Source organism: Pararge aegeria, chromosome 6 (assembly GCF_905163445.1).
Source record: "Pararge aegeria chromosome 6, ilParAegt1.1, whole genome shotgun sequence".
Classification (NCBI taxonomy): domain Eukaryota; kingdom Metazoa; phylum Arthropoda; class Insecta; order Lepidoptera; family Nymphalidae; genus Pararge; species Pararge aegeria.
The window spans coordinates 575,352-704,132 of NC_053185.1; the positions used below are offsets into that span (position 1 = coordinate 575,352).

The 128,781-nt window shown below is 36.3% G+C and overlaps 3 protein-coding genes across 4 annotated transcripts; 2 read left to right on the plus strand and 1 right to left on the minus strand.

Annotated features, from left to right (window-relative positions):
• The first annotated feature begins 1,924 nt into the window (after positions 1–1,924).
• On the plus strand, positions 1,925–91,209 carry LOC120624589 (nuclear receptor-binding protein homolog). The gene is made up of 10 exons (XM_039891228.1): positions 1,925–2,368; positions 80,441–80,665; positions 81,561–81,691; positions 82,174–82,352; positions 82,707–82,881; positions 83,172–83,290; positions 87,294–87,438; positions 88,161–88,377; positions 88,832–88,951; positions 90,704–91,209. Exons 1-10 carry the CDS (start codon positions 2,243–2,245, stop codon positions 90,791–90,793), a joined length of 1,527 nt encoding a protein of 508 aa, XP_039747162.1. The 5' UTR covers positions 1,925–2,242; the 3' UTR covers positions 90,794–91,209.
• Positions 91,210–103,667: 12,458 nt separating this feature from the next.
• On the minus strand, positions 103,668–113,645 carry LOC120624782. Its single transcript, XM_039891514.1, has 3 exons — positions 113,570–113,645; positions 105,989–107,105; positions 103,668–105,825 (listed from the first exon to the last, which is right to left on the minus strand). The coding sequence occupies exons 1-3, from the start codon at positions 113,590–113,592 to the stop codon at positions 104,098–104,100; spliced, it is 2,868 nt and encodes a 955-aa protein (XP_039747448.1). The 5' UTR covers positions 113,593–113,645; the 3' UTR covers positions 103,668–104,097.
• A 7,642-nt stretch (positions 113,646–121,287) lies between these two features.
• LOC120624379 (lymphokine-activated killer T-cell-originated protein kinase homolog) lies at positions 121,288–127,407 on the plus strand. 2 transcript variants are annotated; one of them, XM_039890889.1, is made up of 5 exons: positions 121,288–121,533; positions 122,370–122,665; positions 122,988–123,183; positions 124,248–124,445; positions 125,001–127,407. In XM_039890889.1, the coding sequence occupies exons 1-5, from the start codon at positions 121,431–121,433 to the stop codon at positions 125,195–125,197; spliced, it is 990 nt and encodes a 329-aa protein (XP_039746823.1). In that variant the 5' UTR covers positions 121,288–121,430; the 3' UTR covers positions 125,198–127,407. The 2 variants fall into 2 exon arrangements, with proteins under 2 accessions (XP_039746823.1, XP_039746824.1); XM_039890890.1 differs by lacking the exon at positions 125,001–127,407 and adding an exon at positions 124,876–124,895.
• Positions 127,408–128,781: the final 1,374 nt, after the last annotated feature.

Below are 128,781 nucleotides of genomic sequence, written 5' to 3' on the forward strand. Positions count from 1 at the left end.
TTTTTGTTTTCCCATGTTTTTGCAATTATTGATGATTTCAAGTATGTACTAAATAGATTTCACCTACGCTTAGGGGACATCATTTTTCATTACAAATTTACACTGATTGTTAATTATGTATGGTAATGAAAAAAAATTAAATTACCAGTTATTCTTATTATTATATATCCATAATATTAACCAAATTAAAATAACAACAATAAACACCATCCACATTTCTCTTTATTAAGTACCTATAGTATTTTTTTTCTATAGAGTAAAATTAACTGAAACGTGTAAAGTGAGGGCATTTAGACATAATATCGGTCATACCTTGTCCCCTGTAAAAATCTACATAGCTAAGTTCTTTCAACCTTTTATTTTATCTGCAACTGGTTCCCCGCGGTTTCACCTGATTTAACTTTAAAATAATATAAATTTTAAAATAATCTCAAACCTTAATCTAGACTTGTATGTATTTTAAGTTTTTTGTATATTGCTGTACAAAACGAAAGATGTGAAGGAATCAGAGAAAAGGGAAGCCAGCACATACTTTACCTAATTTTTCTTGGGTATCCGGTCAAGCCGTCCGTTGGTTCAAATATCCCCCACATAGTTCTCTTTTCTCAGACACTTAAGTTATGCTTAAAAGGAACTTTTTGAACCTTCTTAGGTATTTTATGATATTTTACGGTTTTATTTCAGGCAGCCCGTAACCTCGTATTGCCGCCTGCCGGTTTTTTATTGTATTTTTTTCTTTATTCTTTCCCATAGGAAAAAGGCAATGGCATATTACCGTACAGCCATGTCTTCAGTGTTTAATAATCATGTTAGTATTTTTTGACTGTAAGGCATAAAGCCATGTCTTTAGTTATTGCCGGTTACTTTCGCAAGCAGAAGCAAAAGTGAAAAACAAGTAATAGTTTGCTTTTGTTAATTTAAGCAGGCACACGCATCGTGTGTTGAATCGTTTAGTGCTGTTTTTGGATTGGAAATGAGAGAATAGGAACACCAATGGAAAAAAATGGTGCCCTCGACTTCGCGTAGAAACAGATTATTTAATAGATGTATCGTAGTAGCAGCAGGAAATAAGTATCTACCTAATAGTCGTTGGCGCAATGGGTAAGCATTATTATCTGGAGCCAGTAAATGGATAGGACCCACTTTGGAGGTTTGAAGGAGAATTGGTGAGTTGGTTAGTTTCAGTTTTTATCACATACGTATGTATAACTAGAACTACGTAGTTATAGTTATAGTTTTTAAAAATAACTTTATAACCTCTTGTAACTCTAGTAGCTCTAAAACAGTTTTGTTTAGGTATAGTCCTCAAATTTTATTACTCGTTATAACTTCTAACTGCAATTTCCTTAAGGATCTCTAGTTTTTTTTTAAATAAATTATAGCCTATATAGCCTTCCCCGATAAGTGGGCTATTCAACACTGAAAGAAGTTTAAAAATCAGACCAGTAGTTCCTGAGATTAGCGTGTTCAAGCGAACAAACAAACAAAAACTCTTCAGATCCATAAATATTATACCTATGGACACTTGCAAAAATAGATTTCAATGTATTTTCAGTACAGTGCCATCTAGTAATCAGTTGCAGTATTTCTATAGGTTAGGTTCTTGTTTCTGCACGGTACTTGATGATTTTCATGTGTTTAAATAGAGGTCGCTTCTACCATCCTCAATGTATTTTCTATTTAGCACAATAGATGCCACTATTTGTAATAACAATTATTTTTAGTATAGAGAATTTAATCTATTTTAGTTTTATCACAATTAATATTATCTATTAATGCAGTTTTTAATAAAATAAATTTATTAAAGATAATATAAAATAAAACAGATAAATGGAATTTGTCTATGGTTGTTGGAAACTGGGAAGGACAGAAAAAAAAGTGAAAGTGTCTATGGTTTTATATTTGTGTCGGATAGAAATACGTCGAGAGATACGCCGGCGAACAATTTATTTCAATTATCATGAGTAAGCTCGCTGGACTCGTTGCGTTCTATCGCTTTGTGTAGATAAATCTTTGATCTTTAAATTTCAAGCAGTACAATCTTTCTATACAGTGTCGTGCAACGAATAATGGTTTGGGATGAAACGTTAGTGACACCTAGTCTTGCAACCTTGGTTATGGTTACAAGAAAAAGTGTATTTTGAAATTATTTCCTAGTGTTTTCTCTGGTGAAAACATCTGTGAAGTATAAGTTGACTGTGCGGTGTTGGTTTGTTTGTTTGGTGTAAGTTAATTCGGTGCGATGTCGGGTGGCAGAAGTATCGACAAAGAGCGCAAGTCTCCTAGAGAAAGTGGGGAGGATTCAGAGGACGAAAGCGAGATCCTGGAGGAGAGTCCCTGTGGCCGCTGGCTCAAACGTCGAGAAGAGGTATGTACTTGTGATATTTGTTAGATACCAAAAATTTTTCGTATGCAAGACTAAACAAAGGTGTCATCAGCTGATTCACAAGGTTAGCTGATCTTTTAACAAAAATAAGACGTAGTTTCATATTAGTAATCTGTTCAATATGTTTTGAAGGATTGTTTCTGTTTTAAACAATAGGACTTTTATTGTAAAACCTGAAATAGCACAATAATAATTAAGTTTTCAGAAAATAAAACAATATTGTTTATATGATTTGAAAAGAATAGCACAATTAATTTATATCTAATGAAATTTTGCATCTTGCGGGGTGAGGGCATAAGTTCTAATCCTGCGTAGCCATGCACTATTCGTTTATATTAAAACTTTGTATGGATCTGTAAAATATAAGTTTAAAGTATATTTTGTATTATTGAAATAAGTCTTTGTTAATTTATTAAAATACATTCTATGTTACCTGTTATAAGGTTTTTATAGTCATTGTCGCACTTGACATCTCTGTGGGTATCTCATTTTCCAATTTTAATTTAGTGTACATACAGTGTAGTATGATACAAACTAACAAGAATTGATTTTCTCAAGAATAAAAGTAATTTTCAGTATCATATAGGCGAGTCTGTCCATAGTCTCTTTACTGTCTGTTGTTTTTGGTTTTTTTTGTTGCTTAATTCAGTAAAGGTAACAAACTAGGCTGACCCACCATTCAGTAGGTAACAAGTTAGCTATTTATTCAATAACTACAAAATTGTTGCCAATTCTGTTTGACTCCTCTGTACTGTAAATACTAAACTAAAACAACAGTTTTAAAATTACTTTTGTTCTTTTTACAATGTTACCTGTGGAAAAAGACTATTTTTGTTTCCATTACAGATTTGTGAACAAAAGGATTGGCACCATAGTGCTAATGTTGTTATTTGGCTCTGTCTTTAACCTAAACTGATTAAAAATGCTGTAATCGTTAGACATTTAACTTATTCTCTAGAAAAATGTTAATAACGTTCTCAGAAGTCGCACCTTTTTAAGTTGTTTCTAAACAATATTGAACTGGTATATTACATAAAATACAGACATAAAAACTTAAATAGTATGGAGTATTATGAATACACAAACTGAATTGCAGATAAATAGCTCTAAACCAATATGCAATATTTACGTAGTAAGTAGGAACGTTAATAACTTTAAGCAAAAGACATCAAAAAAATTTGCTTCTCCTTTTTCTTGTTGGGAAAAAGCCATACTACTCATTTGTATGCAAAACTATGCAAATTAATTGAAATGAGAAATATTTTAGTAGACGACATCAATATAGCAACTATAATAATTTAACTGAAAATAACTTAAATTTGTATTATTATATATATATATATATATATATATATATACTATTTTTAATTCCAAACCAATTTTTGAGTATGATGTCCTTTTCTATACTTAATGTCACAGGATTTTCTCATGGAGAAAGATGAATTGTTTTATATTTTAAGATAAGAAATACCTTCTGCATGATTAAGAATGATCATTTGTAAAGCCTAGATATTTGTAATGCGATCGCTCATGTTTTATTCAGTGCAAAGCAGACTAAAGTGATTCAACATTCATAAACCCAACATCCACTTTAACCATTGCCTTTATTAATTAATCAACCTTATAAAATATACATGCAATGGTACATATACATGCAGTGGCTAGTACCACAAAAACTGCAGTTGTTTTATACATTTTAACTTTGTTAACAGCAAAACCAAATGCAATTTCTACAACACAGAATATAAAAAAGTCAACAAAACAGACTTGTACTCAATAAAAATTTGTAAAATAACATTTGTACATTATTTTTTATTTAATTTAAATTATTATCTAAATAATTTATCTTTTATTATAACTAAATTTAATTCAGTTGGAGCAAATTTTTCTATCATAGCATCTCCTAGTTAACCACTAGTCTATCACCAGAGACCAAGTCCTTCAATGTTGTGTACGTTTTTAATTTAAGGAATTAAAATATCACTTGCTTCAACAGGTAAGGAAAACTGCATGACTGAGAGTTACCCACAACGTTCTCAAAGGCGTGTCAAATCCTCTCCTCACTTGTCCAGCTTGGTGGACTACAGCCTACTCATTCGGAGATTGTAGTGGGCCAGGTGATGATTATGAGAATGATGATTTGCCTTTTAAGCTGCATAGTTCGGTGGTGATTGGGTTGGATCCCGAATCTACGGTGCCAACTTTCGTGACGACAGCTGCACTTAACTTTTACATATTCATAGTTGGCCCACTGACGCACATGTGCAGTGTGCACACAAGCTAATTGCGCGCGACTTTCCCCACGCCGCGGCCCGCGCCGGTCACTGACCGTCGATTCGGCGATTGCGCAACCGTAATCACTGTCGCTTTCTAGGCTCGGGGTCATTTTTCACGCGGCAGCCACTGTAGCCTGTAAGTGTCGTGTAATCGATCCCCGTCTCTTCTTAAGTTCACTTTTACGCCTGGCTTGAGCTTTGATATGATCGAAGTCGGTGGTTAATGCTGATCGCCTATTAATCGGCACGAACCATACTTTTTCTTATTTAAAGCTTGCGCTATTGGCAGACCTTCTAGTGTACGTTAATACGAGCTAATCAACGTTATAACCATACCAACTACAACTGTTATTTTAAAGTCACGAACAAAAGCTTTTGTCACAATTACCGGGACCGACGGCTTAGTCATCATCATCACGTCAGCCAATGGGCTTCCACTGCTGGACTAGTGGCGAGCAAAGGCTTTTTGACCAGGGAAGGCATAAAGCCGTAATATAACAGAAAATGGTAAAATCTTGCTCCTATACAAGTTCCATAATAATTTAGTGATGATAGTACTTTTGTACATGTTCGAAATCTATTTTTGCACGCCACTGTGCTGGCCATAGGTCTTATGGAACTCCAAATTCCACAGTATTTTGCCGCTTGCTGGAAACAGCTTCCTACGACTCGTTTATTGTCGTCTATCCATCTATCATCGTCGGGGGCGTATCATAGCCGGGGCCGCATTTAACTGCGAGAGGTCATCATCGCAACACCTTTAGGTGGCAACCTCAATCAGTCCAATTTTGAGAAGGACGGGAACCGTTGAATCCTCATAATAATACCTCAATGCCTGAAGACTGCTCAGTGGGATAACCTAAAGGCAAAAGTCGTACACCTATCTGATAACCGACTTGACGGCCGATTAGCGAAGTGGGCAGCGACCCTGCTTTCCGAGTCCAAGGCTGTGGGTTCGATTCCTACAACTGGAAAATGCTTGTGTAATGAACATTAATGTTTTTCAACGTCTGGGCGTCATTTGTATATTGTAAGTATTTATGTTTAGTGTATAATATAAAGTGAATAAATACAAATATTTATCATTCAACTTAGTAGGTACCCTTAAAACAAGCAACGCTTACTTTGCGGCTACATAGCGATGTTTGTATTGTCCTATAGTCATATTTTTATTATTAACGTCGCTAAGATCAACCTCGATTGATTGCTATTTGCGCTCTCGTAACTCGATCAAGACTAATGGACAATATGCAACTGACGTCACTAGCATGTTTCGAACGCTTTGGAAAAAGACGTCGCGTTGTATTTTTTTCTTACAAGATTTTCAAACCGGCTATACTAAGGTGGTAGTTATAAATTATAAGTATTTCTCTCCACTGAGAAATTCAAGTGTTTTTCATCGGAATGACGTTTTTACCCGCGTTCCGTGAACTGTAAGCGTGTCTTGACTCTCTTCTACCGCGAAAAATGAAACTTGTCAACTCCACCGTATTTGAACTTCCAGTGAGTTTGCTAATTATATGTACCAATGGTATCTTCTCGGAAAGTTATAAATATCTGATTAACTATTAACTTGCTATATATTTCAAAGGAAAGTAATTACGAAAAAATAAGAAATTCATTCATTTCTTAACCAATGGCAGTTGAATCGATGATTATCTGATTATCATGATATCAACGCATTACCGGCCCACTACATGGCACGTGTTTCCACCCACAATGAGAAGAGTTTAGGCCGTAGGGCCGGGCCGAGTAAGGCCCACCATGTAGTTGAATGTGCCAGAAATGGAAAGGTCTTCTTGCTTAACTAATGTTAATCATCGGTCATCGTATTATTTATGACTCCAATATGTACCTTCCGCCAGTACCAGAGATGTACCTACCTTCATACTTTTTGTTAACTATCTCTTTTTCTTGCTTGCTGTTTTTAATAATTATGTGCCTGTGCCACTTATAAATAAATATAATAAATAAATATACGACGACAATACACACATCGCCATCTAGCCCCAAAGTAAGCGTAGCTTGTGTTTGGGTACTGTGATAGCTGATGAATATTTTTTTATGAATATAAAAAAATATTCATCAGCTACACATATATACTTATAATATACAGATAAACACCCAGACACTGAAAAACATTCATGTTCATCACACAAACATTATCCAGTTGTGGGAATCGAACCCACGACCTTGGACTCAGAAAGCAGGGTCGCTGCCCACTGCGTCACTCGGCCGTCATGTCGTCACTTACAGCCTTACTGTTCTGCTCAATGCTATTATTATAAATTAATGTACTTTTTTGGCAATGTTTATTTTATAATAAGATTGTTATTATATGTATTAAGTTACTTCTATGTAATGACTGTTTTTGCCAAAGAAAAAAATATATATTAGCGTAGCTACATTAGTAAATATGATATTTTTTAGATCCGACGTCGACTCGACGGGTAATTTGCGGTTTCAATGCTCGAGGATAATTACCGACGTCGGTATATGATATCTCAGAGGACTCGGACATAACACCTTTAGCCCCCTAGCCGAGATGGCAGACCTTAAAAAGCGTAGCCATCTAATTCTGGGGTTAATATATTTCCGGCGCTAATCATCAGGGTAGGCCCGACCCCCGCTTCGCCTTGGTCATCCGAACAATGTGTGGTGGTGTGGTTTGTGGTAATTTTGTTTTTCACCCACATCTTGAGTCTAGCACTGTTAAACCACCGTAATACAAAAACCTATATTTTGATTGCTAACATGTACTAAACATTTTTAATCCATGACCTTAAAAGAAGATCAACACAAAAACTGAAACGTAGTTGTTAAGTTTACAGTAATTAATCGGATACGATTTTTTGACGAGATATTATGTCCATTAACATGTTTTCAGCAATCTTTAATGTGCACGTTAGTATTAAATCCTTTCGGAGTACGAGAGTCTTTAATCTGTAATTTAAACACAGCTGCACATTACTAATCGAAACTTTTTCCGTATCGTTGGCATTAAATTTCAGCCAAGAAGTTATTCTTTGGCCAGTCAGTCATCTTATTTCATCTGCATTTTAAGTTGAAGTAAGTTTTTGTATGGCCTATCTGTCATACGGGTCCAATATCCTGTCTCACAACCACATTTCTAACTTTTTACGTTGGTTTCCAGATTTCTACTCTATATCTTACAATGACAAACGCAGCGACTTTTAATTGAATTGATTCTACGGAACGCATACCTTCAGCAGGGTCATGCAATCAGGGTGCAAATCGAAAAAGACACTACTACTAATACTAATCCAACATATTGTGGTGTACGTATAAATTTATCTAACTACCTAGGAACTGAAGACGGTGAAAATCTATTAGCGGTAGTCGTAATTGTCTGTCAACAAGACGTCAGTTGCTCTACTGATTGAATTCTCTATTCCCACTGCGACCTCGTCGAGTCCCAGCGTTCAGCGCTCGTCAATTGTGACCTACACTCAATGTCGTATCTATTAGTTTGATTTTTTTTTTCTCTCATCGTTGGCGACACGTAAAGTGGGGGCCGCTGATGTGAATTGAGATATGAGTACCGGGTGACCTTTCGGCGGCCAATTAGCAATGTTAATTTTGAAGAAAGCTTGCAAACATAATATATTATTATTACTACGTCATAGTTTGTGCTGTTAAATAACTTACAACCTTCCTCAAGAATTGGTTTGAAAATGAAAGAAAGACTTTTTATGATACTGATATCTCTCGAGTTTAGCGCATTTTGTCTTAGCGTGTTTAATTCCTTTGCGGGTGATATTTTTATAAATCCTTAAACATGTCCTTTACTATTTTGTTGGTCAACCTAAACACGAATAAACTTTTACATAAAATTTCATCCACTAGTACGGGTAATTTAAAAGTATTCCGCAAGAAATGATCTCTTGAATTGAATAAATATTTTTCAATTTCGATAAGTACTTCAAGAGAAAGCATTCAAACAAACAAACAAATAGATATAGATTAATATCTTTTGTACTTGACACGGCTCGAACACTTCTTCGAAATGTAAATCAGAAGCTAGATATATATATATCTAGCTTCTTATATTATAACATAATAAATAAATTCATATATTATAACATGATCACGAGGTCCGGTTGTTGCAAGTACATACATAAATAAGTTGCACTTCAAAATATGGCAAGTGTGAGCGGGTCTGCTGCGGGCTGGACATATATATGTATATATAATATAGTCAAAGTCAAATATTTCTTTATTCAAATAGGCACATAGATGGCACTTTTGATGCGTTATTATATACAAAATGTGTACATAGCAGTGAGTAGTGATGGCGATAACTACAATCGTAAACTTAAAACTAAAGCTACGAGGGTTCCAATCGCGCCCTGGTCTAAGAAGAAGCCCACAACAAACTTAGCCGCTTCTTTTTGTTATCACCATCTCACATTGTCATTAGAAAATATTTAAGAAGCAACCTGGTTAGAGCAATTGTTTACACCCAAGCTTTTTTATCGTTTACGTGATCCTTTATAATATAAAAGGACTTTTCTATAAGCTTTCGCTTAATACAAACTTTGAACTTCTTTAGTGATATCCCCAAGATATCAACCGGTAATTTATTGTAAAATTGTATACAATTTCCTTTAAATGAATTGCTTATTTTGTGTAGTCTAGTGTACTGCACTGCAAGTTTATTTTTGCTTCTAACGTTCAAATTATTGCAGTCACACTTTCTTTTAAATTTTGATATATTTTTGTGAACATACATTAAATTTTCAAATATATATTGGCTATAGAGTGTCATTATTTTAACATCTTTAAATTTATCTTTCAATGACTCTCTCGGACCCATTTTATAGATCGCACGAACATATATAAATATAATATAAATATATATTTATCTCTTACATGTAAATGTTAAACTTCTCCGCAACAGCTTGACCGATTCTCATGAATTTTTGGGTGCAAATTCGGTATATCTGAGAATCGGACAATAACTATTTTTCATCCCCCTAAATATGGTCAGCTAGTAATATATAAATGCTGACTTCCTAAATATCATCTGAATTTTGGAAATATATTACTTTTTAGAATTTACTAGATATTGTAAAAATTCCAGCTATTACAATCTACCCAACTGTTGTTCCTATATTTTATTTTTATAAGGTAGGTACGTACGTACCGTCATTTTGTAAAGTTGGTAAAAAATTTGAATAAATGATATCATTTTCCAGATAGATATAAATTGACAAGCATTTTTTGCAAATATTCTAATAATTCTTATATTTTTTTTAATAGTTCTCAAGTAAATACTTAATCACTTTTATATTTCATTCACAATTAATTTTCATGACATTGTGGGTATTTTAATATACTTACATGTGTTATGAAGCGGTGAGAGGGCATTGGGACCGAGTTAGAATCCCAGCAAGCACCTCTAACTTTTCTAAGTTATGTGCGTTTTAAGTTAAAATATCACTTGCTTCAACGGTGAAGGAAAACATCGTGAGAAAACCTGCATGCCTGAGGGTTCTACATAATGTTCTCAAAGGTGTGTGGAGTCCACCAATCCGCACTAGGCCAGCGTGGTGGACAACCCGTGCTCTGTAGTAAAGGTTTATGTGATTATGATGATGACATGTCTTGTATTGAGACTCAGACGCCACATAGGTATCTTCATCATCATCATCATCATCTCAACCAATTGACGTCCACTGCTGGACATAGGTCTTTTGTAGGGAGTTCCACAATGCACGGTCCTGGGCCGCTTGCCTCCAACGGCTCCCAGCTACTCGCCTGATGTCATCTGTCCACCTCGTTTGGGGCCGACCTACGCTGCGTTTACCGGTGCGGGGTCGCCATTCCAGCACCTTAAGACCCCAACGTCCATCGGTTCTCCGAGCTATGTGCCCCGCCCATTGCCACTTCAGCTTCGCAACTCGCTGAGCTATGTCGGTAACTCTAGTTCTTCTACGGATCTCCTCATTTCTGATTTGATCACGTAGAGATACTCCTAACATAGCTCTCTCCATCGCCCGCTGAGTGACTCTGAGCCTTCTTATGAGGCCCATAGTTAGCGACCATGTCTCTGATCCGTAAGTCATCACTGGCAACACGCACTGTTCGAAGACTTTAGTCTTCAGGCACTGGGGGATTTTGGACGAGAAGATGTCACGAAGTTTCCCGAACGCTGCCCATCCGAGTTGGATTCGGCGGTTTACCTCTTTCTCGAAATTGGACCTACCTAACTGGATCGTGTGTCCTAGGTATATATACTCGTCTACAATTTCGAGTGCAGAGTTCCCAACAATTATTGGGTGGAGCGCAACATGAGCGTTAGACATAATTTTCGTCTTGCTCATGTTCATACGAAGGCCCACCTGTTGAGAAACTCTGCTGAGGTCATTGAGCATCGCATTAAGGTCTTCCAGAGTCTCTGCCATTATGACTACATCGTCGGCAAACCGAAGTTGAGTGATGTACTCGCCGTTAATGTTGATGCCAAGCCCGTTCCAATCCAGAAGCTTAAAAACGTCCTCCAACGCAGCGGTAAACAGCTTCGGGGAGATAACATCTCCCTGTCGCACTCCTCGCTGCAGTTGGATCGGTTTCGTAGTCTGGTCCTGTATACGGACTGACATAGTGGCGTTTTTGTACAAACACTTCAAAACTTCGATGTACCGGTAGTCAATTCGGCATCTCTGCAGTGACCTTAACACAGCCCAGGTTTCCACCGAATCAAAGGCTTTCTCATAGTCCACAAACGCTAAGCAAAGTGGCCGGTTATACTCTTGAGTCTTCTGTATAACCTGCCGCAGCGTATGTATGTGGTCTATGGTACTGAAGCCCTTTCGGAAACCGGCTTGTTCAGGAGGCTGGAAGTCGTCGAACCTATTCGCGAGACGATTCGTAATGACTCTTGAGAACAACTTGTAGACATGGCTCAACAGCGAGATAGGTCTGTAGTTCTTCAGCAAGGTATTATCACCTTTTTTGAAGAACAGAACAACCACGCTCCTGTGCCATGCCTCTGGCGTTGTGCCTTGATGAATGACGGAATTGAACAACCGCTGAAGGACTTTAAGTATCGGTTTTCCACCCGCTTTCAGGAGTTCTGCTGTGATTCCGTCATCACCCGGTGCCTTGTTGTTCTTAAGTTGTTTGAGAGCCATACTAATCTCGTAAAGGCTGACGTCCGGGATATCTTCAGTGAAGTGTCGGGTCAATTTGGCTCTAGGGTCTTTAGCCAAACTTTCAACAGGCTTTTGTGTTGAGGTGTATAACTGTCCATAGAATTTCTCAACCTCACTCAGGATCTCTGGTTTAGAAGATATGAGACTACCATTGTCAGTCTTCAGGCGAGTCAACAGGCTCTGTCCGATAGACAGATCTCTTGCGAACACTTTCGAGCCTTTGTTGCGCTCAATGGCGACTTTAATTTTCTCAGTGTTAAAGTGTCGCAAGTCTTTCGTCTGCAACTTCGAGATCTGTCTATTAATACGCCGATATTCAGACGCATCTTTTGAAGACTGTAGTCTCATTTCTTGTCTCTTCTCCATAAGCCCGAGTGTATGGGCTGAGAACTTTTTGGTTCTATGTTTACGGTGGGTCTTAAAGAACTTGGACCCAACCGTATGGACAGTTTCCACAAGCCTGTTGTTTAGATCGTCCACAGAATCGCAGTCCAGGCAATCAAACCGGTTTTGCAGCTCCAGTTGAAAGCTCTCGGGGTTTTGGATATGAGCACGAGTAGGCCGGAGCGTAGACTTTACCAGTCTGACCCTTTCCAGCTTTACATTTATATTCAATGTGCCTCTTACCATACGGTGATCGCTCCCGGTTTTCACCCTGTTGATCACAGAGACATCATTGAATATATGCCGTTTGGTCGACATGATAAAGTCGATCTCATTTCTCGTCGAACCATCGGGGCTCAGCCAGGTCCATTTCCTGTGCGGCCGCTTTTCGAAAAAGGAGTTCATCATAAAGAGGCCCTCCTTCTCCATAAAGTCGGCCAGCATTTGGCCCCGTTCGTTCCGTTGCCCATATCCAAATTGCCCCACTCTCAGCTCTGCACCGCTTCGCTTGCCCAGCCTCGCGTTGAAATCCCCCATCACAACACTGTAGTAGGTTTTCGAGGCATGCATGGCTTTCGAAATATCCTCATACAATGCCTCTACTTCCTCGTCGGAGTGCGCAGTTGTGGGTGCGTAGACCTGTATAACCTTCAGGGAATACCGTTTGGTTATTCTGAGTACAAGGTACGCTACCCTGCTCGACACGCTTTCGACTCGAACAATGTTGTTGACAAGGGATTTGTGGACGATGAATCCGACACCACCTTGGGACTGTTGTTCGCCCTCCCGGTAGTAGAACAAGTTGCCGGATTTTAGGATTATCGTATCCTCCCCCTCTCTACGGATTTCAGATAAACCCATGATACTCCAGCGCAACTTGCTCACTGCTTCTTCCAGCTCGACTAACTTCTCATCGGTCCTCAACGTGCGTGCGTTATACGTTGCCAGGTCCAGTCGTCGAGTTTGGCAGCGGAATCTCTTCCGGAGATTCTTGACACCCCTTGCCCCGCCGTTACCATAACCGCTGCCAGAGCCAGGAATAGCGGGGCTGCCGGGGACTAGGGGCTGTGGCTTTCTTTTCTCCATTCATACAAAGATTTGCCCGGTAATGACCACGCTGGGCAGGCGGGTTGGTCATCGCAGGGCTAGACTGATCGCACCGGCGTCGCTGCTGCCCGACACCGGTCTGTGCCATTTATTCAGTCTAGCCAATTTGAAGTAGTTATACCGCCACTTGTCGGTCGCCAGAGCCTCGTCGGTTAGACGGCAGGGTGCACCACGTGCAGGTGAGGTTGGCATTTTGGGAGGCTGACTGGTACTAGCCTCCCCCTTACACCCCCGTCATAGGTATCTTAATCTTTACCAATTATCTCCATTGACCAGTTGATTTTGTCACACTACATAAAACATGAGGGCCGATTGGCGCAGTGGGCAGCAAGCCTGCTTTCTGAGTCCCAGGACGTGGTTTCGATTCCCACAACTGGAAAATGTTTGTGTGATGAACATAAATGCTTTTATGTGTATTATATTTATAAAAATATTCATCAGCTATCTTAGTACCCATTAAACAAGCTACGCTTACTTTGGGACTAGATGACATTATGTGTATTGTCGTTGTATATTTATTTATTATTTATACAACAATTTAGCGAATAGTTACCCCGGCTGGCGCTTTCTCTGCAAAGGCTTCCGATAAATCATTAAAATCGAGACTTTAATTATCGTGTTTCTTTCAATCATAAAAGATTGTTTGTATTGTTCAATCTCAATGGCTATTGACTGTGCTAGTTCCAATGTTTATTGATGAGCGCTATCAACCTTTATTGGAATATTGATTGACATGGTTAAGAGCTGAAATACTAGAAACATAAACCTACTTCTTAACAGTTCAATCTCTTTGGCCTAAGTTAGTATTTAATTTATGTTTGAACTAGCTGTTGTCCGTGTTCTTCGTCCGCGGTTTGTACGGTTTTGTGTATTTTTTGTTTTCCTAGGTTAAATAAGCATATGTTACTGTACGTTTTTCGGACTAACCCTTTTAATTTATCTAATAGAGTCAAAACTCAAGTTGATTTGTTATTAGATTAGCGCTCTAGCTAAGCAACAAATTGTGTTTATTTGTAAACAAATAAACACACACAATTTGCTGTTTGTTAGCATAAACAGCCGGCTCAATCAAGCCTCCCGCTTGACGAAATTTAACACAGAGATATTTTCATCCTGGAGATCTTATCCTGAAAAAGCACCTGGGAACTGTTTACGTAGAATAAAAAAAAAAATATAATAAAAAATAATTATAGAATAAAAAATTTATTTTATCCTATGCGGCTAAGGGGGCGTCCATACATGAAGTCCAAACGTGAAGTGTTTTTTTTAATTTTTTTTCCTTCCGTGAGATGTCGTGAGATTTTATTCTACCCCCTCCCCCCTTAAACACATATACATATGTAAAGAACTCTTTTCTCGAGTTCATATACCGAAACTTTTCTAAAAGTCACCAATGTTTTTTACAGTGATAAGTGACATTTAAAAAAGATGTTTAAGAGTTTATTTTAAGTTTTAAGAGTTTTTTTTAGCTTTAATTGTTGTTTTATAATAATGTTTACAATACTCCCTTCAATGGGTAGTTGAAATAAAGTCGAAATTGCGTTTCTATGAAAATACAAGAAACAACATTTAAAGCCGGTGACATTGGTGAAAGAAATTAAATACAGCCCAACATGCATGCAAAAGTAAAACCAAATGACTCTTGTTACTTTATTAGGTACGCGTCGCGTAGCGTAGGTAGTATGCACGTGTCGGTCTTTTATCTTTAATAGGGTTGCCATAACTTAACATTTAGAATGTATTCAATTACTTTTTGTGGAAAACGAAATATGCTTCTTTTGATTTAATATTTTTGCAGGGTGATTACATACAAAGTATACCTACGCAACCTTCAACATCCCTACTTCCCTACTCCCTACTCCCTACCCTACTAATATTATAAATGTCAATATAAGTTTGTTTGTTACGCTTTCACGCAAAAACTACTTAACCGATCCTCATGAAACTTTGTACACATATTCTTGGAAGTGTTAGAAGTAATATATAGGATACTTTTTATCCCGACATTAAGCTCGGTTCCTTTAGGAGAGGGGATGAAAGTGTTCGATGATTTTACACCATAACTCCGACAAATTATAACAGATTTAAATATATTTTTTTTGTACTATATAGGTTATAATATGTGTTTAATTTTCTTCAAACTTTGTGTAGATCTGAATGTGGTTGGAGATAGAGGACAGAACTCCTCATTTAAGGCTTAGCGATACTGAATACTTTACATTTTTTTAGAACTACGACTAAATTGAATGCCACATCAAAAAACAAAATCAAACGCAGACGAAGTCGCGGGCAACAGCTAGTTATTTCATAATTTTGTTAGACGTTGTATAAATAATACTCTACCAGTATTTTCCAGTAAGCACTCAACTGCAAGTTTAAGTAAGTGCCTGGTGCTAAGTGATGATGCAGTCTAAGATGGATGACTCTCCTTTTGGGCCGCAGTAACATACATGATAATAAATAAATATTTATATCAAACACCCTCTAGCTCCAAAGTGAGCGTAGCTTCTGTTATGGGTACTAAGACTATTGATGAATAATTTACTCAACACCCAGCCATTGAAAAACATAAGTCGCTACAGTCGCTAGTATATTTTATATTTTACGATATCCAACCAAGCTCTTTCATAACTAACTAACATAACTATCGTAATATTTGGAGGGATGTGGTTTTTATCGGTTATGTAAAGGGCAACTAACCGCAAGTTTTGGACGATTGCCTATTTAATGTATTATTGCCCTGTTAAGACTTGTAGGTACTCTTATATTAACCTTGAAGTATCACATAAGGATCTTACTTTAAAAAATAAACTACTTAATTCTATGAACTGTTGTTTTTATTGGTGGCATTTTGATAGTATAGGTAGCGATTGCAGTCAAGGGCTAACATGTTGTGAAATTAAAAATAAAAATAAACTATTACATAACGTAGTGGCATTTCCGTACAATAATTTTCCATATTATATTTTCATAGTTGTTATGTGATTAATTGTGATTAATAATTATAAGTTTTATTTTTACAATTACGGTCGTACACGTATACGTAGTGACCATTCTATTTTGAGTTGATATTACAACAGGACAGCCTCTGGCATAATTAAAATTGGACTCATACTCGAGGGTCTCATACAAATTTATTTTATACCATTCATCAATTTACTACCAAATTATAAACACAGCTTAATCATTCAAACTTAAAAACGAACATGGCGAAACTTTGCATGCACAGTTTGCATTTTGCATTACGTCCTGCGAAAGGACAAAATTTTTATCTTCTCCCACAGTTTTATCCATTTCCCGAGCATGGGCGCAAGGGTGGTAATAATATACATGTGATAATATTAAAACATTTAAACATTTTTTGTCCCCTGCCTATAATAAACGCGAATTTATAATTTCAAACTAGATACCTTCTTATCGGATTGTAGGTATATGTACTCTAGAATAAACATATTTATTAAGCTTTTTAACTCATAAAACAACTTGTATTTAGTGCCTTTCTACTGTCACGACGTTGAGTACGACACACGTAAAAAGTTCTACACAAAAATTCAATTCATCATGAATCGTCCCGTTTTTTGACATAATTTCTTCGTAAAATCCAATTTATAATACATCACAGTCAACCTGTATTTCCTTGCCATAAGAATTAGTTTTGTACACAACTTGATCGGCTTTCCAAATCAATATCAAGCTATGGGTCACTGCTGCAGCTGTTATTAAATTTGACGTGTACTTTTTGTATGAAAGTGAAATTAACGTCTATTTATAACTCTAGTGCAGATGTGCGGAAGAAAGTATGGAGATTTGCATTATCTTTTTTATTGACGTCAATCAGTGTTAGCTTGGCTCAGTGAAAGCTGTTAGTTCTGTGTAGTGCTAGTTAGTTAATCACCACGCCAGTAGCCTCAGTACAAGATTTGCTCTCACGCAATCGAGGACTCGTTTTCGCATATCGAACTCTATACCTTCAGTGTAAATTGGGCTGGAATCGTCTTAATACTATACCTAGCGGTTTAGATGATTCCTAGAGAAAATAACGTTTCACGAACTATTATGTGTTATTTAAAGACGTTAGGCATCATCTAAAGTTACGACACCGATGTGCGGGTCGTAAAATATAGAGGACACTTGACATATGAAAATAATATTAATTCGTTTTTATTTTAATCCTTGCAAAAATATAAATAAAGTGACTAATAGACATACAAAATACTACACCTTGTGGCAAGAACCATAGCCAAGTTGTGTTATTTGAGTCTCAAATCGTTCGTGTACTGCTAACTTTGGTTTAACAAACGTACCTACCGCCAAAAGCCCTAGTTGAAGAATTGTAGCCAAATTTAAGCTTTAACCTTACATGAATAATACATTTTACTGTGATGTTCTAGTATTTCGATACTTGAAAACGACTCCTCGATTGCGAGCGAGCAAATCTAAGGGTACCGTACTTTAATAACTCGGAACGCTAGTTTAGTCTGGAACCTATTTCTAATGACTAGAAATTATGAACCTTTCTTATAGCTACTTTACTTAGATTTTTACTGTTATTTTTGACTGTTTATTGTGATAAGCAGACAGTGGCGTGCATAGAGGGTATGCACAGGGTATGCATATGATGTAAAATGAAGAAAATGTCCAGAACCAGATATAAAACCTATAAAACCTTTTTAAATCATCTGCATTGACTCTATGCACTTTTAGTAGATAGAATATTGACGACTGTCTCGAAAAATTATTTACAATACAAACAGACAAAATACTTTGATTAAAATCTGTGTTAGTTATGCAATAGTTAATCTGTTACATAATTAATGAAGCCGTGATAACAAAATGGTTTGGCCTTCGGTTTCGCTTTCTGGGGAACCGAATTCGATCCGGGCACCTCTAACTTTTCAGAAATATGTGGGTTTTTAAGATAATAAATACCGCTCTAGCTGACATCTCCGAATGCATTTGGAAACCTGTATGCGGTCAGAGTTCTCCATAATGTTCTCAATTATATAATTATTACAAACCTATATTTATTTATTTTTATATTGCGTGCCATTCAAGAAGTCCCAACTAGATTGACGCTCAAAAAATGTCGTCAATAGAAGTACGAAATTCTTCCGGAGACCCACCGACGACGTTTCTGAGAAGTCTGGAATGGTTACCATTAACCTAAATTTGTAGGTATTCAAGTTCTACTTATAGCTCATAATTTTAAATCTTTACTGCTGCAATCATACTTTACCGATACATTCTTGCAGCGAAATGGTTAACACTGGGTAGTGACTAATAAAAAATAACAAGATTTTATCGTTGATCAGAAAGTAACTTAAGCACTTCAATGGCGAAGTCTTATCTTGTTCAATTATAAAATATTTCATTCCATAAACAAAAAAGGTCTTACTCTTTCTTTCTTGTACTTGAAAGTTTATAATATACTAGCTGTTGCCCCGCGTCCTTCCTCCGCATTTAAAACGGGTTTTACAAATCCCGTGTGAACCGTTTGTTTTTACCGGAATATAATCTGCTGGAATTTGCGATAACATGTCAAACAAACTAAAGGTTTGCTTTAGCCAGTGGTGACTATGGTGTTAATATTGCGTGTCAATATACCATGCAAATTTGTAGGTTGACGCTTCGATGCGATTCGACTCTTCGCTTAAATGCTCCGACCTCAGGCCTCATTTTTATAAAATTAGATGAATGAAAAACAGAAAACATTACAGAGTCAACAATTAAAACAAAATTTAAAAAATTAGACACTTCAGATTTTACTTAATTGTTGCTTCATCCATTTCCAAAATACAAGTTAACTGTGTGTTCATTAACGTTTAATTTGACAATCAAAAGTAGGTAGCCGTCTGACCTACAAGTGTTCCACGAAGTACCTATCTATCTACTACTATCTTTAATTAAAGTGGTTATCGTTGTAACAAGTATGCTTTATACTTAAAGCTAAATTATTTAGCCTTAATGAACGGTATTGTATGCATTAGTCAGCTGGCTTATTGTATTTGTAGGTATGAATTTTACGTACTTCGGTCACTCGTGTGCAGCAAAGAACTCATCTTATATAATACAAATAAAAAAGAAATACAAAAAATAATTTGTAGATTTAAGAGATATATTATATAAATGTATTCTTAGTTACTGTATCTGCGCATGGGGTTGTGCCTCTAAAACTTTAATGCTGGAGGTTGAGCGGGCTCAACGCGCTTTACTTAAAGTTATTATGTGCTATCCATTTACCTTCCCCACGACTCGCTTATATGAAAAATGTGATGTGCTGTCAGTAAGGAAATTGTATATTTTTCAAACATTGCGAAGATATCATAGCAAAACGGTTCCCTTTCTACCCACCTGTTCAAAGAGAATTGATAGATGCCCAATTCCTATTATAAAAAGTAGTTTTGCACGTAAACACTATAACTTCCTTGCACCCTGCCTATACAACCTTTTAAAAAAGGTACCTTAAAAGACATGACCGATAGAGAAATTAAGACATACATTAAATCTTGGCTAAAAGATTACGATTATGAGGGTACAGAGAAAATATTTCATAAGAATATCTAATTTAAATAAAACAAATTACAAATTAAACACAAACACACACGCATATAAACACGCACACACACACGCATACAAACACGCACCCACAAATAAATCAAATGTACCTACCTAAGCACCCGCCTCAAAAATTTATATAATTCTCTTTTTTTTTTTCATTTATTTATTTCTTTTTTTTTCCTTTATATAATTTTCCCTGTAAAATTGTCAAACGTTTGTTAATGAGACCATAGATATAGGGAAGACACTGTCTCCTGTAACACAGTTTTAACTACCGCAGGAGACAGGGCTCCACACTCATGAAATGTATACGTTTATTTTGATAAAATAAAGATATTATTATTATTATTATTATTATAAACACTTAAAATTAGAGTTACGCCCGAAATTATTTAATATAATCCACATCCTTCCTTCCATCCTACCCTGCAGGTAAGAATAGCACTATTTAATTTAATCTGTCTTAAGTACAATAACTCCTGAAATTAAAAATATAACCAATGTAATTATACTTAAATCATCAGATGGCACATTGTATTTAGTAGTGCTATCCTTTTCCTATCCTGTAGGTAAAAATAGCACTACTGAATGCAATTTTTATGTATAATATTTAGGATAGCGCCCGAGTGCTTCTCGGAATTAAAAGTATCTTATGTCCATCTTGAGGATATCTATAGCAGAGTATATCTATACTTATAATAAAACTGTAACTGGAAGATTTCTGTACATTTAATTTATTCTGCCGTCAGGCAAATCAGACTACTGATTACTGACGTAGAAAATCAGATTACTGACGTAGAAAAAGCAAGACTTGTTTACTTTGCGTACTTTCATAGTGTGATGTCTTACGGGATCTTATTATGGGGCAAAGCTGCTGATATTGAAACTATATTCATATTGCAGAAAAGAGCTGTACGGTCAATATATAAACTTAAATCACGTGAATTCCACCGTGAAAAATTTAAAGAAATAGGTATACTTACGGTAGCCTCACAATATATTTATAACAATATAGTATTTGTAAGACAACATATTAGTCTTTATAAACAAAAAGTGGATATAAACAGTCGACTTACAAGAAATGGTCATAAATAAGTGACATCTGCATATCGTCTGCGAAAGGTGCAGAAGTCATTTGTGGGATTGAGTATACGCTTTTATAATATGATTCCTAAGGTAATTTTGGACCTACCAATGCATAAGTTTAAAGAGTGTGTTAAAACACATTTATTACAGCGAGGTTATTATACAATTGATGAGTCTCTTAATGACAAGGTTGCTAGGAAGCATCCGGCTCCGCTTTCATCTCTCACAAGATAGAAAAATTAATGTTAAAATGTAAATTGTAATTTTTTGATGTTGGAAAAGAGCAACTGCTGAGTTTCTTGCCGGCTTCTTCTCGGTAGACGGAGTCACTACACACGGACAGACTTGACGTTTCAAAAGTGCTTGTATTAGGCCTAACAAACAAACAATGCAACGCTCATTGGTTGAGCTAACGATAACCAAATAAACAAACAGACACTCATATTTTCATGTTTCATAGACTTCTCTCATGTGAAATAAAGGCAAGGGTCGTATTAAACTTTTAAAATATTTAGGTCCGTGCAAGGCTTTACGACAACGGTGGAAATTGTCGCGATTTGCACGGAAACAATGGCGGTTCTGCACGCGACGCTGAGCTCAGATACAACACTCGTTATGCTTCATTGTAAACCTAAATGCCACAACAAACTGTGCAACTTTGTCGGCAGACTTGTTTGTTATCTAGTGTCACGAATGCTTTTACGAGGAGGGGGGATAGGTGGTAATTTTGCATTAATACGTTTTCGTAGTGAATTCATGAGAGGAGACGAAAGCAATCGAGTCTAATCAAATAAGTGTCGCGCTTACCTTATGAAGAATGATATTATTGCCATGCGCCGGTATATGTAGCATATTCGTTAAATTATTAGTTTAGAGCTCCTTTAGGAAAGTGCAATAATGTATTTTTTTCGCGGCGACCAGCTAGTTGCTTAATATTTATTTTAATTCATACTCGGGGGTTTTTAGATATTATCTGTGTAGACAGACTACTACTATTAGTGGTAAGTACCTACTTGGACATCATAATAATGAGCATTCATTGGTTGCGAGCCGCTTATTTAATAAAGCGGCTTCATCTAGATTGTATCATGTATCGGTTTCAAAGAGAGGTATTTAATTTCGCCCTACTTACTCGTGCTTCATCATCCACGCGTTTAAACCGAGACCGCAGACGGGGCAACAATGTGAAGGCCCGTTCTTATGTTGTTGTACTATCTTGTATAATGATGACTTCCCTAGCGCAGTGGGGGGTGCTGTATGCCTTTAAGTGGGAGATTCTATTATTTGTTATAGGAAAAAGTACATAGCAACTAATGGTTTAAACCACCTCCCACAAAATATTGATTGCGATTTATTTGTTGCTCGTGGAATTCCGTTGTTATCTTTGTTTCTTTCTGGCAGTTGCTAACTGGCGGCGGCCGCTGTCTGTCTGTTTCTCAGTAATAAGTGTGGTATGAAAACGACCTGTTGGTAACTTGTTGGAAAAGATACTTTATCGCGCAGCTTTCACAGTTGTGAAGTAAGAGCATCAAAGCCCATTTTTTCTCATTAAATTCCAACGGCTTAGATGTTTTTACCCTACAATCTAAAAATGACAGGTTCGCTCTGGACCTACCTGCATATTTGCATCGATTTATACGTTTTTTTGTGCCGCATACCTACGTACCAGTTGCGTAGATTTTCCAACCATGTTAAATATCACGAGCACTTGAAGCTGAACGTACATTAAGACGCGCGCAATTTGCCGCACACGCCGCATTTATTTAACCCCGGTGGTAACAAAGGGGTGTACAAGTGTGACAACTACGCCTTGCTATGTGTCTTCAAGAATGTGGTTTTAAAATCATGCGTTACGCACGTTTGGATCTTTTTTACTCGCCCAGTTCCTTTTACCGACACTTTAACAAACTCGTATATGCAAACTAAGAGGGGTCGTCGGTTTAGAATTCCAGTCACAGTAACAATTTTCTATCGTCTTCATCATTTTCAAGCAGGTTTACGCTTACAGTACTCAAATGCAGTCTTCCTTTTGAATCTTAAAAAAATAATACTTAATTCTGTATTATTGATGTTTACCACTTGAGTATTTTCTATGAGAAACATCTCGAATCTTTAAGATCATCATCAAAGTATTACGTACACATTTCACAGTGTTTACAGCTATCGCTGATTATAAATGTAGGCGGGAACGATGAGCATTAAAACCTAACGTTTATTAACTCTGGCGTTACAGTATTAAAAATTCCAATATTCTGAAAGCATACGCTGCGTATATTTATGCGTGGTTATTTAGATCCCAGACCCTAGATAGGTCCCTAGGTTGTACGAAAATAGCAATTAAAACAGGTGTCTTGCGTGCTGCTTCTAAAGAGACCAAATGTGCGTTCAACTTTAAGACGTAACAGGCAATTGAAAGCTTTTAATGATTATGACTAATCTCGACCATGATCCGCGTCCGGCCATGAACGATGAGATTCGGATCAAACTTGTCTAGACAAGTCTGCGGACTGCAGTTAGGTCCAGTTCGTCTATGGTTTATTGTAGTGTTTTACATTTTCCATGGGTTAAATATTTTGTTGATCAATAGATGTTGTAAAATATAATGTCAAAATAATACTCTGTATGTACCTACTGCCTATATTAGGTACCTACCTACATATAAGAGATCACAAAAATTGAAGCCCTATTTTAATGAAATTATATCCAATGCACCTTACTTTTTTTCAATGCACTTTACTTCTTGGAAATTATTCCAAATAGTGAATATACTATCATTTCAACCATATTTTATTTTATTGTCAACAGTCCAAAACATTAGAAGGGTTTAAGCTGTAGCCGACCGCGCTGGCCCTGTGCAGATTCGTGGACGCCTTTAAGAACATTATAGAGAACTCAGGCATGCAAGTTTCCTCATGATGTTTTCCATCACCGTTGAAGCAAGTGTAAATTTATAACAGTTGGTAATTAATTATTATAGTCTTACAATTAGAACGTATAATATCCGTAATAGTCAACCATTATTCACCCATCAGCAAACCCAATTATATTGATTACTTAATATCATTGGGCATATTTGAATATTGCGCCGTATTTTGGTGCAGTGGGACAGATATTTTTTGAACATCGTAATTTAGTTTAATTTTTATCAATATGTATGTAAATGTTAAATTGTTTAAATACAGCTTTTCCTACTCTTTTAAAGAGGTTCAAATGTAGCGTGTATTAGTTGGTATCGCGGTAACCATTAACATTACGCGTGCGTTCACCTCTGGATGTGTTAATTAATTATAGCGATTTATTATATCGCCTGGTTGCCGGCTCGTTATATCGCGGCGACGCCTGAGTGCTTAGAGGCGAACGCCGCGCCGGTTGCTTTCTGTCAAAGAGAACTTCAGTCGGCACTTAGCGTTACTCATTTGCGCATAAACTAGATCCACCCGTGGTCCCGGTGGTACGTATATTATCCCTTCCTTCCCACTAATGTTATACAGTACATGAGAAACTATCAACAAACAGCCTATAACAGTGCATTGCTGGACTAAGGCCTCGCAACGGGCGGCTTCTTCACTTCAAAATCACCACGTTGGGCAGCTGGCAGTTGGGTTGGCTGGTTAGTGATCGCAATGAGTGTAGTGTTGCCCAAATGCAAGAACAAGACGAGACTTAGCCAGTCTTGGTCTTGGTCTTGCGCCAATACACCTGGTCTTGGTCTTGGTCTTGGTCTTGCGCTCCCAGTCTTGGTCTTGGTCTTGGTCTTGCAGCAAGAGTCTTGCAAGTCTTGCAATTACCTATTAGTCTATTACTATTTATTAAAGTTTACTTTAAATCTTAGAAAAACGTATTAGAATTGGAACATTGTGAGCTTGAATAAACATAGCCATAGTAAAGATCAAGCAGATTAATAAATAACTGAAGATTTGATAAGAAATTCGTAAAATCAACTGACCTATATGTCGTTTTCCATGGAAGTAACTGTTTCTTAATAAACATTTATGATTTATAAGCTTACATTTGCTAAAACATGTAAAAAAACAAATTAATTACAATAACTTGACTGTATTTTAAAGAACAATACTTATCTGTCTAGAAAGAGATTGAACCCTCAACTTATAAGAAATTTAATAAAAGAGTTTTACGATTTATCATTTATTTGAATAAAAAATAAAATACAACACAAATCAACAGCTTTATCATTAGGTTATGATACTTTATATCAATTCTTTTGACCAAGAATTAATACAAAGTAACCATCTGGCTGACTCATCACTTAACCTATTTCTATGTTTTCTAATTATGTATCATAACCATGTACTTCCGAAAAGCGGCAAATTTCTTTGAGAAGTAAGTACAAAACCTTTGATGCCGCATTATCAAAGTGCCGATGGTTAAAACATAACTATGCATGCACTCAGTTTGATTTTAATAGATATTTTTTTATTCGCTATGTTTATGGTATTAGTCGTAATGCGCATAGGTCCAGTTTTTCATATTCTTTGATATAGTTTTTTGCGTCTCATAGAATTCCTAAGCGTACCTACCTACCTATACACCGAACTGTTACACCTAACTACTCCGTGAAATAGCGCTAAGTCCTAGCTGCAAGACGCAAGAGTCTTGCAGGCTATGTCTTGTTCTTGCTCAAGTCTTGCACGGTCAGTCTTGGTCTTGGTCTTGCTAAAAATACGCGGTCTTGTTCTTGGTCTTGGTCTTGCAAAAACGCAAGAACAAGACCAAGACTGCAAGACCAAGACTGAATTTGGGCAACACTAAATGAGTGGTAGCAGCACAGAGGACTCTGCTGGCCGTTCTCCGTTGTATTCTCTTAGTCGCCACGAACCACACCCGCGGCAAGAGGAGGCGACTTCTGTATTCTCATCTGACACCACGCATTTATAATAATTGAATACATCAATTACTATACAATTGATGAATATCTTAATGACAAGGTTCCTTTAAAATGCGCCGCTCCGCTTTCATCTCGAAATATAGAAAAAATTGTTGTTAAATTGTAAAATGATGTTGGAAAAGAGCAACTGCTGATTTTCTTGCAAGCTTCTTGCTAGAATCTGATTTCCAAACCTGTGGTAGAGTCATAACAAACAGGCACACTTGACATTTCTAAAGTGTTTATATTGGGCCTACTTGTTTGACTATAATATTAGTACCTACCTAACTTATTTCATCAAACGTCGCATCGTATAGGCACCACTTATGCGTTGCTGGCTTTAAAGAGATAAGAACAATACCCATCCCTTTAATAACTCCATACTACAACACATGATATGAATAATAGATACACACATATAATGTTAAATTAAGAACGTCTTTCCTTTACAAAGGCGGTTGAAAATACTTAAGACTTACTTAATAGATAATGAAAGTATTTTAATAGTCAATATAGGTTTCTTCATGTATTTATGAAATCGGTAGACAGTAACAAACAGATTTTATAGATCATATTTTTCTTGTCTCGTATTTATCAAAATTCGCATAAATACGTGCCCTAAAGCGAACAGTGCATTCACTTAACACCAACGTAATAGTTCACGGAGCAAAGAATGCCTCGATTCTAATAATAGTCCAAGTGAACCCGATCGGCTGTTTTTGAATGCCACAGTAAATACAATGGGCGATGTGAAAGTGTTACCGCATCCGTGGGCGCCTCTCGCCAGACAGCCCGCAGACGCTGAGAGAAAGGCGGCTCGGCCGGCCGGGAGCAACGCTCCGGCAACCCGCCCGAGAGAACGTGCCGTGCCGCAGGGAACGGCTGTTTACCCGGCGACACCCACAGCGGCCTATGTCCACTCCCAGGGCTTGACGACAACCTCGACAACTGAGTGTCTGCGATATGTTAAATCTAGCCAATAAAAAAATTAAGTATTTTATAAGATATATTTGGAAAGTGTTCTCAGGAACTGTTGGTTCACTTTTCACCTTTTTACCATCAAACCTTGAGGCACTGTAAGTATCTGCACTCCTACGTGGCTGTTTATAAACCATGGACGCATACGAAGCGCTTTGCATCCTAGTTTCTGATTCGCACCGCAAAATCTGGAATCCCCTTCCAGCTTCCATTCTTTCTATACCCTACATACACTACTACCCTAATACATTACATAGTATGAGTAGCTTAAAATAAAAAGTGAATAGGCATCTACTAGGCAAGCGCACTCCACCTTAGGCTGCATCATCACTTAACATTAGGTATGATTGGAGTGAATCACTCGTCTATATACTACATATAAAGATGGAGAATAATAAATCTTATTTTAGAAGGTCGTGACAATAATTTTAGCTTTTGATGAATGAATGGGGTGGTTTAAAATACATTTTTAATTGATGAATTCAATATTAGGCAAACAAGCGTCCGCCCAACCAAAAAAAGGGGAAAGGGATTTCTGGTTTACCCTAACGAAATGGCAAGTGGCTTTTGTTGCAAGATTGGAGACTTCTGGTTGAGACGGGTAAGATTACTTTATTCCCGTGAGAGTTGACCAACATTACACTTCCGGTGCAGTCCATGGTAACCCAATGTCTATCGGTTCTTAGAGCTATGTGCCGCGCCCGTTGCTTAGCTTTCATGAACTCCCGCTGAATGACTGAGCTTTCTGACGAGGCCTATAGTTAGCGAACACGTTTCGAAGCTGTATGTCATCATGAGTCGTAACAAGCATTGTTTGCGTGACGGTTGTCTAGACGGGCCAAGTACTTAAGTGACAAAGACCGTTCCTAATTCGATAGAAGTTGTAGACGGATGTACTCCTAATACCGATTGACAGACATTCGTTTGATGATTCATCACAATCTTTGACGTAATAAGAGTGCATGCCAATGCGCAGGACAAGACTTCAAGGAACAGAACGCAAGCATACCGTGACCTAACATTAATAATTATACGACCAACTTCGAGCCGATTTAACACTATCCTGTATTTTTTTAGTAAGAAACTAACTGAAACTATATCAGAAATTTCCAAAACTTATTACAAAATTTATATTTATTCTGACATACGTTTCATGTAAGTACAAGTGGTCCCGGAGTTTTATTCAAATTGCCTTTAGCAGTCACGAAAAACCTAAACGAATATTATAAATCTGAACTTGTCAAGTTCATATTTATAATAGTTTAATAAAATTTTAAAATACTGGATAATACTAAGTTAATATTTGTAAAATGTACAGATAACCTTGCCCTGACAAGGTTCATGTTTATGTTTTTTAATAACATTAAGGTAAACAAGGTAAAAGAAAAACCCATACTTAGGTTAAAGGTGATATTCCTACTCCCTCGGACGCGGAATGACGATAATCCACAAACACATACCGTTCGCACCTAACGACTAACCATTCTAATATCAGACTAAGCGTTACTTTAAAATACCCTACAGAAAGTATTTATATAAAACTGAATCTAAAAGACTAAAATATAAAAGGTAAGGATTTGTTCACGGTGGGTTGCAACGGTGCCACAAAATCAATAACTTGAATCTACATATAGAAATGCTTTTTACGTGGCCTCAGTAATTTTTGAATGATTGGCAAAATTTATGAAAATGAAATGTTTGCCCAATATCCAACTAAACGAGACGATGGAAATACCCGAAAAATTGCAGTCTACAAACATAAAAGTATTCATAAATTATCTGACTTTTCAATTACAAAGACTTTGCTTAGATTCAAAATCTATATATTGGTGTTTAGGCGGACGAAGCAAAATATATAAAGATACATATATTTACCCATGATGACTTTATCCTGTATTTTCCTGTAATTTTCTAGAGTAATTGCTCATCCATCCCGTCATGCTTTTGCACTCATTCTGGATACTCAGAAATTTAGAAAGCTTTCCTTTTATATTTAGATTATATTAACCGCTATAGTAAAATCTTAATCTCAACCAATACGAGTAATGGGTCTGTCAGTACGTATCAGCTTATCAGCAATCTTAAGAAATAGCTGGTCGCCTTTTGAAAACTTGATATGTAATTAAACGTTTTCCGGTCGTTGCTCTACGAAGCTACCTTGACGGTTATTTCAAATCTTTAATCACAGTTTATTTTTACTTCGGAAGTGGGTACTGTAACTAAAAGATTAGCAATCTGAAGTGGCAAAGCTTCATTCATAGCGCACGCAAATACAAATGGCGCTGGATATATGTGTTCTGGTCCTCTTACGGGGTGTAGATTTCTCGATGGTGAAATATTCGGAAGATGTTCTTCAGATTGTTCTGCGGGAGGACACAAGTGACTGCTCAAATGTATAGCAAGCTTAAGCGACAGAAGAATTGTCACAGGCTTCGCAGAAGCGATGTGCGATGCGGCCGCCAAAAGTATTCTGACATGGAGACCGTGTAACGGTTGCATCAATAAAGATGTCGAAGTTGTAAATCTTATAAATTTAAGAAATCATCAGCAAGCAATCATAAATTACAGTAGGTACTAGATGTTGTCTACTAACAACTAGATTATTTGAATTTACAAGACAATATTCTCACTTCAATGAGGCAGTGCCAGTATAATAGCTTTCGCTAAATGTAAGAGAAAGGTACGAAGTTCCCATTACAAATGGACAAATGTGGAATGGCACAGGCATTGATTGACAATGATAAATTGGTTTCTATTTAAGTAGTTACTTCTACGCTCATAGATATTGCTACTAAATTATTTTACTCTTATCTTTTTCGAAAGTTGAAAGTGAAACTCTGGCCGCTGTACTTTTTATTTTCATAACTAATACATAAAGTGAAATTATTCATGATTGCTTCTTATCTGCAATTTTGAGTATTTTTGAAGCGCGTTACTTTCGTACGAAAATCGTAGGCATAAATAGTGCCATACGAGCCAGTCCGACTAGAAAACAAGCGAACCAGTCAAAGACCAAAAGAGCGGCTCAAAAAGTTATAATCAAAAATTAAATCAACAGTACGAACAAAGCGCCATAGAAAATTTGTTTTTTACGCAATGGGTTGATTAACAATGTATCAAGTTTTCATCGCATTATTTCCGTTTTCTAAATCAAAGCGTTAAGGCACTCTTAATTTTAGAAAACGGAACTATGTAGCTTGATTTGCCCTCATCAACAAACAATCTATTAAGGATACTAATAAATTTTGTTTCGCAATTTTTAGATAACCTTATATTGAGCGGGTTTTGCTTATCTATTTAATATTGTCTTTGTCCGAAGACCAGGCTACATTTTTCGTTTCAAAAATGCGCTGTAGGAACGGGCAGCAGTTTTTCTGTCGGAGAATACCTCAGTTATTATCTATATTGGAATTCGATGCAAGTACTGAGCCGTGCCACGAACGGAACCGTGTCCCGGATCTAAGTGTTGTACCTTGTCTTTGTTCGCCGACACCCAACCCTAGTAATTAATTAATGGCTAATGTCCGGCACTTAACATTCCAGCACCAGCAAGTATAAATAGCAATATCCTTATCCATTAATTCTGTGAGAAGCGTTTTACATTCGTTTCGTGTTCTTTCAGCAATCAAAACGCATCAACACATACTAATCGAGCAGTACAATCTTTAAACTGAATCAACCTGACGCTTGGCTTTCCTTCTTCCACGCCCCACCTAAGCAACCAATCAACTTAATTACGGAGATTCGAGGAAAACAAACGGCTCCCAGGGTATAAAAAAACCATAATAAGCTCGTACGAAGAACAACAGTTTTATTATCACCGTCATGATCTTGAGACATTAAGTACTATAATCTTCGTTTGAAAACAAATGTGTCAGTCATAAACCAGAACTTTAAAGATTGAATGATTTAAAAGTAGGCATTTACGATTGTTTAACGTCTGTGACAGCTCAAGGCTACATGGTCAACTACAACAATTGTCAGTAACAGTATTGCGTTGTCATCAAAACAACACGTGTGCAAAATCCTAACAGATGTCAGGAAGTAGCTAGCTCGGTAAAACCAGTTTTCCAAACAGATACTACAGACAAGAGACATGTTTGTATTAATTCCAATGTTTTTATTTATCTCTAGCTGTAGCGTGCTACGGATTTCGAATCATTTCAATTTTTAAAAAAATCCCGTATAAATCGTAGTTAACTTTCACGCGATCGAATAAGTAAACGTTAGTACAAAATCTCACACATGGCACTCTGTTATTGTTTCCGAGATAAGAAGTAACTTTTGTTTGTTTTGTGAGGTCCAGGATGCAAAATGAAAGGCTAAAGTTATTTTTAATCCTCAGTACTGTGAGAGCCATGACTTGTCAACTGCAACTTCAGTTTGCTAAACTTTTGAGCAACGAGACCTAAACCAATAATAGCTTAGTTCGTTATTGAAGAATGTGAATTATTTAAGAATAGGAAAGAAAATTCCGTAAAAAATAAATTCCGATACGTTGTATTTATAATATTTATAATTACTTATTCACTGACAGAAACTACCACTAGTTAAGAAGTGGAAAAAAAACTCGCTTACTTTAAGAATGAAATAAAATTAGAAGATTAAATATTTTGGAATAGACCTAAGCTTTTAATTAAGTCTTAAAGTTTCAACATTGTTTTATTAATGAGAAGCGTCTGTGTACTTTCTAATTCTAATAATAGAGCCTACATTTCCTTTATAAATAATTGACTTCACACAACAATGCTCTCCCTCTCTCACACGTGTTTGTTAAGGAACAATACCCACGTTTGATATGCTGGTAGTGTCCATAACTACTGTGCTAAAATAGCAATCTCTTCATATCTAGCTATTTTTTTAAGTCAGAAAAAATTTCTTTACTTTTGAAGCATTCCCATATTTCTCATTTTGAATTGTGTTCGAAGAAGAGCAGAATATGGTGAATAAAATAAGTTATACTCTTGGATGTTAGTGATGTAGCAGGCAGCTAGCAGTGCAGGTAGTGATAGCATGAACTTCCTGACTGATGCACCGAAGAAAGGTCTTCACCTTTGCAAAGGTAAAGGAAACGTTTAAATGGCTTACTCAGCGCAATTCCTCTCAAAAGGTGCCGTCTTTCATGAGGATCTATTTAGATATGTTGTCAAAGATGCGACCTGTCTCCCAACTGAAGCAACCAAGAAAAAGGTTATTATATCACACGGTAGGGTTAGGTTATTTGGTACAGATCGGGGTAGGCATTAACAGACAGAATAACAAAAAAATCGAATGCGTGCTTTTGCTTTTTGAGGTGAAACATCCAATGCGCCTGGGCAGACCCAGACCTACAGACAGACTGGTGGCGTTGCGAAGCAGTCAGATCGGACTTCTCTTTCATAGGATTTTGAAAAGAACTCCTTTTTAAAAAAAAAAACAATATTTTCTTTATTATTATTATATATTATTTCCTTTAATCAACCAACCTTTCATGCGTAATTCATGCGTAAAATATACACCACACTTCGATGTTTCACATCTGCAGACCCCGCGTTCCATTATTCTTACAAATGCAATGGTGTGTTTGTTTGTTTTCTTACCTTTACTTAGCAACCAATCAGTTTGATTTACATTAAGACAAGCTACTGTTTATCCCAGGACAACAAACGGGTCCCACAGGATGTGTAAAAAACCATAATAAACTCGGGCAACAGCTCATTTTGGGTATATAGATCAGGAGTCTTTATAACCAAAACTTGCTTCTTTTGTTGCATATCCCGTGTACCCAACTACCCACCTGGCCGCGATTAATGCGGCGACTTTCCAAACGTGCTCCGCAACAGGCTCGCGGCTACATCACAGATCAAGTTGAAGGCGGCTATAAATCTGCCGCCGTGCAAATTGTCGCGTAGGCGATACATCCACGAGAGAACAAGTTGCAGGGTATATAGCTGCAAGAATTGGCGCGATGTTAATAGCTCCGGAGGTGTTTTTAATTGCATTTTGCGGAATTTAAAACTCTGTATCGAATACACGGAGCACTAATAGCCTAGTGGGTAGTAATCCAGTCTCCTCTTCGAGGGAAACGAGTTTGACTCATCTGTAACTTTTTGGAGGCTATTTAAGGATTAAAGAAAATATCCTGAAAACCTTTATGCCAGAGAGTTCTCCATAATGTTATCAACAGCCTGCGAAATCTACCAATCACCACTTGCAGGTGGACTACGGCCTAAGCCTTTCTGAGAAGAGACACTTGCTTTTAGACGGCCGATAATTGGTGAAAACGACGATGGCGATGATTGAACACACCTTGAGGCATCGATATAAATTCATACATACTCGTATATGATTCTGCGAACAAATATTTTTCACTAAATTTAAAATATGAGTAATTCTGCGCCTTCACTTCCCTGAACTAAGGTATTTTTTCCCCTGTTATATTAGTATACGATATAACATTGTTAGAACGGCTGTACAGAAATACGCGGTAGATCAGGGTATAATATCCCCTTTAAGTAAAACCTTTATTTTCCGCTCTTAAAAACCAATTAACGTGATTGTCATGTTATTAATAAAACGAATGTCACCTCCGTTGTAGGCTTTTATCTCGGCCGGCTGGGCCGTTAGCCGCCCTAATTCCGTTTTACCTCATTAACGATAAGGATAATGTCCAATGGAAAGGTCCTAAACCTCTGCTGCGTTCCGAGAATTGTTGGTTGTTTAGATTGCTTGCTAGCCAATATGAATTCAATTATTCATGTACTAGCAAGTCAAACTTTCGTTTGTTTTCGGCAGTTTATATACGTTTTCGTTCAAAATCAAAACTATAGGTATATTAATGTAATTCATATTATAGGTAGGTATATCAGACAATGTTAAAGTGTTCTTGGATATTTTTCCACTAATCTTTTACACTAAACTACGCGAAGTGAAGTTTTTTGGTAATCTAGAGCCTCAAGGTAAAGTTGTTTCTAAATGTAATGTGAAATTAAACGTGGGATGGAAAGACTACCGGGCTTAGTTTGTCGTGGACTTTTCAAATTACGTTTCGTTTGACATCCTCGAAGCTGTATTGTCGAAGTTTACAAATTGAATTATTACCGTCCCCTCACAACAATGGAGAAATATTTATGATCAAATTAGCAGAGCGTGTATAAATTTGCCTATTTAAACAATGGTAAGTAAGTATTTCTTATTTTCCGTCGTGGAAGCAAACTATCGCGATGGGTAAACCTTTACATAATTTGAAGTCGCTCCCGCCCGCGCTTACATGTTTAAAACTTCGCAATGGTTGTTAATGCAGTTTTCAGTAATAGAAAGAGTGGTTCCAGAAGAAGGTTTAATGTTACATATGCATATTATAGGATAGAAAAGCCAAGACATTCAAATATTCATAATGTGATTTTATTTTTGCGCGGTTACATTGCAAACGCGGGCTGAACCTTACGAGATGGATTCTCGAGATGCAACTTTACTGCGGAATTGTATATCTTGAAATGATTAGTCGAAAATGCCGCGATGGTACATGTTATATTTTTGCCCGAAGGCCACAGTAATCATTTTTATCTTTTAAATTTTATAAAACAACTATCGGTTATTTAACAAACTATTTATTACAATATAGTATTATTTCTTATCCAATTAAGTACGTTGTGCTTTTCATGGGGATCAAAATCAAATTACAACGTATCGTTACAACGAATAGCAAAGAGGATATAAAATATTTCAAAAGGTAGGCAGGGCGAGTTGCGGGTATGACATTCAAAGTCCTTCTAAATTACATACAAACTCGTACTTACAACATTGCACCCGTCCAAGCCCGGGCGGGTCGCGATTTTTATATGAATTTAATTTGTATTAGGCTAAGTTGAATAGGAATTAAACCCACCTACTGTACTTATCTACCGAACTGTTATTTTTCGCTGATATAAAAATATCTATATATATCATAATGAGGCCTTGTAGTGTTGCTCCAATGGGGTTGATTAAGTAACTTTTGACTATTTAATGATTCCAAAGTTGGTGATCTGCGGGGTTCATATTATATTCCGATGAAGTTCTCTTTTTTTAGTCTTCTTTTAAATATGCAAATTTCCTCGCGATGTTTTCCTGAACCGAAAATCGTATGATGAATTTCCTATCTGATTAAATTATTTTGCGCTATATGTTTTAGAGGATAACAGAAGTTTACGAAAGACATTAGCACCTGAGGATAATATTTAATATTCAACTTCGGATCAGCATGTCGCCTGCGTGTTTAATGTCACGTAGCTGTGGATCTAACTCTCGAGTTCTTTAGAGGCTTGTTTTTCGTAGTGTTCTGTTTGCCAATGCTTATGTAGGTATTGCCGCTTATGATGGAGTAATATTTCATTGACTTTTGTAAGTTGTTTGTCTTAAGTCTTAAAGTTCGATTAAGTACCTACATACATATATGCTAAATATTATAAAAAATTCATATTATTAAAATTCACAGTCATACATTTTTTTCAACTTTCAATAATCATACTTTAATATGAATGGTCTAATTTTGCTGTATCTTTCATGATATTGGTAATCTAATGTGGATGTGTCTATTTCTCAGCTGGTGTAGACATCACTGTTCTAAAAATAATGTTAATATAACATACACTCATCGAATCGAGAGTACACTACGTAATCCTAATGTCATAGTACCCCTGTAAATAACGCCTAATGCTGCAACCAGGGCAGACTTCTGATTACCCAACTCCTGCACAACTTGCAGCAGATGTGTTTGGACTCACTTTTCAGCCTTGATAGATATTGTTTTAGGGTTAGGAGCCATTGCGGTGTTTTCTTTGGAGGATTTAAATTATCACACTCTCTTTGTTGGTTTCGTTCATCCGCTCACAAACCCAATTCATACTATTCCAAGAGATCTGTGATCCTCTAGAAAGGTTCGAGCACCATTACAATGGTTGGCAACTTGCTCGTCGCCCCTCGGTCGCAGTGTGCAGATTTACGGCGTTATTATCGAGATGGTACACAACCGGCACGCCCATGGCTGCCATTGTGCCGCCCGTGTTGTCGGGGCCTTATTGTAATTTATCGCTACTCGCTACATAGAGCGAGATACGTCGTCTTTCTTTCCATTGTAGTTGATAAGGTCTCAAGATTTGATAAATTGCCTATGTATTTTATGTTGCCCTATTTATTAAGTACTAACTGTTTTCCGTCACTTTGATCTCTTTTATTTTTTAATGACGCGCGAGCCATCTGTTCTCCCGGAATAAAAAGGATCATTAAATGCCATCTCAACTCCTTGTCAAATAGAGATCGGTTTGGATCGGTAACAGACGAATAGAGTTACTTTCGAATTTGTAATATTGTAAGCAGACTGTAAAAAAAAATTTTTATCACAAAAATAGGATAATTTATGAACACAATTTATGATGACGGGGAGATAAAATTACCCAAAAAGTTTTTTAACCCACGAAACTTACTGACTTGATGGTCATTTTTAAATTTGGATAATTTTAATCTGTAGTAGTGTCTTAAGTAGATCTAATTGTAGGCTTTCAATAATTAGGGAAGCGTGCATGAAGCCATTTGATCCTTTGCAAAGGTTCATACGCGAAAATCTCTGTAGTTAACCGTTTTATGTATTTCGGATACCATTCCACTTAGCACCGATTGTACTCTGATTAAAGCATTAAAATGTAAGCTTTATATTATGAGACGTAATAATATGTCACACAATAATATAAATATTTAAACGGTTTGATTTGAGTAAAGTCGGCATTGAATTGATATCGTACGCGAGGTCATGAAGTTGCTAAAATTCTAATTTGGTGAACAGGTATTTGATAAGAGGAAAACCGGAATAACAACGGACATATTTAGTTCAATAAATCGGAATCAGTGCAGTAGTTGTATAAAAGAACTATATGTAACTATTTATAGTATGTACATTATAAAACACACATAAATCACTTTATCTTAATGTATATGAATTCATATTTCATAAATTTACTAAGCTAAAGCAATGCCCAATGACAATAATAAAATTATAGTGATTAACAAATGGAATTAGAAATATAGCGTTTTATTGCTCTAGTCAGCCTTAATCATCAGTGTAGATACCATGTATTAAAAGTATCTATACAGTCATTTGACTGTATAGATACTTTTGACGGACAAGACAGATTATTCTTTATTAAGAAAAATCCTCATCCTTAAAATATTCGTGACATTTATGGCTATTTAGGGCATTTCGGAGATCCCGGCATCTCCATAATGTTCCCAAAAGTGTAGGTGAAGTCTACACTTGGCCAGCGGGTTACAGCCTACAGCCATGACATTCAGAGAGCAAACCCGTACCTCGTAGTGGATCGGTAATAGGTTGATAATAACGATAGGTAGATACTTACAACATTATATCTGAGGGTCAAGTTCATAAGTAATTAAAGATGAACATTGAAATGTAAATCAATCATTTAGCGGTATTTATAAATTTTATCAGTACCTTTAGTACAAAAATTAGTCGCTCGCAATAGAGACGTTTTCGAGTATTGAAATAATTGAACATCAGCGGCCTCAGAACAATATTTAAAACGAATGCAAAGACGACATTAGATGTTTATTCTTATTCATATTATTTGTAGTATATTAAACCAGTTTATCATTTTTTATATTTACTATTATTAGTTATTTATTTTTTTTACTAGGTATTGCCCGCGACTTCGTCTGCGTTTGATTTTGTTTTTGATGTGGCGTTCAATTTAGTTGTAGTTCTAAAAAAATTTAAAGTATTCAGTATCGCTAAGCCTTAAATGAGGGGTTTGCTGCTGTCCGCTGAGGACAGAGGCAAGGAGATTCCTCCGCGGAGATTCTGTCCTCAATCTCCAACCACATTCATCAGATCTATACAAAGTTTGGGCAAAATAAACCACAGATTATAACCTCTATAGTACAAAAATATTTTTTTAAATCGGTTATAATTTGTCGGGGTTGTGGTGTAAAATCGTTAAACATTTTCATCCCCTCTCCCAAAAGAATCGAGCTTAATTTCGGGATAAAAAGTATCCTATATTAATTCTAACACTTCCAAAAATATGTGTACAAAGTTTCATGAGGATCGGTTTAGTCGTTTTTGCGTGAAAGCGTAACAAACAAACTTACATTCACATTTATAATATTAGTAGGGATGTGTGTAATATGGTTAAGTATAAGGGTATTATTATTCGTACCCCATCGTTTGGTTTCTCTTGGATTTCCTAATCATTAGGTTGCCTGGAAGAGATCGCTACTAAGCGATAAGGCCGCCTTTTTATCCTACTTTTTAAGTTTCCTCTTGTACTGTCCTTTGTTTTCTTTTTGTGGTGGCTTGAACATAGGCATAATATTCATCTTGTATATGTTCCATTAAAGCTCTAATTTGCCTACAATTCTTTAGCTCGGGCTTTTGGCAGAATGTTTATAAAACAGAAATGAAAAGTTCATGATTTGCTACTCTAAAACGAGTGATGTGGGCCCATTTTTCTTTCACGACACACAGTTTAACGCTCGAAAACGCCTCCTCGATTACGAGTGAGCAAATCTTGTACTAAGGTTTCTGTTGTGTATGTGAACTTGCACCGATACCGCTGTGGTCGGCAGGCGGTTTACCTATTCAATTAGGTAGGTACCGGGAGCCGATAGTCAGACTCGTTTATCGGAGTCCAACCGTGACGCAGCAGTCATAGCTTATCGACTTCGAATAAAACATTGTTACCAGTTAGTTGTTATAACTTTACGTAATCTTTCAAAGAAAAGATTTATAGCTGCAGTGCACGTGATATTAAGTAACGTTAATAGCACTAGCATTTGACACACAGGAGACGGAGAATTTGGAATGGGACCTGACACACAGTACCTATAATACTGCCGCGGGATGTCTGCCATTTTATAGTCTCATAATCATCCCTTTGAATTTCCGTAATTTAGATTATGGTCTATAACTTTTTTTTTACTTGATACATGCTGTATATGGTATACCTACTCAGTCCGTGTTTAGATTAGATACAATTAAATAAGTATTTAAATAATACGTCTACAAACTGACTGTCTGAATTTTCACGTTTCGCGCCATTTTCAATGGCGCGAAACAAAGAAACCTCAAACGTTTCATATGTAGTAAAATAATGAAATAGAATAGAATGCTAAGTTTAGTGCCAATTTCTTGTCACTAGCTCTCCGAATCGATGTCGTCGTTAGAAACAGGCAGATTTCAAATTTGCTTTAAATATAGTAGGCCTGCTAAATTAAATAAATTTTAATACAGATCTGCACCTCAAACCTTGATTTTACCTATTATCCTAAGTAGTTTTTATTAATTTATCGACTCTTCTAGTACTCAGTTAATCAAGTCTAGTGGCGTGTCTAGAATTTTAATTCAAGGTAGGCAAAAGGTTAACAAACTCCGCCTGAGGTTAACTTTAACGGAACCGGCCACAAATACTAAATAAGGACGCAAACAGTATCTATTTGTATTCATTTAAATATGTCACAACAAAACAAAATTATCTTTACGATTAACAGAAGATAAATAATTCGCACTCAAAGTTAAAGTAAAATCTTTCTTTATTGCGATAGACCTTTAGAAGGCACTTTTGATTTTTATACATACAAATGTTTTCATTATGATGATCCATTGTGTTTTGAAATTGTGTGCGTTGTGATGTGCTTTCTATTTCTGTTTTCTTTTGTATGACGTACATTAAAAATGTATTGATGCATTCGTTCACTCATTGATTCATTCATTCACCTTAAAACTAAAGCTACGATGGTTCTTATCAATGTAAATTCAAATTCAAATTTTTAATTCATATCTTTATTTTCAAAATTGTCATCTCGGAGTAACAGTCTGATCGTCTTAGAATTACAGCTACCATATGACGCTTTTTCTCTATTACTGATTTGGCATAATATCTAAAAGAAAAAAAAGAATACCGACGCGTTTCGCCTGGCAGATGTGAAACGGGGATATGTAAAAATATCGCTAAAAAAACCATGTGGAAATCCATTGAAAAAGTAGTTCCAAAAACAAAACATTTGAAATCGTGTAGCAGTCATCGCATGTCTCTTTTAATAATATGTAGTACTGAGTACGTCTACATTTTTTGTGCATCAAATCAACAAAAACTTGACGCCATCCGCGACTATCTCGCCACATCGAATCTAGACCTTATACCCTGACACTTAAGTGGTTTATGGCGTGTCAAACCCCTAAGCCCCCCCTCCCTATTAAGGCGCCGTGATTCATGCCCCGCGGCTGATTCATATGTTTTAATTTATGCGTTACCCACTTACAGCACGTGCTACTCGTTTTAAGTGCTGCCATTGAATGTATCGGTGACGCCGTGGAATATTGATAAATAGTACATATGTGGCTTTGAGGCTAAATCCAAATACGTCGTCGCAAGTGGAAGTGAACTGGTCACACGCTGCGGAGGAACCGGGGCCACGTTCCCAGACAGGCTCTTGGCTGGAACCTGCAGGGAGAGCGTAAAACGGGAAGGACAAAACGAACCTGGCTCCGTATTGTCATACCGAAGGCGCAAAGCATTGGCATTACCAGTAGGGCTAAGATGCGCGCCACAAGAGAGTTATGTCTACCCATTATCTCATCAATCTCTGTAGAAAAAATACGAGTAACAGGTAGACTGAGGTTATGCAAGCTTCAATGGAGACGCTTTGTTTCTTTCCTTTAGCCCCAAAGGGGGACTTGGGACCAAAAGAGAGACTTATGTCATCTTCATTTTGTGTGATCAGATTAAACCAAACGAATTTTTAAGAACCGCCCAAGTATTAAAATTAAAACCTACTTTAGAATATGCAAATGAAGTCCTTTTACACGCCTCTTGAATTTATAAAGTGGAGTAAGTTCATAGATCTTAATGAACCTCTTTTTATAATTTCAGCGCTTCCGTTTTTGCCGCACCGTCCCGCAATAAATTTTAATCAGCAATATTACTCATCATTACCAACCCATTAGGTACTGGCCTACCACACGGCACGGAACTTCTCTCGGATGTGATTTTAGACCGTAATCCGACACGGTGGTCAAGTGTGGAACGGTGGACTTCACATGTATCTGAGATCATTTTGGAGAACTCTTAGGCGTGCAGGCTTCCTCACGATGTGTTTCCTTTGAATTTAATGCTATTGATATGTTAATTGCACTCAACTCCGGTGTAGAACTCGGTCCCCCCGAAAGAAAGGCCGAAACAACTAGGCCAGTAGCATCACCGCTCCCGCAATATTAATATCTACTCCAAATTTTCAGTCGACCGAATTATTAGTAATTGAAATCAGAAATTAATAGTTGACCTTTAAAATTGAGGCACACAGCCATTCTCACATATTGGAATAGAGAAATACACGACATCGATAACCACTTAGCGTCCCTAGTCGTAACTCGTAGGATGTAAGCCAAAAGTCCCAAGTTTCCGTTGTAGGTCGCCGCGGGCGTTTGTAGGACTCGGGTCCTTGTTTAGTTCGCTGGTGCGAGGGCTTACGTGAGTTATACGTCTAGCTTTTCTAGTTTCGTTATGGATGGCTATGGGCTGGGCTATTTTATCGCGTGGCAATTGAAACAAATGGCTGCTGTATTTTTTTATTTACGCCGCGGTTGGTGATGTTTTTTAACCGACTTCCTTAAAAAAAAGAGGTGTTTAAAAAATCATTCCGTCATTAGTAGATTTGCAAAATTATTTTTTTTGGCAGAAAGAGGCTTGTTCCGAAATTTATTCGTTTTGGAACTATTTAAAAAATGACAAATCAACTGCGCTTGCTGCTATCGCTTACATATGCATTGTTTAACTCGTGGAATGTAGGTAGGAAACCTTACGACGTTTCTTCAAACTATAGCAAATCTATTTCGTACATTAATTTATTTAAGTGACACTGAGTGACTAGTCCAAGCTGAGAGGCTCATAGTGACAAATGACGTGTCACGGGACCCCTCCGGCTCGGGGGTACGTGACTCGACGCACGTGCCCTTGCCTTACCATTCAATACCCATGTACCATTCATGCACACGGAGTGCCTTAACTCTGTTTGGAAGTCGCATGACAATATCGGCCGGCGCACTGCGGAGCAAAAAATGACACAAAAAGTGGCCTACGATAGCTCTGTCATATTTTGGGAGCGCATCGTAATTATGAAGTGTTCACACATCCAATACGAACACATTCAGATATTTTTCTATACTTTTACCTAGCTTTTTTTTCGGGACATATTTTTGTAGTTATTGTTATTATTTTCGTTTGTATGTATTTTAGGTATATGCACATTGACGTATGCGTTACGTGCGTAGAGAGTGTATTTTGGAAGATCACTGTGTAGAGTATAAAGATTATAAATAGCACCATTCTAATCCTTCTTTTCGCGGATTTTAGCAAATGGAGTTTAATGTGAATTTGATGTCATGAAATTTCACAAAGTAACGCTTGCTTCTATCCAATGGATGATTTTAATGTTATCTTTTGATTAAGTTTTAATAATTTTAAATTTTAGGCCTCATCTGGGGGATTGGTCAGACATTATTTTATTATTTTCGTTTACTTGCCCGAAGGTGTATTATGTATGTTGTAAGTAGATTTTTCCATTAAACATTTCAATAACGCTAATATTTCCTACTCGTTTAAATACATCTTTAAAAACCATCTGGTAGGTATTAGAAGTCACACGTGCATCGCGTGATCGCTTTAGCCCATAGTTATGTTATATTGCTATTTATGTACCTGCATGCTCGACCTACGTCAATAGGTTTGTGGTTAGCTGATTAGTAATTAGTAATTACCTAGTTTCGAAGCAGTTAATACGCACGTTAGGAACTTGCGAACGGCTCAATGCTGCAATATTTCAGCGAATTTGTTGCTTGTACACGGTGCATGGCGGTAAAGACACAATGGTGTTAGAAAGTTTAAACTTGCTTTAGCGTTGGTATTCGAGACACTAGGTGCTGTGCTTGCGCGTTGTGTGTCTCAAGACTCCGATCGTTTTTTATTACTACGAAAATCCATTCCGAACGTTCATGCTCAATAATCGGATTATCTAACGCAATTCGGAGTGGTAGTTTATTACGGTTTATTTACAAATCTCGTGGGATCCTTTTGGTATTCCAGGTATAAAAAATTGCCTATGTTACTTTCCTTCGTTTCTACTAACTCTATACCAATAATCGAGTCGATTGGTGGCTCAGTTAGGTTATACAGTAAGGACAGGCAAAGAAACCAGCAAACACCGCATTTATTAAACACAGCTACAGACTACGATATAATCTCCACCACGATGAAATCACTACCACCACTCCAACATAGCCACCACGACTAAATAACCAACTAACTATCACCACCATAACTTACCACTACCACCTTAAACCGACAGCAAAAAATCTTCTGCATTCATAGGAAATATGCAGTACAAAAGAATCTGGCAGCGCAACGCCGCCTCCCGCTGTTACTTATGATAAACGAGATAAGCGGCCAGTGCGAATTTCACTATCGGCGCTTACGCAACAAACTGTTACAATGGTGAATAGAATAATATAGTTTATCGGTTACATAAATAGCGTAACAACCGCTAGCAAAGGTTAGCGGCTATCGCGGGGTGAACGACCACCGTAGGCGCCCGCGCCCAGCGCAGACCGCCCGCTGGCCCGCGCCGCTGCTATTGCAGAATTACACTTTCAGCATTGCCCTCAACATCGAGCTGACACAAGTTTTCAAGTTAGGTTTTTTAAGCATGGATTGACCGATACTCGAAACGCTATTCTTAACTCGCATGGTTTAATAATTCGTGCAATACATTCGATTGCGACCGAAACACGATAAGGACAAAAAACCTTGCTGCCATTTTTGTTTCGGATCAAGCGTATAATCCATCTAAAAATTTAAAACCAAATACGCCTATAATCAGACCAACATCGCAGGGCATGCAAGGAACACTTCTATAAAATGCCAACCTGTTTCCATCAACTTGAGAACTTGAGGCCTACGTGGTAAGCCTCATGTGCCTGAAAGTACACCGGCGACCGCGCCTTTGATACCATAACACAGTAGTGTATGACGAACTCTATAACAAAAAACTCTACTATCTCTATGTAGCTGCTACAAATCTAAAAGTATTGCCTTCCTTTTCAATATGTTCGTTGTGTAAAAGGATAGCATATTTTTTTAGATTTGTCAATTGAGTTTAGCTTAGAGATTTGAGTGTAACAGAATTACCACCAACGTTTTACAGTCGCTAGTTTCCATTTTCAGTGTCTTCTACCGATTTTCATTTCAAAAACACTAAGAGCGCTGGCTATAAACATGCAAGTAAATCAGTATTGGATCCTTAAACAAACCGATTTTTATTTCAAAAACACTAAGAGCGCTGGCTATAAACATGCAAGTAAATCAGTATTGGATCCTTAAACAAGGTAGAAAAGTTCAATTTACTTTGTTACTACGGTATTTCAATACTCAAAATAGACTCTACGATTTGCAAGCGTACAAATCTTATGCCGCTGTTATTGCTCGTTTTGGTGTTACTGGCAGCACTTTTTTACTACCGCACTGGCTGTTGCCTAAGTGATGTTGCGGGTCGTCAAATTTGTTTGTAATGTTTTTAAAAGTGTTTCATAAATACCTATCAAAAATGTAATTAATGACTATTTTAATTTATTTTTCCCGAAGTCTGCATGTAGGTTTATAGTGTCCACCTACGCTTTACTCTGTAGAAAATATATTATACCTACTTATTGTAAAACTGTTTTTTTTTATGTTAATTAACTCATTAGAAGTTTGGTGTTGGGGTATTAAAAAAAATAATAATTTATTAAAAGTTTTTGTCCGTAACGTTATTTACGGCACGTTTATGTGGCAGACATGCCATCCGTTTGAGCACGAGGCACGTGTTTGAGAAAGGAAACAGCAGTTTAACGCTGTTTTGGCAAATCACAATAACCAGCCGTGACGTCAATCGCTTCCATTGCCTCCATCATGAACTAAAATAATGATTGACTTTTATTACGAGGAAATTATATGTTTCGACCATGTTCCAGATTAATTATCGAATTAGGGTTCGAATCTGGGATTAGCACATCTAACTGTTCAATGTTATGTGCGTTTTTTATGCAATTAATATATAACTTGCTTCAACGGTGAAGGAAACCATCTGAGAGTTCTCCATAATGTTCTAAAGGGTATATGCAGCCATAACCCCTTCTGATTGTGGAAAGAGAATTTACCTTGTATTGGGGCGGTAATGGGTTGATATGATGATGATGATAGGATATTTAAGTCACGCGCAAAAATAATCGATTAAAGAGTAAAAGTTGTAAGTATTTTCTAGCTGGGCAGGTCGGTGAATTTTAAACATGGACAAAACATAGGAATTTAAGATATTTACAAGGCCGATAATAAATGTCATAGAATGCCGGTAAAAAGTTACTCTTCAACGATATCTATTTTCCTGTTATATCTACAAGGATCTCGACAACTCCATGATAAGGGTCGAGGAAAACGAGCTATTTATATTAGCGCGTTAAATATAGCATAATGTTATGCTTCTTAGAAATGACCTGCCACAACACAGGCGATATTATAATGGTACGTTGTTTGAGTACTTACTCTATTCGCAAAGTTCATATTATTCAATCGTGTTCTTTATTTGTTGACATCAGTTGTAAATTTTTCGATGCGGATACAGACCATCAGTAATATAAAAAAACAAAATATGACCCTATCAATGCCGCGGTTTTATTCTGGAATTTATGGAATAAGGAGGTATAACTCAAACCTTTCAAAGCTTATTGCTAAGAGTTTACACGTGTAGCCTGTGGGTGACATATACGCGAAGGGCCTAATAGTTGGTAACGAAAATTTCGTAGTAAAGTCGTCTACGAGTCGAACGAATCGAATTTAAACTGCATTTTTCAGACAGTGTGCGAAAGTTTTAATGGAACAAATTGCAATCTTACACGATTTATCACTTTTATGAGATAAAAGGTAGTTGCAGCTAATGAGCGAAATGTATCATGTTTTATATCGGTCATTATGTACTCCCAAGCTCCTTACCAATGGCCACTACGGTTGGGCTACGTCATCGGCTCCATGATATACCTACCGGCTGTGCTATTGTAGTCGCAAGACACCTAAGAACCGTAATAATAGGGCATCGATTATACATATTGGAGTCCATATCCGAATTATTAACGACGAGTAATCAACTAATCAACATAAATCAGGACAAGTAAGCAACCCGTGTGACAGTGCACATTAACTATTGTTCTTACACCTAAGTAAAATGAAAAAATAGAAATAGAATAACAGCAGGGATAGAATAACATATTAGGGAATATTACAAAAAATGGAAATGCACCCATCCGGTCTCCAACTTAAAGGTCCCATACCAAAAAAACAACTGTGGCCTGACTCGAAAATTGAACCCAAAAGATTACAAATGTTGTAATTATAAGCAACGACGTTGGATGCATATTGTGACTTTCTAAACATTGAATGACGTGGCTTCTGATATCGCCTGAGATAGTGTGGAAACTCTTCAACACGATAGGTACCCCATAGATAGCCCTCCGTAGAGTGCAGCCTAAGCATAAATCATAATTAGTGAATGGCTTTTAACAAGTTCAGTGAGGTTGCACTTTTTAACATGGCACTAATTTAATTTGAGGACGCTTTAAGATGTTTTATAACGTCGTTGTGAATTAGTTAGTAGACTAGGACTTTTTTATTGATACTGATATAATATTATTATCACTATCATCCCATTAAAGTCCCACTGCGGGGCAAATGCCTCCTCTCTAATAGAATAGAGGTGAGCATAATAGACTTACAATCCTGCACCAATACTGGTCACTAAGGTTTTATTTATATTAACACCTTAGTGACAAGAACCGACTACACTAGACTTCAATAAAACATGTATGTAGTTAGGCAGATAGGACTCAACCCACTCCTATGGGTCATTTGAAGTTTATTTCTAGAAACTGTCACACGTGTTTCTTATGTTTATTCAGAAGCTCAAAAATATGTCATTCAAAAAAAAAAAAAAAAAATTCAAAATTCATTTATTTCAAGTAGGCCTAATACAAGCACTTTTGAAACGTCAAGTCTGTCCGTGTGTAGTGACTCTACCACCGGTTCGGAAGGCAGATTCTACCGAGAAGAAGCCGGCAAGAAACTCAGCAGTTGCTCTTTTCCAACATCAAAAATTTACATTTTATATTTTAACATTCATTTTTCTATCTTGTGAGAGATGAAAGCGGAGCCGGATGCTTCCAAGCAACCTTGTCATTAAGAAACTCATCAATTGTATAATAACCTCGCTGTAATAAATGTGTTTTAACACATTCTTTAAACTTATGGATTGGTAGGTCCAAAATTACCTTAGGAATCATATTATAAAAGCGTATACTCAATCCCACAAATGACTTCTGCACCTTTCGCAGACGATATGCAGATGTCACTAATTTATGACCATTTCTTGTAAGTCGACTGTTTATATCCACTTTTTGTTTATAAAGACTAATATGTTGTCTTACAAATACTATATTGTTATAAATGTATTGTGAGGCTACCGTAAGTATACCAATTTCTTTAAATTTTTCACGGAGGGATTCACGTGATTTCAGTTTATATATTGACCGTACAGCTCTTTTCTGCAATATGAATATAGTTTCAATATCAGCAGCTTTGCCCCATAATAAGATCCCGTAAGACATCACACTATGAAAGTACGCGAAGTAAACAAGTCTTGCTGTTTCTACGTCAGTAATCTGTCTAATTTTCCTGACGGCGTAGGCAGCCGAGCTTAGTTTACCTGCTAGTGTATCTATATGGGTACCCCACTGAAGCTTACAATCCAAGGTCATGCCCAGAAAAACTGTGGAATCTTCCATTTTTAGTGATTCTCCATTTATTATTATATTTTTATTAACTTTCTTTACATTTGGTAAAATAAATTCCACACACTTAGTTTTTTTTGCATTTAAAAGTAAATTATTGACAGTAAACCAGTGCGACACATGCGACATAGCACGGCTTACATCGTCAGAGTTGTCTCTACCTCTATCAGTTTTAAAAATTAGAGATGTATCATCAGCAAACAGTACAATGTCACAGGTTTCACTGACATGGTGTGGTAGATCATTTATATACACCAAAAATAGAAAGGGACCCAAGATTGAACCCTGTGGGACACCCATTGACGTAGCCGACCCCTGCGACTTAATGTCTTTTATGCAAACCCTTTGGGTTCTGTCACTGAGATAAGAGGCAACCAAATTTAGTGCAACGTTTTTGATACCATAATGGGCTAGTTTAAGAAGCAAGGTTTTATGATCGACACAATCGAATGCTTTGGATAGATCACAAAAAACACCAATGGCATTCTGCGAACGTTCCCAGGCATCGTACACATGTTTTAAAAGTTTAGCGCCTGCATCCGTGGTGCTACGACCTTTAGTAAAACCGTACTGCTCCGGATGTAGTAAGTTATTTACATTGAAGTGATTCAAAAGTTGATTTAATATAATTTTTTCAAAGACCTTACTAAGAGCTGGTAAGATTGAAATGGGTCTGTAATTGTTAATGTCGTTTTTATTGCCAGATTTAAATAGAGGTATAAGTTTACTATGTTTCATTAAATTTGGAAAAGTACCTCTATCAACACATTCATTAAAAAGTATGGCTAAGTAAGGGGCAATAACGTCTATAATGTTAGATATTACCATTACAGACATACCCCATAAATCACCGGTTTTTTTCTGTTTCAACAACTTAAAATTCTTTATTATATCATATGCAGATATATGTTTAAAATTAAATAAAACGTTGCACTCATTAACGTTGTTCCTCAATAAACTCTGAGCTGCAGTAGGTGAAGAATTAAGTGAATCAGTCAACAAAATAGGAACACTCTGAAAAAAGTTTTCAAAGGTACTTGCAACCTCACTGTCAGCGGTAACTTTATTATCATTAATAATTAATTCAAAGTTTACGTTGCGAGATTTAGCTTTCCCAGTTTCATTATTAACAATTTTCCAGGTTGTTTGTACTTTGTTATCCGATTTTATGATTTGATCCTTAAAGTATAGCGACTTAGCATGAAAGCAAACGTTCTTAAACGTTTTAGAGTACATTTTTACGTGTTGTAGGAAAGCTGGAGTATGGTTATATTGTTTTTCACCATAGAGCTCATACAAATTATCTCTACTTTTGTATATGCCAATAGTTGCCCAATCGCTAAACTTTATTTTTTTATTGAAATCTATATGTTTGAAATTGAATATTTTGTTAAATTCATTTTCTATAATATTAAAGAGCGTACCATAAATGCTGTCAGGATGACCGTTCTTAAAGACAAGGGCAGGAATTTTGGATGATATTTCACCTTTGAATCGCGTCAATTTGCTCTTAGTTATCGGCCTACACTTGACGATATGTTTATCTTTGTTTATATTATTCAAAACAGTAATTTGTTGGCCACAATGATCTGATCTTACGTTGGTTATTATCGATTTACCTAAGATATCACAGTTGAGAAAAATATTATCTAAACACGATGCTGAGGTTGCTGTGATTCTAGTAGGTTCACTAAAAGCATAATTTAAATTAAAACATTTAAATAAGTTTAGCAACCTAGTCGTAGTTGCATTACTAAGTAAAATATCAACATTAAAATCCCCGCATACTATTGCTTTTTTTGTGGATACAGACAATCGCTTAAGCACATCTTCCATTACATCCTCAAAAAGGCTAAAATCACCTGAGGGGGGACGATATACACACACTATTATAAATCGCTCCAGCTCCACACAAGATAGTTCTACAGTGCGTTCAACAGAAAGACTAACTATGTCTTTTCGCTCCTTACAAGTTATATTATTGTGTACAAAAATTAAGGACCCACCATGAATTGCAGTCCTTCTGAAGAACACACTTGACATTTTGAAATTCCTTAAGATAACTGCTGGATGTGCACCAGTGAGCCAATGCTCAGTAATACACAGAATGTGTATATTGAGTTTTTCCACAAACAGTTCTATTTCAATTTCTTTGCCGGTTAAGCTCTGTATATTTTGATGTACAATGTTCATATTGGAGAGCTTCTCCGTTGTCTGGCTATCTAGTTTAAATAATTATAAGAAATTTTCTTAGTACTTGAACAAGTACTTGGGTCATTATCAGAAATATTGGTACCTAAAGTACAATTTGTAAAGTTGTCAATAGACTTAGTTACAACACTTGTAACTGTATCATTTAAATTGTAAGCTAATAATGAGGCTATATGTTGCTTACATTTTTTTGACAGATAAAAAGTATCCCTAGTCAATAACAGTGGTGAAATAAATTTATTCACATCAAAATAAAAAACTGCCTCACTATGACGGCATGTCAAGTTATAAATTAATAAATTTAAATTATAAATTTGCTTATTTCGCTTAGAACTAAGTGTGCCACAGTACGGAAAGGCACACATAACAAATCTACATTTAGATTTTTCATGCAAAGCCAGCAATTTTTCTACACATCTTATAATTTGTGTCTTTTTTACATTTAAGCTGTCTCCTAACAAAAATATAACATTTTTATTTACATCTAAACTGTCTATGTTCAAACTATCAATAAGATAGTCTAAATTAGCCCCCGGTGAACATCTATTAGTCACTGAGTGATCTAGGTAACAGTTCATAATAGGACCAAAACCTTTACCTAGCTTGTCTGAAATTACTAAAGTGTGTTTTTTATGCTTACTTGATAAATTATAATCTAAGGATGTAGTGACAGGAATAATACTTTCACACTGCTCTTGGCAGGTCTCTAGCTTATTAGAGGACAAAATACTACTACTTAAGTCTAGGTTAGCCGTAGGTATATCTTGAGAACATTGACATTTATTTGCCAATGACTCAAAACGAGCCATATTGTAGGTACCTAGAGCTAACAACTCATCAGCTGCCAGAATTTGTTCATCAATCTGCTTTTTTGACAGCTCATATTTAATAGTCATAGTTTTAAGTGAGTCTTCCAGCTGTTGAATAACATCATTTAAGGTTTGGATTTCACTCTCATATTTTTCCCTGCTACTTTGAAAAGAAAGAGAAAAGGTATTTAACTTATTTAACAAAACAAAACGTTCTTTTCTTAGTATCATTTATTTATTTATACGTCATGTCTAACTTGAAAAAATGAGAGACTCAAAGTTCGTTCGTTCAGTCGTTTGGGCTTTAGGTTTTCTGTCTGTTAGTCAGGCCTTTTATAGTTATAGAAGAAAAAGGAGACAATGAAGATGTGTTACATATACGCTGCGAGTAACTCTATACTGTAACACGGCCCACTAATGCGTCCTTGATCAGATCGTGTTGCCTACCTGTCGTGTAACCTACCACTAACGTAGTTTTTACCGAAAGAAATGAGATACCTACCTGCAGCCCTAACATCCCATGAAAAATTAAAATCAAGTGACAAGTAGGAACTATGCGCGTGTCGGTCTTTTATCTTAAATAGGGTTATCAAAACACTCACACACAAAACATTTCGAATATTCGATGGTACGGATAAATAAATATGCTTCTTTTGATTTAATATTTTTACGGGGTTATGAAATATACTTATGCAACCTTCAACATTATTTGATAATTCGGTTACACGTTGCATAGCTCCGAAAAGTTGGAGTCGGATTGAGGATCAAACTCGTTCCGCCCGAAAGGGAGGCCGAAGACTTAACCACAACGCTATCACCGCTTTGTCGATTGCGGTAAGCGTATTGATCCCGCGTATTGTGCCGACTGCCGAGCCGCGCCGTCCGGTCTCCCACTCGATGACATCTGATACATCCCTGAAAACAATAGCTACAGTAGATATATACTAACTATAGCTATTGTTTTCAGGGCTGTGACCCATTATTAACACCGGGCGTTAGTGTATTGAGATGGATTCCGTCGGATTTGTAATGACGCTATAGACTATACTTAGGACGCTAACATAAAGCTGACTGTTCTAAGGCTGGGCATAGGCCCCTTTTTCATAGGGGAAAGACTTTAGAGGTCAGTCCCACAACACTGTCCCAATGAGAGTTGGCGGGCTACTAAATGAAGTACCTAATCATTATAATTGCAGACAGCGCTATTTCGTCTTAAAAGAAGGAACAGTGTACACCTGTATTCTAGCCGAAACCATATTTAATCAAGTGTTACTAACGAGAATATAGTCAGATGCTTATCCATTATGGAAATAACAATAGCGAGATAATCGTCTTATGAAAACGTTGTTGTTCCAAGCGTGCTGGTTAATTGGAATTTCATTATTCACGTCGAAAAAAATTAACGAAAAATAATAACTTTTTTTGGCGAGTAGGGTTCCGAGCTACTTACATTTATAAGTAACCGAAATTATGTACCGGTATAGATAGGTAGCTAAGAGGACGATTTCATAACGTTAAAGTAATTAGCCCAGATATAAACAGATTGGTTTATGTCACAATCTACCAAAAAAAACATGAACCGTCACATACGCTTTAAACCAACGGTGTGTTTCGTTGCGCGAAATATTACAAACTAAACTAAATTTTGAATTCGGTAAACTGTTTATTTTCTATTTAATGTAATTATCGGATTCTCAATATAACCGGTTTTATTATCGATACAGAAACGCCAATTAAAATGTGCACCCTAATGATTAAAACCAAGCTATAGTAGGCGGGATATGTTGCACGGAGGATCGATGTATGTTGGGGTCCCAAGGTGCTGGAACGGTTACCAGTGGCGTGCATAGAGGGTATGCAGATGATATAAAATGAAGAAAATCTCCAGTATAAAAAACTTAAGGATCGGCATTGTAAGAGTTATACAAATCCTACCCCAAGTATTTTTAAATAATACTGGAGATTTAATTCAATTTTAAATCATCTGCATACCCTTTGCATACCCTCTATGCACGCCACTGATGGTGACCCCGCACTGGAATGTGCAGTGTTGGTAGCCCCCCCCCCCCCACTAAGGAAGCAGACGACGGCAAGAGAATCGCTGGACACATGCAGCACAGGACCTTAGAACGAGTTCGACGTAAAAGTGGAAAGTTTACGTGCGGAAAACGTCAATGCCGTCAATAACGTTAATAACTTGGAGACAAAAACGAAAGTGATAGCCAGTCCAGTAGTATTAATAAATAATCAGTGCTAACCTTTACTTAGCCTTCCCTGTCGTTATAGATAGTACTAGATAGATTTTTATTTAGATGGATTATTATTTTGGGCGTTAGAAGATAAAACAATACTTAATTGCGTTAATATTGAGTGTAGAAATTGTTGTAAAAAAGGTCGTCGTGATATTGTACCTGAATTATATTACTGAAATTAAATATTGAAGCGAAACTTTTGAAGAACTGCGCGTACTTGGCTACGTCACAAGCATACGTTAGTACCACGTCAGTCGTCACATAAACACGGCAGTCGGGAACTAGGGTTGGCTGGCGGAATTGGCAGCAAAACATATTTTATATCAAGATTTTATTTATTTTGCTTCTTCGTATGTCTTCCTTTCCGTTTTACAAGCATTTCATTGCTTTAAGTTGGCATACTTACCTATGTACTTATACTTAAATGTGCAAACTGCGCCTGTGGTGGTGTGTGGCCAATAAGGCTACATAATAATGTACCCGAGTTTGTTGTGTTATTTCTAGACAAGAAGGGCTAACATGCACGCCACGCGATAATTGTAATGTCTTCCTATTTATTCGCTTTACCTCAAAGAAATATGACGAGAAAAACGTAGGTCATAAATATCTTGTCGCACTACAAGCATATTTGGAATCCTTCTAGATTTAATTTTCAGTATACTTTATCACCATATCTCACTGCCATGCTAAAATTTGTATGATTTATTTGAATATAGAAATGTCTGTCTTTCTTTCACTTCTCTTGAATCTTATTTTAAATTATTTTAAGTACCTAGTTGATATTTATACTGAAATCTATTTCGTATGTTTTTTGTCAATTTAAACATTTAAATGACATAGTTAGTGAACATATAGTTTACCGTAAATGAATGAAGAACCGTAGTGAATTAAGCAAATTTGTAATGAATATCTTAAACACCCGACGTCGTTACGTACATGACTCATGCGCAAGCTAACGTTTCGTCACATCAACATGTTACGTAGGGTTGACGTTTACATAATTGATTTTATTTCCATTACATCTGCCATTGCCTACATACAAAGTTCCAGTGGCGTGCAAACAAGGTATGCACTAAGGGGAAATACAAAATTGAAAAAATCTACAGTACGAGTTATAAAAAACTTTTGGGTGGACTTAGTAGGAGAAAATAAAAAGCCTAGGTGCCTAGGTGCATACCCTCTATGCACACAATTGTTACAAATATGATTAATGTGGCAGTTAATAAAATTAATACCCCAATCCTGACGGTTACCTTTTGCCTTTGATAGACTTTTAAAAACAGCGGAGGTTCTAAATTCTAAACGTATTTTATAAGTTGCTAACAAACTAACTAACTTTTCAGATTGGCCTGATGTTTTTGTATTAAATCGTTTCTACCCTCTAATGAGTTCTCTAAATCTAATATCAAATATATATAATAGACATAAAATTGTAACACACTTTTGCAATTCTTGCTTGATATAATTACACTTTCCATCTAATTATATTCGATATTTCAATATTAAGACGACAAAATACACATAAAACTAAACTACATATAAGTGTAACATCACATTTTTTCAAATAAAGATTTTGCTGGTTGAAAAGAGCTCCGTGAAAGATATTTCATTGTTACATAAAGATTAATCAGGTTCTGAGAATTATCTTTTGTAAGATATATAGCGTGTCAACTAAATTATGTATGAGCTAATGAATAAATAGGCAGCGTGCAGCACGCTCGCATTATTGTACAAATTCTTATAAACATACTTTCAAGTTGTAACTAAATCGAAATGACATGACTAAAATAATATAATGTACCTAAGCTTGGACTGTTGTTCCTTTTCTTTCATATACAAAACTTTAAATAGATCTAAATGACATGAGTTAAATCTTTACTTCTGTATAAACCTATATATATATATTTTTACTTTACATAGATTTATTAGATCTTGCGAGATACCCTAACAAAGTAAATTCAAACTCAACATTTTCATTCATACTCCGAGTGCACACAGAAAACTTCTACTATAAATCTCCCCTAATGCAACTACCACTTCTATGATAGCCCCCCAAAGGGGAAAAAATAACAGCTCCACGTAAGAAAACATTTCCTACCATACCAGGTGTCGATATTGGAGATATAATCTGAATGATGTGTCAGCCCTATGAAACGCTACTTTCGGCCAAAGAATGTCAAACGGTTTTAATATCGCTCATAAATTTTGCTACCTTGGCGCCACGGATTCTGTAGCTTGGTTATATATTACGTTTAATTTATCTACTTTTGCCTTTACTAACGACGTACCTCTAAAATACCTTAATTTTAAATTGTTGGTCTAGTGGACAGTGGTACACACGTTCAACTACGGATCAAGTTAGCTATTGGCTTTTCTGCAAGTAAAGTCAACCCGCACTCGTGCAGCATGATGAGAATAAGCTCTACATCCCTCTTATTAATACTCTGAGCATAGTAACGATGACGCAACTGAAATCTGCTTTCCGAACCGGTGCCCGAATCACTACAAACAGACATACTTGACGTTTCAAAAGTGCTTATAAAGTAGACCTTACTATATAAATAAATAAATGAGTTTTGATAAAAATATTAAAAAAAACACAAAACACACACATCATAATAATATTTATACACCAGTATTAATACTAAGCTTTTTGTTCCAGGTAAGAAAAGGATCTTATTCCCCTTGCAGGAAAGGGGGCGGATGATGGGATGTATTTTGTTGTACCGTAAAAGGTATCTAATGCTAATTAGCTTTAGGGTATCGATCGAATAAATCACATAAATGCGATGTAAAGCTCACTTACAACGCGGCAAGCATACCTCGAGCACTTCGTGTTCCAAAGCCTTTTTGATCTAGCTTGTAATTTGCTTTATAAAAGCAAATTACAACAGATTACACATTTTTAAAATGCTTGTGTGGGTGCCTTCTTCGAGGAGCCCTAGAAAGTATACGCATCACCCAGTATTTGCATAGCAGTGAATATATCCGATGCCATCGGGGTAAATCTCTGCCAATTGTAGGTTTTGGTAGACGTAGAACACACTGAATAGCTATTCTCTGTCACAACCTCCTCCTGCACTGCTGCTATTTTACGGGCCTTTGTAACTAACTCTGGCTTTTAGAAAACGGTTATCAATATAAATGTGAGCAGATTTTAGTAAAACTGATTATTATCTTCATTATTTAAAATATTTTCATGTTTGCGTAATCTTTCATCTTTTCTGTGGTAAGTCTGGGGTGAGCAACGGATCCTACTGGCCTCAGAAGTAAAATATAGATCTATTATTACACCCTTTCGCGGCAATGTCTACACGATGTCGGCATTCAACATGAGATCTACGAGTAAGTTGTCGAACTACTGTGTCTCTTCTTACTTGTTGTAGAATGCATGTAGTCCGCGGACTGCCGTGCAGTATCAAGTCCTAATTCATTACATAAAGACGGACATAATATGTCCACTCTATTTTCCTCAGCGCTCAAAAACAAAGCGTGGGCAGACTTTCTTTGATTGAGCTTTCTCAAATCTCGAAGCAGAACTGAGCTTTGCAAATACAATTGCATAGCAAGCCAAACATAAATGTTATTTACTTATCTACAAATGCAAATATGTATTCAAAATTTACAACTTTCGTAAGCCATACATTGTCTCTTTGATAAAATTATATAACCATTGAATGTTTGAATTGTCTAAATATATTTTTGCTACCGAGCTTTTTAGGTAAGCATGCGATGACCTTGTGGCTCCCTTTTAAGGCCCTCGTCACCAGCTACGAGCCAACTACTTAATGAGACTAATCTCACTAGTGCTAACTGGGTTGTCAGCTCTTAGAAGCAAAGTGTACCTAACATTAATTTTTCAGACAATTCTTATAAAATGGGAACTGTTTCAAAAACTAAAGTTCCACCAGACCTACAAGCTTTGGCTAAGTAAATATAAATTTTCATTGAGCTAAAAATTAAAATGACAACATATACACATTTGACCTGAACATGCCAAATAACACTGCCGACGTTTAACGATATAAACTATATTTCAGTTCGATCCACTCCATCTACTCGTTTCGCCTTTGATATTTCAGGCATGTCATGCCTTCGGCAATCCATTATTTTCGACACAACAAAGTGAGCTTTGACATCGCTACAACGGTTGAATATTGCTGAGTTTGATATCCCCGTTGTAACGGTTTATCACGCGATATGAATTATATGAAATGGAGTGTTAAATAGGCATGGCTAATATCGCTTTCACGCTATATCGAGTTTTTAATATCAGACTCGGAACCTATCAAGTTCAGTGTCTATGCACTGATGGAAACAAATATCGTATTCTAAATTAAAAGTTATATCGCGTATGGTAGTCGCGGAAATGTTTGGCCAATCAATCAAACATCTTCTCTTGACGGCCGAGTGGCGCAGTGGGCAGCGACCCTGCTTTCTGAGTCCAAGGTCGTGGGTTCGATTCCCACAACTGGAAAATGTTTGTGTGATGAACATGAATTTTTTTCAGTGTCTGGGTGTTTATCTGTATATTATAAGTATTTATGTGTATTATATTCTTTAAAAAATATTCATCAGCTATCTTAGTACCCATAACACAAGCTACGCTTACTTTGGGGCTAGATGGCGATGTGTGTATTGTCGTAGTATATTTATTTATTTATTATTTTATTCTCTTCATCTTCTCAGTTAATGGATGTTTCTTAAGCATTTTTATGATTGCTTGACTATAGTATGAGCGACATAGCAACAGTTTCTTGGCTGGGTGCAACGTGTATTGTCACTTATTTAATCTATTATATATCGCGTCGCTTAGCGTAGGTACTACGCGCGTGTCTGTGTTTTATTTTCAATAGGCTTGAAATATTTTCTTTTATCTGCAATCAAACAGTTTAACTTTTATTTGTTACAACCCTATGTTTTGAATTAGTTTGTATGGAAAAATAAATATGCTTCTTTCGATTTAATAATTTTACAGGGTGATTTCTCATGAAATATACTTATGCACTCTTCAACAGTATTTCTTAATTCAGTTACACGTTGTCTACTACCACCTGTACGAGGCGACTAAGGGAATACAACGAATTTTGGTACTCTTTTCTCTGTTTCATATTATTATTGTACGTGTGCGTGTGTTGTTGCAACGGTATCTGATGTAGTTATTATGATACAATTATGTTAATATTTTTTACTGATGTTTCCAAAAAATATTGATATCCTTCCCCACAAAGAACATTGTGTAAACAGCATTACTTTAAGACCGGTTTTTTTTTTTTTTAGTTAAGTGATTTTGTACAACAGAATCGGCACCACTACACCTGTCAACGATATGATTACCCGCTCGATTGATCAACGCTACAAACAAACGGATCTAACGAATCTCAAGGTTCGGGGAGTTTTTTTATTGTCATATCATGTTTCAATGGAATTTTATCTGATCGGTTTAGGAATTATAAACACCTTATCATACACAATTTGTTCCAACATCTTGTATGTAAATTGATGGGTAGAGATAATGCGAGTGATATGACATGATAATGATTATTTAGCGAAAATGCCTTAAGCGATTAGGGAATTTAATAACAACATAAAGTCATCAGAAAGTTTTGTACAGCCAATATTATTCACCTCTCAATTTATCTTACTCTAATCGGTGCGTAACTATTTTAATTAAGTTAACGTAGTGAGATGCGGTGATAACAAAAATACTATATGAGGTGGCTGTGGGGTTCTGTTCAGATTTTTGACATTTAAATATTTTATAAAAATCATCTTAGTGCCTCCTTGGTACAGCGGAGAGCGCTGTGGTTTTAATTAGGCGGTCCTGGGTTTTGTCCCCGGCAGGGGCCATTTAGAAATTTGTAATTTCTATCGACAAACAGAAATTAGGATCGATTAGGAGAATGGGTTTAATATAATAGTCGTGCCCCTAATAGGTGAGCCTGTCACTTTCTAAGACTGCATCGTCACTTACCAACAGGAGACTGCAATCAAGGGCTAATTTGTAGAGTTAAAAATAAATTGGCCGTGGGTGATCCAAGGAGATCAGAACCGCACTCCATTGCGACTCCGCTTATTACTTTTGGAGAAAGTATGTCATGTATGTCAGCGAACTTCTATTGCCAGGTACCAAAAGTATATACAGTATGATAAGTAGCGTCAAACAAATAAGTAGTTAGGAAAGAGGAAAAACTGACTTAATATAAATATTTAAAAGTCGTCGACATAATCTGATTATCTACAGAGAAGCCAAAAACAATGATTATGATAATAGCCGTCTGGGTAGGTATTAAAAGCTATAATCTCTTTCGGCTCCTGATTGGAATCTAGAATACCAATTTTACTTTAAAAGTATATCATCGTAATCATCAGCTCTCTAACGTCCCATTGCAGGGCACAGGCCTTCTCACTCTTAGGAGGCTACGCTACGCTGCTCCAATGCTGGCTTTAAACTTTTATTATCACGCGTTAGTGATAAGAGCAGAGACCGGAAGCTTTACTTGCTCACCGAGGCACAAGACCGGATATAACTAATTGATTTAACTCTGGATTTCTTTAGAAACAATAAAAGCCCAACAAATCTAAGTCCACCAATAGCTACTGTTTCAGCGCCGTGGACTACGGGCTAAGCCCTTCTTATTGTGAGAGGAAACCCGTGCCTTGTAGTGGCCGGTAATGGGTTGATATGATGATGATGTTGATTTCTCCCGTTGGCGAATATGATAACCAATGAGGTAACGAGGCATTAAACATTTATAAGCGTGTGTTATACCGGCCCACTTATAAATGGACTTGTGATAACAAACAAGTAACATGATGCCACTGGACACAGTTGCACTTGTTCTCTGTTGAACCTACCTATTTGTTGTAGTAGAGCGATACCTTCTAGATGTTATGCCCGTCAGAGCACTTCCATCTATCGATAGCTATTAGCATAGCTAGGCTTTAGTTTTAAGTTGAAGAATTTAGTTATCGCCATCAACTCACTCCTATGTCATATTTTACATGTAATGTGCGCATTAAAAGTGGCATCTATGTGCCTATTTGAACCACAGGCGGGAAACTGGCTGAGCATAGACCGGAAATAGCGAGTGGGAAATTCAGTGCGATATATTATATCCTATATTTTTTTCAGTTCTTTATTTTAGTGTTCAATAAAAGTGAATAAATTCATTCGTTTATCCGTAACTTCAATATACCACTCTCGAGAAGTTAAATAACAAAATGATATCTTCTAATAATATTTTAATAGTAGCGGATGGTTGTTTTAGTAGTAGTTGATCTTTTCCGGGGAATTTCTGCCGCCGGGTATCTTAAAATATCTGTCAATATTCTGATATCTTCATAAAATTTTAATTTTAATTGAATTTATTTGACGTTAAAACTTTAATAATACAATGATTAAATTTAACACTTAACATTATTATTAATATGTAGATATAAATTGTGCATGTTGATGTATCAGTTTAGTATGTTAGAATTTTTTTTTTTTGTAAAAACTTTCATTTCGTATTATTTCAAACTAATTTTTAACGCTTGCAAACATGCCCTATTCTAATATAACAATAAATTACAAACTAATTTCGTAGGAGATGATGGAAAAGCGTTCTTGGTATTTTCCTTAAAGATAAGTAAATTTCGGCATCGCTCCAGGTCTACACAAATCCAAGGGCTGTTAAGAAGAATGACTCACTGGTAATAAATCAGTTTATTGAAGAATCCTTTTAAGTTTACATTGCAATTAATTTGGAACATAAATTATCCTTAATTACTCTTTCTGTCGTCAAATGTTAATAAATAATCATCAATTTGAGTTAAATATGTGAAAACTTTACAGGCTTATTAGAATTGTCTGAACTAAGGTATGATTATGTCAAATAAACAAATGAAAAAAAAACAGACTACTAATAAGGAATAAGATCTTATAATCCTTGAAAATTATATTATTATATCAACTTTATTGTTATTTATTTGGATTAACTAAATGAGAAAACAACATTTTGTTAATAAATGGGTTTAAACCCTAATCATATTATTTTTCTCTTAAAGTACAAGGATTTATCTGATAATAACAGAGCTTTGCTTTATGTAACAGTACATATATCGCGAGATGTACGGTTTAGTCATACCATTACCCTACTAACTCTGTCCTAAAAGGGTGTCTAAACCAAATAATATATGTCTACTCGTAAATGAACATGACATCACCAATTGTATTTCCAACATAAACATGTTTATAACGTAATGTTTGTTAATAATATTTAGATGAAAACCAGTGTTCTAATTTTAAATGATAGCAAATCTATGCAAAATTATAAAAGTTAATGTGTCTACCTGTAATTTCAAAATAACTTTGTCTTTTAAAGCACAGAATATATTATTAGCCTCAACTTTTAAGCAAAACATCGTGAGGAAACCTGCATGCCTTAAGAGTTCTCCATAACCATCACACAACCCCCTGAGAACACTCAGGGGGTTGTGATGTCTACCAATCCGCACTTGGCCAGCGTGGTGGCCTACGGCCTAAATCCTTCTCATTCTCAGAAGAGTCCCATGTCCTCCCTGTAGTAGGTCCTCCCTGTAGTAGGTCCTCCCTGTAGTAGGCCGGTATTAGGTTGATGATGATGATAGCATTTGAAGGATAGCATAACCCAAATATACTATTTTTTTTAATTTTATTCTATCGGTCTTTTTATCCGGAAACGACTGGACTGATTTCGGGCTAGATTTTCACTTTGTAGATAAGCAAAAAGGGAGTTATTTAATATCCTTTTTATTTCGGAATTCCGGAAATCACTTCAAAAGGGCAACTATATACTTTGTTTTGTGTTCGTTTTTATATATAGTACTATGGAAGGTGCCTTTTTAATTTTTTAATTTTAATTGGTATCGTCTTAAAAACGATACGAGGAAATTATTTATTTATTGCTGTTTGGTTTTAATAGTAAGTGGGTTTTTTAACTCTTATTTTTTTATAGATTTAAAGCTCCACCGCAAACACCACATATGAATAACTGCACGGTTCGCCTTGTTAGCAATTTAAGTTTAACGTTTATTGTATTCGATTGCCATTAAACTGTATTGATTTGATTTGATTCCAATGTTTATTATTCATGTTGGCCAATAAGGCAGTAAGGCATATATGAAGCGTTCATTCATATATGTTTTGCACATTATTTCTCCTTACGCGCCCTGGTTTAAGAAGATCCCGCAACAAACTTAGTTATAGACAAAGTAGTTTTAAACTTTAGAGTTTCATAACTTATCGGTCGGTATAAATTCTAATTTCACAAACTTGTGCAACTGTCCCGCATAACTCATTTACCGTAATCTATCAACATTACAAAATGATCCCGCCATCAATCTCAGCTGACTCAACACTCAACACCGTTCGCGGACGGAATGAAAAACGTATCGTGTGACGCACTGAAACTAATTTAGACTGTGACAGACTACTCGCGCTATCGATGGGTGAACTGCGCATTTTCCATGCCGCGTCTGTTGTTGATATCGATGTGGGGCCGGATGTGACGACGGACGCTTTGCTTCCTCGTTTCTGATGCGCAAAAATCAGAAATGCCCTTCCGGCTTCCGACAACTATATTATCCAGCAGCTTAATCAATAAGCATGCTCCAGGCAGCGGTGCTCCACCCTAGGCTGCATCATCACATACATCAGGTGTGCATTATTTATATTAAAAAACTCATGCGTTACGGAACGTTAAATGGTTATAGTAGACAGTGGCCCTCAACAATAAGCTTTAAGAAGTAGATACATTTTGATGACCCCCCACTGGCGCAGCGGTGAGAGCTATGTTTATAAGTAGGAGAACTCGCGTTCGATCCCCAGCAGGGGCAATTTAGTAATTTATAATTTCTAAATTATCCCCAAAAATGATTAGCGGTATGGGTTTAATATAACTGCCGTAACCCGTAATGGGTAAGCTCGTTATCATAATAGACTGAATCATCACTTACTACCAGGTGAGATTGCAGTCAAGGACTAACTTCTAGTGTATTTTATTCTAGACATGCTCTCTAGACCTGTGCATAGGTTGACGGTACTTACCAATTTCCTAATATTATGAGATGGTACTGTTAATTTCTTAAAAGAAAAGCATAATATGTAACCTTATTTGGACCCAGCACAAGTACCTAAGACCCCATGTTTAGACAAACATTCCAACTACTAGGCTTTTTAGGCGTGTTAGGTGACTCAACACGTCAACCCCTTTAGCCACTGTGATCACAAAACGAACAAGAGATGTCCTGAAGCTCTAAAAAGCGGTATCTAGCCGCGTGGTAGAGATGCTATTCACAATTAATAATGTTGAAAAAATCGCATCTTTATCCAACTGTAGCTTAAATGAAAATGGGAACATGGGAACAGCAAGCAAATAAGCCAACATAACAGTACAAATTGAAAAGCAACAATGCAGACAAGGCCAAGTGATGTTATGTTCCAATTATGTTACCCGAGTATAAAGTCACTCAACTCATGTCACCCCTTTTAGCTGCTGTGATAACAAAACGAACACGAAATGTCCTATGGCTACTTAAAGCAGCATATAACCTCGTTTGGGAAGATGCTTGCGCATCGTTTCGTATAAGGCCAACCGGTCCAAATTATTAATAACTTCTGATTTGTCAGTGTTTATTATAATTCAATGAATAGCAATTAAAACACTGCCAATGAAAACCATTTTTTTTTTTATCAAAAACGCTCTTTAGTAATATTTGAAATATTAAAGTTTGTGTAGATTAGGTTGTGTACATTTTTGTTACTCAATTAAAATAGATGATACCAAAATTCAAGTTGAATTTATCTTATAGATACAAGATTTTGAGTTAACACAATGTTTATGTCCAGTGAAAACGAACTATTATTGCCACGGAGTAAAAGCTACTTTGACGCAGATTCAAAGCAAATACATACTAAACTTCCGTTATATTTCGTCGAAATGACCAATATTAAATTGAGTTATTCGACTTATTTTCTTCCTTTTGTATCGGATGACAGCTCTACTACGTCTACTCCTAGCCGTGCGGGTTGCGAGCGCTATTTATAGCCCATCGCATCCGCCATAACAGCTAATAAGGGATGATCTCCATAAACGATGGGCTGGACTTGAGGCGAAGGCTTTCTATTGAATTATGAACTTTACGCCTAACGCCTTAAATCCCACTTCTGATGTCAGAATACATTAAGGGTCATTGTAGATCGAATTAAATCGAGGATGAGTCAACAAAGCATAGTATTTCTTTGTGTGGACAAAGACTAAGGTCACGCTAAGAGGATAAGTGGTTTATACATTTACTTAGCTATGGCACGGAATAAATAAACAGCACCCACTTACTATAATAACTACGCTTTCTTATTTATCTGCTAATGACGCTCTAGTTAACAAGATAGGCATAAAGTTATGTAGGTGAGATAAACTTTGTAACCGTTTAGTTATTATTAAGTTTAACCGACTTCAAATCGATTTGAAATGTATAAGATTAATTATATAATATTATTTAAATAACAAAATATTCATCAAATATGTAAATCTAATAGGTGTATGTTTGTTTGTACGTATGTAAATATATTTCTACAAAACCATTTATCGTTTTGTGACCATTCCTTTTGTGTTGGCTTACATTTATTTTAACTTAGACACAGTGCGTGTTTCATCGAAATTGTTTTAATAATTCAAAAGATGAAAACATTATTTTGTTGACTGCAAGTGCCCGTAAAGTTCTACGCTTGTAAATAATGAAGTCGGTTGGTTTTTATTTTTATTTTTCATGTTTTACGATAGGTTTCATAAAGTGCATGACTATATAAAGTTGCAGTAGCAGTGTACTTATCTTTTCCAAAGAATCCTACAGTGTGTGGCAACTCCTGGGTGGCAACTGAGATTTTCTACCTACTTTAATATATATCTTTAATATGAATCTAACAATAATAAATAATTAGTTGGTGGTGTCTTCCTCCGTATCTCGGTAGGCATATTAATCCGTCAGTCGTGGTAATATCACTAACAGTTGATAATGATAATTGATAACGCCGCTAAAAGCGCGGTGGAAGGAATCCTCAAATTCCTTCTTTTCGATGAGAGAGGGGCCTGGACCCAGCAGCTAGGTTGATGATGACGAAGCTATGTTAGGGAATCAAGTTTGATATTTTCTACATATGTTTCCTTATTCAATCGCGTGAAAGTTTGTATAGATTTGTATGAAATCCAAAGAGCGCCATCTAGTTACAATACAGGGAAACAATATTGATGACGTAGTTTGAAGTACTAAGCACAGTATATAATAATATCAATGATAAACACATGTGTAAACAAGCACATGAGAGACAGTTATTTCGAAGTCACAGGATAGACATTTCACGTGTGCCTATTTATGTTTATAGCTAGCTATACAGGATGTTGTTGTTCTAGACTCGGTGAATACTTAAATGCTACCGAAATAGCCTCGATGCCTAGTTGCAGCGGCGTCGCACTAGTGGCCATGTAGGGGCATGTGCATCCTCACCAGATATATCCAGCGCGCGACCAATCGCCGCTCGCGCTGCTCTTTGTGCGCTTTCGTTTTATTGTAACGTATTTATACAAACAGTAGTCTTAGTACAAGATTGGCTCACTAACAATCGAGCAGTCATTTTCGAGCACGGAATTATATAAACATCGGAGTAAAATGGATCTTATTTAAACTTTGCAAAAGCTCAAATTAGCTCACAATTCTTTAGCTTGGGCTTTTGACAGTACGTTTGTTAAACAAAAATCTGAAGTAAAGGATTGGCGTGTCTTAAACGAGGGATATTATGTCCATTTTTTTCCTTACCTTACCTAGAACAAGAACAAATTATGGTAAAAATCCCTTACCTTTGAAGGCGCCAAATTTTATAATAAAATACCTATACTTATAAAAAATGTAAACTCATTCAATGTATTCAAAACTAAATTAGCTTCTTATATATTAAGTAAAACCAATAAATTTAAAGACGAATACATTGAATGAGTAGATAATAGTAGAATTGAAAGTGTATTAATTTATTATAGAAAATTAAGTTTCGTATGTAAGTGACTTAGGTCTTTTTATGGGAACAAATGTCTTTGAACCTATTTTCATTTGACGTTTCTGAGTTTGCTATGCGAAAACGAATGTAGATATCACCATCACGTTTTAGCGATTGGTACTGTAAGGCCAGGTTGAAGAATGAATTTATAGCCGACCAAAGCTATAATTGTCGGACCATGCAACGTTACTTCTTATTAACAAACAACGTCACAACGAAGTTACATCAATCACTATTCACAACCTGTCACAGGAATGCATTCTCCCAACGCTCAAACTTACTCGTACTATATAATACCTAAAGTCATGAATTGATAAAATAAAAAAAATACATTGTAAATGCTTATTTTTTCGCATACTAATAAAAATACCCCATTAAAATAAACTATGATAAGTTTAAAAGTTGTTTGTCGACTGTTATCTGTCGTCAAGAGAGAATAAACTGAAGAATGTTATGTAGTAAAACATCTTTAAAAATAGATTGTCCCCATTCCGAAGTATAAGCTAAAAATAACCGTTGTTGAATTTATGTAATAATTATCACATTATGCGCTCACCTCATAATGGTATCTTCCATTCCTTATAGTGTAAGAGCCGCTGAAAGATTTTGAGGTGCTATTTAATAACACGATTTAATGAAATAAGTAGCGATTTTATCAGGAACGGAATATATTACAACTAAATTAGAAGCTTTAAGTGTATATGGAGAAATAACCGATTAGGAATTTGCATGGGTTTAATGTTACTGTTATATCCCTAATAGATTACCAGTTATCATGTCAGATGGCATCTTCACTTCCAGCCAAGTCCAAAAGAAAAAGTCCATCATCATCATTATCATCCGATATGCATTCATTCATTTCGGTCTGTAAATTTACCTCGTTCTAAATAAAATAAATAAATATACTACGACAATACACACATCGCCATCAAGCCCCAAAGTAAGCGTAGCTTGTGTTATGGGTACTAAGGTGACTAATGAATAATTATATGAATAATATACATAAATACTTATAAAATATAGATAAACACCCAGACACTGAAAAACTCTCACTCTCTGACCCTTTGAAAAACTTTAGGTAAATTTCCTAGTAGGTCCTGTACCAATCAACTAACCAATAGAATTCTCCTTTATTTAAATTTTACACTCTTGAAGATTTCTTACACAATTTTTCATAACGGTGATGATGACATTCGTTAACTTAATGTTAATGCTATATCGGAGTTCCAGACAAGAGCTGTTCTGTAATTGTGTTGCCATAATTAGAGACTCGTTAATATTTTAATTACGTGTAACGGAGAAAGTCATTAATTACTCTGTATCACACGATCGTGACATTGTTCGAGATAGCTGCCTCCGTAATTCGTATAACTCTAGAAACAGGGGTTTAGTCATCGCGCTTATCACGTTACGTGGAGTGCGCGTGGTCATAATCATTATCTAGTTTTAATTAACTTAGCGGCAATACCAGCAGTAGTAGGCGCTAGAAAGATATTGTAACAGCATCAATAAAGGAGTTTTGGTTACAATGACTTAAAAGAAGATCATTGAAACCAAAATGGTGCCCTTCCTTTTAAAAACTCCTGCTCGTATTCTTCAATCATACCTATAATCTATATAACCATAGAACGTCTGCTGCTGGGTTTTGGTGTCTTTTAGGGATTTCCACGCGCAACGGTGTCGTGCCGCTTGTATCCAACGACCACCTGCGACTCCTTATAATATGTCGTCTGATCCACCTGGTGCCAGATTCAGCAACAGTGCACGGATAAAATGTATTTCTGGATTATAACCTCCTGCTTCCGAGCATATCTAGGTATAACTAGATTAGCTTATATTCATCTTAACCCATATTTGGCAGGCTATACACGTAGCTAGCGTAGTATCTAAATTCTGATTGTAAATGCAGAGATTGTATCGTGAATATGATTAATTAGCAAGCAAGTGTTGTAGACGTTGCACTGCATTGGCTAGACGTGTAAATAACTCTAAATTTCCTGTTTGAAAAGTTTCCACATACGTCTGTATATGATATCGTAGAGGTACAAGATAAAGTCTTAATTTATGCGATACAAAGTGTCATAAAACTTTGTAGTTCGGGAGCTCGTGGTAATTTCGCTATATGATTAGTTTACCGTTGCGAGTTATATGATCTTAATAGAGTATGGCTTGTGAAACGGGATAAACGATAAACGACGTGGCAAGGACAGATTTCGTCCAGTAATTTCAAAAGGTTAAGTGACTTAAGTGCTGTCCTAAGTCGACTTAAATTTTATGGCCATCAGATAAATATAGGTTGGTATTTAGAAATATAGAAGCGGTGATAGCCTAGTGGGTGGGACTTCGGCTATTTGTAAGATGCCCTTCTGTTGCTTTCATTTGTAATAGTTTTTGTTTTAGGTTTGCACTTTTAAATATAGGCTGTACTTTGCAGAAGTGATAACCAAAAAAATCTGTATCACACAGATCCTTCGAAATACGCTTTTATTAAGAAAACGAAATTATTTAAGTATTGTACGATTATGATCTAATACGAGCACGAAGTAATAAAAATAATAATATAGTAATTCAATTTGAAGTTATAAGGTGTATTTTTTACACTACTGCAATAACACCTGCTGGTAAGTAATGATGCAGTCTAGGATGGTAACGGGCTACCCTAATAGGAGTATGGCTGATATATTAAACCGATATCCCTAATTGGTTTGTACGCGAACCGTTTGGTACGATAAAACTAAATCACTTGCCCGTCAGTATATATTCAAATTGCATCTGCCGGGGATCAAACCTGGAACTTCGCACTTAAAAACACAACGGGAGGTCGTCATATAGCGTATTCTAGAAAGCTCCATTATAGCTTGGTGCCATCGATGGACTCTTTCGCGATTGCTATTTCAACATTTTGATACGAAAAAGGAAAAAGCTATTTATTTCTCATTACGCTTTAAAGTTGGCATTAAGTAGGTACTTTTCAGTCGCAAATTGGCTAACAGTTTCTATAGTAAGTTTTGTGTAAAACTAACGTTCCTCTGGCGCTGTGCGGTATCAGCGGTATCAGGCATGCGATGCTGATGCTGTTTTTTCTTAATTCAACCACGTTAGCCGTTGGCTGCAATCTCATCTGGTGGTAAGAAATGATTTAGTATAAGATGGTAGCGAGTTACCTGTTAGGGTAGTCATACCCCCTAATCGGTTTCTACACGACATCGCGGAACACTAAATGGCTTAGCTTTCTAAACCCTGAGTCAGAGCATTAAAACCTTGAAGGAAACGGATTTTTATGATTTGATTACCTCTTCAAATATCGGCATCCCGACCCACTAAAAGACACGTCTCCTCACAGATCGAGATTTGAAAAGGCCGTAGTCCATCACGCCCGCCAAGTGCGGATTGGAAAACTTCACACGCCTTAGAGCACGTCATGAAGAACTCTCAGGCATGTAGTTTCCTGGCGATGTTATCCTTCATCATTACAGTAACTGTTATAGGTATCGTTACAGGTGCGTACCGGAGATCAAACTCGGTAGCCCCGGAAGAGAAGCCGAAATATTACCCACAAGGCTGCTTCTTCTTCTTGTTTATGATTACGTCATAAATTGTGGTTGAGGGTGTTATGATTTGAATGTAGCCGAGACTCAAGGTCCACGTGGAGAGCAGTCTTAAACCTGACAGCTGGTGATTGGCGCTTGGAGTGGTGCCAGGCGGTGCGCCGGCGCCGGGTCGTCGACACCGGACGCCTCCGTGAGGCGATAGGCTGAATAGGCATTGTGTGCTTGAACACCGCATTTGCATATCGGGAACTTTGCGGATGTCTATCGTGACAATATATCATAATAATGTGAGATGGTGACAGCAACCACAACACCCGCCTGAGCTTGTAGGCTGCCTCTTAGTGGCCTATAAAGCAGCCTTTGCGCGCGTTTTGAACTGTCTTAGTTATCACTACCATGTACTTCGTAATACAGTGTAAAGAAAGTATTTAAAAAAATAAGCCCTCTCGATAAATCGAACTGGTGACCTTATAAGAGCACAGTGCCGTCGCGCCAGTGTTATTAATGGTTAATCATTTATCTTAATTACTGCATTTGGATGGCGTTCAAAATTACACTAGTCTTGTAAATAACTACTAAGTGGCCTGAGAGCTGGTGGGGTATTTTGGTAATGGCAATTGTTTTATCCACTATACTGTTATTTTTTTGTGAGAAATATAAAAGCTGCGTACAGTCTATATTAGTGGGACGTCCCGGGTTCAGTCCGGAATTTATAATTTCTAAATTTTCCCAGGTCTGGTATGGTGGCAGTCTTCGGCGATAGCAAGTTACCATTGTACCGACAAATACGTACCGGCCAGCACGATGAATGTCTAGGTCTCCAAACTAAAGTTATCCACTTATATTAATTCTTTACTCCTTCAGGGGTAAACCGCCAAACAAAAACAAAAATAGCTCTCCGGGGTTATCAAATGAAAAATAGATTTTTTCAAATCAGACTGGGAGTTCTAGAGATTAACGCGTTCAAACAAACAACAAACCATTCTTCAGCTTTATTCGTAGATAGATATACGTAGATGTTAATAAAAATTAATCTTCAGTATGCAAATATCCATTAATGTACGGTACATTGTCTCCGTTGATACGGCGCGATAGTTATGCATTTGGAGCCAGAGTAGCTATCTCTGATACAGTTTATCAAGTGCATTACACCTAGCAGCCCACGCAATAATCGATAGCACCATATTCAGGCAGCAGATAACAATGTATTAAGAATAGCTATTCAAATAGTTGCAAAACTGCATTATAATAAATACTATAACAACGTTGGTAGAACTCCATTTTCATCTCTCTCAAGATAGGAAAAAGGAACGTTTGATTTGTGTAAATTGTTAATGTTGAAAAGAAAAAAGCAGCTGCTGGGTGGGTCCTAACCGGTGTTAGAGTCACAACAAACAGACAGATTTTCAAAAGTGCACCCAGAGTAACCCAGAATTATGACGGTCTTATAGAGCCTCTCTGACGCGCGTGGTTGATAAGTGCGAGATTCCAGATTCGATCCGCAGCCGGGGCAATGTAGGAATTTATAATTTTCAGAATTATCCCCGGTCTTTTCTTGGGAGGTGAGGCTTCGGATGCTTAAAGTTACCACCCTACCAACAAAGTCGACCTTACAACCTTAACAATAGAAGGATCTTCCTCCGAGCTGGTCTTGTGCTCGGGGACCGAGGCCTTACCATATTTGTAAGTTGTACATGTATAGCTCTCGTTTGTGAAAACTTCGATAACTTTAAATAAACTGCCATACAGCCAAACCCATACTGAGATGCGGGTTCGAGATCCGCTGCTCCGCGCTGCTCATATGTTTTCGGTGGATATAATTTGTAAAGATATTTCTCTCGGGATCTAAGGAAAAGTTCTGAAACGAAAGTTTATTTATTATCACGAAATACCTACGCATCGCATCGGCTTGTACCTAATTTCCAATTAGATTTGTACTTATATAAATATCGGTGGGAAACCGAAAATGGCAACAGTTTGTGTTCACGTGTGTCGAATGTTGTGTTACCATGAACATTGGAACATATATTGGTAAAGTGATTTTTGTAATGTTTAAAACATCATGAGCTTAAAAACGAAATAGTGACGTCGCGTTTACGTTGCACTATTTTCGTTGTTCAACTCTTTATACTATTATTAATTACTCCATAACTGTGAATCCGTCATATATATTTTTGAAACTCAATTCCGATAACGAGCCGTAACTTTTATAGTTACTGGTCGTTATACAAACAACAGAACAGACAATCATGTGACTTCAAAAAACAAAGTCAGATACGATAGTTAAGTAAAAAAAATAACTAATTACTGGTAATCTTATCTTATCTAACTCACCACCCTGGTGAGACTTTTAGGTTTGCCGCCACTCGGTAAGAGCCAAGACCACGCCAGTGTAGGATGCAGTTCAACATGAACATTTTCCCGTACTAGGTGTCGTCACATTTCCGCCGGCGTCACGTAACCAACGCTAATAATAAAGCTGCTAATTCCGACGAGTTACATGAGGGGTGGGCGTGTTTCACATGGCGAAATTTACTGGGACGTCGCGTCGGTAAACCAGTCGTTCAAGCGTGCAGTGGGACCGCCTAGATCGCGGCCGACTTGAATCATCGACGTGACTTATAAGATTATACAACTTCTTATAAGTAATTTTCTTACAATAACACATAGGTATATATATGTAATATGTATAACACATAAGGCTTAGGACCTACGCCTCAGATTGATGTACACAGAGCGGCACTTTGCAGGACGTACGCATAATCTGCATAGTGTCGCTCTGTTTATAGGCGATACATTTAGACTTACAATCTACTTGGTCCTTCAATTATATTACTATAAAAAACCTTATCCATCCAAATATACCCAGACCTACCGCGTCCCATCGCCTGCCCGCTTTGTTTCGTTTTCTTTTAGCGTTCTTCAAGACTTTTTTCCTTTTGCTCGGCTCCTAAAATGACCTTTCTCAAAAATGCTAGCCTTGCTAAATTGAAGTTTTTTTTTTAAATATACTGTTTCTTCCAGAGATAAGCGCGTTCAAACAAAAATTTAAACAAACAAAAAAAAACTATTTATTTTTTGAAACTGAGGCCTTCTGATATAAATAGACAGATAGATAAAGTACAAAGCATAACGGTAACCTAATGTCCCTCGTTTTAAGTCGTATGTATGATTGCTAAACTATGTCGATAGTGACGCTGGTCTTGACGCCAGCGAGAACGTATAAAAATAGTTTGATCTTGACTTTGATATAGTAAGGGCATGGAGTTAAGACGGGGGCACACCATGGCTGCGGCGTGACTCTGACGTAGAAGCATGTGTTCACTGTCAGGGCATTTTGTATGTTCGACTACGGATCACGTAGTCACGTTTTTCTTTATGATCCTGAATGTAAGAAATTCGCTTCGACCACCCCCATGCCTCGCAGAGCACGTTAAGCCTCGGTTCTTGTCACTGAAATAATATTAATCGTCAGAGCCAAACCGCATTGAAGCAGCATCGTGCTCAAGGCTCGGTAACCATTTTTGTCGCAGTCCCATGAGAGAGACAGAGTACCTAAGCCTACGCCCAGAATTTGGACACAACATTGAGCAGACATGTATTAGCGTTTCGATGGCAGCCTTTCATCAACTGATCTACAAGTGTCTATTTTGCCCATAACTGTGGCGTTTGCTGCTTAAAGATATTGCCCCTTTAAGCAATCTGAAACCACTTATTTATGTTTTCTTGATTTTTGATGTCTTCTAAGATTCTTGGAATCGCACAAGAAAATCATAGAAACTCATTATTTGATGATATTATTGTCATCCACGTGACAATTTGCGTGTTGGCGTGTTACTTTTAATATTATTAGCATGCATGTTTATATTGAACACCTCCACTATTGTCTACATTTCAACATCTCTCTTGCCCTAACAAAGAATGTCTGGTCCGCTCTCGCCATGCTTATTTCTGCCGCTAAGCAGCATTGTTGCAAAGCTGGTTTCCGGTCTGAAAGACGTGGTTGCCGGTGTAATTGCAGGCACATGAGGCTTCATATCTGAATCCACATGAATGACAGCCGATTGGCGCAGTGGACAGCGCACCAGCTTTCTGAGTTAAAAGCCCTGGGTTCGATTACCACAACTACTAAACGTTTGTGTGATGAACATGAATGTTAAGTGTACTATGTGCATAAAAATATTCATCCGCTATATTAGTACCCATAACACAAGCAACGCTCATATTGGGGCTGAATGTCGTTGTGTGTATTATCTTAGAATATTAATTCCGTTAATAATGACTATTAAAAAAAATTACTGCGCAGTTTATATCCTCAGAGGTATTTTTATTTGACGAGGCCTATACATTATTATTAAATGGTATTGGCCAACATTACGCGCGACCATTCGCAGTAAGCAAACCTACGTATTATATAACACCTTGACCAACACGGTAGAATATAGTGATATTAAAATAAACGTGAGGCGCACTGCATTGCGTACGGATTCCGGGTATCAGACACGCTCGCTGGCGCCGACTGAAGCCCTTAAAACTTACTTCGCAAATTTAAGCTGAAATTCAATAAAAACTTCAAAGCAGTAGGTACTTATTGTATCTTTAAGGTCGTTTTCATACATTATTTTTGTCGTTACTCAGCTTGGTTGCAAAGTTCTTTGCAACCAAGCTGAGGCAAAATTACATGACTGGTTGGTTGATAAATGCTAAATACTCGGTAAAAGAGATAGATAGATAGATAAATTCTTTATTGCACACAATTTATAATATAAATTGAAAACATAAATACAAGAAGAATAACAATGCGCAAAGGCGGTCTTATCGCTTTAAGCGATCTCCTCCAGACAACCCTTAATGAAAGAAGAACAGGAGTATGGAAACGGGATAGTGCAATTTTAAAAATATATAACATAAACTACATCTACTATATATAACAATAATACATAAACAGCTAATACAAATACAAATAATACAGAAATAAATACATACACATATAAACATATATATATATATATATATATATATATATATATATAAATAAATATAAATATACACAAATACATACAGAGCAAATATATTAGTTTATGAGTCCGTAGATAAATAATATTCTTTTAAACGACTTTTGAAGATGCTTAATGATTTAGACTGTCTTATGTCTCTTGGCAATCCATTCCAGAGTATAACCACCTTGACTGTAAAAGAATTTCCATACGCATGCGAGTGACTGGCAGGAACATGCAACCTGTTGTCATCCTTAGCCCTCAAATAGCACTGAACATTGCTACCAAGAAAGTTGAATCGCTCTTTTAAATATGGTGGCGTCTGAGGATAAAATAAAATAGAATATAAAAGACAAAGAGCGTGCAAGTTCCTACGTGATCGAATTGGTAGCCAGTTTAACCGAGAACGATACTCGGACACATGATCAAACTTACGTATACCAAAGATAAACCGTATACATACGTTCTGCAGCCTCTCCAGTTAATCGAGCATGGTCTCTGATAAATCCAAGTAGCAAATATCAGCATAGTCTAAAATAGGTAATAGAAGAGAATTAGCTAAGAGAATTTTAGTTTTTAACGGTAGAAACTTCTTCCACCGTCTCAAGTATCCAACAGCGGCAAAAGTTTTGCGACTCATTTCAGAAACTTGAGGTACCCAAGACATTGTATTGTCCAAAATTAGCCCAAGGTCTCTGACTGCACTATTCCAAGGTATAACAGTACCTTCAAATAGAACAGGTGGTAACCTGTTATATAATAGAGAGGAAAGGAAATAAGAGCTGCCTATTATAGTTACTTGAGATTTACTTGGATTTACTTGGAGACCAAATGACCGACACCAAGCCGCAATTTTATTTAAATCAGTATTAATATTATCAATGGCAACGGCAAGATTATCAATAGCCGCCGATGCATAAAACTGCAAATCATCAGCGTAAAAATGATAGGACGAAGATAAAACAGATGACACTGAGTTTATAAAAATTGAAAATAGAAGCGGAGAGAGAACACCACCCTGAGGTACTCCGGAAAGAAGTGGAAGAAAGGAAGATAGTTTACTGTCCGAACGAATACATTGCTGACGATTACATAAGTAAGACCGGAACCAGTTGACAACGTTCGACGAGACGAGAGTTCTTGGATAATAAAATATAATTATTAGTTTAGTTATTTTTTACTTGACATTCCATGTTTATTGTTCCATACAGTAAAATTAATGAAATTTTATTATATTCAGCCGATTATTTTGATTTTATTTATTTTGATGTTTTATTAATTATTACATAAATGAATTTGTTTAAATTAAGATTTGCATGTCATATATTATGACTAAACATGTATACCTACAATGTTTTATGCAAATAAAAGGATTTGATTTGATAAGTCTACCGTAAGTGTGTGAGGTGAAGTGAGGTACAAACTTAGCGTAATCGGGTTACGCTAAGTTTGTACCTCACTCCGAGTTATAAGTATAAGACTGGACCATTTTCAATACATTTCTTCTTTGATTCTTATGCTAATGCCAATAAAGAGTTTTTCATAATAAAAAATAACAATTTAAACTTGTTGAACACTTAATAAATATGTTCCCAAAATTTTCGCCTGATCCGATACCGGGAAAGGCAAGCTTGCCAGGTAGCTTACACACGTGCTTATGTAGTTTAGCTGTAGTTGCAAGCACCCTATAACATGAGTTACTATAAAAAATACCTAAGTTGCTATAGAAGAGTCTGTGATATCTGAAGAGATCCTCCGATTTCGCTAACTTCCCATCATCAGATCCTGATTTGTTGATGATGACCTGACCCCCGATATCTTACGAGTTTGTAGTTATAGTTGTAGTGTTTGTTAGTAGCCAAGGAGGATACGGAAAAAATAACCTCCTTGTTATGAAGTTTTAAAAAAGGGAAATTTTCTTTTTTGTATTAGTTGCTCTTCGAAAAGCCGAGTGAATGGTATTCATATTCATCCGGTGGCAGCACGCGGGTGCAACCAGGTCACGTTCTCCTTGTAAAAACATTCACCTGTTGCAAATATAGAGACGCGCGGGACTATTTAGAGTTGGTCTTGAAACACTTCACTCACAACACGTATAAATTGACTTTCAATGCCAATACCACTAATAATAAGCGAAGTTGCGTATTGCCGAAGTATACATGAACAGAAATTTAATATATCACTTGCTTTAACGGTGAAGGAAAACATCTGCCTGAGAGTTCTCCATAACGCTTTCAAAGATGTGTCATCATCATCATATCAACTCATTGCCGGCCCACTACAGGGCACGGATTCGTGGACTCCATTAACCTTTGAGAACACTATGGAGAACTCTCAGGCATGCAGGTTGGTGTTTGGAGTCTACCATTCAGCACTTGGCCAGCGTGGTGGCTTAAACCCTAGTAATTCTGAGGGGTTACCCCTGGCCGTTTGTGGGGCGGCAAGCAGTGGATCGTGATGATGATGACATGAACAGTAACGTAACGCCTTACTCGTATATTTTTAATTTTCAGACAGGCCTTCAACTTTAGCTAAGGATAGCAGGTTTACTGTTTAGACATCGTGTTTGAGTGGCATGGTTAGCAAGTAGGTTGTGCGCCCAGTCTGCGTTTAGGATAAGATTTGGTGTCAAATCTTATATACAGTGCAACTTTATCAAGGAACACAACTTTATCTTTTCATACTTTAACAGTATGAAAAGAAGAAAGGTCGAAACTGACTGAGATCTATACGCATTGCCATGTTATCCTATATGTTTAAAGGGTTAGGCACTAATCTTCGGCCTGCTTTAGTTAGTTACATGTACGATTTATATGAACTAAATCATTGCCGTTCTATTTACTAAATGGCGGACCATCGTGTATCGTTCATGTTGCGTTTGAGTATTCAGAATATTTATTTCAGTAACGCGCATAATAGTTGCGTTTTATCTGGAATGGTCAAACGTAATATCCTAATTTTATAAAATCTATATACCTATTATTGAATCCCATTATGCGACTTAATCACTTAGAATTGATTACTACTTATACATAACGAAATGATTGAGAAATGAAGCAGGGATGAGATAAAGCGATTGGTAAGAATTGTTAACCTACTTATACTTACCCATAGAATAATTCGAAGCTATACTCTACCAGATTCATATGAGTTCATTCTACCTTGTTTAATATGGAAATAAGCCGCCAGATTTTCATAACATTCCACAATAGCCGTAACTGGCGTCACGTACTGCGCCGCGGTCACGTGTGTGACGTCACGACGCAAGTGCAATTAGCTGTGTTAACGAACCCTGCGCGTGCGCCGATATCAGCGGACTCTGCCCCGCGTGATTAGGCAATATCCTCTAAGAAAAGCGGGAAGCCTACTTAACGTGCCTTTACCCTGTGTATGTATGATCTGCTACAACCAGATTAAACTGTCCGGTATTGGTGCCTTGATTATTATTTTAACGTCACACTAATCAATATTGCAATAGGCACCGAAAAGCATACATTTTCCGAAGTTGGAAGTAGTTAAAATAAAAAAAAAAATACTGAAAATTAATTTTGTTATGTTCATAATGTATATTCATGTAGGTTTTGTTTTAAAAATTACGTTGCATGATTATGGCACCACTTTTGGCGGCCTGTACACAATCAAACTCGATCGCGATATGAGATCTGCGGACTGCAGCACAGCTCGCATGGCAGGAGACAATTATGTCCTTCCCCGGGAAGGATAAAAATGTAAGATACATTTTCCTCCCGCAGCTTTATAAACTCTCAGTGCAAAACAAGTGGAAATGATACCCAAATAATATATATTTGTAATAATACCCGGGGGTAGGGGTCTCCTATTCCATGTTCCCGTGCTTTAGCAGTTGGACACGTTAATTATATCTCTTATCGGGGGCAGTGGCGTGCATAGAGGGTATGCACAGGGTATGCAGATTGAAATGAACAAAATATCCAGTACGAGTTATAAAAAACCTTAGAGTAGGCATTGTAAGAGTTATAAAAAGCCTACCCTTTAGTATTTACAACTCGTACTGGAGATTTTCTACATTTTATATCATCTGCATACCCTGTGCATACCTACCCTCTATGCACGCCACTGATCGGGGGATATACCTTGTCTCCTGCCTGGGCTAGCCCTGCTTTTTGGATTGACCGTCAATCCACTCTGTGTACGATCAATCTGGATCACGATGGACGCGGATCCAGATTGACGGTGTGCGGGCCGACTAAGTCTCTGTTCTGTGTTTATGTAATGAATAAGTAATTATCAATTAGTGACGACGTCAGAAGCGAAGCTCGCTAAATGCCTCTGTTTGATAAATAATAATCTATTAATAGCGATACCAGCGTATGCACGCACCATTACCTACCATACACAAGCAACACAGTGTTTGCATCTAAAGTTGAAATACTGAATGTATGATTGCCAGCCTGGGATCATAAATTTAACACAGATATTTGTACATGTAATTTATCTAGTGATTAGGACTTCGGTCTCATTTTCGGTTGGGAGGAGTTGAAACTCCGACACGACATAACTTTTCGCGCGCGTTATAAGCAACGATCACTTTATTTTACGTTTGAAACATGCCCGAGAGCTCTCTTTAATGTTCACAAAGGTTGTGAAGTCCACAAATCCGAATTTGGCCAGTGTGTTGGACGGTGGGCTACGACCTTAATCCTTATCCTTTCGACGGAAGACCTGTACCCGGTAGTAGCCGGTGATAGGTGGATAATGATGTCGATAACGTGTCATACTTATACCCTCACCCGTTGAACTAGTGCGCACTTACAGCTACTTTACGTACTTCTAGGCACGTCTCTTACACAGGCAGAACACATGAATAGGGGGGTAATATGTTTTGGTTTTTGATCGAATATAGATCCTAAATATTCAAGAAATTCGAAGCTTAAAATATATTTAAACTCTAAGTGTATACTCAATCAGGGTTAAATATTATGAGATTAAATGCATTTAAACAAGTAATGTGTCTTTACTTAAAGTATTATCATAGAGTAGGAGAGTTAAAGTAGAAGAAGGCGTTATATTGTAGACTGAATAAAAATACTTTAGCTTCAAGTAATAATGAGACCAGAGGTCACAAGTTTACCACAATATACCTACCTTCATAAACAGTCTTTAGATACTCTAGATACATCGAAGGTTAAACCTAATGGAAATCTGATATCAATGAAATATATAGCCTGTATCACATGATACAATAACGCATTTATAAATAGCCTTGCATGCAAAGTACGCAGAAAAGATTCAATTGAATGATTGGTCCCCTCGGGGAACCGGGCCGCGACTGATTTGACATTATTGCATTCACGTACGAATGAAAATAAACGATCATTGTTTGCAAATTGGATGATCTTGGCTCTTGGGAGCTGGATTCCAGGGCTTGACTGCAACATGGGAAATAAAGCCATACTGATAAAATTAATTCTTAAATTAGAAATATCAAATTTATTTTCTTTGACTAAAAATTACTATGTTATCCCTTACGCCTTGCGCGGCCACTTCTTTCAAAGTCTAATAATTCTGAATTCAGACGGATGTGGGGTTTCAATGTAGTCTTATTAATATAGAACGGGTTTAATTTAAATGCATCATCACTTAAGAACCTTGAGTGATGTTGCGGTCAAGAGCTAACTTTTTGTGGAATAAAAAAAACTACATCATTTCGTAAAAGGCTGAAATAGTTTCTCAAACTTATTTTTGGTCAACCAAGTGGGTATAATAAAAGGTTTTACTGTTTTTGTTTATTATATTTTGTGTTAAAAAATAGTTATAAATATCGTTTATTGTCTCTTTCAGGTAGAACAGCGAGATGTACCCGGCATCGACTGCGCGCACCTGGCGATGGACACGGAAGAAGGTGTCGAGGTGGTCTGGAACGAAGTCCAGTTCTCCGAGCGGAAGAACTTCAAGGCGCAGGAGGACAAGATCCAGATGGTGTTCGACAACCTCACTCGGCTGGAGCATCCCAACATTGTGAAGTTCCACCGGTACTGGACGGACACGCATAACGATAAACCAAGGGTTAGTGCGATGATTAAACATTATGCACAACATTATTTTACAGCAACTATTTTATTATTGACTGATCCCTAATTTTTACTCACGGATAATGTAGAATTTCAAATCAGTTCTAAATCGGGAAATATATTTTGAGTTTTTATTTTATTAAAATACTATTCTAATAACGTAAATCAATAATTTCCTTGTAATATTAGTGTTAAAACTAGATGGCGCAATCCATTGAAAGTCATGTAAAGTTACTCTTTAAAATGTTAAGCTCTGCTTCTGGGTTTTTCCTTATTTTCTTTTTTTAATCCAATTAGTAATAGTTTACAACTATATAACTAAAACAAATTTATTTCGCCATTTTGTTAGAGTTTTTTAAGAGACACATTGTACGGAAGAGCAGATTATTTGGTTCATTATGCAACGTGTAACCGAATTACGAACTACTGTTGAAGGGTGTATTAAGTAAATTTCATAAGGAATCACGCTGTAAAAATAATAAATCAAAAGAAGCATATTTTTTTTTCATTAGCAAACAAATTCTAAACATTCTAAGTGTTTACTTGTAACATCCCTATTGAAGATAAAAGGCCGACACGCGCATAGTACCTACGCTACGCGACACGTACGCAAGTGTCTGGAGTAACTTGATTTCCATGTGATGTTAGGGCTGTATCTGATTTCTTTCAGCAAAAACTATGGCAGTTGTTAAGGCAAAAACTAACTTTTCGGTTCACAGATAAGTCTCGGAAATTGTACTGTACCTCATTTACAATGTACCACTTAAACCTGTAAAGTAATATATCGGTTTTTATTTACATGTTGTATACAAATTTTGTATAAAGTTTTTATTCTCTTTGTACAAAATCAAAATTATGACAAAGGGACATAATCTAACCGAAATCTTCAGGTGATATTCATAACGGAGTACATGTCGTGTGGGTCACTGAAGCAATTCCTGAAACGAACCAAACGAAACGTGAAGAGGCTCCCACTGCAGGCTTGGAAACGATGGTGTACACAGATACTCTCAGCGCTCAGGTAAACCTCTTAAAACCCTGATAATATTCCATGCACCCATCGCAACTCTTCATTTTAAATTTCTTTTTCTTTTACGAATTTCCTTTAACTTGGCTTCTTCAACTACATATTCTCTCTGTTATTAAATGTAACGTAAAGTTGGACATGATATCAACACTTTATTGTCAATATAGGTGTACAAAATACAATTTTGCGTGTAGTTTTATAATCCTAGTCAAAGGTTTCATAACCAAACACGTTCGAAAGATCTGGCCTTTCATCTAGTTCTATCACACTTACTACCCTCCGCGTTAATAATCAGCAAATTTTAATGATTTTACGATGTTTTCAATATTACCACTCTATAATCATAGCCTATGAGATTTACTCAAAATCTAGCTTAACGCGTAGTTGAGTTATCAAAGTCTTGCAAAACAATATTGTCTCCTTTAAGCAAAAAAGTTTACACAACAAGGAATAATTGTTGAATCTTTACCTGCTAGCTATCTCCACGGCTGCGTTCCACCCATTGTGCACGGCAACTTGACCTGCGACACAATCTTCATCCAGCACAACGGCCTAGTCAAGATAGGGTCAGTGGCTCCGGATGCCATCCACCACCACGTCAAGACCTGCCGCGAGAACATGAGGAACATGCACCTCGTCGCACCTGAATATGGATGTAAGTACGATTTATACTAGCAAGAATTCTTAGGATAGAAGGGAAGGATGAATGTTAGTTTCCGTTACCATCGATCTAAGCACAACTTCTACGACCAATAGTTTTCCATGAGAATAGTAATATCCATTCATATTCCATTTTGAAAATGTTATTGCAGTTACATACACAATATTTCAGTGTTCATTTAAGAATATATAGGTTCATTAGCAAACTCTAATAACCTATCGTTAATAAACATCTTAAAATTATTGAATAAAGCTGAAAAAGAATTCAGAAAGTTGTGCAAGGATAATGGATAGTCGGAGACGGTAGCAACTTTACGTATTTATTGCAACTTTATTTCCCTCGGCTCAGCATCGCAAATGGTGACGCCCGCGATGGATATCTACTCATTCGGCATGTGCGCGCTCGAGACCGCCGCTCTAGAGATTCAGGGCAACGGCGACTCCGGCAGCCATGTCACTGAGGATCACATCGCACGGACCGTTGAGTCGCTGGAGGAGCCGCGGCAGAAGGACTTCATATACAGGTACTTACTTCGGGCCCGCTTCCGCAGCGGCGGAGATGAGCCGAGAGGAGAGAGAGAGCGGGGCAGACGCTGCCGGCGCTAGGGAACCGCTATGTCTGCTCCGCTTCAATGGATCAGCCACTTCTATTTAACGCTTTTCTCCTCTCCGATCGTCTCCGCTTCAGTTGAATCGCACCCTTATGCCAGCAGGTCGCATTGGTAAGTCCGGTCATTTATCTCTAGGTTCTAACGTTGTGTAGTGCCACGGAACCAGGGAACGTGATCTAATCGGGCGGTACCAATGGTTTCAGATGCATAAATAAAGACCCGGCGAAGAGGCCGACGGCGAGGGAACTCCTCTTCCACCCGTTGCTCTTCGAAGTGCATTCGCTCAAGTTATTAGCGGCGCATACACTGGTCAATACAAGTGGTGAGTTAAATTTACTTACTTACGGCACTTATGATACGTATATTACACGAGAAATGTGTCTATAGTAGTGAGATGATGGCAAAGCAATGAGGACGAAGCCCAAAACAAACATAGCCGGGTGTTCTTTTCTGTTATGACCATCTCGCATTGTCATTCAAAACTATTAGAAGCGCAACCTGGTTAGAATAATAATTCACACCCAAGCTTTTTTATCGATTACGTAGTCCTTTATACTATCATAGGGCTGTTTAGTCCAAACATTAACACTAACGTCTTATAATAATCCGTTATCAAACTGTGACAACAGAACAGCGTACTTGGTGTATGGCACAAACCAAATGCCTAATAAGACCTATATTTAAAAAAAAAACTAAGGGACCACTTCTTATCGCAATACTGTGGTACTGTTTAAACTTAATTATTCTTTTTTATTTTTTTCCTTTACTCTTTTTTGTGTTAGTTTAGCTAGTTTTGTTCTATAGTATATATTGTCAACATTTTTAATATTATTTTATATATAATTTAAGTATTTGTTTTTTTAAATTTATTTTAAATGTATGTTTTTGTTCGCGGTGCTAGATTCGTCAAGCTTATGTCACAGCCTGATGGATCTTACAGCTTATAGGTACTCTCATGTCTCTCTTAATCGTTTTTTCTCCTTCTAACTGACAATATAGTTTTGTATTTGCAAGTTGTGGCAGTCTTTAAGTGGGTCTACAATATTACATTTTTATGTTTTTTTATTTTTTGTTCAGTTTTTAAGAGTTGTTGTTGTAACCTGTTGATTGTCCCTTAAATAAATAAATAAGGCCTGCTCGGGAATATGTAATCAAACTTTTAGGTTCCCTCGTTTTCCCATATTTCATTTTAGGGCTGCATTAGAAGGTCGTTAGTTTACCTTATGAAACTTAAAATACACAAAATACATTTATTTCAAGTAGGTATATACATTTTTGAAACGTCAAGTCTGTGATAATGACTCTACCACCGGTTCGGAAGGCAGATTCTTTAGAGAAGAAGAGAAATTCAGCAGTTGCTTTCCCTCGACAATTTACATTTTAAGATTAATTTCTGTGGGAGACGAAAGTGGAGCCGGCTTTCAAGCAACCTTGTCATTAAGAAATTCATGAACTGGCTTTAATAAATGTGTTTTAACATATTGTCTAAACTTATGCCTTAACTTATCAAATATTACCTTAGGAATCATATTATAGAAGCGTACCCTCAATCCCACAAATTACTTTTCTACTTTCGCAGACGATATGCAGATGACACAAATTTAAGAACATTTCTTGTAAGTCGATTGTTTATATCCACTTTTTTTTATAGCGGTTGATATTTTGTTTACAAAAACTATGTTATTATAAATATTTTGTGAAGCTAGCAATAAGTTTACCTATTTATTTAAAAAAAAAAAAGAGAATTAGGTCTTTAAAATAAACCTTTTCTTCATTCGGAATCCAAAAAAACAAAACTGTTGCTATTTTTACTCGAGCGAACCCTCAATTTAGTACGTTGCAGCTATTTTTAGCATCACGTGGGGTTAAGTATTTCCGCTAAGTAATTACCGAAAGAGGCGCCATTTTTAAACCACTTTCTTTTTAACACGCGGCCATATTTTCAATTTATTTGTAAACTAGTTTGGCGATGTTTGTATTCGTAATAAATAAGCAGTCATTTATATTGAGGTATGTGCTATAGACTTTAGCGGTCACATTCCTTTATGCCTAAATTCGTTATATCGGTAATGGTTGGTTTTATTTAAAACGGTGGCGATCCCCCGTGACTCGCGTTAGTCAACTTTAAAGATAGGCTGTCGCGGACTTTTATTTAGAGCTTTTGAAGAGGAAAAATTCCGTAATACATTATTTAGGCTCTCGAATTTTTTTGCCGTCTTTGTATTTTTTTTTATTATTCTCCGCTCCTATATGTAGCCTTCCCCGAAAGAAGGACTATCCAACACAAAATGATCTTTCCAATTGGAGCCAATAGGTCCTAAGATTAGCGCGTTCAACCGAACAGACTTTTCTGCTATATAATATTAGTAAAGATTAGCCCGTGAATATGTATCAGGCCGTTTCGTAACACTTTTTATCTTATCTCGGAGTAATTTTCTTAAAAAAATACTATAATACATTTTTCTTTCATACAAACCTTGGCAATAACACAACAAAAGCTGTATCGGTCGAGCCGTTCTCAAGTGATGATCTTTTTTACACGCGGCAATTTATTTTTGCTTAGACAAATCAAATTACTATATAAATACCGGAACAGCTTTTGACCACAGAATTAAGAACATACAGAAACCGTGTACGCGACTAATATTAAGGCAATATAAACCACTCCACTTTAGTAGTGTTTCTCAAAGAAACTGCTAGTAACTTCATACCATTTAGCAGTTGACAGTTATTATTTTCTAATGTTCTAATCGTTTACCATAAAAGTGGGAAAAGTTTGTAAGCTAGTTTTGTTTCTTGATACTTAATTTTTATGCGACTAAAACGTGTTTATACCCTGTGGCTACGATGAAAGTTTAACTACTTTGCTCATAACTTTGTCAGGAATAGTCTAAGGAAATCTAATTTCACCGTTGGTTTGCAATGCTAAATCCTCAGGGCTAACTACATTGTTGCTTTTTGTTAGTATGTTGTAGAATAAGAATTAAGATGGAAAGTTTCTTATTTTTGGAACAGGCTACAAAATTAAAAATAAATGAAAGCATCTAAATTCTAAACTTCTATTTATCTTTTACAAGTACAAGTATAGTATCTTGAGTTTCTTGCCAGCATTCTTGAAAGAATCTGGATTTTACTGGAACTGTTGTATTAAGCAAAAAAAAAAAAGGCTTTGTGTCTGTTTGAGTTTGAAGTCGTTGATCCCAGAAACTATCAGTCAGATTTGTTTGTCTGAGAGTTCTATCTAACGTTCTCCAAGGCTTGCTTAGACCACGTGGTAGACTTCGGACTAAATTCCTCTCATTTTGATAAACTATTGATGTTTGGAAAAGAGCAACCGCTGAGTTTCGTGCCGGCTTCCTCGCGATAGAATCTGCCTTAATCTGCCGGTGGTTGAGTCACTACAAACAGATAGACTTCCCGTTTCTATTTATTAATAACGAGCGGACTCGGCAGCCATCTGTCCGGTAAAGCAGAACAAGCTACCAGGTCTGATTGCTTTCAAATCAACCAGAAACCTATTGAATACACAAAATTGGATTAAGATCGGTCTCGCTGTTTAGGAGGAGTTAGGTTACAAACACACGTACAGAAGGATTTAAGTTATCTTTTTACGTTTTAAACCTTGCCATACTTCCATAATTATTTCAAGACCTAAATTAGCCAAATCGGTCCAGCCGTTCTCAAGTTTTAGTGAGACTAACGAACAGCATATATATATTGACGGACCAAGCCGATGGCCTACCTGATGTTAGTTATTGGAAAAGTTCTACTACTGCACTTGATATTTTTTTTCAACTTGTCCTATATCTAATTTAAGCAATATTTTCTTTATTTTTAGAGTATATGATATATAAGTATGTTACAAGATCTTCTTTACGTAAATGTACTTTTATTATTTTCTTAATAATTGTAAAATACAGTTCACTCTAAAAAATGGCTAAAACATTTTTTATATTATAGGACAGTTAAGATAAAATAGACTATGTGAATATGTATAGTACCTAAGCTTATTTGAAATAAATGTAACTTGAATTGTTAGGAGTACGTATCCAAGGGCTGAAACGGGACCCTATTACTAAGTCATCTGTTTGTCTTTTCGTGTTTCACCAGACTGTATCTCATGGATCGTGCTAGTAAGACATTTTGACTTTTTCACAAACTATATATTTCCGTAGTTGTTATAACAACAAATACTTGAAGTAGCCTATGATAGTCTCCGTCCGTTCAACGCTTGGTCGCTCAGTCGGGAAGGACAAAATAACAAGCGCACGTTCGCATTAGCAATATGAGTAAGGCGCGCGGAGTGACCGGGCGAGTGCTTGCAGCGAACATCTCGGAGACGATCACGGACGAGGTGTGCGGCTCGGGCGGCGCGCTGGCGTGGTGCGCGCGCGGCGGCCGGCGCCACGAGCTGGCCGGCAAGGACCTGCCGCACGCGGAGAAGCTGGAGAAGTTCGTCGAGGACGTCAAGTACGTAGGCTTGCCGCGAGCACGTTGCGTCCCGCGATTGTAGCCCTGCCGAGGGATATTAACATGTCCACGTTATTCCACATTTCCACCTGTGCGCTCATAGTCAGGGGGTTTATAAAGCTGTGGGGGAAGCACGGAATTAAGAACGTACATAATCCGTGTACATGACTAATTGTAGCATCAAAACAGCACTTCAGTTTAGTTAGGATCATGTATGTACCTTAATGCACTAGTCTTAGAGTCGCAAATCTCATGTTTTTCATTTAATTTAATACTTTTAAAGTTCATTTTAATCTGATGTTTAAGAATTTCAATACTCAAAAACGACTCCTCGATTGCTAGTTAGAAAATCTTGTATTAAAGGGACTGTAAATTCCTGTATGTTTGCCCTCTATTTATGTATAAATAAAACAACAAAAATATTTTCATCATCAGCCATCTGATTCCGTTCCATTATCGACACATGTTAGTAGTAATAACTGAGGAACGGGGGTAGACACAATCTATTTCCTGAGAGGGCAAACACGACCAATTTTCTAATTCCTTAGAATTTAAAATTAGAAAAATACAATTTTCAAGGGTCCCCAAAAGGAATTAATCGCATTCAATTGATTAACTCGTCTCCAGAAACTAGTTCCCTTCAAGTAACTAACATTTTAGCACAACAGATTGTTAGTAACCCCTATTCGGTCCCGAGGAGTGTACGAGCTGGCCCGTTGCAGATACGGCATCTACCCGCTGACGGCGTACGGGCTGGCGCGCCGCGCCGCGTCGCCGTGCGAGCGCGCGCGCGCCTCGTCCGAGAGCGCGCCCGCGTCGCCCGAGCCGCGCGCGCGCGACCTGGAGACGCGCCGCGTCGTCAACATGATGTGCAGCCTCATGGCCGCGCCGCCCGCGCCGCCCGCGCCGCGCGCCGAGCCCGACCCCGCCGACCTGCTGGTGCGTACCGAGCCCGACCCCGTACGGGTCGCCAGTGCCTTTTATATATGTTAAGTACGTTTCATACACAGGTTGCAAGTTTCTATATGTGCTAAACCGAAAAACTTGCCATTTAAATCGAGTTTTAGGTCGAGTACCATTAATTTAAAACTACTTAGTGATAAACGATATGGTCTACCAATAGTAACAAATAATTTGTCTGTGTATTTTTCCTCAAAAAAAACTATTAATTTAAAACGGCAAAACCAGTATCTAACTGAATGTCAGTTTTAACAATAATAGTGATTTATTACATACTTTCTTTTGATTTTCGCATTCACGCCCATTTTACACTCGCATGAATGAATCCAGACCACTGTTTCTGTAAACATCTTTATGAAAGTGTGACTCACGGAAGCTGCAGTCTGAGGGCCTCGTTCGCAAGCAGCCCAAGCACTCCCCGCTCCCTCCGCAGATGACCATCCTGCTGCGCATGGACGACAAGATGAACCGCCAGCTCACGTGCGCCGTCACGCGCCGCGACTCCGCGCACGCGCTGGCGCACGAGCTCGTGCAGCTGGGCTTCATCCACGAGGTGGGTTAACGCGCACACCACTCTCATGTAACGAAATATGTCTAAACGTGACCTTGAAGTTTCCGGAAATATTAACAAATACCAATGTTTCACTTCAAAAAATTTACTGAACCACCACACCTTGAACGTGTTCTCTTTAAAGGTCCCCAATCCTCTATTCCATTCCATATACATAACAGCTTTTCTAGGTGACGGAATAAAAAAATATATATAAAAAATCAATTTAATTGAAAATTATGTAAAATTTTGATTTATTATCTTAAGGCTTATACAATGAATTGAAGAATTTTGTAATTTTCTCTTGCTTGGCAGTTTTTAAAAGCTCCTTCAGTTCGCACTGATATGCAGCAGTTGCATTTGCAATTAAATAATACTTCGTTCCATAAACGGGTCAAAGTTCATAAAAATCATAAAAGTCATTTCTTCTTCTTCTTGCGGTGCCTCTCCGACTAGCGAAGGTTGGCAGTCAGCTTCGTAAATTCTTATCTATCTTTCGCAAGGCGAAATAATTCTGCTGCACTCGCGATTCCAATCCACTCTCTGATGTTACGAAGCCAGGACTTTTTTCTGCGACCAACACCTCTTCTTCCTGCAACCTTTCCCATCATAATAAGTTGAAGGACCTCATATCTCTCGTGCCTTAGCACGTGCCCCAGATATGCAACTTTTCTGATCTTGATGGTGTGCAAAAGTTCACGCCGTTGGCTGACGCGTCGCAGAACTTCCTCATTGGATACTTTGAGAGTCCAACTAATAACATACGTCTGAATGTCCACATCTCAAATGCTTCTATGCGTTTCCTGAGGTCTTCTTTAATAGTCCAAGCCTCGCATCCGTACAGCAGTATGGGCCAGATGTAACAACGCAGGAGTCGAATGCGCAAAGGGATCTTAAGTCTGCGGTTGCAGAGTACTTTTTTCATCTTGGTAAAGGTACTTCTAGCTATTTCAATCCGAGACCTAATTTCCTAATCACTGCTCCAGATATCATTAAGCCACGTACCTAAATATTTATAATTTCTTACTCTCTCAACTTTTTGGCCTGCTACTGTGATGTCAAAAGCTTATTTGCCATTCTTAAACCTTTACTTAGATTTTTCAAATTAAATGTCACGTTTTCAGTACTTGCCGAAGCTTATTCTTCAATGGGCTGTAAATTTAACATTTACAGCAATTCCTGAATGTCTCTTGATTCTATTTGTTCGAACCCATTTTATTCCATTCGTGATTTCGGCTATGTTTGCAGTCAAAGTTTGAACTGGCACAGATTCTTCGACATTTTCCGCGGTCAGAACAGGCCACAGTTTTTATTTAACAACATACTTTAGGCAAAGTTGTAAATTGTAAATAAGATATATTTTTCTTTGTTAATTAGTTCATTTGGCATTTACAAAAGAAAATTGGATTGGATACATAGTGGAAATCTTTTATTATTATATATATACTTATTAGATCCGCGAGTAAAGAAATTTTGTACCAGTCCACTTTTACGAGTAAAATTCTGACCAGCAAATTTTTCCAATTACCATTTTTTTGTAATCAGTTATGGTTGGTCTTTCCAATTTTTTCTTTCTTATGTGAGAATTTCCACCTTTTCTATTTAAGTTCTATTCGAGAAAACTTGTGATTCGCTATACTCTGCTACTTCATTTGTTCTTCTACTTTCTGTTATAAGCTGTATGTTTTCATAAACAATAAAACAAAATAAAAACTAGTCACGCTAAAAACGTCATAAACAATTCTATCACTACAGGCGGACCGGGAAAAAATCTGCCGTCTGATGGAGGAATCGCTCCGCAGCAGCTTCGGCCAACTGCCGCGCCCGCAGCACGTGGCCAGCTAGTGGCCCCGCCCCCCGCCCCGCCTCGCGCCGACCGACACCGCGTAAGATTAGCATCTGAAACTTCTTAAACTAATGGCATTTTATTGTACCTATTGTATTCTTTTTTACTACACCGTAAAAGATTATTGAGAAAAACGTAAAGGAATATTCGTAAAGCCTTCTTTGAAATATGATCGAAACCCTCTTATTTTGCAATCCAGCCATACAAGCTCACTACAGAAGCAGGCCTTTCGGGTGGCTGAGCTTTTAAACTGTACGTTTCTAATTTTGTATATTTTCAAATAGCTCCTTTACGTTTTTCTAGTAAAAAAAGTGTATTTATATATGCTCAGATTTCTAGGTTTTCAAGAAATTTTCTTTTAATGTGGTCTGAATTTTAATTCTTACGAGATGTATAATTAGTACTGAATATAAATTATAAATTATTCTGTATATATATATATATAAGTTTTAAATTGTATAAAGTACTTTTTATGTTCTTCATCATTATAATTACTATAGATTGGCAGTTTACTTTCAACAGGGTTGCATGGACTGAAAATATAAAGTTATTTAGGTAGTTTTTAATAAATTTATAAAGATTTACAGGCATATTACGTATAATTTTCGTTCGTAACGACGTTGTAAAAAAGCGGTCATAGAATGTTACCCTGAAGAACACCCAAACATACAGCTATCTTAGCGCCAAACTTGTGATAAAACAGTTATTATTGGATGAATTGATGTTACTGTGGCTAAACTTTGTATTTTAGGCTAAAGTGAATTCAATTTGCAAACATCACATTAATAACACTATCAAAGTTTGGTGAAATAGCTGTACACAGTTTGCGTAACGTAGGATTCCGCTCTGAAGTGGGTTTATCAGCTGTAGTAAGCAAAAATAGTACTAGACATCAGTTGCATGCCCTACGCTGCAGGTTCTGACTTCAGAGCGGCAATCTTAAAAATACTCAAACTGTACATTTTACCTACATGTTGGTTATTTTTGTATTTAGTTCCAATATTTAATGCTACTTCGGTCGGTCGAAACATAAAATTAAAGATATTATCAAAGTAACTAAGCTTAGTGAATTCTTTAGTCGGGCGTTATCCGCTGGCATTTACAAATATTCTACCGGTTTAGAATTTATAGACATACATACGACACCCGACTTTTTCATGGCCTTTAGAATTATTGTGACTTTACCAGCTGGGCCACAGCCTTGTCGCACAAGCTGTGAAATGACGTACAACTAATATATATATAAATATAATAACATTAGCAGTGCCCGCAGCTTCGCCCGCGTGTTCTGTACTATACTTACTAATGTCATAAATGTAGAAGGTCTTGTGTAATCGGAGGACAAACCAAAAAGCTTACAAAGATACTCGCATTTATAATATCATTAAGGATAAACAGAAGACAAATTACTGACCGCGCGCTGCGTTTTAAACCGCCGCAACGTACAAGACCGTGGCCCCGCGGTAGAAGCACGCCGCTTTTTACAGATCTATCGAGATCTTTAGTAGCCATTTAGAAACGGGACCGAGAAATAAGCAATTTTCATATAAGATTGATATAGTTAGATGTTCTATTTGTTTGGATAACTCGACTTACCTTACCTTGTATGGCAAAATCTCAAAGATTTAGACAGCGCTGCAATACTCTGTTCAGCGAATTTTGGCCTTTTTCGTATGGAAAAATGTGACATCGTTTAATTTTTTTTTACACAAGAGTTTCCTATATGGTTACTTGGTCTGCGATTCCGTTAGCCTTCATCGGTTCACTTGATTCAAACAGCTTAGTAATGTTTAAAGTCTGACAGCTATTTTTTTCAATTCAAGAAACTGGCTAAAGAACGTTTTCCTGTATTTCACTTGGTTTTAAGATTTCCCCAAACAAATAGAACACGCTATACACACTTCGGGATCTATGAAAGTTAGTGAATCCATACCCGTGTTATTATAGTCTAGATTAAAAAGTAACATATTATATAAAATGGTCTTATGAAAGAGATTTAGTATCTAGGACATGTATTTTTGCATACGAATGAAATTGTAATTCGATTGAACGCGTACAATCGACGGCGAGAGTCGATTTACGTTAATAGTTGTTAGCGCGTCGTGACTTGGCCTGTTAAATGTAAAGTCGATACGCAAATGGTTAGTCGATTTTAACAGAGTTATAGTCGCGAGTTTTTGCCGGAGGTGTTAAAGTTGGAACGGAAATAATTAAGTTAACTTGTAACGCATAGGAGAGTTTTGGCCCGGACAATCAATGATGCCCAAGTAGGTAACTTAATGGTCCAATAAGGCCTATACCTTTTCTCCGAAACTCAGAGAGATTATCCCCGTCATCATCACCAGCTGATACACACCCGTCAAGCCACATTATAACAATGTATATGAGGGTCCTAATTCCTGATAACTGGGCTACCGCTATGCAGGATCTAGTTAGGCAATGTAGGGTCTCCGCAGTCGAAGTTGAATAAAGCTCGCATTCGAGAGCGGAGACCTGCTACTATCTCTCACAAACGGGGGTTAATGATGACGGGGACGGCGCTCCTGGCGGACGTTTTAAACAACTTTGATTCTTCATTAAAGTGATCATAAACGTTACGTTAACTCGTTCTACCTCCGCGAGAACGATATACTAGTCGAAAGTGAATCTAATTCCGAGCAACCACAACGTTATTTTGTAATACATTCGATACGCTTCTAACGATATCGTCGGTTAGACTCCGTCCTATAAACTATTTTCCATTTGACAGCGCCACAAGCTCAAGCGTTACTTCAAAGTACACTTCACAGGAAGTTGTCAAAGTTTGTTGTTTTCAAGGGATGTGGTTTTTGTGTCTTTTGGGTGTTTTACTTAAGCATCAATACAAGATACCTTAAAATTAATCGAAAATCTAGATAAAATCGAAGAAGTAAAGGCAAATTATGTTTGAATCAATAAAGCGAGTCTATATCACGCGATACCGACATCACTAAAGCTGGGTTCACGATAAGTTCAGTCAGAGCCTATCTACATCAGTAGCCTTAGAACAAGATTTGCTCGCTCGCAATCGAGGTGTCCTTTTGGACTACAGAAATACCTAAACATCGGAATAAAATGGATCTTATTGGCATTTTATTAAAGCTCAAATTTGCTTTAGTTGGGAGTTTTTGATTGAACGATGTTTGTATAACAAAAATCAGAAGTACATTATTTGCTCTAAACCGCGTGACATAAGGTCCATTTTAATTTGACAATACGAGCAAATATTATACGAAGGCTACTCATGTCAATAGGAGTCATAGGTTTATATATGTCATGGCTCTGACCCGTCGCGATACGACGCTATAAATACACGTCCGCACTGTCATAAAATTTAAAATAGCTTAAATCAATCTGTCAAATAGAACATAGTAAAATGGGCGAAGTAATCTGACGTCACCATTAGGTAATCTATATTAAATTAATTATTGTAAATGCTATAAAAAATACGGTCTAGGCCCCTCATTCTCTATGACATTGAAATCTTATGACACCAGAAACTATACTTTGTGTCGTCAAGCGAACGTCTCTGAAATATAAACTTCTGTATTTAAAAAAAGGTCTTTTGAAGCCCTTTTTTATTTTTTTGTGTTTATGATAAATACATTTATTAACAGAAACCAAAGTTACGAGTGCTCTAAACGTGCCCTGGTATATCAACCAGCCGATATTCTTTTTTTCATCACCATGACACTTTTAAACTAAGAGTTACAATTTACATTGAAATTTTATGTAATCATAAATTTGTTAATGATATAATAGTTAAAGCAATAATTCCCAAACTTTTGTATCTGTTTTAATTTTTCTTTTAATTAAGTACACAAAAAGGTGGTTTGGTATTGACTTTACAAAAAAGTTTCTGTGATGTACTTATAAAAATTGTCATAGAGAGTCAGCCAGGCCCCGGAGAGATTCGTAGTGGTTTGTTAGGACATCGAGAATGCTTTAGTAATTTAAACTGTGTATGAATGTGTAAATGTAAACAAATGATATTTAAACAAATATTTAATTAAAACTATTACATTAATTAATTAATTATTATTAAAATAATGCCCAACATCCACCGCAGGCGATGCTCAGTTATGATTATCTTAGTTTATTTCATACCACTTTCAAAGAGAGATACCCGAGCGACCTAAGCTATACAATTCAGTCGTGACTACTAACTGACATACATATTAACTAAACTTCCGAAGCTTGCTTAACTATGCTCTCAACCATAAAACAGTTTTTTTTCAAATCCTATAGTTTATTTACCATTCGACTTATTGCTAAGATATAGCTTGGTTGATTTAGCTTATGTTCCTCAGTTTATCGTTGCTAAACTCGCGATAGAAACGAAAACATCAACAAGACCTATTGCGATATACGAGCTTTGCTAAGCGAAATGATTACTAGCTTCGCTCGCGATGGATGTTGCTCTTTATAATATTTGTATAGTGAGGCTTCCTCTTAGAGCTTTATGGATATGGTTATGTAAGTATACGGAAAATTGAACATACTCACTATTGAAATAAGGTTGAAATTTGTACTGCGTTCTTGTTCGAAAACTGACCCGTAGCCTGAGACCCGGCGGCTTTACATCGTTGAAACGCGGAATCTTCAATTATTCACATAGTTACTGAAAGCCGGTGGCACGTTTCCAACTATGTAAAGCCGGCGATAATTGGCGACAGAATTCCCTTAAAATACAACTTTAGTCTCATATCCGATATCGCAAATTAAAATTCAATAAATCCGCTTAAAATAATGATTACATAAAGTCTAGTTTACATGTATAAAGTCACTTCTTACCGTGCAGTTTTTCAGTCTTAACTTTGGCGGTTCTTGCTGGACGAGTGGACACTGGATGGGGCTATTAACTCGCTCAGTCTAAACTAGGTCTAAATGTGCTATTCTAAAATAGTAAACTGTTGCGTTGTGAAATTCAAGTGTTAATGAAGACTAACAGTTTCAAGAGCAATACCTCATTTCTATGAACTATTGTATATTTGACCTATTTACAAGTCAGAAATAAATAAAAACTTAACTTATCATTATTTAATTTTAACTGCATTAAAAAGGAGGTGATTTTAACTGAACGTACAACTAAACTGAGGGTGTCAAATTATAAACTGCCAGTATTATTTCATATTCAGTCAAAATAGTTTACTGAATGTTTAAAACATTAGTAGTTTTACAAGTAATAAATGAAAACAATGAAATTTCTTAGCGCCCTCCGACACGAACTTATCTAAGAACTTATTAGTAGTATAAAAACTGCATTAAAATTGGTCGATAATAAAATGGTATCAAGGAAAAGATTAAAACGTATGTAGCTGTTTGCGGCTGGTTGTCGTAAAATAAGAACTTACCCAAAACCGTTACCTAAGTAATGTTAAAATTGCATTGCGATGACACGGCAAGCAGAAAGTCAAAGCGATTATATCAACCTTTGACCGGATGGTTACGAAAACATTAAAAATATGAAATAACTTGAATTCCACAACGTAATTAATAAAGTCAGTAATTGTTGTTGAACAAATATGGCCGCATCGTTTCCGCCACGGTTTCCTATCGGATGTTGTCAATTGGCATCGTGTGATTGCGAACAAAACTAATAGCAGCGAGGTTCGCTTTTATAATGCATTCGCTTAGCTTCCGGGACCCGCTCACTGCAGACTTTTGATCGGCTGATGAATTACTTTAACCATCGATATTTTTCATTAAAAGCAAAAGTGGACAATAATATAAACATTCCACAATATACACTTTGGAATCTTTATGTTATTTTTCCAAGAATGCTGGCTAAATTTCCGACATTACTTTTCGCTGCTAAAGGGGAGTTCTTTTGTCACTGAGGTGATGCATTGTAACTTTTTGACTTTGGGACTCCAAGGTTTCCGAGGCAAATGGAGAAATAATATATTGTTATAAATTAATCATCTATATTTCTGAAAACAGGTTAGTTTATTCTAAACGTTATAACATTAAAAACCCATAAGAAGAAAAGATTAAAATACTTCTACAAAAGTCTGTTGTGTCCACTTTCCTCTATCATTAACTCCGGACTGACTGTCACTATAGGAATGGCAGCATACATTTTGTCCCCAATCGAAGCGCCTCATATACATGCGAGTGTCTCTGGAACTGATAGTATAGTGTGTTCAATAATTCTAATTTGAGTTCCTTGAACACTCGTATCGTCGGCGTCAATGAGATTAAAACAAAGTGACATCAGCCTCTCTCCTGCGGGGGACAAGAATTTTCCCCCCGATTATATTCACTGACAAGGGATAAAATTGAACTGTCCACCTGTCAAAAAGCGGCAACATGGCAAAGGAGAAGTTTACCCCCGTTTAATATTACAAGGACATTTTTTCCACCCGTTCGCCTTGGAGAGTTGATAAAGCTATGGAAGAAGATGAAATTTTGTTCTTCGCTGATAATAATAGGGCGCAGTGGTAGTGACGCGGGTCCCATCACTTTAAATACGTAACGCTGTGTGGTGCTAGTTAATATACTGTATGCATACATTAGGTCCGCTGTATGGGAGCATGCTTCGGCGGCGCCAAGTTCCTAATCGTTTGTGTCGGTGCTCGCCGATGCGTTCCCGTATGTTTTTTTTTTATCGGTTAGTTAAGCGCGCAATATGCACCGCGGACTTAGTGCTAACTAGTGCAATTTAGTATTAACCTACTTTAGCTTCGCTTAAACTGCAAGGCGACAAGACTAGGTACTGTGGCATCTCATAGTGCATCTTAAAGATCATCCTGAATATTGAGCATCAACAGTGCAAGTAGGCCATCTTGGAATATATGAATATAGAATTGTTGTCGTCGTTTTCAAGTGGGTGTTTACCAATCCAGCCTTGGACATCAAAAAGACAGCTGTCCACCTAACTATATTGGGAAATGTCACTTTAGCTTCGAAACTCTATCAAGCTATTTTGCTTTTATTGCGTACTACGAACATTACTGTCTCTTTCACGCGCTGAGCTTTCTTATCATACCATGTTCAGAGTCATAAGTCATCATGGCATCACTGGCAACTCGCACTGTTGGTATACTTCGGGCTGCAGGTATCTTTCTTTGTTCTCCTGCAATGATGTGTGTAGTGCAACAGCACTATGCGTTGGGATGCACTGTGAGACTGTACAGTAATATTTGTAGACACGTTTCGTTGGCGGTGGATATTGCGCCTGCGCATTGATAGCGGTGCCAAATACGAGGTGCCAATTCGGGAGTTTCTTTTAGACCATTTCATCTTTTTAATGTTTATTTTTAAATAGCATTTGAAAACTTTTTTTTACATTTAAATAGTTTTACTAGCATCGTTAAATAAATGTCAGTTTATAAATATGTATAAAATTCTTAAGGTTTATTTGCGTTTTTGATTTTTTTTTTTAATTCCTCTCTATAAACTTATGTAAAACCGTTTCATATACAATATGTGAGACAAGTTGTCATAGTTCTGGGTTTCCTCTGCTGTGCTATTTGTGTTAAGTCAAAGTAACTTTTTTCCACAAATTCAAATAAAGTTGATAAATCCAATGGAAAGTGGAATATCATCTTCTATATTTACAGCTCTATTTAAATGGAATAATAATGACTTTTAATTATCACAACACAACACATTTACTTTGTCAGTCATTAAGTTATACAACCTTTAACTTTTTAGTTAATGATGGGGTAAATTTAATGATAGAAACACATCCAAAACTCAATCAGACGCGAATCGCCATGAATCGTGAAATCCTACGCCATGACCACACCAGTTGTGCATAAACGAAAAACCCGTAGCGTTGTGCTAAAATACAAAACACCATTCTGGCCTTTATTTAAAAAAAAACACGTTAAAAATACGGACGTGACTCGTCAGGTAACGTCGCTACTTTTTATGACGGTTGCTAGACTATGTTGCGGCATATCCATCAGACATGCTTGTTGTCCAGATTATTTTTATTCAATGATACACACTAATTTTACCCGCTTCGATTGTGTGGCGAGTCGTGTCACGTAGAGTAACTTCATGACGGTGGTAGGTAGGTAATGCGTTTCTAGCTATTTCCATCAGACAATAACAGTCGTCAAGTTTATTTTTTACATTCTGACGTAGCCCGCTAGGATTGCTTGGTGTGTGTGGTGGATGTGGTTAAATGGGCATTATACTATATCACGTGACGGCGTCGCATGGGTGCTGGGGTGTTACCGCCATACTGCTTCTCTACCGGTTTTTGCTCCGTATCCATATATCGACATGAAAAAGTGACATAGTGCGGCTGCGCGGAGCCGGGCGCTTAGTGTAGTGTAAACGAAAGACTGGCTAATGTAACGAGTAAAGAGTAGGCGCGCCGACCGACGCAACTCTACGACCAACGTACCCACTACTTTAAACAAGGCTGGTGACCAAATGAAAATCTTCTCAGATATAATGCATTCATACGTCAAAAATACTCCATTATGGGCGGAAGCTGTCATACACACAGGCAAAAAAAAAATAAAACAACACAAAATCAAAACTGGAGCCGATTTTGGAATTCAATGTTAAAACCTTACAACTTTATATTCTAAACGTAAAAATGCAAAATACAAAATGCAAAGTGCCTGATGAAGAAGTTCAACTTTTTTTTGTATAAATATTCTTCATTACAAATAATTATTTGTCTGAAGATCTGCACTAGTATATGTGAGGAAACCTGCATGCCTGAGAGTTCTCCATAGTGTTCTCAAAGGTATGGAGTCCACCAATCTGCATTAAGCCAGCGTGGTGGACTACCTAAGCCCTTCTCATTGTGGGAGGAGACCCGTGCCCTGTAGTGGGCCGATGATGGGTTGATGTGATCATATTTAATAATGTAATGTAAAATAAAACATATATTCCGAGAAAAAAACATTATCGAATAAATTCGTTTCTATGTAATGACTGGTCTATATCCGATCGCGGGCATTGAACCGTGAATAAACTACAGTATCCTATCTATAAAGAAAATGTTTAATGTTCTCTTCAGAAAAGGGTTTGGCTATGAATAATTAATTTATGTACCTAGTTTAATGCGTGTGATTTAATTGCTTTAATGCTACCGTGCGGTTTAGGATGATAGCGAAATTTACTAGGAAATTTATACTTGGGTATAACTATCGCACCATTTATATAAGTTGGTAGGTTTGGAAGTTTGATGGGCAATTTTTTGCATTTGGACAGTAAAATCGTTCATTTCGAAAAAAACATGAAATAAAAAAGTGTGGTTGGTCGTAGATATGCGTGAGAAGTCGGGAGGCAGGTATGTAGCTAGTAAAGTGACGTGCCCTTGTAAATATATGCTTTTAGTCTAAAACTATACTTATAAATGATTATAATTACTACTACAACTACCATTAGTCTCACCTGTAACTTCCAATAATATTATAATTTATCGCGTGTACTACCAGGGTTAAACATTGCTTTAATTTTATTTTTCCTACAATTTCCATCAATTTTCATTAATATAACGTTAAAGCGTCAATCAAAACGTATTGCACTGGGATATACAATGACTTTGAGTAGATATTAAGCAAATTGAGTCAATTTTTTTTAGAGTAGGCAATGCTTTAATACATTTAAATAGTGCACGCCGCTGCCAGTATAGAAACGTTTAACTGCGAATAAATTTAATTACGGTGCACGGTAGAGCAAGGATAAGTTCGAAAAAAAATCTTGTGTCATCACACATTTTAGTTTTAAATAAATGACTTTTACTACTATTGAAATGATTATTAAACTATATCTTATTATAGTTATTTGAAGGTTACGGTTTGGCTGGCGCTACGATATATTATTTGATTTTTGGCATTTTATTTATCTTCTTATATTTTACTAAAATTGCACCATGTTATTGAGCTTGAAGAAAACATCACTGCAAATTACATAATTGTAACTTTATAAAATATATTTCCTTTATGTTACCTAATTTTAACTTTTCGTGTATTTTCGTTATCAAAACTCTACAATTCGAAATGTTATAGTAATGTAGTAACGTTATGATAATCATGTTATCACGGGATATTCTAGATAGGTTACCACTACGTGGACCACCAAACCACCTAGGGTCTTACGTGGAGTTATTACTTAGACAAATTAAGATCTAGACTTTGCTTCTAGCTATCGTCTCAAAATGATAGGCGAAAGAGTCCTTGAAATAAATAAAAAATAGTTATAAAGCTGTAATATTCTGTAAGCAATAGACTATGGAATTTTAAAAAAAGATTTTGTATACGGAGGATAAATGTACCTGTTCTGGGACTTTGTTTATCACATGATCGTCTTTATTGTCTGACTCCCTGTTATTCGCTTCGAGCCCGGCACAGCGGACAAGTTGCATTTTGCGTCGATAAGTTTAATGTAAGCAGTCGCTGGTTTCGGTGCATAGTTGAACTTGGCTGCTAGTTTTCCCGAGCTGGTTACTCATATCTTCACAAATATTTGCCAAATTGTATTTATTTAACTATTATTAAAATATTACTTTTTTAAGCGATGGTGGTAGTAAGCTCCCAGGTCCCTTTATACTTGCTACCGATATCTTGTCATATAATAATTGATGCATATACAGTGGACTTATCAGTAGTACCAACTGATCTCTCACATCTTAAATCTTGGCGTATTTGTGGATGTGTGAATTACCAGTTGCTCAATAAGGGACCTATTTAGTTCTATCGACGTGTCGGTGCTAATTCTGTTGTACACAAATGCTAAACTTAACTAGTTTTAAGTGTAAGTAATCCCTTGCGGAATATTCTTCCTTTGTTATATAACGTAGAACTGTTTTTAGAGTTGTAGTATAAGAGTAGCGTTTGTGTACAACATATTTTATGCCATTATCTAGCTATAGTTTTGTAGCGATTCCGCGTCATTTTTATTTTATTTTGTAACGCTTTAAACTTTGCAATATGATATGGAGATTTACTCGTGTACCTCTGTCCTTACCTGCCTTTTATTTCATTTTTATTATGTAATATAAACATTTGTGTTTAATACTTGCGTCACTTTTAATTATTTATTTGTAGTGAAATGGACACATGCGTTATTTTAAGTGGTTTTTATTGTGAACCTTTGACAATAACATTGCGGTCAACCCATCTTTTATTATTGGTTGAATTTAATGTTTTATTGCTAAATTTAGTCAATATAGGAAGATTCTCAGCCAATAAGAAGCGTGTGCGATTGCCGTTTTTTTGTTCTGTCAAAGTTTTACTACATGGCCGCGCCGTCGTCTTTGTATTGTATACAATCAGCTGTTCTGTTCTTATTATCCAAAGAGGAATGTGTTCATTTATAAAATTGCCTTTTTTTACTTTTGTTTTTTTTGTTTTTAATTGAAATTGTAAAATAAATATTTATTGGATCCAGACTGCATTTGCGCTCGTTTTAGTTCCATCCAGAGTGTCTGTTATATTAAGCTTCTGTGCAGTATTACCACTTTTGTTTGTTACAGCGATGTGCCTACGTCGATTTAACTTTTGGGAGGCGTGAAAATAAAACTGTGTGAGGTAGCATTTTTCGTAATGTTTGATTTTAAATCTTAACGTAATGCAAAAAGGAATGTTATCGATTGGTACAATAGTTTTTTGACTGCGTTAGATTCCTCCTATCCGCACGATATTATCGCTGTGACGTATAGAAGTGGTAGTCCTGTGCCATATTGTTATATTTACTGCGGCGTATGATCATGCTCAAAATGACATAACCAATTACTAAAGACCGAACGATCGAGTGATGTCTGCATGCTATTATAAAAAGAAAATGTCAATAAAGTGGTATTTTAAACGGCCAACTGTGTTTTACTCCATGTAGTTCCTACTCCACTTCATGATGTCTTCCCGCGCCGACTAAACGAAACAAGACTCAAAGGTTTTAAGTGTAACGTGGAAGGCTCTTTGCCCGGCTGGGACAATTTGTAATTCATAATTTTTTTATTCTCTCTAGTCTTAGAAACTTTGGCCGTGGCTAGTTACCACCCTAAGACGTGCCGCAAGTGATTAATCGTTCCAGTACAATGTTGCGTAGAAACTGATTAGGGGTAAGATTTAAATATATCTGTTATGTTATATGTTACCATCTTAGATTGCACCGGATGAAATTGCAGTCAAGGACTAATGTGGAATGAAAAAAATTATCCAGGTTTGCATCATATTAGATCCCAAAATTATTTTTGTATTTAACATCACATTCATTCTTCCACTTCCAGTGGTACCTACCCTTTTTTAGATGAATCGTCTGTGACGTCATAACTAGGTTAAAACGTGTGCCGCTTTTACCTTGAGCTGGTAACTTTATATTAAATAAATAAATATACTCCGACAGCGTGGTGCACTACGGCCTTAACCTCTTCCCATTGTGTCAGGAGACCCGTGCCCTTTATTGGCCCGATAATGGGTTGATTTGATGATGATGAATACTTATACATAAATCCTTGTATTATACAACATACCACCTAGAACCTGATCATGAATATCACACATAGGATATAATGAAGCAATATCAATGGTTTCTTTTTACTACTATGGCGGGATGATAACGCAAAAAGGGTATGTAAAATATTTAGACCATTTTTATTAAAATAATTTCCTAAAACATTAATTTCACAAGCGCAACATCTAAATTCATCTTTTCATTTCATAACCCTTAACTATCTTCAATATTTTGTAACACAGTAAACCTATTTACAAAAAAAATTACAATTCACATGTTACATACTGAGAAGTTATTAATTACCTAAACATCTTTATTTCAACTAAAATATCAGCAATACAGTATTTTTTTTTTCAATAGAAAAATATGAAATTAATTATCTGCTAAATTCCTTGGACTATTGTCAATTTACAAAATATATTATTTATTTATTTACATTGAATAAAATAAAAAAATATATATTAGAGTAACCTTGCGTTGCGACAGATATCACCTTAGCTTTAAAATAAATACATGTTGTCCTTCACAAACAACAAAATCCGTCTATACTAATAGCATTCAGACATGTACATAATAACAAAACCAATCACACTAATACTAAAAATGTGAAAGTTTGTTTAGATATTTGTTACTAAATTATGCAACAGTTGCATGAAATTTGGCACATAGAAATACCCTGTCCTGGATAATTCATATCCCGAAAACCAGTTCAATCTAGTGAGAACACAATAATTCTACGTGGACATATTCGCAAGTGCAAACCAGTCTTTACATATAACAGTTGTAAAGCACATCGCGTTACATAATTTTATGTCTAATGATACTTCGACATAACCTTACGTTTGAAACACAATTAATTTCATAATGTGTACTGGTAAGGCAGTGTAACTGGTTGGGGCGCCGCTTCTTCTTTTTCTTCCTGGTCGGGCACGTAATAGTGCAGTTCGTAAGCCGGTGATAATTCAACTGTTAATTTATCACAATTCGGCTCGCAAGGCTTCTTGTGCGCAGCAAACTTTGGTTTAAAAATATTACTATGATATGCACCTCGCATGAACGCTCTGGACGACGCCGTGTCCCTGCCGTTATGTTCTCCTCTATGAATTATGCTACTGTTGAATAAAACAGGAAAGTCTGATCTATATCTTTCAGTATCCTGGTTAAAGTTGTCTACAAATCTCTGCAAGACGTCTTTACGGAATTGGTTCGCGTAATCGTATCCACTGTCTATTGTTCTAGGCGTTTCTTTCTCGTATCCGATGAAGCCTGTTTTTGTTACGCCTTCAATCGGGGCCTCGGTGTAAGGTATGTAGTCAAAATTCTTATCATATTCGGAATGTTTTGCTGCCTCGTTCACGAAATCTTTGTAATGTTTAATGACGTACGTGCCTCTGTCAAAGCTATGGTCATCATGCAACGCTAGGCCGGGATCAGTCGTTAGTTGGGGCTGAGTTATCATCATATTCTTAGTGAAGGCTGATTTACTGAGAACGGAATTTACTGTTACCGGTGTTGTTGGTCCATCTATAGAAACAGGTAGAAAATGTTTCGGTGTATCGGTCTCAGTTGTAAAGGATTCCATTTTCAACTTAAAGTCATTATCATAATCATTAATGTTCACTTTTTGTGTTGTCAACGGTGGAAAGTATTGTATGGTTCCTTTCCTCTCAGGGAAGCCGTTGTATGGAAGTTTATTATTCTGTTTTAGCCAATCGGGTTGCTTCGCCACTATTGTTGACGGGTGGAACGGAGTGTTGGATCTAAGAGAAGTGGTGAATTTCTTCAGGTCAATCTTAGCCATATTCAAATAGTCGCTGTCGTCTTCATCCGTACTATCGTAATATTCATGGAATAACTTTTTAGGCATCTTAGTTGAGTATGAATTTTTATGTATACTTTCTGTTGTTAGTGTTGAAGTGACCGTTTTGGTTACATTTTGGGGACCCTCCATTGACTGGGTTGTATTTTGCAGGGCAGGAGAATATGTAGTGACGCTAGAAGAAAGTTCATCAATCGTAAAACCTGCATGTTCCGCAGAGCTACTATTTTCTTCGTAGTCAAAGTAAATAATATTACCAAACGAGTCTATTTTCTTTCTTTTAGATTTTCTCTTTTCAGCCATCTTTTGCAATCTTTCTCTTAGATCAGGTAATTCGTTTTTAATATCTTTTTCTGACAAATTGTTCCATTCTGTCTCTGTCTTATTTTTTAAGACCTGAGTGAAAGGTTTAGAAGAGTTTTTCGGTTTAAAAACAATGCCTAAAGAGCTTAAGCTTTCGTTCCTCCAACTGTTGTCATCTGGGTCCCTAACGAACTGCTTGGGAGGTACGACTTCTATTTTTTTCATCGGCTTATAATTGGGATTTACTGTATACAGTGTTGTATTCTTTGATTTTTCGGCATTTATTAGTTTAGCGTATAGTTCCGAAGATGAATTAGTTTCAGCGGAATTATCCGGATTAACATTTTTTATTTCTATAAGGTCAGCATTTACATTAACAAGGTCTTCTCTTTGACGTTTACCATTTTCTTCTTGATTTTTAATTAGCTCTTCTTTTAGTAATTCCTCTTTAATAGTATCCTCGTTCTGTAAAATAAAAAGGGTTTTATTTAACTTCTGTTAAACGATTACTGTACGATTTTTTAGAAAGTATTTGTCCAAATAGTCATAAAGGTATAACAATAAATAATTTAATTTATTTTATATATATAAATTTAATTTTTTTTTTCTAATGATAATTTATACTTACCAACACAATTTGTGATTCAATTTTTTTCTGATCTTCTATCACTATATTTGTTACGGTAGTTACAGGACTTTCAGTTTCGGAGATTAACGCTTCATTATTATTGCTTTTTGCTGTGCTTAAAATCGCACTTTCAGTTATTACTTCTGAAGACGTAGTTTTACCTGAAAAATTAAGAAACCCAGCTCTTTTCGACTCATGACCTACTTGTGATGATGATATTGAAGATGTCAAATCAAGAGGTGTATTTGTGCTTTCTTCTTTATCGTTTTTAACTGAAACTAATGATGGTATATTAGATGTTACCGTGTCTTGTAATGTTACTCTTATGTTCTTAGTTTCTGCTTTAAGAATATCCTCCTTATGAATTTCCTTCTTTTTTTCTTTAACTTTTTCTTCCGACGAATACGATGGTCGCTTTCTCTCAATAGTTCTATATTTCTTCCATTTAGGTATGGGTCGTGATTTATTGGCAATCGGTGGTAAAGGTTTTAGTTCTTTTATTTCATCCTTACCATTTATTTTTGTAACTTCTTGTTTTCTTTTAGTATTTTTTTCATCAGATCCTATTATATTAGTTTGATTTGTATCAGAGATGATGTTAACTGGTTGGATTTCAGTCTGTTCAGATTCATCAATATGTTTTTGACTTGTTGAGAAATCTATAATGTTGGTTGTAGATTCCGTTTCTGTTATATTATCAAGATCAATTGATATTGGAGTTGTGTCTTCTAAAATAAAACTCGTAGTTACAGTTTGCGATACCGCATTTGTAGCAGTTACAGAACTTTTCCTTTCAATAACCGTTGTTTGTTCCGTTTGCTGTATGTTGATAGTTTGATCATTTGAATTGGGCTCGGTTACAATATCTTCTTCAATATTCACTGTAGTGCTTGTCGGCGTTAATTTTTCATTATCAGTAACGGTGTCTCGTGTTTTGTTCTCAGTAAACTTAATATCGTCGGATACGTTTAACTCTCTTTTAACTTCTTGTAAAACGCTCTCTTCTTGCGCAAGATCCGTATCGGAGTTGATGCCTATGTTAGTGCGACGAAGCGAGAATGCTTCTACCGGTGCGTCAATACTTGACAGCACGATAATTAAGCATGCAACGGATAACCTGAAACAGAGAGGCGCACTCTATAAACATTCATAATAAAAGAAGTTTACTTCATCAGATCTTCACCAATTTTATTCACATTCATCCGATTATTTCACTAAATAAAGCTTATAAAAAATGTAAATTATTAGTTAGTATTTATGTAAAGTAGTAGTCTTCATTTAAAATTGGGGATTGAAACCTTGTGTCTAATAATACACTGCTGTCTCTAATTTTGGATAAAAATTAGGGACAGGCAACGCACACCTGGAAAGCTTTTATTTATTACAAGCTGTTGCCCGCGATTTCGGTCGCGTTTTTTTAAAGGATATTTTTATGTTGTCCCTTTTAAAAAGAACTTTTTAAATTAAGTTTTGTATAGGCATTAATGCCCATTATATAAATATCCCTGATGATAAAACTATTTATTTGAATAAGAATTAATACGGCGATACGAATGTAACCCACTTTTGTTACTACCGGCTATCTAATAACATTTTAGAACACAAAAGCTGCTATTGCGACTTACCTAACTATAATAGTTAGCCATATTTCCTCGCGGTTTTTTTTTAGATAATAATGAGTTATTTTATTATGTAATACATAATTTTTATGTATCGAAAAGAAATTTATCAGCGCACTCCAAGTTATTAATTTTATAGTAAAAAAAATCTACTTTGACATGAATGCGATTTTTTAAGGATCTACAATCAAAAAAAAAATATTACCGCTACTTCGTGATAGTTTAACTTTATTTTGGCGAAGAAATGGTTAAAATCGGTCCGTGGGTACTTTCGGAGTCTATTGGGTACAAAAAAAAACAAAAAATCTTTCCACTTTACAATATTAGTATAAATATAGATTACCTAATTACGTGCACGCTAGAATACTTGGGTATCAAACTTCATCATACATTTTTTTTAAGACACTATTATAAGTTTATTAAAAAAACCGCTCGCTGGTCGAAGCCAGCCGAAGATCTGTTTGGTGTGGAGTACTTATAAGGATTGAAGAAATTATAAATTACACCATACAGATTCTCCTGCCTTTCGCGGAGTATAGCAAATTAAACATAATTTTCATAACGCTTGCTGGTCTTTTGATTAGGTACCCTAGCAACCAGTGCCCAAGGCTCCAGAGTGAGGAACCTCCTAACAATACGTATCGCTTCGAGGTCTACTGTCGCCTTTATCTGACCTTTGACCCAATAACCCTACCATTGTTTCATATTCCGTGGATCACGTTCCGAAAAGCTTTTACCAAACCACCGTTTAACCACCTTATGTTTTATCATAGCGCACGCTTGCCCAGTTTCATTATAATAAATAGAATAGCTATTATTCTAAACTACGTTACGTGACCGAGTTTATTATCGGTAAGTAATATTGGTAGACGGAAACAGATATAGAAATTATTGTTCTGCCAATTTTATTATGAAACAATTGCACCGGAGTCCCGACCGCCGCCGGGCGCCCGTTGTAGTAATCTTATAATAAGGCCACTTATGTCTTGTTTATAAAATATATAGCATATAAATCTATTGTATCCGATTGTTTTGATTGCGTATTGGATATACTTAGTTGCGTGCGTTACACAGTGCGTATGTTGTAAGATCTGTTTTCTATCATTAAACATCATGTATAGCATTGACCTCCAGCACTCTAAACACTTTTTGGTAGTCGTAGAGATTTTTGCGACAAATAACATCCGCGGAAGTACTGACACCTACCATGCTTATTTCTGCCGCTAAGCAGCATTGTTGCAATGCTGTTATTCCGGTCTGAAGGGCATGGTTGAGGAAGCGTCTACGTCTCAGGCTGTTGGACCGATAGGGCAGTACGTTGCAGGACCTTGGCCTGCGAAGTGTTGTTCACTTTTAGCAGGCATAGACAATGGGTTTAACCATCAGGTGGGCCATCTGCTTGGTCCGTTAATTATTAGGTACTAGACAATTTTGACAGATTCAATTTTGTCCCTATACGAGTGTCCCTCGATTTTTAGTTATTCCAATTTTAGCTTCTTCGACACACGTATAACAGCATCACACTTACTTACAGCGTCAATCCATTGGGGACAGAAACAAAGTGAGAGTTTTCTCTCCTGCCAGAGATCAGTGTCCACTATGAATAAAAAAAAATTGTGTGGTATTCCCCCGAAACAAAGTTTGCCTTTATCTTTATATTCTGGCCTGTCGGTTTCTCCCTGGTAAATACAGACCTCAACATAGAGTGATTAAAATAGACCTTTAGACCGTTTACACTGCTCGGGTTTGCTATCTGAAACGATTGTGGTCACAGTATTTAATCTTTTGAGAAACCCCGTGTACCTATTACGGGTGGTGGTGGTAAGTGACTTTTTTGTTCCACTTCAAGTTAGTCCTAGACTACTTACAATCTAACCATCCACTTGGATGGATTGGATTGGATTGGATTGAATGATGCAGTAAACTAGTAACGGACTAACTTGTTAGGAATAAGGCAGTCATATTGAACCCATCGAGCATAGAGCCATAACGCTAAAACGCTTGTCGATGCGTGTTTGTTGATAGGGTGGTATAGCTGAAACTCCCCACTAGTACAGAGATTCATTCAAAATTCTCCATTGAATTGTCCCTGCCGGGAATCTAACTCGTGACCTTCTACTTATAAGACCCCAACGCCATCGGCGTTCTAGCCTAGGTGGGGAAAGTGAGACGTTTTTAAGGTCATATCGTCCGCGGCTGTTTTGTTACACACACAAGTAGTAGTTTAGTGTGCAGCCGCAAATGATTCCGCTTTATAGGTAGTTTATACTTATAATCAAACTGTAACGGGTCGAAATCTGTACATTGAAGATTTTTAGAGGGCCCTCTATTATCGATACTGGAGCCAAAACTGTAATTTATTTTAATTTTTATATGTCTGTCTGTCCGTCTGTCTGCATACATTTTTTAAGAGAGTTCATACATTTTCTGCGAGATTTCCAGAAGTGATTTCAGCTGACAGTGAATTCACTGACGTCCTCTACCCAATAACAATGGGCGGTGCGAGGAATTACACTACCTTCAAGGTCAAGGCGCTTAAACATTAACTAATAGGTAAGAGTAGCTACGTGAGCCAGGGTTACAAATGACTTTGTTATGTACTGCAGCAATAAAACCTCCTTATTTCGATGAAACCATTGACTTCAGGCCCCGGCCCGAGGGCAAGTTCCAGGATGCCTGATGATGATGATTGGATGGAAATGAGGTAATTTATTTTCTTCTCTGTCTAGTTTTTGTCCGTCTTTTCAGGCTAAATACCAGACAGACTAGACGTGCCGAGAAAGGGATTTAGCATTCTATTCACAACTGGATGGCCCTCTACCTTCTACCAAGAGCTAACTTGTAGTGGAATCAAGACAATAGAAGATAACTACCTACATAAATAACTAAATAGGTAAATTTAAAAGTAGTGCTGTGCTTTTCACACTATATCCCCTAGAAAAGATATTGCGTCATATCAATTGAGTTTAATCGGGTTTGGAGATTTGTGTGCAACAGAAGTGGCAACATTATTATGGAACTAAGGGCACAGTAAAAATATAAGCTAAACTATTTACTGTGCTACTTTTTGAAGTCAAAACTTCTTTTGGTGCATCGCACATAGATTTTTCCGTAGGTAGTAAGACAGGCTGAACCGTTAGGCTCTGAAATGAAAGGCTCGATCGGGTAAACTCTGAACCGAAAGTCGGCTGCTCTTCGCTGTTGTCTCTGTGTTTAGTATATTCAATTCATACCTACTAATCCTTTCGTCCATGTTAATTAAATTGTTATATTTGGTTTAAAATTTTGAGGTTAGTGTGTGTAGCGGTTTATCATGCTCATACTTATTTTATATTGAAAAAACATCCCTATCCCTATGTCCACTAATATTATAAATGTGAATGTAAGTTTGTTTGTTACGCTTTCACGCAAAAACTACTAAAACGATCATCACAAAACTTTGTACACATATTCCGGAAGGTATATAGGGTGCTTTTTATCCCTTAATTAAGCTCAGTTCTTTTGGGAGAGAGGACGAAAGTGTTTGAAGATTTTACACCATAACGCCGTCAAATGATAACCGATTCAAATCATTACTTTTGTACTTTAGAGGTTATAATATCCGTTTAATTTAGCCCAAATTTCGTGTAGATCTGATGAATTTATTTATTTTTATTTATACTCTTTAATTGCACACAAATACAAATACAGAAGAAGAATAAAAGAAAACACAGACAGAAGAAGTATACAAAAGGCGGCCTTATCTCTTATCGAATTTGATTGGAGATAAGTAGGACAGAACTCCTCAGCAGACGGCAGCAAACCCGTCATTTAAGGCTTAGCTATCCTAAATACATAAAGTGCTGCCACTTGTATAGGCCCTCAGGGCTAGGACTAAATAAAAGTTGTCAGAAATGTTCTTCGTTAATTTTGCATATGAATCAACTAATAATGCGATTTCGATTCTTCCTTTAACGATCACTATTCTTTGTAAGTGATAGGGATGCTGAGACTGATCAGACAGTTCTTAAATAAATTTTTCAATTCACATAATAAACAATATTTTAGATATTGTTTATTATGTGAATTGAAAAATTTTATAAAAACTTTTTAAAAACTACAACAGTCCTTTTTTTTAATAAGAAAACACAACAACGAAAATTTCAGTAGAATTACACCTAAATTTAATGCCACATGTCTTTCGAAAAACAAAAACGCAGACGAAGTCGCGAGCAACAGCTAGTTAAGTATAAAAAAACATATTGTTTTCAGTTCTGTCATGCGGTCTTAAGCACACAGTTCTTTATTTTTATGTTCTAGCTTTACCGGGATATCACGTTCGTCTTCAAATAGTCCTTGGTTTAAATTTCACCCGATTTACTATTGACACAAGGACTTTTCTCCCACAGACCGATTCTAAGCTTAAGGGGAAAGTGCATAAGATGCTTAGAAAATGCCCAAAAGTAATTGTTAAATTGAGAGAAAGCTAAATTGTTCAGCAAACAAGTTTGTTACGGGCGTGCAGGCAACAAATTAATAACCATTTGATATTGTTGCCGCAAGAAGTCAATCCGTCGGCCGCGCACTTACTACGAGTTGCTTTATTCGTTGTGGAACGACTGTGCTCGAAGAAATTTGTAAATAAATTGAGGATGCTAATTTCATGTTAAAGTAGTTAATAAGTTTACTTAATCGTGTTCTAATCTAGCACTTCCATAAGTGAAGCGGAAAAATACATTAGTTACAAAAATGATTTATTCAATCGTTATAATTTAGATAATCCTACATACAGTAGCGGCACGCTAAGTTGATAGCCCTACTAAGGTTTTCAGTAGGGGCAAAATTTAGCATTTGTCTTTGATATTGATGTTTATACAAACCCTCAACAATAAGTTTTTTTTTTCAGTCGAAAGGAATTATCTTTGTATAGACAAAACGATAAAGGATGCATTCGAAAATCAAAACATAAACATTTGTTGTAGGTACGACACGCCTAAGATAGGCGGTTCACCGAAAAAAGATGTTTCAAAAGTTGAGGTGTAAACCAGTGCCTGGTCTTCATATAAAACACGTGATAGAACCTTTGTATCTACCTAAGTAACACATTGCATATTTTGTTTGCAGGACATAGAAGGTCGCTGAAATGTGCAGCTATAGGAAGACGCCTTCCTTGCCAGTACCTTGCTTGCCAGTTTCTACCCGTTAGTAATGGCGACCTGTCATCTTACATAATTGGGATGAGAATACAACTGTCGCTGTCAAAATTGAGACGACTGGAGGGCTGTCAATTGGAAAAGTTACTGAATGTGAATAGGGCAGCTAGCTTAGCTAGGTTGGGCTGAAATAGAAGATGGACGTTAGAACTTTTCCGATCAACATTATATCGCTATTTGTGAAATAGTTTAGTGAACAGGTACGTTTCAAACAGGTAGTTGGTACATAAATGTTAGTGTCAAACATCCTTTTAGGTTTTAGAATTCTAATAAAAAAATCTCAGATTTATAAACAGCGTATCTAACTCAACTTGAACGAATAGTTCCTAAGATTGCTTGCATACACACAAACAAATAAAAATAATATTTAAGATTTTATAAATAAAATTAATTCAGATCAAGATATAGATTATAATTAAGAATATGATGGATTACAATAAAATAATTTAAATGAATAATTTTATTTTATTTTAAGATTGCTTGCATACACACAAACAATCTTTAAGTTAAACCTATATTTGCCAAAGCTCTCTCATTGGCTCACTTCTGAATAAATAATTTTGTTTGCCTCGAAAGTATTTATCTTCAATAAAAACTATTTTTGCAATAAGGCAATATTAATATTTTTTTTAAATATCCGTTACGTTCGAAAACCAATGAGTACGACGCGACGCGCTAATCCGTAACATTGAATCGGTATCGACAGTGAATAGACATTAATGTTATGATCGGCAACTCTGCTTCACGCCCTGATTCGCGCACGTACTTACCTGAAAGTGTTGCACAGTGACATCTTCAGTGCTCGTTGCGTCACTGGGGCCACATACCGCACGAGCGCGCACTGCCGCTGCCGATCGATCACTGCGATCCGCGCCACTATCTACATATTAGCCGATATTGATGATTTGCCGATGTACTAGCGATTAAAAATTAATGCTATTTTTCATTAATTTCATACGCTTGCAAATTCTGCGCCTTTTGTCCGATTTCACTTTAGTTCCCTTAGCATATTTTGATTCCAGTAAAAGGTCTAGTTTCGATATTAATCTACTAGTCACGAAGGGTACCTCCTATTTATAATGACGAATAATCAGCCCTCAGAATTTTAATAAATCTTGCTATATTAGCTACGAAGATACGAGTAGGTACGTACTACGTACCTAGTGCAGCTCGCTAACCAGCTCTGAAGTAACGTCAGAAAAGCTTACTACCATCGTCTAAAGCTGTGTTATTTTTTAAATTTTAACAGTTTCGATTCAGAACTAAAATCCTTGTTACGCAAACGACGCGAAAGTTCTTCAACCTGGTAGTTTGCACGCAGTTTCTGGTTCAGGTCTAAAGCATATATTGGCTGAGTCTTGAGAACCTGTTCTTAACTCGATGTTGGGACAGAACAGTTAGTTCAAAATCTCATTGTTATTCGTGATTGTGCAGAGTGGTGACGGCAGATGGGAACACAGTTGGCACCACTCGACCTCCTCCCGCGGGCTTCGTACGAGGCGACTGAGGGAATATAACACGGAACCGACTGCAGCATCCTCTGTGCTACTGCGATCACCAACCTATCCGCCCAGCGTGGTGATTAACAGGCCTTGAGACCATCAGTGAACTGTCAATTGTTATAAACCTTTGATGATGGTGACAAAACCTCTAAACTAAACTAAATTCAGGCATGTCTAAAAATAGTGCAGTCATTAACCTTATGTTCCGTTTTAAAAATGTAATATGAGCAGATACGCTGCAATGTAATGCTATTTTAATTTTTCTAACTCAGTGGTGAATTAGCGCATTACTTTTCATTGGTTATGAGGTTAAGAAGGTAGTAGAGGTTTTTCACAAAAAAATTAATTTGTTAAATCTAAATTTAAATTAGCAAACTAAAAGTAACTCGGTTGCTATTTATTAACTATTACCTCTAGTAGTTAACGCAAGTGTCGAACACTTCCTTCCATTGACCAACTAAAATAATACATTAAGGATACAACCACACGTTTACCCAAACTCGATGCTTCAATTTTGTATCTACGCAACGGCCTTCTATCATTTCAGTTTCCATCCGAAACATATGAACGGATTCATACAATTATTATATCTACTTACCTACCTACTGCAGTTATGACTAACAATCATCATAATAATAATTATAATTATCTACATTATTATGAAAGTTTTAAATTATACGCATTTTGCATATAGACAAGGGATACCTACCTACGAGTAGATATGTATTATTACAACAATACGAGTTCAATGGAGCCTATCAAGTATTAGACTAAATATGGGACTTATATTTTGTTACAAAATTTTATAAAAATATAGCAACACTTGGTTTCGCATGGTTTTATGACGATTCCTCTCTCATTCGCACTCGAAAGAGAGCATAAAATATGTTACTAGTGTAATAAACAGAGATGCAGGCTCTATCCTATTTTTTGTCCCTTATCGTGTAACCAGTTTTTTCAACGTCGGCAACTTTAGTTGCTAAACAAACTTTGACAGTTCGTGGTGACATCATATTTGTTAGTAAATTATTTGTATTTATTTACTTTTTTCACATAAAAAAGTTTAATAAAAATAACGTTATTTACTAATAACTATTAAACAATGGTTTAAAATCACTAAATAGAAAAAAATTCTAAAGTTTTTATTATTCATAACTTAAATATAGTACTTAAGTACATTATATACTAAATTACATTAGTAGTTTAATAATGTACTTAAGTATATAATTTGCTTAAGTATATAATGTACCTAAGTTAATGATTTATCTTAAGAAAATAGTGGTAATAAGTAAATAATGTATTGAAGTATATAATGTAAATAGGTAAATAATGTATGTAAGTAAATAGTGTACTTAAGTAAATAAAGTTTTAAGTATATGATGCACATAAGTAAATAATGTATTTAATTAAATAATGTACTTGAGTATATAGTGTAGATAAGTAAATAATGTACTTAAGTAAATAAGTATATAATGTTTTTAAGTAAATAATGTACTTAAGTAAATAACGCACTTAAGTAAATAAGTAAATAATGTATTTAAGTAAATAATGTACTTAAGTAAATAATGTTAGTACCTCATTGTGACTAACTATAGAGTTTGATTGTTTTCGGAATGCACCGGAGTAAGCCGCGTACCTGCAGCTTCGAGTTGCATTGGCCGTTGAGGCAGGGCGTGACGTCGCAGAAGGCCCGCTCGCAGTGCAAGCCCTCGGAGCCGTCGGCGCACGCGCACATGTAGTTGATGCCGTACGCCGTGTCGGGCGTACAATATAATGAACTTAAGTATATAATGTTTTTAAGTATATAATGTACATAAATAAATAATATACTTAAGTATGTTAGTAAGTATATAATGTACCTAAGTTAATGATTTATTTCAGTATTCAATGTAAATAAATATATAATGTATTTAAGTAAATAATAAACTTAAGTAAATAAAATTCAAAAATTCAAAAAATTCAAAATTCAAAATTCATTTATTTCAAGTAGGCCTAATATAAGCACTTTTGAAACGTCAAGTCTGTCTGTTTGTAGTGATTCTACCACCGGTTCGGAAGGCAGATTCTACCGAGAAGAAGCCGGCAAGAAACTCAGCAGTTGCTCTTTTCCAACATCAACAATTTACATTTTGTATTTTAACATTCATTATTCAATCTTGTGAGAGCTGAAAGCGGAGCCGGATGCTTCCAAGCAACCTTATCATTAAAAAATTCATCAATTGTATAGAAACCTCGCTCTAATAAATGTGTTTTAACAAATTCTTTAAACTTGTGCATTGGCAGGTCCAAAATCACCTTAGGAATCATATTATAAAAGCGTATACTCAATCCCACAAATGATCCCTGTACCTTACGCAGACGATATGCAGATGACACTAATTTATGACCATTTCTTGTAAGTCGACTGTTTATGTCCACTTTTTGTTTATAAAGACTAATATGTTGTCTTACAAATACTATATTGTTATAAATATATTGTGAAGCTACAGTAAGTATGCCTATTTCTTTAAACTTCTCACGGAGGGATTCGCGTGATTTAAGTTTATATATTGACCGTACAGCTCTTTTCTGCAATATAAATATAGTTTCGATATCAGCTGCTTTACCCCATAACAAGATTCCATAGGACATAACACTATGAAAGTACGCAAAATAAACTAGCCTAGCTATTTCAACGTCAGTAATCTGTCTAATTTTTCTGACTGCGTAGGCAGCCGAGCTTAGTTTACCCGCTAGTGAATCTATATGGGCACCCCACTGTAGCTTATTATCCAAGGTCACGCCCAGAAAAACTGTGGAAGTCTCTATTTTTAGTGATTCACCATTTATCATTATATTTTTATCAATTTTCTTTACATTTGGTAAGATAAATTCGACACACTTTGTTTTTTTTGCATTTAAAAGTAAGTTGTTAACTGTAAACCAGTGCGACACATGCGACATAACACGGTTTACTTCGTCAGAGTTATCTTTACTCCTATCAGTCTTAAAAATTAGAGATGTATCATCTGCAAACAATACAATGTCGCATGTTCCACTGACATGGTACGGTAGATCATTTATATACACTAAAAATAGAAAAGGACCCAAAATCGAGCCTTGTGGGACACCCATTGAGGTATTTGAACCCTGAGACTTTGCTTCATTTATGCAAACTCTTTGGGTTCTATTGCTGAGATAAGAGGCAACCAAATTTAGTGCAACGTTTTGGATACCATAGTGGCTTAGCTTAAGAAGCAAGGTTTTATGATCAACACAATCGAAAGCTTTAGATAGATCACAAAAAACACCCATGGCGTTCTGTGAACATTCCCAGGCATCATAAACATGTTTTATAAGTTTAGCGCCTGCGTCCGTTGTGCTACGACCTTTAGTGAAGCCATACTGCTCAGGGTGTAGTAAGTTATTTACATTAAAATGATATAAGAGTTGATTTAATATAATTTTTTCAAATATCTTACTAAGAGCTGGTAAGATTGAGATAGGTCTGTAATTGTTTATATCATTTTTATTACCAGATTTAAATAGAGGAATGAGTTTACTATGTTTCATTAGGTTCGGGAAAGTACCTAAATCAACACATTCATTGAAAATTATGGCTAAAAGAGGAGCAATGACGTCAATAATTTGAGATATTACCTTTACCGACATTCCCCATATATCACCTGTTTTCTTTAATTTTAACAACTTGAAGTTTTTACTGATATCCGATGCATCTATATGTTTGAAATGAAATAAAACTTTGCACTCATTAATGTTGCCTCTTAATAAATTCTGAGCTGCAGTAGGTGAGGAATTTAGTGAATCTGTTAACAAAATAGGAACATTCTGAAAAAAGTTTTCAAAAGTACTAGCAACTTCTGTATCAGTAGTTACCATATTATTATTAATAATTAATTCAAAATTTCCGTCTCGAGATTTAGTTTTCCCAGATTCATTATTAACAATTTTCCAGGTTGTTTGTATTTTGTTTTCAGATTTTACTATCCGATCTTTAATGTATAGCGACTTAGCTTGTCTACAAACATTTTTAAATGTTTTGGAGTAACTTTTTACATATTCAAGGAAAGTTGGAGTCTGATTGTATTGTTTTTCATCATATAGCTCATACAACTTATCCCTGCTTTTGTAAATGCCTATTGTCGCCCAATCACTAAACCTCATTTTTTTATTAGAATCTATGCATTTAAAAGTAAATACTTTATTAAATGCACTTTCTATTTCATTGAAAAGCGTACGATAAAGATTGTCGGGATGACAGTTTTCAAAAAAGAGAGCAGGAATTTTGGCTGATATTTCACCTTCAAATCGCGTCAGTTTACTCTGAGTTATCGGCCTGTACTTAACAATATGTTTATTTCTATTTGTACCAACAACAGTAATTTGTTGGCCACAATGATCTGACCTTAAATTGTTTAATATCGATTTAACTAAGATATCACAGTTAAAAAAAATATTATCTTAACAAGATGCTGAAGTTGCTGTGATTCTAGTAGGTTCATCGAAAGCATTATTCAAATTAAAGCATTTAAATAAGTTTAACAACCTAGTCGTAGTAGTATTATGTAATAAGATATCAACATTGAAATCCCCGCATACTATTACATTTTTAGTAGACATACACAATCGCTTAAGGACATCTTCCATTACATCCTCGAATTGGTTGAAATCACCTGAGGGGGGATGGTACACACACACTATTATAAAACGCTCCAGCTCCACACAAGACAGTTCAATTATGCGCTCCACAGAAAGACTAACTATATCTTTTCGCTCCTTACATGTTATATTATTGCGTACAAAAATTAAGGATCCACCATGAATAGCAGTCTTTCTAAAGAACACACTTGACATTTTGAAGTTATTGATGTTAACTGCTATTTGTGCTCCAGTGAGCCAATGCTCAGTTATACACAATATGTGTATATTGAATTTTTCAACAAACAGTTCTATTTCTAATTCTTTGCCGGTGAAGCTCTGTATGTTTTGATGTACAATGTTCATATTACAGAGCTTCCCCGTTGTCTCACTGTCTAGTTTAAATAACTATTTATTATAGTACTAGAACAAGTACTAGGGTCAATATTAGAAATATTGGTGGTACTTAAAGTACAATATGTAGAGGTGTCAATAGACTTAGTTACAATACTTGTAACAGTATCATTTAATAATGATCTATCATCATAATCATTTAATAAATAAATAATGTATTTAATTAAATAATGTACTTATGTATATAATGTACGTAAGTAAATAATGTACTTAAGTAAATAAGTATATAATGTATTTAAGTAAATAATGTACTTAAGTAAATAACGCACTTAAGTAAATAACGCACTTAAGTAAATAATGTATTTAAGTAAATAATGTACTTAAGTAAATAATGTACTTAAATAAATAATGTACTTTAGTAATTAAGTAAATAATGTATTTAAGTAAAAAAAGTACTTAAATATATAATGCACTTAAGTAAATAATGCACTTAAGTAAATATTGTACTTAAGTAAATAATGTATTTAAGTAAATAATGTACTTAAGTAAAAAGTATATTATGTATTTATAAGTATATTATGTATTTAAGTAAATAATGTACTTAAGTTAACTTAACGTAACTTATAATATATCTATGTATATAATGTACGTAAGTATATAATGTACATAAGTAAACAATATATTTAATTAAATAATGTACTTAAGTATATAATGTATTTCAGTATATAATGTTAATAAGTAAATAATTTACTTAAGTAAATAATGTACTTAATTACATTAATTGCCTTGTATTGTAGAGAAGAATAAAGTTCCACAAGAATCATCATGTGTTGTTATTCCACGTTTTCCAACCGTAGCACGTAAAAAAATGTATGTTAAATTCAGAACTAATTTTTTTCAAGTAGGCTTACTCTATAAGCCCGTTTGAAACGTCAAGTCTGTCTGTTTGTAGTGACTCTACCACCGGTTCGGAAGGCAGATTCAACCGAGAATAAGCCGGCAGTAAACTCAGCAGTTGCTCTTTTCCAACTTCAACAATTTATTACATTTGTGAGAGATGAATAGGTATCATAATGCTTCCAACCAACCTACTCATTAAAAAATCATCAATTGGTTTGGTTAAAAAATTAAATCCATTCAACTTCAACCTATTTCATCTAATATAATCTATCTAATAGGGGAGCGCAGTTATTCTGGAAATATTAAACGCAAACCTTGTCATGTGATGTCATCGTTACGTCTTGTTATCTCCATCTCAGTCGCGGTTACACAGTTCCTTGGTCTATGTATTACTCAGTCTACGGTTTTACTATGGAGGGTAGAGGTAAGGAGAGTCATCTTATATGGGAGAAAAGTTGAAAAAGTGTCCAGTTGTATGCGCTAAATAACAGTTTAAAAAATCCTCCATAATGGCGCTGGTGGATGCACAGGGTATGGTATGAATGTAGCAATCGTAGATGAATTGAAGTATGCCGAGTTAAAAAATTTTATGTCATTATCGACTAAAGTAGTTAATTATTGAGAATTTCAACAACTTACGTTGTACAAAATATTGTGGTAAATATAACCTTACTTCCTTGTTTATTTTTCAAGCCTACTCTAACAATATTTGGTTTGGCGCTTCTTTTGAGAGTTGCCTTGATGCAAATGTGGCGCCATCCTAATTCAATACATTTTGACGACACTTTTTTATATACACAGATGATCCTTCTTACCTCTACCCTCCATAGGTTTTACTATTCTGAAAGGAAGTCTATGGTTATTTACCAAACAATCCTTTGAATGATAATCGATTTAAATATGCACATCCGTTTGGGCAATAATGAAACGTTTAAATAGCAATGAAAACAAACCCATAACAATAATAATTAATCACTAATTCAAAATTATAAAAAGTATTTAATATTTTTCTAAAATTCAAAAGATTAATTCTTGAACGAATGTTCCACATTTAAAAATGAGACTTCAATGTCATAATTTCCGTTAGTGTCACTTGCCAGTCATACAAATTCAAATTTAAACGTTTAGGTAAACGACCGAATGCAGTTGAAGTTTGTGTTTTAGTTGATGTTTTAAGATATTCGTTTTGGCTATCTCTTGGCATTGAGAATTGTCAGGTGTTCTAAACTAACCTACCATGTCTGAATTCCGGACGCCAGTGAAGGCGAAAGCAATTGACATCAATGAGAAGATCACGATTCCTCCATCACCTTTTCTCACCAGACTCGGCTATGGCACAGGTACTAACAATTAACGACTAAATAAAATATTCCGTAATCAAATTAATATGAGAATCTCTTTTGAAAATTTCCGATTGTATTTGTTAGACAGCAAAAGTCTGACAGCGATCTGCTTTAGATGTATATTTATGACTTTGGTAAAGATCTCGCAACATATTTAATTTATTCTTTTTATGTATTAAGTAAACGATGTGGCCAGCTTAACATGCTCAGCAAGCCACGGCGGAAAGGTAAGAAAATGTCAATGTGGGTCCTAAATGTAGTTACCCATTTACATACTAATGTGGGTCAACATTTATAAACAAAGGCTAGTTACTTAATAGTCATAACAGAATAACACCTACCTTCCTGGTGCAGTAGTGATTGCTGTGGTCTTATAAGAGGGAGGTCCCTGGTTTGATCTCCTATTTGGGAGTTTATTATCTCTGGTTTTTTTCTGCTCTGGTCTGTTGTGAGTCTCCAAATTCAAACATTCTAAAATGTTTTATTCATGAAGAACTTATTACAGGCACTTATGAATCGAAACACACATGGCTAGTTACCACCCTATAAAAAAAATGTGTTGCCAAGCAGAATGAGCTATACTAGTATGTCCCCAACAGTTTCTGATACCTGTAAGATTTAATATAACTACCATACCCTAACAGGTTACCATCTTAGACTACCATCTTAGACTGCATCATCACTTACGTTTAGGTGAGATTGCAGTCAAGGGCAAACTTTAGTGGAATAAAAATATAAATAAAATAGAGATTTAACATTTCTTGATTACTATGAAAAAGACATGAACTTGAGATGTGCATTATGTGTTTAAAAACAATTTTTATATTTTGTAGGTATATCAGTAATGGAGCTGGTGCGATCTCCTAAAGGTGGTCAGTTCCGCTCACCCTGGGCTCTGAAGATGCTTAACAAGCGAGTGAAACCCAACAAGGTATATACTGAGCGCCTGCAAGCTGAGGCAGAGCTCCTCCAGCGTATGTCACATCCTAACATAGTGGGATTCAGAGCGTTTAGCAAGGGGAAGATTCTGTATCTGGGCATGGAAGCTTGCGATCTGTCCCTGGGTGACATGATTGAGAAGAAATTGGATGAAGACTGTGAGCCTTTTGCACCTAAGAAAATATTGAAAGTAAGATATTATGTAACCTTTAGTGTATATTTGTAGCATGCCATCAATAACAAGAAAATTTAGTAATTGCAGGATGCTCTGCAGATTTTAAATTGCAAAACTATTTTGTATTGAATATAAGTATGAGAGAATAGATTTCATATAAGTAATAAGGCAAAGATGTTGATTTGAAATCCTGTGAAAAGGAAGCTTGGTTTTACTCATCATCCCAACAGCTGGTCTGTAATAGATTTAGATTAGAGTTTGATTTTTAACTTAAAGCCATCTTATTTCTATATGTATTGTATGATGTCTAATAACTGTGTTTAAATATTGTTTTCAGGTTGTGTCAGACATAAGTAAAGCTCTGGAGTACTTGCATACAAAGATGCAGATTCTGCACGGGGACATAAAGTCTTACAACATCTTAGTGAATGGCGACTTTATGATCTGCAAGCTTTGTGACTTTGGAGTCACCCTGCCATTAGACCAGAATGGAGTTGTTGATAAGGAGAAAGCTGGAAAAGCTGTTTATTTTGGTAAATTGAAAATTCAATGTTATTTGGCTATTCTGAATTGAAAATTTAGTAATTTTGTGATCATCATCACAACCAATAGACATAGGTGTCTTGCATTTTCATGCATGTATTGTGCTTCTTGGGTCCAGCAGTTCTGGAACTCTTTTGAATTTTTCTATCTTCTCAATAGAGGGACATAGTAATGACCCTCTGGCTCTTTAGAACCTGTACACTCCAACATTTATCAGTCCCCTGAGCGATGTGCCCTGCCCATTGCTACTCCAGCTGCACAACTTGTAGAGCTATGTTGATAATTCTGGATCTCCTTGTTTTTGATTTTACTCCCTACTAGCTGTCCCGGCGAATTCCGTACTGTGGATAATGTTTTTTTGATGAATGTTATATTTTAATATTTATTATCCTATTCCGGTCTAAGAGGAATCCAAAAAATCGAATATCATAAAAATTGGACCAGCCGTTCTTGAGTTATAAATGGTGTTAGTTACACACAACTTTCTTTTATATATATATATAGATTCTGACCCATGCTCTGCATTGCTTGCTAACCTAAGCTTTCTTGTTAGATATATTCCAGAGTGACCTCGTTTCAAAGACTCAAGTCTTCGAGCGCAAGTCTTTAAGTGTAACATGTCTGAGACAATCTCAATGTGGTTTAGAATTGTTTATGTAAAAAAAAAAAAAACATTTTTGTTTTAACTTTAACTTAGAATTATGTCGTTCCATTATTCAGAAGCCTATCTATAGCTGCCTTGATACATTTAGAAACTTTTCTACATAAGAATATTATATCATAACACGACTAATTATTGAAAAGTTTTAAAATAATAAGTTCACAACAACCGGGACGGGTCTCTTCTCTCAGCAGATATGGATTCTAAAGCATTGGCCTACAAAACTGTTCTAATGTATGGGGTTTAAAGGTTACTATCACATGTAACACTCTTTTAATGATTATTTACATTTGGATATTTTATATTTTTATGTATTATTAAAAGTAAATGAAAAACAATGATAATGTCACAGTGTCGATAGTGACCGTGACCGATATACGTTCTCGCCCGCAGGCACTATGGCGTGGAGCGCCCCGGAGGTGCTGAGCGGCGCGGAGACGGGCGGCGCGGCCGACGTGTGGGCGCTCGGCCTCACGCTGTGGGAGATGCTGGCGCTGGCGCCGCCGCACGCGCGCGCCGACGACACGCTGCTCGACATGAGCCTCGACAGCCTCGACGACGGCGACGGGGACGAATTCAGCGACAGCTATGGTGAGACTGGACTTAAACTCGATTTTAGTTTTGGAACCCCTTAATCCAAATTCAAAATTGTTTTATTCATGTCGATCTTATCGCAGGCACTTATGAAGCGGTCTTATTTTAATACGATAACACTTATGTTAGGCGATGGTGATACCTGCATTCTTTGACACAAAATTAAAGCTAGGAGGGTTCCAAACGCGCCCCGGTTTAAGAGCTCACAGCAAACTTAGCCAGGGTTCTTTTGCTATCACCGTCTCACAGTCGAGTTAATGTATCGGCTATGAAGTTAGGGCGATTCATACCCGACTTCCTTGTGACACATGTCGTCCTAAATAGTATAACGGTTCACTTTCTTTTTAGATTTTGTTTCTTTTTGTATTTTTATATACATCAATTAAAATTTCAAATATGTATTGATCATGCACCTTCTTAATTTTAGCTTGATTATCTCGTAAAGACTCCCTCGAGTTCAAAAATAAAATCAATATCAGCAGCATTGCCCCATAATAATAAGCCGTGGGACACGCTGTGGAATGAACTAAACCTATGAGCCCGGGTGTGCAGGCACGCGGCCGGCCGTGCCCGGCGGCGTGTCGGCGCGCGCGTACGCGGGCGTGCTGGCGCTGTTCCACTGCTGCACGGAGGCCGCGCCCGCGCGCCGGCCCCGCGCGCGCCACCTGGCGCTGGCCGCCGACCACTTCCAGGCCGAGCTGCGCCGGCCGCACGCCAGCCCGCAGCGTGGCGACTCCCATCTCAATTAGGCTCCAGAAAGACGATGCCCATTGCTTTAGTGCTTCAATTTTTAACCTACATTGACAGATCTAAAAATACTGCTATCCTTTTCCATGTTTCATTGGATGTTAGTTAAGTGGTGTTCCTGGCGCGGATGTTATAATCATAATCATTTTTTGCAAAAAACATGTGAAATTATAGATGTTAAAAAAATATATATACGGAACGATGTCGAACACTTCAGATATGATTAAGTGTGTGAAATTATTTAGGATTACCCGATAGGCAGTGGCGTGCATAGAGGGTATGCAGATGATATAAAATAAAGAACATCTCCAGTCAGACTTCTAAAAAACTTAAGGATAGGCAATGTAAGAGTTATAAAAAGTCTACAATTAAGTACTTATAACTCCTAATGAGGATTTTCTTCATTTTATATCATCTGCATATCCTGTGCATACCCTCTATGCACGCCACTGCCGATAGGTCTCCATTACGGATATTAAATTAACTTTCAATAAAACGAAAATACAAATAATGATTGAGTTAATTCTACGTCGTCATTTGGCACTTCGATTACTGAAAAATACAATGAGACCTTCTAAGTGATATATCAGATTCGATTAGAGTTTTGGAAAGATGTTAATTTCGGATATATCCAATAGTTACAGTTTCGGTTACGGTGTTAACATCCCTGCTTTTGGAGCATAGAAGTTGCTAATATTTCATTAGGTAATTAACTAACGAACAATTTCGTTAGGCTAAGTTTACTGATATAAGTTTATTTTTACTTTGTATTTTACTAACAATTTATGATCCAAGTCAGTAAAGTAAAGGGGATGCATAAATATTTATTTCGTTTCCTATAACTTAATTTAACTAGTATAATTTTAACTTAGCACATATTACATTAAAAATAATTGGTTATCAATATAATGTAGTTTATTTTGTACTTGCCAGAAATTATATTGGCTGATTGCAAAATTTGGTGACAAGCTTTAAGTTATTTAGATTGATTAAACAAATATAGAATTTTACAACTTTATGAATTAAAACCTCAATAGTTCACTCTAGGAAGCAGAGTTCCGAAAGGTTGACGGTACTACAAATATCACTGGACAAGCTTTATCACATAACATGATATCCATTCAAAAAATATCATTAAATATGTCTCGTTTTCAGGAAAATTGTAGTAAATACTTTATTGTAAAATACTCTGTCGTAAGTAAATAAAAGCAAATGTTTAAAAGAACTATATTCAAGTAACAAATAAAAATTCAACAATGTAGGTAGTTCTTACTAGCTAAATACCTCTTGCTTCACTGCTAAGTACCTTCGATTAATAATATATTGTGCATTTCCATATCAAAAGAAAAATTTCCTTGTACCTGTTTTCAGTTTAATATAAATTACATTAATATATTTTGATTAAATAACAATATATTTCTTGCTTATTCCTATGTTAAGCAGTTTGCTAGTGAGAAAACCAATGAGAGCTACATTGGTTTTCTCGTCTCTGATTGTGGGTGGATTTTTCACAAACACTTTGACATCTAGTATATTATTGATTGAAGATACTTACATATACCACAATTGTATATAAAATTGTGTTTTATACATTTACTACACTATACAATATACAGCACATACATTATGTATACAATAAGTACTAGTGATGAGAAACATTGTTCAAAAATATAGTTGTGTCGTGATTTTAATGTTAGTTTTCAAGTAAAGCATTGTGTGGTAAAATAACATGAGCTCACCATACAAATTGCCTTTTTTACTCTCAAACCTTCATCCAAGCTCTATAGTTAATATCAGACAGTTTGAGATTATAGTTTCTTTACAGATCATATAATTATGGCTAAGGTAGTGCATATACGCAAAAACATTTAGACGTAAATGTTATATCAAACGAAGGTCCAATGTTGGTCTCAATCTCTCTTACCAAAAATAGTTCAGTCATTTGGTGATCAAAAAGGGAGTTATCTAATAGCGCCTATGACTTACGGCGGATCCACTAGCCACTGGTAATGCCATAGTGTGGAGACACTATGTAAGGAAAATAGAGCCGAACTTCTTATTCTATTTTCTATTTGAGTTAAAAAGCATATGTAAATACTAATCTTTGTTTATAAAAAAGATTTATCATACCACACATGTGAGTTTCGATTTAACTACCAAATGACTAGACTACAAGAGAAAAATTAAAAGTTCAAAAAAAAGAAAGTCAAAATTTCAATGTAGTGAAACATGGTTTTCTTTTTGCTCTCCCGGTTTAACTGTTACAATAAAATACTTATGATTAAAACATCTTAAAAATAGTAAAATCCATTGCGGTTTAATAAATATGAATAATTTTAAAAATGTACTTCTTTCTAATATTATGTACCTTGTGCGATCATAAATAAATAATTATCGTAAATTATTTTTTTCGGAAATACTTGAATACTTAAATTTTCCCAAAGAAAATTAAATTTACCGATAACACAATAATGCCAATGTTGTTTACAGTGTGGGTAATCAATATAAATAAACATTATTGCTTGAATGAATATAACTTTAAAAGAAGAAATATATTGAAAAATAAAAATGGTTTTCTGATCTCTCTAATGTATTCACAATTATCTACGATTTTTTTCAAAACAAAAAATGAAAGTGTACAGTGCGATTCAAACGTTAATGCGCCCCTGAAGTTTGCGCATGACGTTGCGCTACACACACATTTTGGGTGTCCGCTGTAGCTGGGAGGGTAACAGCGCACGCTTGCTAACTTCACGCAGACGCATTGAAGTTTGAATCGTAGTGTACTTATTTCTTTAATTCCGAGATTCAAGTGACGAGTTTTTTGTTTTTTAGTTGTTATGAGTACCTAAGTGATTTTCTAATTGACTAGTTAACTTAAATGTACTTGTGAGATTTATACAAAATACTATTTATACCTTAAAATAAAAAAGCACCAATTCTAAACTGGGTCCTCGATCGCTTTAGAGTTTCAAATCGTAACTTGTCAATGTAAAACTTACAGATATTGCGTGAGCTGTCAAATTTGACATGCAATCCATACCGTTAGGTACGATTTTAAAACATTAACAAAATCTACCGAAAATAATATTACAAAACAACAACTAAATATTATTTTCCCTAGAGATTGTATCTTGCCGATTTTCAGACATATTTTATTAAACAAAGTTAACTAACGTGTATATAAAATTACGTTAGTCTAATTTTTTTTAATAATAATTCGTGTAGTTGTACGAAATGAATGAGTGTACATTATATTACTAATATTTACATTTTCCAAGGGGACATACACACTGACAGCCTTCACTAATCGCTCAGGCTAGTTTTAATATCGTATTTAATAATTGAGAATGGGCATACCAACATCGTTTAAAATTTTAGGTAAGTTTTTTTTTTAAATTTTCCGTTTAAAACACGAAAAACTGGTTTTCGTGCTTAACAAAACGGGATCTATATTGAGGTCACATAGTGGAGACGTTTCTTCAGTCTCGAGCGATTTGAATCCTTGTCTTTAGAAAGATTATTATGCCAAGAGACCACATCAGTTAAAACATCATAAGTACCAATTTTTCACCATATTAAGCCC

What these genes read in the sequence shown, in the direction of transcription:
- LOC120624589 (XM_039891228.1), top strand. Translation starts at nt 2,243, where the DNA reads ATGTCGGGTGGCAGAAGTATCGACAAAGAGCGCAAGTCTCCTAGAGAA. An exon ending in CGTCGCACCTGAATATGGAT is followed by an intron (nt 82,353 to 82,706) that starts GTAAGTACGATT and finishes CCCTCGGCTCAG; the next exon opens with CATCGCAAATGGTGACGCCC. An exon ending in TACACTGGTCAATACAAGTG is followed by an intron (nt 83,291 to 87,293) that starts GTGAGTTAAATT and finishes GAGTGCTTGCAG; the next exon opens with CGAACATCTCGGAGACGATC.
- LOC120624379 (XM_039890889.1), top strand. Translation starts at nt 121,431, where the DNA reads ATGTCTGAATTCCGGACGCCAGTGAAGGCGAAAGCAATTGACATCAAT. An exon ending in CACCTAAGAAAATATTGAAA is followed by an intron (nt 122,666 to 122,987) that starts GTAAGATATTAT and finishes TATTGTTTTCAG; the next exon opens with GTTGTGTCAGACATAAGTAA. An exon ending in TGGAAAAGCTGTTTATTTTG is followed by an intron (nt 123,184 to 124,247) that starts GTAAATTGAAAA and finishes TCTCGCCCGCAG; the next exon opens with GCACTATGGCGTGGAGCGCC.
- LOC120624782 (XM_039891514.1), bottom strand. Translation starts at nt 113,592, where the DNA reads ATGTCACTGTGCAACACTTTCAG. An exon ending in TCACTGTGCAACACTTTCAG is followed by an intron (nt 107,106 to 113,569) that starts GTAAGTACGTGC and finishes TCTCTGTTTCAG; the next exon opens with GTTATCCGTTGCATGCTTAA. An exon ending in TTGAATCACAAATTGTGTTG is followed by an intron (nt 105,826 to 105,988) that starts GTAAGTATAAAT and finishes TTTATTTTACAG; the next exon opens with AACGAGGATACTATTAAAGA.